This window comes from Salmo trutta, chromosome 29, assembly GCF_901001165.1.
Source record: "Salmo trutta chromosome 29, fSalTru1.1, whole genome shotgun sequence".
Taxonomy (NCBI): domain Eukaryota; kingdom Metazoa; phylum Chordata; class Actinopteri; order Salmoniformes; family Salmonidae; genus Salmo; species Salmo trutta.
Genome location: NC_042985.1, coordinates 22,156,635 through 22,300,813, shown reverse-complemented (window position 1 = coordinate 22,300,813; position 144,179 = coordinate 22,156,635). Strand labels below are relative to the sequence as shown.

Sequence of the window (144,179 nt, the reverse complement as noted above, 5' to 3'; positions counted from 1 at the left end):
CATCCCTTGTTGATATATGACTAATCGAATACTATGAAGATTATGTCTTTAACTTTGTTTAACTTCTATGGGCCTTTTTGAAATCGGACAATGTGGTTAGATTAACGAGAGTCTTGTCTTTAAAATGGTGTAAAATAGTCATATGTTTGAGAAATTGAAGTTATAGCATTATTGAGGAATTTGTATTTCGCGCCACGCGATTCCACTGGCTGTTGACTAGCCCAGGGAAGTTAAAGACAAGACTCTCGTTAATCTAACCCCATTGTCCGATTTCAAAAAGGCTTTACAGCGAAAGCAAAACATTAGATTATGTCAGGAGAGTACCCTGCCAAAAATAATCACACAGCCATTTTCAAAGCAAGCATATATGTCACAAAAACCCAAACCACAGCTAAATGCAGCACGAACCTTTGATGATCTTCATCAGATGACACTCCTAGGACATTATGTTATACAATACATGCATGTTTTGTTCAATCAAGTTCATATTTATATCAAAAAACAGTTTTTTACATTAGCATGTGATGTTCAGAACTAGCATACCCACCGCAAACTTCCGGTGAATTTACTAAATTACTCATGATTAACGTTCACAAAATACATAACAATTATTTTAAGAATTATAGATACAGAACTCCTTTATGCAATCGCGGTGTCAGATTTTAAAATAGCTTTTCGGCGAAAGCACATTTTGCAATATTCTGAGTACATAGCTCGGCCATCACGGCTAGCTATTTTGACACCCACCAGGTTTGGGACTCACTAAACTCAGAATTACTATTAGAAAAATTGGATTACCTTTGCTGTTCTTTGTCAGAATGCACTCCCAGGACTTCTATTTCAACAACAAATGTTGTTTTGGTTCCAAATAATCCATAGTTATATTCAAATAGCTCCGTTTTGTTCTTGCGTTCAGGTCACTATCCGAAGGGTGACGCGCGAGCGCATTTCGTGACAAAAAAAATCAAAATATTCCATTACCGTACTTAGAAGCATGTCAAACACTGTTTAAAATCAATTTTTATGCTATTTTTCTCGTAAAATAGCGATAATATTCCAACCAGGCGACGTTGTATTCATTCAAAGGCTGAAAGAATTTTTTTTTGAATTCTCTTGAACGCGCATCTCAGTCTCACTGTCTCCAGGCTGACCACTCACAAACTTTGCTGCTGTTCTTTGCCCAGAGACAGCAGACACCCCATTCCACTTTCTGGCGGCTTTAGAGGGCCAATGGGAGCCTTAGAAAGTGTCACGTTACAGCACAGATGCTGTATTTTTGATAGAGATGCAACAGAAGGACAACAAATTGTCAGACAGGGCACTTCCTGTATGGAATCTTCTCCGGTTTTGGCCTGCCATATGTGTTCTGTTATACTCACAGATACCATTCAAACAGTTTTAGAAACTTGTGTTTTCTATCCAAATCTACTAATTATATGCATATTCTTTTTTATCCAGCCGTGCAAATACTGCCCCCTAGCCCTAACAGGTTTTAACTGTATTAATGTTAATTTCTCAAAGCCTAAAATCAGCTACCCTGCTCCATAGTTTCTACTTATCAATGAGTATTTTTAATGTCAATGACCATACACATTTTAATAGCTGGGAATATGCAGCTTCCTCCTTCGCTTATGCAGTGGACGAAGTTGTGCAAATGAGGGCTCTGACCTCGTAAGATTCAGGGCAGACGGAGGAGGAGGGAGAGAGGAAGGAGGCATAGTAAAACTCCTAAGCTTGCATCTTTAAATGTCCGTGATAGTGTCACCTCCAAAGGACTGCCTAGCCTTGACAAAGACTAAGCTGTTTCTCCATTCTGAGATGTTCCTCCTTTCAGCCCTGCCACATGCCAGACAAGCTAGACTCAGCGGTTTTATTCTGAATTTTCTACATCCTATTTTAATGAGTATGTGTAGGTTTAGAGGAAAGGGGCTGACCCACAGCCTGACCAGGGTATCAGTAGACCGGGTGGGGGGTGGGGGGGGGTAAAAATAACCTTAGTCATCACAAACAGTGGTGTTGAGAAAGTCAACCTTCAACCTTGTCAGAACTGTGTGCTAATGACTTTGAGAACTAACTTCTTTTGGTTCCTTCATTCATTATCAAGCTAGCTATAGAAGGGAGAGCAACAGCATTTTATCACCTTTGGAAGTTGTACGTTTTGGTTTATCAGACCAAATAGAACATCTATACAGAGTAATATATAGTGTCATACCCACCTCTATTTTATTGCAGTAAAAGGTTCCCATGTGAAAAGTGAATATAAGAAAAACAGTGAAGTCAGAAACTTCATTTTTTTCAGTGAAGATCGTACAGTACAGTATATTACTTATCTATTGGTTCTGTGAATGATAAAGGGAGGTGAATTCTTGGGAAAAGCACCTAGACTACCTTTTGCTAGCTACTGACTCAATGCTATTGTGTAGCTGACTGTGGCTCACTGTGGAGAAATGGAAGTTACGCATCAGCTCAAATAGTAGAGGTTGTTATATTTGTGCCAGGAAAGTTGCCTTGACCTGTGTCATATATGTTTTGAATTGCTTGTTTGTTGTCTAGTTACATATGGGTTATATTTCATTATTAGACTAGGATTTCCCAACATGATTGTCAAAACACATTAGTAACTAGTAACTTCAGTATAATTCACAAATATCCTACAACAAGAGGTACTAATACAATAATTCCCGCACCGCTCTGTTGTAGATATCATATATAAAGTACAGTGAGCTAGTCATTGGCTTTGCAGCTGTGTACTGTAAATGGCTAGGGAACCCAGTAGCTATGGCCCTAACATAGCCTTCTACTAACAGAATGACGAGGTCATCAGTTCTGAGCGGCTGATTGACAGCCTGTACGCAGGGAGACAGAGACCAGTGAAGAGAGTCGCTATAAGGTCAGTGAGAAAGAAGCGTCTGGCGGTAGAGGCATTTCACTAAACACTAATTAGCTCCCCGTCATTACTATCTCTCCTTGGCAGGTCCCGCTGGTACTCTCCATTCATACATCATTAATGGCTGCATGCTCTGCCACGAGGACCAATGCTCACGTCACCTCTGACCCCGCCCCTCTCTCCCTCTGTCTCTCTCTCTCTCTACGGTAATTACAGTGCTGGACAGCTTCTGTGTGGAGAGAGAAGGGGGGAGAAAGAGAGAGAGTCCAAGTGTGAAGAGGGAGATAAAGAAACAGAGTGTGAACGAGAGAGAGAGAGAGAGAGAGACAGAGACAGAGAGAGAGGGAGGGAGGGAGGGAGGGAGATAAACTTGGACCTGTTATAAATAACCCTACACAGCCTGCAGGGGAGACTACGCCTATGGAAACGATGGCTGCATTTGACAGAGGTCAAGGTTCACTAACTAGCTCCTCCCTGTAATGAACCTTTTCTGCCTGAGGGGCGTCAGCAATTGCTAACTCCGTTCCCGGGGTTAGTGAGGCATGGAGAGCCAGGTGAGGAGGGATCAAGGTGTGAGTGTCACCCTGCAGAGAGAGAAGAGAGATGGGATCAGGTTCAGGTCAGCCCCCCTAACAAAGACCAGGGATGAACTATCACTGTGTGAATCAATCTGACTCATTACTTCAGCCTCCACACCATGGTCAGTGAAAGGCCAGTTAATTAAATGAGGAAACCTGGAGGTGTAGAAGTTAAGAAGGAGTGGTTAGGATGCCACAGCTGCACTAAATGAATAGCAGGAAGGATGTGTCGTGACTTTACTTTCATTAACCTGATGACTGTTATTTATTTAATCCACTAACTATGTCTAATTGTTATACGATTAGATTGATCATGTAACAATTAACTCATTCGGATTTGGGGCACCATGGAAAAAGTTGTTTAGAGAGTTACCATCTCCCGAATTAAACTGTATAAGGTCTTTACGTATAACATCGATACAGTCATCTTATTAATCATTACCTGTTATCAAATTATAATTCTGACCATTCGTAACCTTCTTGGATCTACAAAAACCCCAGGCTAGCTCATTATTCAGTACTACACAAATTGGTTTAATTATTTATTTACTAGCTAACTAAATAATAACACAGAATAAGCATACACCCTTTACATGAGACAAAGGCCCATAGTGGACTGAAAATATATGACGGCTTGTTACAATATAGATGGAGGGGGGATAGAGAAAAAGGACACTTATCACGGATACATTCTAGGACTGTCCTCACATTAATCATTAAAGTTTGCTTATGAACCAACGTCCATTTGGAATAAGATTTAATGAATGTATTTATCTATGAAATGCCGTTTGTTCATTGTTTATCTCGGTCGGAACCAAGCCTTCTCGGAAAGTTGTTGGTGGGCCTTTCCTGTGGGTCACTTGTACACACTCGGATTGCCCACCGGCGGTCACAATGTCCTTCTTCTTAGTTGTCCAGTCTCCATGGGTGTAACGGGCGTCGTAAGGATTAGACCAAGGTGCAGCGGGAACGTGTATACTCATCTTCTTTATTAAATCAAAAGAAGGAAAAACAAACAAATCACATATACAAAACAACGAACGACACTAAACAGTCCTGTCAGGTGCACAGACACAAAACAGGAGACAGCTACCCACAAAACCCATAGAAAATACACCCCTCTTAAATAAGAACTTCAATTAGAAGCAACTAGGAGCAGCTGCTTCCAATTGAAGGTCAACCCCATTAACTAAACATAGAAATAGAAAGACTAGAACTTACATAGAAAAACACTAACCTAGAACATAGACCAAAAAACCCTGGAACACATAAAACAAACACCCCTCTTACATAAGTACATAGCGCAACAAACCCCGAACCACATAAAACAAACACCCCCTGCCACGTCCTGACCAGACTACAATAACAAATAACCCCTTTACTGGTCAGGACGTGACAGTACCCCCCCCCCCAAAGGCGCAGGCCCCGGATGCACCAAAAACAACAAAACAAAACTTAATCCAATAACTATAAACACAAACAAAAAATAATCCCCAACTAAAAGGAGGGAAGGGAGGGTGGCCACCGTCACCGATGGTTCTTGTGCTACACCCCCCCTCCCCCAACCCCCTACTACAGAGTTGGCTCAGGCTCCGGCCTTACTCCCCAACCTACCCTGTCCACCCCCGCTAAATGCTCATTAAACTTTACCCCTCCCGAAGTCTCTGGGGTATGGCGCATCGCTGAAGACCTCGGGCTGATGCGCGTCGCTGGAGACCTCGGGCTGAAGGGCGACTCTGGCTGCGCCGATTCCGGACTGTAGGGCGACTCTGGCTGCACCGATTCCGGACTGTAGGGCGACTCTGGCTGCACCGATTCCGGACTGTAGGGCGACTCTGGCTGCTCCGATTCCGGACTGTAGAGCGACTCTCGCTGCTCCGGACTGTGGGCCTTCTCTCTCGGCTCCGGACTGTGGGCCGTCTCTCTCGGTTCCAGACTGTGGGCCGTCTCTCTACGGGGCACTGTCGCCGGACACTCTGGATGAGGCACTGTTGCCGGAAGCTCTGGACGAGGCACTGTTGCCGGAAGCTCTCGACGAGGCACTGTTGCCGGATGCTCTGGACGAGGCACTGTTGCCGGAAGCTCTGGACTGCGCACTGAAGACCTGATGCGTGGAGCTGGCTTAGGAAGTGCCAGACTAGGGACACGCACCACAGGGCTAGTGCGAGGAGCAGGAGCAGGATGAGCTGGACTGGGCTGACGCACTGGAGGCCTGGTGCGTGGGGCTGGTAGTGGAGGTACCAGACTGGAGACACGCACCCCAAGGCTAGTGCGAGGAGCGGGAACAGGACATCTTGGACTGGGCTGATGGACTAGAGGCCTGGTGCGTGGTGCTGGCTTTGGAGACGCCAGACTGGAGACACACACCTCAGGGCTAGTGCGGGGAGCGGGAACAGGATACACTGGGCCGTGAAGGCCTGTGGATGTTTGGCCTCGACGCCGTGCGCATCACCCCATAGCACGGGGCCTGACCAGTATCACGCTGCCTCTGGTAAGCACGGGAGTTGACTTAGGGCTCAACCCTGGCCCAGCCAAACTACCCGTGTGCCCCCCGTTGTCTCTCAGGCTTCCATGCCAACCGTGTTCCAGCAAAACACTCCCGGTCCTCTCCAGCCTTCCTCCATGGTCCCTCTCCGGCTAGGATCTCCTCCCAGGTCCACGACTCCCGATAGCTCCTCTCCAGCTCCTTACCCCGCTGCTTGGTCCGTTGGTGGTGGGTAGTTCTGTAACGGGCTGTTTCCTCAGAACTTCCTCTTAGCCGTAACAGTGATTGTCTGAGAGGGGAGCTTTCTCCTTTCTCCACCTCGTGTGGATAATCAGAGTTTAAACCACTTTACACGCAAAGCTGCAGACTGGCCATGTCCTGGTCTGATAAGTTAATTTTCTTCACCTCATATTAAGGTTGAGAGTTTCAACCATTTCAAACGTGTAGCTCTCCGCCTCACGTTTCCTGGTTGATTCCTCTTCCAAGCCTTTATGCACTCTTGGTAAAAAGGGGCATTCCGTCATGCTGACAAGCTCTCTGGCGTCCCTCGGGGCATGGCTAGTTAATGTGCAAAGGATATGATTACAAGTTATCTCTTATGACTCCTAAAATCACATTCGTATCTTAACAAAAACACGTTCATATTTTTTTATATCATTTGCACAAAGTATTGGATGAAAACTTGACAGATAAAGATAAATTGGGAAAGCTTTCAAAGTTACAGTATTTGGTCCATACAGTTTTTAACAACATCACAAAATGAAAAACAATATAATATTAGTTTTCTACATCTCCCCACTGACCATTTACCACATTGTTGTGTTACAAATATTGTTCCATTATCACTTTTTGGGCATTAGAGTTTTGGGCTTGGCAAAAGTGTCTGTGAAGAAAGACATTCCTTTGGTTGATACAAAAGAGCAAGAGAGAGAGTCTCCCCGACTTAATTTACAACCGAGTGTGAGCTGTCAACCCGGCAGTTCCCTCCTCCCACCCTTTGTGGGTGGGAGAGGGTCTGGTCATTGTCCGCCATTGCCAAGCTGATCTGACCCATTGTGATCCTCACAGCACAGTCATGACAGATGTGTAAGTGCAGAGTACAGTATGTGCTGGATTCATTTAACTCAGTTAATTTACTATATGCAGAAAGTTAATTCCTCTGTCATCTGGCTTCAGTAGGTAAGTACAGTCATTTTAGAGAAAAAATAAATAAATATTTCAAGACTTCAAATTCAGAAGCAGCCATCACAGTGGGGCTCTGGAAGTCATCTGAAGTTTAAGGTGCTCCGGACACTACTATACTGTGAAGAGGAAGTCCGGCCGCCCAGCCAGCTTTGAACTTTCTGTGACTTTGACACCAGTCAGGGATTAATGCCACCCCACTGAGTTGAGTAACTGCCCCATTACAAGAGAGGGGAAAGGGGATAGTGGGAGGCAGAGACAGAGACAGAGTACACCTGAATAGTGTTTGTGCTGTTGTGTTGGAGAATGAAAAAGCCCTTGAGCGGAACAGGAAGAGAAAGAAGGAGAGAAAAGGAAAGCACAGAGTAGTACCTTTACCTCTGAAGGAGTGTTTCTTCCACACACAGAGAACGAAGGGGTGTTGTGTCTCGGTGTGTATGCATTGATTTACGGTGCTGTGGGAAAGTTCCATTAGCAGTGAAACAACACAGCTCGCAACAAGGAAGTTATTTATGCATTCAAAAAGGGTCTCTGGCTTTCACTCCCTCCTTCCCCTCCGTATCACTTCCTTGAGAAAATCAGCGTGTGGAAAGTGGACTGCCACGCAAGGTGTCCAAGGTAGGTGAGAGTACATTGTCCTACTGTACTGTAGTCGGGTGGTGCACTGTACTGTGCCACTGTGCCACTGGACCTCATACACCTACTGCTATTCTGGGCAAACTACCTGACAGTGTGTTGGAGTATGTGAGTCAGAAAACTGGAGGAGGGTGATGGTGCAAAGCGGCAGATTTTAATTGACAAGTGAAAACTTGCAGAACAATGAGCTGTTTTATCTTCAAGCGGCATATCAACACAGTGATGAAGTGAGTTTTGATCTAGTAAGACAGCTTTGAGCCTTTTCAAAGTGTTCACTTCCAATTTAATGGCATATGGTTCTAAATATGAACCATTTATTAGAAGGAGGAGGGGAAGTGGGAAGTGTGGAGCAGGCCTAAGGAAACTTTTTAATGAGAACACGTAGGAAACAAACTGCAAGTTTCCTTGAGACAATCATGAAGGAAATGATTGACACCACCATTGTTTTCTGTGGAGTGTAAAGGCAGGGTATATTTTTCCATTCATAAGGTGGTGGGTGACCAAATGCTCAAGAAAACTTCTAAACAGGGACTGACAGAACAGTGCAATCTATCAGTGGGGGAAAATAAGGAGGGAAAAGAAAGAGGAGAAGAGGAAAGTACGAGAGGAGATGGAGGGAGAGAGGAAAGAGAAGTCTTGGAAGCTGGGGATCGAGAGAGGCAGGCCAGATCCTGCTGACTGCTCCACTTTCTAACAGCTGGTTGGGGAACCTCACAGTGGCCATTTAAACAGCACAGACACAATGAGCAATAAATCCAGAGAATGAGAGAGAAAGGGAGAGAGAGAATGAGTGGGAGAGAGTGAAAGAGAGGGGGAGAAAGAGATGGAGAATAAGAGAGAGAGTGGGGGAAAGAGAGGGATAGAGAGTGAAGGAGAACAAGAAGAAAGAGCGCCAATCAGAGCGGGAGAGGGAAAAAAGCGGGGAGAACTTAAAACCCATTAATTTCCCAAAGCCAGGTCTGGAGGAAATGAATCCTGATAGGGGGGCTGATGAGCTTTGCCAGCTTCTCTCTCTGCTCTTGCCCTCTCTCTGTCTCTCCTTCTGTCTCCGCTACTCTAGCCAGTGGTTGATGCTCTACAGATCCAGCAGAGCAGAGGAGGCAAGACAGACTCAATTAGAGCCAAAGAGAGCAGAGGAAGGTCAGAGGGGAGGAATGATGGAGAGAGAGAAAGAGGAGAACACCAGAGGCAGGAGCCAGGATGAGAGGGACTGATTGCTGCTGTGCTCTGACTTGACCATCCCCACAGATGGCTGATCCACTATGATAGAGGGCATTAGACAGACACAGTACACAGATCAGAGGTCTGGCTCAGGGAAGTGTTACATTACATTAAGTTGTAGCAGTGGGTGTTCTGTGATATGTCTTAAGCCTCCAACATTAGAGTGGTCATGTTGGACACTGAGCCATGGCAGAGAAAGGAAGCTGTCAGCCCACAGACAATATGGCCGATTGTCTAGTCTGTTTTTGGGGCCGTTGTATCAGGACGAAAATTGTTGGCCGACACACCTCATCACTCATCAGGTTTCCGAGGGACAGAACACACTTTCGAGTTTATTTTAACAGAAATTTTGGGGATGGACTGTGTGAGTGTGTGTATGTGCGGGTGAGTATGTGTGTGTGTGTGTGTGTGTGTGTGTGTGTGTGTGTGCATGAGTCTGTGATAGTGTTAGTGTGTGTCCCTACTGCAATAAGGGCTCTCAGTCCTTTTCTCAAATTACAGGGAACAGAAATGGATTTCGAGACAATCAGGAAGGCTTTGCTCTGATTGGGCGGAATGCTTCCTCAAGTGTTTGTCAGCCAATTTGGCCCATTACCCAGTAAAGTGAATAAGGACTCCTAGTCCATCAAAGACCTGTCAAGCTGCCAAGCAACAGCAGTTGGACAAAACATGGTTCTTAAAAATAATTTTGGTGCAAGAGAAATTTACCGCCATAGCAATATTAGAGGTAAGAAGAGTGATGAGAAGTGATCTAGTGCAAATACATATACAGTATAAACTGTATCTACACTGAAAAAAAATATAGAAACACATGTAAATTGTTGATCCCATGTTTTATGAGCTGAAATACAAAATCACAGAAATGTTCCAAATGCACAAAATCTTATTTCCTTCAAACTTTGTGCACGAATTGTTTAGTGAGCATTTCTCCTTTGGCAAGATAATCCATCCACCTGACATGTGTGGCATATAAAAAACGGACTAAAAAACATGATCATTGCACAGGTGCACCCTGTGCTGGGGACAATAAAAGGCCACTTTAAAATGTGCAGTTTTGTCACACAACACAATGTGACAAGTTTTGAGGGAATGTGCAATTGGCATGCTGACTGCAGGAATGTCCACCACAGCTGTTGCCAGAGATGTGAATGTTAATTTCTCTACCATAAGCCGCCTCCAACATAATTTTAGAGAATTTGGCATTACGTCCAACTGGCCTCACAACCGCAGACCATGTGTAACCACATTAGCCCAGGATAGTTTGCGGCTGCTGAGAACTATTTCTGTCTGTAATAAAGCCTTTTTGTGGGGAAAAAATAATTCTGATTGCCTGGGCCTGGCTGCCAAATTTGTGGGCCTATGCCTTCCAAGGCCCACCCATGGCTGCACCCCTGTCCAGTCATGTGAAATAAATAGATTAGGGCCTAAAAATGTATTTCAATTGACTGATTTCCTTACCGTGCATTTGTAAAGTATTCAGACCACTTGACTTTTTCCACATTGTTACGTTACAGCCTTATTCTAAAATTGATCAAATTGTTTATTTCCCCTCATCAATCTACACACAATATCCCATAATGGTGAAGCAAAAATAGGTTTTTAGACATTTTTGCAAATGTATTTTATTTTTTTACATACAGTACCAGTCAAACGTTTGGACACACATACTCATACCAAGGTATTTCTTTATTTTTACTATTTAGAATAATAGTGAAGACATCAAAACGATGAAATAACACATACGGAATCATGTAGTAACAAAACAGATTCTTCAAAGTAGCCACCCTTTGCCTTGATGACAGCTTTGCACAGTCTTGGCATTCTCTCAACTAGCTTCATGAGGTGGTCACCTGGAATGCATTTCAATTAACAGGTGTGCCTTGTGAACCTATTATAGATCAGACCCTTTTCTTCAATTTTCGACTAAAATGACATACCCAAATCTAACTGCCTGTAGCTCATGGCCTGAAGAAAGGATATGCATATTCCTGATACCATTTGAAAGGAAACACGTAGAAGTCTGTGGAAATGTGAAATTAATGTAGGAGAATATAACACAATAGATCTGGTAAAAGATAATACAAACAAAAAAACATGTTATTTCTATTTTTCTTTTTGTTCCATCATCATTGAAATGCAAGAGAAAGGCCATCATATAATATTGCAGTTAGGTGCAATTTAGATTTCGGCCAATCCAGATTGATCCAGTGAAGCATTGCAGTACCGGAAAATATTTTGAATCAATTCTGCCCAAATGTGCCGAATTGGTCAATTGATACATTTTAAAGTGCATAACTATAGAGAACATACAAAAATAAAATGGTAATACAACATTTAAGTTTACACACTCCCAGGAATGTCATACATGATGGATAATTAGCTTATACACTAACTTTCACATATCTAGATGGCTGGTCAGGGTGGGTGTGGAGCCAGAGACAGCAGGGGTTCAAACTGTAGAACCCAGTTCCTACATTTGAATATAAAAATTGATTTGATCAAATAAAACTATGCTACATTTTATCCCTGGGACCCTCAGGATGACAAATCAGAGCAAGATTACTGAATGTAAGTACCTTATTTACCTTCAGAGGTGAATATATCAAACCAGTTGCCGTGATACGTTTTTTGTTGTTGTCCACTCTCAAACAATAGCATGGTATTTTTTCACTGTAATAGCTACTGTAAATTGGACAGTGCAGTTAGACTAACAAGATGTTAAGCTTTCTGTCCATATTAGACATGTCTATATGGGTAGAAAGTTTGCTGTTACTTACAGCGTCATTCGAATCACATTAGCACACGTTAGCTCAACCATCCCGGGAAAGGGACTCCGATCCCGTATTAAAAGTTAATTTGTGGAATTTATTTCCTTCTTAATGCATTTGAGCCAACCATTTGTCTAGTGGTAGGGGTGGTATACAGAAGATAGCCCTATTTTGTAAAAGACCAAGTCCATATTATGGCAAGAACAGCTCAAAAGAGCAAAGAGAAACAACAGTCCATCATTACTTTAAGACTTGAAGGTCAGTCAATACGGAACATTTCAAGAACTTTGAAAGTTGCAGTTGCAAAAACCATCAAGTTACAGCCCAAATAAATGCTTCACCGAGGTCAAGTAACAGACACATCTCAACATGAACTGTACAGAAGAGACTGCGTGAATCAGGCCTTCATGGTTGAATTGCTGCAAAGAAACCACTACTAAAGGACACCAATAATAAGAAGATACTTGCTTGGGCCAAGAAACATGAGCAATGGACATTAGACCAGTGGAAATCTGTCCTTTGGTCTGCTGGGTTCAAATTTGAGATTTTTGGTTCCAACTGCCGTGTCTTTGTGAGATGCAGAGTAGGATCTCTGCATGTGTGGTTCCCACTGTGAAGCATGGAGGAGGAGGTTGGATGGTGTGGGGGTGCTTTGCTGGTGACACTGTCGGTCATTTATTTAGAATTCAAGGCACACTTAACTAGACTGTTGGAAAAGCATTCCAGATGAAGCTGGTTCAGAGAGTGCCAAGAGTGTGCAAAGCTGTCATCAAGGCAAAGAACGGCTACTTTGAAGAATCTCAAATATAAAATATATTTTTATTTGTTTAACACTTTTTTGGTTACTACATGATTCCATATGTGTTATTTCATAGTTTTGATGTAAAAAATAGTAAAAACAAAGAAACACACTAAGTGTGTTCAAACTTTTGACTGGTACTGTTAGTATTCAGACCCTTTACTGAGTACTTTATCGAAGCACATTTGGTAGCAATTTCATCCTCGAGACTTCTTGGGCATGACACAACAAGCTTGGTACACCTATATTTGGAGTTTCTCCCATTCTTCACTGCAGATCCTGTCAAGTTCTGTCCGGTTGGATGGGGAGCGTTGCTGCACAGCTATTTTCAGCTCTCTCCAGTAGAGGTCGACCCATTATGATTTTTCAACACCGATACCGATTATTGGCGGGCCAAAAAGCCGATACCAATTAATCGGGCGATTTAGAAAAAAATTGTAATAATGACAATTACAACAATATTGAATGGACACTTATTTTAAATTAATATAATACATCAATAAAATCAATTTAGCCTCAAATAAATAATGAAACATATTCAATTTGGTTTAAATAATGCAAAAACAAAGTGTTGGAGAAGAAAGTAAAAGTGCAATATGTGCCATGTAAAAAAGCTAACATTTAAGTTCCTTGCTCAGAACATGAGAACACATGAAAGCTGGTGGTTCCTTTTAACATGAGTCTTCAATATTCCCAGGTAAGAAGTTTTAGGTTGTAGGTATTATAGGAATTATAGAACTATTTCTCTCTATACGATTTGTATTTCATATACCTTTGACTATTGGATGTTTTTATAGGCACTTTAGTATTGCCAGTTTAACAGTATAGTTTCCGTCCCTCTCCTCGCTCCTACCTGGGCTCGAACCAGGAACACATCGACAACAGCCACCCTCGAAGCAGCGTTACCCATGCAGAGCAAGGGGAACAACTACTAAGTCATCCCTAAGTCTAAATATTGCTGTTACATTGTACAACCTTCAATGTTATGTCATAATTATGTACAATTCTGGCAAATTAATTACGGCCTTTGTTAGGAATAAATTGACTTCACACAGTTCGCAATGAGCCAGGTGGCCCAAACTGCTGCATATACCCTGACTGCTTGCACGGAACGCAAGATAAGTGACACAATTTCCCCAGTTATAAGAAATTCATGTTAGCAGGCAATGTTAATTTAACTAAATATGCAGGTTTAAAAATATATACTTGTGTATTGATTTTAAAGAAAGGCATTGATGTTTATGGTTAGGTACATTGGTGCAACAACAGTGCTTTTTTCGCAAATGCGCTTGTTAAATCATCACCCGTTTGTCGAAGTAGGCTGTGATTCAATGAGAAATTAACAGGCACCGCATCGATTATATGCAATGCAGGACACGCTAGATAAACTAGTAATATCATCAACCATGTGTAGTTAACTAGTGATCATGTTAAGATTGATTGTTTTTTATAAGATAAGTTTAATGCTGGCTAGCAACTTACCTTGGCTTCTTACTGCCCTCGCATAACAGGTAGTCAGCCTGCCATGCAGGCTCCTCGTGGAGTGCAATGTAAGGCAGGTGGTTAGAGCGTTGGACTAGTAACCGGAAGGTTGCAAAAACGAATCCCCGAGCTGACAAGGTAAAAATCTGTCAGTCTGCCCCTGAACAAGGCAGTTAACCCACCGTTCCTAGGCCATCATTAAAAATAAGAATGTGTTCTTAACTGACTTGCCTAGTTAAAACCTGTTGGGGCTACGGGTTAGCAATGAACCCTGAGACGGGATTGCTAGCAAGGCTGGAAATTCAAAACATCAAAAATCTAATAGTTTCAATTTCTCAAACAATCAACTATTTTACACCATTTAAAAGATAAACATCTCCTTAATCTAACCACATTGTTCGATTTTCAAAGAGGCTTTACGGCAAAAGCATAAAGTTAGATTATGTTAGGACAGTACATAGCCACAAAAGTACAAACATCCATTTTCAATTCAAGGTCAGGCGTCACCAAAAGCAGAAACCAGCTAAAATTATGCACCAACCTTTGACAATCTCCATCAGATGACACTCCTAGGACATTATGTTATACAATACATGCATTTTTTGTTCCATCAAGTTCATATTTATATCCAAAAACAGCATTTTACAGTAGCGGTGAAATTCAGATTTTTTTCTTCTCTGAAATGCTTCCGGTGAACAACGTTACAATTTACAAAATTACTATTCGAAAACATTGGTAAATTATAATATTGTCATTCAAATAATTATAGTTTAACATTTCGTAAATGCTACTGTATTGCCAGATTTCAAAATAACTTTACTGGGAAATCACAAGTTGCAATAAACCGGGTGCTGTGCTAAGAACAATAGGCTAGGCTATATAGGTTAGCATCATCTTGTAACCATGTAATATCAATAATACTATCGTCAATAATCCCTTACCTTTGATTATCTTCATCCATTGGCACTTCCAGGAATCCCAGGACCACAACAAATGTGGTTTCTTTTGACAATGTTCATAATTGATGTCCAAATAACTCCAAGTTGTTCCATGTTGTTAGCGCTTCGGTGGCTACTAAAAAGTAGCGCGGGGGGGTGTGAAGTCACGGCAAAAAGTTAAAAAAGTTTTAAAAATAATCTATTTACGTTCGTTCAAACATGTCAAACGTTGTTTAGCATTAATCTTTAGAGCCATTTTTAACGTGAAACATCAGTAATGTTTCAACCCGACCTCACCTGTGTCTAGAAAAACGTTTTTGATAAATGTCTCGCGTCTCATGATCGCGCAGGTGCAGGCAATAATGGAAGTGACGACATCCCAGGGACGTCAACTTCCCTGCATTCTAATTTGCTCTCTTCATCATAGACGCTTCAAACAACTTTATAAAGATCGCTGACATCTAGTGGAAGCCGTAGGAGTTGCGAAATGAATCCTTTCTCACTGTGGTATCTATTAAACAATGCCTCAAAAAAGATAGTACAGCCACAAAATTCTTTTTTTCTCTCAGGTTTTCTCAGGTTTTTGCCTGCCATATGAGTTGTGTTATACTTACAGACACCATTCAAACAGTTTTAGAAAATTCAGAGTGTTTTCTATCCAAATCTGGTAATAATATGCATATCCTAGCTTCTGAGTTGGTGTAGGTGGGAGTTAAAAATGGGCACATATTTTTTCCAAAATTCTCAATACTGCCCCCTAGCCCGTAGAGGTTATTAACCTCTAAAATAAAAAATAAATAAAAATCAAATCGGCAAATCGGTGTCCAAAAATACCGATTACCAATTGTTATGAACTTGAAATCGGCCCTAATTAATCGGCCATTCCGATTAATCGGTCGGCCTCTACTCTCCAGAGATGTTCAATCGGGTTCAAGTCTGGCTGGGACACAGTGACATTCAGACACTTGTCCTGAAGACACTCCTGTGTTGTCTTGACTGTGGCTGTGTCCTATTGGAAGGTGAAGCTGCGCCCCAGTCTGAGGTCCTGAACGCTCTGGAGCAGGTTTTCATCAAGGATCTCTCTGTACTTTGCTCCGTTCATCTTTCCCTCGATCCTGACGAGTCTCCCATGATGCTGCCTCCACCATGCTTCAGCGAAGGGATGGTGCCAGGTTTCCTGCCGACGTGGTGCTTGGCATTCAGGCCAAAGAGTTCTATCTTGGTTTCATCAGACAAGAGAATATTGTTTATCATGGTCTGAGAGTCCTTTAGGTGCCTTTTAGCAAAGTCCAAGCGAGCTGTCATGTCCTTTTTACTGAGGAGGGGTTTCCGTCTGGCCATTCTACCATAAAGGCCTGATTGGTGGAATGGTGCAGAGATTGTTGTCCTTCTAGAAGGTTCTCCCATCTCCACAGAGGAAATCTGGCGCTCTGTCAGAGTGTCTATCGGGTTCTTGGTCACTGCCCTTCTCCCCTGATTACTCAGTATGGCCGGGCGGCCAGCTCCAGGAAGAGTCTTGGTGGTTCCAAACTTCTTCCATTTAAGAATGATGGAGGCCACTGTGTCCTTGGAGACCTTCAATGCCCCAGATATGTGCCTCGACACAATCCTGTCTCGGAGCTCTACGGACAATTCCTTTGACATAATGGCTTGGTTTCTGCTTTGACATGCACTGTCAACTGTGGGACCTTATATAGATTTTAATCAAGTTGTAAAAACATCTCAAGGATGATCAATGGAAACAGGATGCACCTGATTTGAATACTTGTAAATAAGGTATATGGTTTTATTTTTAATACATTTGCAAAAATGTTGATTGATGAGAAAACACATTTATTTAATCAATTTTAGAATAAGGCTGTAATGTAACAACATGTGGAAAAAGTCAAGGGGTGTGAATACTTCTGAATGCACTGTAACTCAGTAAAATACTAGAAATTGTTGCATGTTGTTTATATTTTTGTTCAGTATAGTATTAAAGAACTACTCTATAAAGTTGTTAATTTAATTTAATTGTTGTCATTCCATATACAGTATGTGCCTTGAATCACTTGGAAGGTCATCATGTTCCAGGTGGAAGTTCTCAGAAATAGTCTGATTGTATCCTCACCGCTCTGCTGACAAACATCAACTGATGCACTTTTCCTTGCTCTTATCAGGATGTAAATTTGTTCAGTTCAAAACTATGGAACAGATGCCAAAGACAAGCTCGGACTCCAGGAGAACCACACACACACTATCTACCCTACAGCTATTAAACACATAGAACAATCAGAGACCTTGAAAGTTAAAGTCAATTGAAACGACACATAACCCTTCCCTGACACACCACATTCATCTTGTGAAAGAAACATATGAGGCTACAGTAGGGCAGATGAGATGAATGGATATATATTGATGGATAGACTGCATCTTGTTTTCACTTCAACACACACACACAAACAGCCATTACATTTTGGCAAATGCCCCGACAGCACTCTCTTATTTCAAATCTATCTAAAACTATTTTGAGAGCCTAGCAGAGAAATAGGACATGTTCACTCCCAAGTACCCATGTAGAGGATGATAAATGTCTCTCCATCTTGCAATATGGGATGAGGCTGAGTTATCCTCTTTCTTTAAGCCTCAGTGCAACCTGTTACTGCTCAATGTACTACAGATACAGGAGCGCATCCTAAAATAACTCTGCAAGACAGATACCCACATACTGCTGGGTGGCAGCCTGGTGAAGCCAGGGCCTGGGTTCAAAAAGATTGGAACAGAGGAAGGAAGGAAGGAAGGAAGGAAGGAAGGAAGGAAGGAAGGAAGGAAGGAAGGGGAGAAAGAGAGAGAGGGGGGCAGAGAGAGTGAAGGGACAAAGAGAATAGTAAAATAAACTGAATGAGAAAATATGTCTTGGGAAGGGATGTTGAGAAGTATAAGGGAGGAAAAGAGAGTACATTTTAGATAGAGGAGAGAAGGTAATCTTTCTGGAGCCCTATCTTTCTGAGTGGTCTCAAACAACAGCTTAATTAAAACAGCAGTGAATCACAACCATCCCTGTGTTTTCACGACCATTCACCTTTTTTATTTGGTTAGAATTTGTGGCTTCCATCTTGAGTCTCAATTTCTCTGCCATATTTCACTAATTAATGGGCTTGCTGGTCTAAATCACTCATCTCTCTCTTCACTCCATGCTACCTTTAGAATACACTCACAATCTCCAGCCCAATTTTCTAAAGATTTGATTAAGAAGGTAATATCCTCTTTTCTTACCTTAAAATACATTAAAAAGGCAACCTTATTCTTTCTTTCTCTCTCGCTATGATTTTCCCCAGTCGGATTCTAGATGACCTGGAGTAAGAGTAGTGAAGGCAGGGCAACACTTGGCTGTGTGTGCGTGTGTGTGTGTGCATCCCACTCTTCTCTGTGTTCCTCTTCTGTTTCATCTGCAGTGACCCTTTTCCACCCTTCTCCAAGTGCTGAAGAAATGTACTTTCCTATAGTTTACCCTGGTAGACATCATTATGAGGACAATGGCTTGTGAGCAAAGGAATGATTTCTAGGTCTAGTAATTCTGTTTTCAATGACTCTCGAAGGGGTAGAGAGAGAGAAGGTGAGGGAGAGATTGGGAAGCAGTGAGTGGGCTTTCCTCCATTGACCTTCTCCCTGTGGTTTGATTACACTCACTCCATCTTTCCATCCATCCATCCATTGCCTTTTACCCCCTTGCTCTCTTTCTTCCCTCTCTCCATCTCCTCCTCCTGGATTTACCCAGACTGATGAGAGACACCTTGGAGGGGCCATCAGACCTCTTCAGCTGAGCACAGACAGTCAATTACCCCCTGAGTGAATGCTAGGACAGCTAGTGTGTGTGTGTGTGTGTGTGTGTGTGTATGTGTGTATGTGTGTGTGTGTGTGTTGTTGGGCATGTCTGTGAGTTGTTGGGCATGTCTGTGAAAGGTGAGGGATGGCTCTGCAGATGTCAACATAATCATTCCCCACAATATAAAGGCATAGACACATGGCCTTGTGTCATTTCAATATAACAGATATACTACAACCTAATCACACACGCTTCCTGCCCAGGTTTGATTTGTTTACCTGTTCTGTACTGAACACACACTTGAAGAGAATCCCTGCTGCACTGCATGTACACACTTGTTCTAAAGCAGAATACACACACACACACTTTTGCTACACTGGTTCTACTCAACTCCCAGTGGAAAAGGCACTTATCGCTTGAACAGATAAAAATATGCAAACCTCTGGATTTCGAGTGACTCATAGCTCCACCTACTGGTTATAAAGTGGAAGTGTAGTTCCACATGTAGCTCAGAGTAAACCTTTAGCGGAATACCAATACCAGTACCAGTACCCACAGCGAGAAATCTAATTTTCATGCAGATTGGCGCTTTTAATATGCTTAACTATGATTAAGTGAAGTGATTACACCAGCATAAGAAACTCTGTACGTTTCTATATCCATCCCTTCCCTGTGCCGGGTTACGACAAAGTCAACATCCACCCACAAACTGGCCATCAATTACTGAGGCAGGGTACATTAACGGAATAAGGAATATTAAGTGGAGGAGGTGGTCTTATGGCACCGGCACCACTTTCTCATTCATACTCTCTTTTACCCTCTCTCTCTTTCTCTCCATGTGAGTGATAATAAGGCTAGTCTAGATGATCTCCAGGTTTCTCTTAACTGTTGATAGAAAGTGGTGATGTATCCACAGAGAGACTATAACGTAGATGGAGAATATACACACAGAGTATTATGTGCTGTGCTATGACTATGAGGTGACGTGAAAGCTCAACTTAAATACAACCAACAACCATCCGAGTTGGTTCCAATAGCCTCTCCCCTAATCTGATGCGTTGCATTGTTACCCACAACATTTTACGGGGAGGAGAAATCAAATGAGAATATCGCCTGCATTTCATCAAATTCAACAGTGCACTTTCTCTCCATGTGGGCACCAACAAGTATGCTTTGGGAACACCCTGCGTTCTGTGGTGATTGACAGGTGTCAAAGGAGGTCGAACCAATGAGACCATCAGATTATCCGGAAGAATTTCAGCCTCCAACCCACTCCCGACATGCTCCGAATTTGAATTCACTTATAAGAGACGGCAGGCTACTTAATTCTTCCGAGTTGGCTAGATCTAGTTGGCTAGATCTTGGCTAGATCTATCCCCTTAACTGTTTTTAGGGAGCATTACTGTTACTATTTCTGTACCTATTAAGTTTAGACCAATTTAACACTATAACAGACAATGCTACTTTGTTGAATTCACTCTGAGTGATCTGCAGTGGATAGTGCAACCAAAGCCTACACAAAACAAGAGTGTACAGCATTGTTTTGAAGATACAAAAAGTTGTACTCAATGGGGTTGCATACATATGCACTGTCGTGACGTTGTATTAGTTAATGTGACGACTGTTGCTCATCGAATGATTAACGGTTTATAATTGCGTGATTAAATGAATTAAGCAATGAATCAAGCAATTATTAACTCATTAACCTGGGGCACCATGGGAACATTGTTTTGATTGAGTTTCTATTTCCCAAATTAACTCAAAGGATATCAGAATATCGATGTTACAACAGTCGCTAAATTAATCAATTTCCTCTACAGTCTCATAATCTGAACGTCGTATAATCCGGGAATCTGCACGGACCCGGGCTTTACCAATGAATTTACCACACCAATCTTAGTTGATTATTTATTTACTAGCAAGCTAAAATGATGATAAAAATACACATACACAAAACACAGTCTAGCTATTGATTAGGACTTAGTATAACGGGCCAACACACTATGGCGCGTGTTACCCAAAATGGGGATTTAAAAGAGAGAGAAACAAAGGAAGTACACGAGAGAAATATACATTTGGGTTCATTTGTCAGCGATGCTTATTTAAAACTTAGCCTTGCCCCGAACTGCCGCTCTTATGGGTCAGAATATAATGATGTAATTACGTGTTGGAGGTCTCAGGTGGGAAGCTCCGCGTGGGTCGTTTAGGCTTCTCAATGACGCACTTCTCCGGCGCAACTCTCTGGTTGTCCTCACGATGTCAGTGTCCTTCTTGGCTTAATGGTCTGATCCCTCGCGGTCTTCTGAGGACAGACAGCTCTGTAGCTCAGAGCTCACAGCGTCGGACTCGAACGGTGAAGATACCACGATTCAATGGAGAGTGGAGGCTGGGTGGTTCGGCTTGAATTCACCCGCTTAGACACAGCTACTCATCCGTAGCTCGTGTAGAAAAAGATTTCTTTGTCTTCAACCTTGTGTTTCGTTTTGGGGTTCGTCGACTTTGTTAGACCTTCGCTGCAGCTTGGGGTCAATTAGTCTCCTATGTTAATTCTTCACTCTCCTGTCTTATACCCTCGGGTCAGAAGTGGGTGTAACCGCCTTTAGGGCAATTCTCTGGGCGGACCAAGTAAAGGGGCAAGGCCTAGATTTTGACTAAAAATCCAATTTTAGACACTAACTTCACATTTCATCTTTACCAAAACATTCTGTTTGATTTGGATATTTTCCGCACAACGTACAATGTATAAACATCAGGCATATACTGGGAAAACTCTTAAAGGTACAATGTTTTCATAATAACGTAATCTCTTAACCTTTAAAAACAATACAAAAGTTACATACATTTTAATATTCCACCTCTCGTCATGACCACCATTGTGGCTGACGGAAAGCATTGTTCCAAAGTCCCTTTATTGCATATTTAATGTTCTGAGGCCAGTTCTCCATTGTTAGGACAAAGGAATTTCTCTGTGGCCTAAGGTTTATTATGGGCGTGAGGTGTCATAAAACCCCCACATCTTCAGACCCCTAGATCTCTCCTCCTCTGTTGGGGGTTTGGGGGATAATCTGTAGGGTGGTGGTCTCCTGTACCCTGACCTGATCAGGACAGTCATGACAGTCCCCCTCTGGTAGGTTCAACTTGGAATGATTCTGCATCTTGCAACCCACCATAAGAATGACCATCGGATGTCCTGGTCTGTGGATCATCAGAGCAGCCCCCCCCCTTTGGTGGTTCACCCTGGTAGGCTTTCCGCAAGCTGTGGATCACCACCAGAATGGACCTAGGAGGTCTGGCAGTGGCTCTGTGTTCCGGCCCGTCGTCCGGTTATCCCGGTTAGTGGACCTAGGCAGTAACTTGGCAGACGTTAATAACGCACAACACTCAGGCAATACATCATTACATTTCCTCCCCAAACGAGCGGCGTCTTGGCTCTAAGGCTTCCTAAGTGTCTAAGGTAATAAAACGAAAAATTGGATAAAAACAGAAAAGTATACAAAATATGTCTACCACACCTTAATCATCTAATATGGACTATGTTCTATATATGTCCAAGGTCTTGGCTAAATAGCTCTATCATGGCATTGTCTCTAATGTCATGTCTAGGTTGATCCTACTTGCAGGTGGGTAGCTAAGGCACTTGGAAAAACTTGGCCCCTGAAGGCCAAAGCTTACATTAGGGACATTACTGGACTGACCTAGTGAGTTCGGGAGAGGGGGCTAGGACTGGGCCCTGTAAGAGGGTTCCCGGATCCATTGCCAACTTTCCAAAAATCGGGATCGCTTCCGTCCCACGGGTGATCCTAGTATAAGACCTCATTAGGTCTTCCATTGCACGTGTGCGCCTGTGTACGTAGTAGGTGCACACGCCAAGGGAAATGAGACCAAGGATCATGGTAACAGTCAGGATACTGTCCGGCACAGTCCAAGAGCGGGCGACAGACCAATCTTTTGGTCTGTAGTCAGTCGGGTCGACTAACAGTGCCTCATCCAGTACGCTAAGATCAACAGTCATGGGTCCCTCGTACTGGATTTGGTATTGAATGGCTTGTGGTAACTCAAGGGAACGTTTAGCAAAAGCGTCCGGCATTTCAATCTCTGTGTCTATCCGGTCGTCGGGAAGGTGGTATAGAGCGAGGTCGTCTACGTGAATAATCGCCCCCTCTGGTACCGTAACAAAAACAGTCTGGTTGGGGAGGTTCGATTGGGTGATGGAGTCATGGCGTTCGTAAGTCATAGTGGCGGACGCGAACGGTGTGTTGACCAACCATCGGTTCCCTACCACCTCCACTTGTGTGGTGGTGGCCCCATCCCTGGCTGTTAGTTTGGCTCTACAGTGTTCTTCGCTGGTGATAGCTTTAATACCACAAAGACGCTCAGTGTTATCCCTGACAAATGGTTTGCTAGGACAAAGGTAGTGGACATCTTTGGTTAGAGTACACATTAGCAGGTTAGGGGTGAGATAGAAATCTGGGTTGTTTTCCTGGTAAGCTTCAACTGGGGGCGTGGCAATCTTTACGTGGGTACTGTCGCACCAAAATCCTACATTGAGAACCGTTTTCAATCTATAGATATTCTCCAGTTCAACAACCGGCAGCGTCAGTAGAAAACCCACTTCATTACGATCAACATCAACGTGTATTGGGATGGCCGACCCCAGACTATAGGCCAAATGTGATTGTAACGGCCTTAGTGTGGTTGAAGTAGCTGAGGTCAATATGTCGTGCACCATTGAGAGGGGCACTAGATATGAGGGGATTCTATTCATGGCCAAGTGGTCCATAGAAGAGCTAACTTCACGGAGAAAATCCTCCAGTAGCAATCGAACCAATTGGACATGGGCATAGTCATGGTTCATGACCTCTGCTAGCTTTCCTACAGACAGGATAGTTTTGTTCAGGAGAGTAGCGTGTGTGTTGACCACCAGAATAGTGTCCTGGAGAGACTTTCCCACATGTTGCAACCTAAGGGCCTGTGCCTTCATCTGCTGCTGGATAAGTGGCATCTCTTCAGTAATCTCCCTAACATTCCTCTTGACTGTGGCTAGACTGACTGCGTTGACGGCAGTGGTACCTAGGGCGAATAGTGACCCTACGGCTGCCCCTATCGATAGTAGCACCCCGACGAATCGTTTTTCTCGCCTGGGCTCAGCTAGTTCTGACTGGGTTACTGTGAACTTTTGGAGTTGGGCCAACATATGGGCAGTGTCTAGCTGGGCGTGCTTAATTGCCTGGCTGGTCCAGTCAGCCCCGGCCCAACTCAAATGCGCCGCAGGTGGAATGTGTTGGCGGTACACATTCTCTGCATCTAGGCGGACATATACCCTCTGCGTGTGTACTATGCAGTTAGTTATGAGGAGTCCTGGATCGTCGCAGAGAACGATTCCCGTAGGGGGTCCGTTCGTGATTACGTCTGCTGGGTTGGTTTTGACCAGGGCGCAGAGTGTCAGGATCATCCAAAGGAACTCCATGCTACAGAAACGCATAATCAGAGATTGTTGGATTATTTCAGTTATTTGTATTCGTAAACAAAAATTGTTTTGACAACTATTTTTCTGTTTTTCTTATTTTTTTAAATCCGTACAGCGCAGGACGATATCACTAGTGACAACAGATGTATATCTGGTAGCTGGGAAGAGAATAAAATATATTAGGTGCAACGTACTGGTCTCCTGGAAGGGATCAGCTAAGGGTACTTAAGAATTTTCTTAGTACCTCTGGTTTTTTCCTAGGGTTTTTATCTATTCGGTGCTGGCTAGCACCCCTTCTATTCCCATTGGGGGAGTGTACAACTTGATTTGGTTCCGGTGGACCCACTTTAATGTGCCTTTTTGTCGACCTTTGCTGATTTTGATCTGGTAAGCTACAGGTGATAGCTTCACCACAGTCTCGTGTGGCCCCGTCCAGTGGGGCAGGAACTTTGTTGCGACGCCCGCGGGTTTGGTGTATATGTAGTACCACACCTTATCTCCGACCTCGAACACCTGGTGTGAGGCTTTTTTGTCGTAATAGGTCTTGTCACCTTCTGCACTTCTTTCCAATTGTCCTTGAGCGTACGCAAAGGTAGTCTGGAGATGGTTCCGCAAGTCGGTCACGTATTGATGAGCCGTGTAGGCGGTGGCTGCGGCGACATCTCCCGGTTGGTACAGGAGATGCAATGGAAGGGTCATTTGCCGGCCCGTCATCATCTCAAAGGGTGTCATTCCCGTAGACCTGTTGCGTGTGGCTCTGATTGCCATCAGTACCAATGGGAGTTTGAGGTCCCAATCTTTGTGGTTGGCTGCCACATATTTCCTCAAGATTCTGACAATTGATTGGTTGCTCCTTTCTACCCCCCCGAGCTCCTAGGGTGGTACGCAATGTGGAGTTTAGCTTTGACTCCCAGGAGCTTCCACAGTTCGGTCATTACAGCTGCCGAAAAGTGGGTTCCTCTGTCGCTGTCCACGGTTTCTCCTGGCAGGCCGAAACGACTGAAAACGTGGTTTAGCAAAAGAACGGCAGTGGTTTCCGCTGTGTCATTGGTCGCCGGCAGGCACTCCACCCACTTTGTGAATGCGCAAGTCACTGTGAGGAGGTACTTGTTGCCTCTGGCAGACCTGGCAACTGGGCCGACCCAGTCGATCTGGATCGAGATCCAGGGGTAAGACACACCCTTGCGTTGCAGGGGTGCTCTGTGAAGTGGCTTGGTGGGTTGAAACTGGCAGCAAACTAGACACCCCCTCACGTATCGTGCCACGTCTTGTTCCATGTGAGGCCAGTGGGCCACCTGTCGCAATGTTTCACATGTAGCCTTGACCCCCCTATGGCCTCCACATGGCTCGTCGTGGGCATGAGCTATCATTATCCCCCTCTGTGTTTTAGGAATCACCCACCTTCGAGCGGTGTCGGTTTCTGAAACATACACCAATAGGTCATCTACAAGTGTGAGGTGCTGTTTAGTTGCGTACAGCGAACGCAAGTCGTGTGAACCTGCCAAAGCCAGTTCGGACACTGGGTGGTTGACAGGATCCGACAGGAATGCCATCAAAGTGGCGAGGGACTCATCTGGGTGTTGCATTGCTACCAGGTCGCCATTCATGAATGAATGCGTTAGCAACACATTATGTTTGTGCGACGACGTTTTCCGTGGTGCTACATGGCTACGCGTTACCGCAGACACCATAGCTTCCTCAGTGGGTTTTTCGTCTCGAGCAGCAAACACCCAAGGGGTGCCGTGAATTGCACCAGATTTTGCCATGCTGTCAGCATGGTCGTTGCCAAGTTTGTCACGACCAGGTGATTTGGAGTGTCCCTTGACTTTCTTCCAATACACCTGTATGTCGTGTTTGGTGATGAGGTCATCACAAGCTAGAATGAGCTCTTTGTTTTTCACCTCTTTACCACTTGAAGTAGTCATGTGCTTTTGTTTCCAAAACGGCAAGTGGCATAAGAAGGTGAGTCTCGCGTAGTTTGAGTCGGTGCAGATCGCCAGTTCTGCCAATTCGTGTTTCACCGCTGTTTGCAGGGTGATCAGCATGCCAGCCACTTCTGCAAACTGGCTGGTCTTGTTGCCAAGCTGAAATTGAAGTGGTTTGCACGGAATGTCGTTGTGCCATACCAATCCCACCTCAGCTTGCAAATGGTCTAGATGGCGGTAAGAACAGCCATCTACTAATGCCATCGGCATGTCGAGACACACGTTCTCTTCAAAATAGTGATGGTTTGAAGGCAATGGCGGAGCGATGTCACGCGGGGGTGGTCCGGAGTCGGTTTCATCGTCACCACAGTGTTGACACATCGCCAAAGCACTGCCCAAAGGCAGGTTCTTTGCTTTTGCGTAGTTGATTACTACATCATGGCTCTGCAGCGTCATGAGCCAAGCCGCTATCCTGCCGTTGTGTACAGCACCCTCACGGATTCGTTGGCTTTTCAGAAAAGTCACAGGCTGGTGACATGTTTCTATGATCACCTTTTGTCCGCCGACATAACTGGTGAAGTGTTTGATCGCCCAGACTGTCGACAGCAGCGCCTTTTTCGCAGTCTGAGTATTTGTGTTCGGCGGGGTTGAGTGTTTTGCTCGCGTAAGCAACCACACGTTTGTCTTGCTCGTATTTTTGGTACAACCCAGCGCTAAGGCAGTGCCTTGAGAAACCGACTTCCAAAAAGAATGTCTTGTCTTTGTTGGGGTATACCAGGCAGGGTGCCTCGCAAAGCAGGTTTTTCAAGGAAGCCACCGCTTCGTTGTGAGTGACATCCCAAACGAATGGGGTGTCTTTCTGAAGAAGGTGAGTCAACGGTTTTGACAAGTCGGCGTAGTTTTCGATGAATTGACGGGAGTAATTACATACTCCCAAGAAGCTGCGCACCTCCTGAAGGTTTGTAGGTGTTTTGATGTTGCGGACTGCTTGGATTCGGTTAGACTGTGGCAGGATGCCCTCGGCACCCACCAGAAGCCCAACGTAGTTTACCTTGGTCCTGCACCATTGTCCTTTCATGATGGCCAACTTAGCCCCTGCAGTCCCGAGTTGGGTGAGAACGTGGTCCATTTCATTGAGGTGATGTGACCAAGTCTCACTTCTCATGAGAACGTCGTCCACGTAAATTATCGTCCCCCTAGAGGCTGCGTCTGGCATCGCCTTGTGCAGGAAGTGGTTGAACTCTGAGGGGGAGTTCGCGTACCCGAATGGGCAACGATTGAACGTAAAGAGCTTGTTCGAGAAAGAGAAAGCCAACTTGTGTTGGTCATGCGGGTCGACTGTCATGGTCCAGAAACCATTTGCCACGTCGACGGTGGAGAAGTACTTGGCGTTTGCCACCTTTGGCAACTCTTGGTCGAGCTGTGTCATTGGCCAACGAGACAACGGAACCAGTTTGTTGAGTTGTCTATAGTCAATGGTAAGACGCCATTTACCCGTTGGTTTCAGAACGGGCCACACGGGAGCGCTGTACGTACTGTTACATTCCCTGATTATTCGTTTAGCTAATAAGGAATCGATAATCTCTTGTACTGCTGCGTATGCTGCGAGCAGGATTTTGTATGGTCTAACGACCGTAGGAGTTGCTCCGGGTGGCGTAGGAATACGCACCACATGGATACCCGTAACCCCGCAATCCAGCGAGTCTGTCGACCAGATCTCACTGTGTTTGTTAAACAATTCTCTCAACTGATGGCGTTCAGTGTCATTGACAAGAGCATCAGCCTCCGACAGTAGTTGTATTACCTGTGCATGGAAACCAGGATATGGTTCGGCGACATTGTACAGGTCATCATCGGGTGGTGACGGCATGTCACCTTTGGAAGAGTCATCGGTTGTTTCCTCACAAGAGTGTACTTCGCATGCAGGAGGAAACGCAATATCATCCTCCGTGACGATGGAGTATATTAACAGGTTGCTGTCAGGATCGACATCCAGCCGGAATGCCGATGTGTCGTCCAGTGGCAATACAGGAGTTAGTGCTATTGCTTTTGACTGACAAGTAAACAGCGTACCTCCCTCGCCATCTAGGTCTAGGGAGGACGGAAGAGGCCCAATCACAGGAACAACTAGTTCAAAATCATGGAAGGCGTAATCGATCAATGTTCCTAGCTGAGTGTGCCGAGGAATGGAAATATCCGCTTGAGTCAGATTGTGTACCAGGAGGTAAGTGGATCTAGCGGTTAGTTCCAACAGTGGGTTGCCATTGATAGTTAGCCCCAAGTCGAATAGTTTTGGGGAGGGTTGGAAGAACGCAGTGGTGCCTTCCATCCGGTATCCGGGCGCCAGGTTCAGTCTTACAGAAACCTCTGTGGTTCTTGCCGGTATCAACATGGCGGACTCAGTTATCGTCTTGCAAGCTTCAGGAATAGTCTGCCCGGAAGCCATTCGCACCGGGTCGAAAGACAAGGCATGTTGGTTTGGCTGCGCCAAAGACCAAAGAACTTGGTGTATGGTATCAAGTTTAACACCCAATCTTACCAAAATGTCCGCTCCCACATAGACTGTATGTGGGAGGTCCGCGACAACCAGTAGGTAGTGGGATAATTCCTTGGTTCCAATGCGGATCGATAGCGCACACACCCCTATTGCGGTGAGTGTTGTCTGGGGAGTTCTGAACGTCGCATAATCCGAGAATCTGCACGGACCCGGGCTTTACCAATGAATTTACCACACCAATCTTAGTTGATTATTTATTTACTAGCAAGCTAAAATGATGATAAAAATACACATACACAAAACACAGTCTAGCTATTGATTAGGACTTTGTATAACGGGCCAACACACTATGGCGCGTGTTACCCAAAATGGGGATTTAAAAGAGAGAGAAACAAAGGAAGTACACGAGAGAAATATACATTTGGATTCCCGGATTATGCGACGTTCAGAATGAGATTGTAGAGGAAATTGATTAATTTAGCGACTGTTGTAAAATCGATATTCTGATATCCTTTGAGTTAATTTGGGAAATAGAAACTCAATCAAAACAATGTTCCCATGGTGCCCCAGGTTAATGAGTTAATAATTGCTTGATTCATTGCTTAATTCGTTTAATCACGCAATTATAAACCGTTAATCATTCGATGAGCAACAGTCGTCACATTAACTAATACAACGTCACGAGAGCACATTGACCTCAGAGATATCATAGATCAGTAGAAAAGCCATTTGATCACTTTTTGGCTCCCAGTTCGGATTGCAGCATTGAGATCACTGAGATTTGAGACTGCAAAAATGTAATGTAGTACTAATGTTTAAAAAAATCAACTGTACTACTGCTGACACTGTCACACGTCAAACAACAACTGCAGTTTTCAGCTTGTTCTCAGGTTGGGACAGATGCTGTCGGTACAGGTACCATGGACAGTTCAATACTGCCATGACAATGACCACCACAGGAGAAAGGCAAAGACAGACAACGAAAGGGAGAGCGACAATTATAGGCTTTCTGGAGGAAACGGGTGACATAGTGTACCAATTTGGAGAGAAACGAAGGCTATATAGATGGCAATATCCAAATATTGTTTGATTTGCTTGCCATCTACAGTGCTGATGACAGTAGTCCGACTGACAACTTTACCAGGACGAGGTCTTGCCAATGTCAAGGTCTTTCCAAAAGCCTAATCTCTGACGCAAACTAAATGATACGTTGGATCGGCTACCCTCAAACATCAATTGATGTTTACTTATCATAAAAAGCATGCAGTTACTTGCTGTATAACGCTGATCAAAGAGCTAAATGTGGAATAATTGGAAATGTGTAGTTCTGACTATGCTCTTCAATAGGTGATGATATTAAAACCAAATAGTTAAAACCTCTCTGGAGTATGTGGGACGGTAGCGTCCCACCTCGCCAACAGCCAGTGAAATAGCAGAGCGCCAAATTCAAAACAACAAAAATCTCATAATTCAAATTTCTCACACATACAAGTATTACGCACCATTTTAAATATAATCTTCTCGTTAATCCAACCACAGTGTCCGATTTCAAAAAGGCTTTACGACAAAAGCATAGCATTAGATTATGTTAGGACAGCACCTAGACAAGAAAACCACACAGCCATTTTCCAAGCAAGGAGAGGCGTCACAAAAACCAGAAATACAGCTAAAATTAATCACTAACCTTTGATGATCTTCATCAGATGGCACTCATAGGACTTCCTGTTACACAATACGTGTGTTTTGCTCGATAAAGTTCATATTTATATAAAAAAAAAACATTTTACGTTGGCGTGTAATGTTCAGAAATGTTTTGCCTCCAAAACTTCCAGTGAATGAGCACATCAATTTACAAGAATACTCATCATAAACTTTGATAAAAGATACAAGTGTTATGCACAGAATTATAGATAAACTTCTCCTTAATGCAACCGATTGTGTCAGATTTCAAAAAAGCTTTACGGCGAAAGCAAACTTTGCAATAATCTGAGTACAGCGCTCAGACATCAAAACAAGCCATACAGATACCCGCCATTTTGGAGTCAACAGAAGTCACAAATAGCATTATAAATATTCACTTACCTTTGATGATCTTCATCGGAATGCACTCCCAGGAATCCCAGTTCCACAATAAATGTTTGTTTTGTTTCGATAAAGTCCATATTTATGTCCAAATACCTCCTTTTTGTTCACGCGTTCAGTTCACTATTCCAAATGCAGTAAGCACATGCACTGGGTGCAGATGAAAAATAAAAAAAGTTGCATTACAGTTTGTAGAAACATGTCAAACGATGTATAGAATCAATCTTTAGGATGTTTTTATCATAAATCTGCAATAATATTCCAACCAGACAATTCCATTGTCTTCATAAATGAAAAGGAACTCAGCTCGCTCTCTCGGCCCCGCACGTGACTGAGCTCATGCCTTATTTTGGGACACCTGACTCCCAGAGCTCTTATTCTTTCCCCATTCACAGTAGAAGCATGAAACAAGGTTCTAAAGACTGTTGACATCTAGTGGAAGCCTTAGGAAGTGCAACATGACCGCACAGACACTGTATACTGGATAGGCAATCACTTGAAAAACTACAAACCTCAGATTTCCCACTTCCTGGTTGGATTTTTCTCAAGTTTTTGCCTGCCATATGAGTTCTGTTATACTCACAGATATCATTCAAACAGTTTTAGAAACTTCAGAGTGTTTTCTATCCAAATCTAATAATATGCATATCCTAGCTTCTGGGCCTGAGTAGCAAGCAGTTTACTCTGAGCACACTTTTCATCCGGACGTGAAAATACTGCCCCCTACCCCAAAGAAGTTTTAAAACATTTATTTAACTATGCCTTGAAAACGGCATGTATTTGTCAATGGTTTTGGCGGAGCTGGTGGTCTCCTTGCCCCCCAGCTGCCAAATCTAAATTGTGTTGTGACGTTTTATTGATAACGACCTGTTGTAATTGTAAATCGCCATATTGGCATTGGTACATCACTGGCAGGAGAGTTTTAGAATACCTGAATTAATGAGAAAATTACCTCTGCGTGCATTAATTAGCATAATCTGCTGGTGTCAAACCATATATGAAAACATTAAACATATTCTGAAAGCTGAGAAACAGCTCTTTCAAATGACATGACATACAGTTGAAGTCTGAAGTTTACATACACCTTAGCCAAATACATTTAAACTCAGTTTTTCACAATTCCTGATGTTTAATACTAGTAAAAATTAGCTGTCTTAGGTCAGTTAAGATCACCACTCTATTTAAGAATGTGAAATGTCAGAGTAATACTAGAGAGAATGATTTATTTCAGCTTTTATTTCTTTCATCACATTCCTAGTGGGTCAGAAGTTTACATACACTCAATTAGTATTTGGTAGCATTGCCTTTAAATTGTTTAACTTTGGTTAAACATTTCGGGTAGCCTTCCACAAGCTTCCCACAATAAATTGGGTGAATTATGGCCCATTGCTCCCGACAGAGCTGGTGTAACTGAGTCAGGTTTATAGGCCTCCTTGCTCGCACATGCTTTTTCAGTTCTGCCCACAAATGTTCTATGGGATTGAGGTCAGGGCTTTGTGATGGCCACTCCAATACCTTGACTTTGTTGTCTTTAAGCCATTTTTCCACAACTTTGGAATCATTGTCCATTTGGAAGACCCATTTGCGACCAAGCTTTAACTTCCTGAATGATGTCTTGAGATGTTACTTCAATATATCCACATAATTCTCCTCCCTCATGATGCCATCAATTTTGTGAAGTGTACCAGTCCCTCCTGCAGCAAAGCACACCCACAACATTATGCTGACACCCCCGTGCTTCACGGTTGGGATGGTGTTCTTTGGCTTGCAAGCATCCCCCTTTTTCCTCCAAACATAACGATGGTCATTATGGCCAAACAATTATATTTTTGTTTCATCAGACCAGAGGACATTTCTCCAAAAAGTACGATCTTTGTCCCCATGTGCAGTTGCAAACCATAGTCTGGCTTTTTTATGGTGGTTTTGGAGCAGTGGCTTCTTCCTTGCTGAGCGGCTTTTCAGGTTATGTCGATATAGGACTCGTTTCACTGTGGATATAGATACAATTGTACCTGTTTCCTCCAGCATCTTCACAAGTTCCTTTGCTGTTGTTCTGGGATTGATTTGCATTTTTCGCACCAAAGTACGTTCATCTCGAGGAGACAGAACGGGTCTCCTTCCTGAGCAGTATGACAGCTGCATGGTCTCATGGTGTTTATACTTGCGTATTATTGTTTGTACAGATGAACGTGGTACCTTCAGGCATTTGGAAATTGCTCCAAAGGATGAACCAGACTTGTGGAAGTGTACAATTTGTTTTCTGAGGTCTTGGCTAATTTCTTTTGATTTTCCCATGATGTCAAGCAAAGGGGCACTGATTTTGAAGGTAGGCCTTGAAATACAGGTACACCTCCAATTGACTCAAATTATGTCAATTAGCCTATCTGAAGCTTCTAAAGCCATGACATCATTTTCGGGAATTTTCCAAGCTGTTTAAAGGCACAGTCAACTTAGTGTATGTAAACTTCTGACCCAATGGAATTGTGATACAGTGAATTATAAGTGAAATAATCTGTCTGTCAAGAATTGTTGGGAAAATGATTTTGTGTCATGCACAAAGTAATGTCCTACCCGACTTGCCAAATCTATGGTTTGTCAACAAGAAACTTGTAGAGTGGTTGATAAACAAGTTTTAATGACTCCAACCTATGTGTATGTAAACTTCCAACTTCAACTGTACATACGTAGCACCACATCAATCAAATGGTAATCAGTCAAGATAAATCACATGTGAAAAGGACAGATTTCCACTGGTCTAATGTCCATTGCTCGTGTTTCTTGGCTCAAGCAAGTGTCTTCTTATTATTGGTGTCCTTTAGTAGTTGTTTCTTTGGAGCAATTCGACCATGAAGGCCTGATTCACACAATCTCCTCTGAACAGTTGATGTTGAGATGTATCTGTTACTAGCACTCTGTGAAGCAATTATTTGGGATGCAATTTCTCAGGCTGAATCAACTCTAATGAATTATTCTCTGCAGCAGAGGAAACTCTGGGTCTTCTTTTCCTGTGGCGATCCTCATGAGAGCCAGTTTCATCATAGCACTTGATGGTTTTTGCAACTGCACTTGAAGAAACTTTCAAAGTTATTTACGTTTTCCGAATTGACTGACCTTCATGTTAAAGTAATGATGGACTGTCGTTTCTCTTTGCTTATTTGAGCTGTTCTTGCCATAATATGGATTTGGTCTTTTACAAAATAGAGTTTTCTTCTGTATACCACCCCTACCACTATACAAATGATTGGCTCAAACGAACCCACAAGTGCTGATGCTCCAGATACTCAACTAGTCTAAAGAAGGACAGTTTTATTGCTTCTTTAATCAAAACAACAATTTTCAGCTGTGCTAACATAATTGCAAAAGGGTTTTCTAATGATCAATTAGCCTTTTAAAATGATAAATTTGGATTATGTAACGGCCGTCGTCTGTAGAAGAAGGGGACCAAAGCGCAGCGTGGTGAGTGTTCATATTACTGATTTAATAATAAGAAACACTTCAAACAAAACAAGAAAATGAATGACAGCCAACAGTTCTGTCAGGTCACAAAATGTACAAAACAGAAAATAACTACCCACCAAAACCCAAAGGAAAACAGGCTGCCTAAGTATGACTCCCAATCAGCGACAACGATGTACAGCTGTCCCTGATTGAGAGCCATACCAGGCCAAAACAAAGAAATACAAAGCATAGAAAACAGGACATAGAATGCCCACCCAAATCACACCCTGACCAAACCTAAATAGAGACATAAAAAAGGCTCTCTCAGGTCAGGGCTTGACAGATTAGCTAACACAACGTGCCATCGGAACACAGGAGTGATGGTTGCTGATAATGGGCCTCTGTACGCCTATGTAGATATTCCATAAAAAATCTGCCGTTTCCATCTACAATAGTCATTTACAACATTAACAATGTCTACACTGTATTTCTGATCAATTTGATGTTATTTTAATGGACAAAATAATTTGCTTTTCTTTCAAAAACAAGGACATTTCTAAGTGACCCCAAACTTTTGAACGGTAGTGTATACTGCTCAAAAAAATAAAGGGAACACTTAAACAACACAATGTAACTCCAAGTCAATCACACTTCTGTGAAATCAAACTGTCCATTCAGGAAGCAACACTGATTGACAATAAATTTCACATGCTGTTGTGCAAATGGAATAGACAACAGGTGGATATATAGGCAATAAGCAAGACACCCCCAATAAAGGAGTGGTTCTGCAGGTGGAGACCACAGACCACTTCTCAGTTCCTATGCTTCCTGGCTGATTTTTTGGTCACTTTTGAATGCTGGCGGTGCTTTCACTCTAGTAGTAGCATGAGACGGAGTCTACAACCCACACAAGGGGCTCAGGTAGTGCAGCTCATCCAGGATGGCACATCAATGCGAGCTGTGGCAAAAAGGTTTGCTGTGTCTGTCAACGTAGTGTCCAGAACATGGAGGCGCTACCAGGAGACAGGCCAGTACATCAGGAGACCTGGAGGAGGCCGTAGGAGGGCAACAACCCAGCAGCAGGACCGCTACCTCCGCCTTTGTGCAAGGAGGAGCAGGAGGAGCACTGCCAGAGCCCTGCAAAATGACCTCCAGCAGGCCACAAATGTGCATGTGTCTGCTCAAACGGTCAGAAACAGACTCCATGAGGGTGGTATAAGGGCCCGCCGTCCACAGGTGGGGGTTGTGCTTACAGCCCAACACCGTGCAGGACGTTTGGCATTTGCCAGAGAACACCAAGATTGGCAAATTCGCCACTGGCGCCCTGTGCTCTTCACAGATGAAAGCAGGTTCACACTGAGCACGTGACAGACGTGACAGAGTCTGGAGACGCCGTGGAGAACGTTCTGCTGCCTGCAACATCCTCCAGCATGACCGGTTTGGCGGTGGGTCAGTCATGGTGTGGGGTGGCATTTCTTTGGGGGGCCGCACAGCCCTCCATGTGCTCGCCAGAGGTAGCCTGACTGCCATTAGGTACCGAGATGAGATCCTCAGACCCCTTGTGAGACCATATGCTGGTGCGGTTGGCCCTGGGTTCCTCCTAATGCAAGACAATGCTAGACCTCATGTGGCTGGAGTGTGTCTGCAGTTCCTGCAAGAGGAAGGCATTGATGCTATGGACTGGCCCGCCCGTTCCCCAGACCTGAATCCAATTGAGCACATCTGGGACATCATGTCTCGCTCCATCCACCAACACCACGTTGCACCACAGACTGTCCAGGAGATGGCGGATGCTTTAGTCCAGGTCTGGGAGGAGATCCCTCAGGAGACCATCCGCCACCTCATCAGGAGCATGCCCAGGCATTGTAGGGAGGTCATACAGGCACGTGGAGGCCACACACACTACTGAGCCTCATTTTGACTTGTTTTAAGGACATTACATCAAAGTTGGATCAGCCTGTAGTGGGGTTTTCCACTTTAATTTTGAGTGTGACTCCAAATCCAGACCTCCATGGGTTGATAAATTGGATTTCCATTGATTATTTTTGTGTGATTTTGTTGTTAGCACATTCAACTATGTAAAGAAAAAAGTATTTAATGAGATTATTTCTTTCATTCAGATCTAGGATGTGTTGTTTAAGTGTTCCCTTTATTTTTTTGATCAGTGTATATATAAAATAATACATAACAATAATACATAATTGACAGTTACCTTCTAGTCAAAAAGCTTGGCTGAGAGGCAGCAGCATCACATGGTGGCTTCTCGACTTCCTGAGAAAATATAATTGCATATCTGATAGTCCATAACTGAAATAATATGTTAATGTACGCCTGTAAGTAAAAAAGTCACAAAACCAGGATGATTTACCAAGCTGACTACCAGCCTGAACTTTCAATTCATTATCTAGCTAAAAACGACAGGCACAAGTGAGAGTATGAAAGAGTCGCAGGATTAAAATGAAAACAATCAATCCAGCGAGATTTAAGTGACAAGTTGATTTTGCACCCCTCAAACACAGGAAATACACAGCTGAAAAGGATAGATCCTCAGGTGGGTGGTGCATGTGTGTTGCTTTAATAAAAGGTTTATCATAGTACAAACTCGTGAACATGTATGCACAGCAGTGTTCTAGAATATTGGACTTGGACCGTTGCCTTTCACACTTTTCAAATTCTCAGTGTAGCTCAAGCAATTTCTCAAACTGTCAACACATTCTAAAGAATAGAGGATGCGTACTAGAGAGATGTTGGTTGGGAACATCTCCTGCGGATGATTGTCTCAGAGCCAAGTATCTATGTCACAATGGGATGCTGGACTATGGCGTCTCAGCATCCGTGGACTATGACTTGCGCTTAAAGAGTAAATCATAGTCCACGGACACTGAGACGTGAAAGTCCAGCGTCCCATTGTGACATAATTACTTGTCTCTGAGACCACCAGCCGCAGGGGACACAGCTGGAACACCAACCTCCCCACAATCTGCAGGGGACACATAATTCCCAACCAATATGTCTCCAGTACTCATCCTCTATACATTTGAATGTGTTGACTGTTGGATAAATTGTTTGAGCTGCTCTGAGAATTTGAAAAGTATGAAAGCCAATGGTCCAATATTGTAGATCACTACTGTGCGTACACATACATGTTTTGGAACATGATAAACCCTTAAATCATAATCACAGATGCTAGGACATGGTAGTCCGGAGTCCCATTGAGACATACAGTGCCTTCAGAAAGTATTCATACCCCTTGACTTATGTGAGAGTTCAATGACCAGCCGGCAGAAGGCATTACGACAGCAGACTCCTCAGGGGATAGGTACTCAGTGTAAAGCCAATTAGTACACAGCTGGGCCCACTAATTGCTTCGTGTCTTCCTCTATATAGGTGTGCCAGGAGAGGAGCTGGGGGAGAATTGTGAGTAGAGCTGTTAGGATGTCGGTTTTTCCTACCTCAGAGAAACTTCTGTGTCTGGGGCACCTTGTCTCTCTGTTAACCAAGGCAGGCTTTAGGTAGAGAGAAGTGTTCCTCCTGTAACTATTATGTGTAGACCATAGACTAAAGACAGGAGTAGCCGTTTTTTGTTTTGCTTTCCCTTTTTGGCCACAGCCTTTTGGTCAACGGCTTAGTTTATGTTAATTTATTTTGTTATGCTGGTGTTTCAGTGTTGGACGTTCCCTGAACTGGAGCCATTTTTGTCAGGCGAAAGAAGACCTGTTTAGTAAACGATCAAAAAAATAAAAGGAACCACAACCACTGCTTTTGGTCTGTTCATGTTATGCCTCACGCCTGTGTTGCTTCGGACAAGCTGATCCGTTCACACTTAGTTCCCATTTTGTTGTGTTACAGCCTGATTAAATAAACAAACGTCTCACCCATCTCCACACAATCCAATATAATGAAAAAATGTAAACACGTTTTTAGAAAATGTTGCAAATTTATTGAAAATGAAATACAGAAATATCTCATTTACATAAGTATTCACCCCCCTGAGTCAATACGTTAGAATTACCCTTGGCAGTGACTACAACTGTGAGTCTTTCTGGGTAAGTCTCTAAGAGCGTTGCACACATGGATTGTACAATATTTGCATTATTCTTTAAGGAATTCTTAATTCCTGTCAAGTTGGTTGTTGATCATTGCTAGACAGTCATTTTCAAGTCTTGCCATACATTTTCAAGCAGATCTAAGTCAAAACTGTAACTAGGCCACTCAGGAACATTCAATGTATTCTTGGTAAGCAACTCAAGTGCATATTTGGCCTGTTTTAGGTTATTGTTCTGCTGAAAGGTGAATTTGTCTTCCAGTGTCTGTTGGAAAGCAGACTTGAATCAGGTTTTCCTCTAGGATTTTGCCTGTGTTTAGCTCTATTCTGTTTATTTTCATCCTGAAACACTCCTTAGTCCTTGCCGACAACAAGCATACGCATAACATGATGCAGCCACCACCATGCTTGAAAATATTAAGAGAGGTACTCAGTGATGTGTTGCATTGGGCTTGCCCCAAACATAAGGCTTTGTATTCAGGTCAAAACGTTAATTGCTTTGCCACGTTTTTTTGTAGTTTTACTTTAGTGTCTTATTGCAAACAATATGCATGTTTTGGAATATATGTATTCTGTACAGGCTTCCTTTTTTCACTCTGTCATTTAAATTAGTATTGTGGAGTAACTACAATGTTGTTGATCTATCCTATCACAGCTATTAAACTCTGTAACTGTTTTAAAGTCACCATTGGCCTCATGGTGAAATCCCTGAGCGGTTCCTTCCTCTCTGGCAACTGAGTTAGGATGGACACCTGTATCTTTGTAGTGACTGGGTGTATTGATACACCATCCAATGTGTAATTCATAACTTCACCATGCTCAAAGGGATATTCATTGTCTGCTTTATTTCAGTTTTACCCATCTACCAATAGGTGCCCTCCTTTGCGAGGCAATGGAAAACCGCTCTGGTCTTTGTGGTAGAATCTGTGTTTGAAATGCACTGCTCAACTGAGGGACCTTACAGATAATTGTATGTGTGGAGTACAGAGATAAGGTAGTCACTTAAAAATCATGTTAAACACTATTATTGCACACCGAGTGATTCCATGCAACTTATTATGTGACTAGTTGAGCACATTTTTACTCCAGAACATATTTAGGGTTGCCATAACAAAGGGTTCGAATAACTATTGACTCACGACATTTCAGCTGTTCATTTTTTTATAAATTGTAAAAAAATATATACATATCTAAAACAATACCACTTTGACATTATGGGGAATTGTGTGTAGGCCAGTGCCAAAAACTATAAATTTAATCAATTTTAAATTCAGGCTGTAACACAACAACATGTGGACAACAACATAGACCACCATCCACGTGGGACGCACTTCCCAAACACGCACCACACCACAATTCCCAACCAATGCGTATTTTGGTACACATCCACTATTCATTTGAATGTGTTGACAGCTGGAGGAATTGATTGAGCTGTGCGTACACCTTTGGTACTCAGATAGACCCTTACGTGACAATGCATTACCATACATGGATAATTCGCTGGCATGGCGATATTGTCCTAGCAGTTGAATAATAAATGCACTGCTACTTTGTTCCGTCTGTTGGACTTCATTTGTATATCCTGTTTAGGATAGGGGGCAGTATTTTCACGGCCGGATGAAACAACGTACCCGATTTAAACTGGTTACTACTCTTGCCCAGAAACGAGAATATGCATATTATTAGTAGATTTGGATAGAAAAAAATCTGCAGTTTCTAAAACTGTTTGAATGGTGTCTGTGAGTATAACAGAACTCATATGGCAGGCAAAAACCTGAGAAAATTCCAAGCAGGAAGTGGACTGTCTGAGAATTGTAGTTCTTCTTTTGATTCTCTATCGAAACTACAGTATCTGTGGGGTTACGTTGCACTTTCTAAGGCTTCCATTGGCTGTCTAAAGCCTTCAGAAAGCGGATTGCGCCTTCTCCTGTCTCTGGGCAGAGTATAGTAGCTCAGTTTCTCAGTGGTCTGCCTGGGGACAAAGAGATTGGATATGCGCGTTCCCGCGAGCACCCTGTTTTTTCTTTTCCTCCTTGAATGAATACACTATTGTCCGGTTGGAATATTAGCGCTATTTTACGAGAAAAACACCATAAAAATTGATTTTAAACAGCGTTTGACATGCTTCGAAGTACGGTAATGGAACATTTGGACTTTTTTTGTCTCGAAATGCGCTCACGCGTTACCTTTTGGATAGTGACCTGAACGCAACGAAGGTATTTGGACATAACTATGGATTATATGGAACAAAAACAACATTTCTTGTGGAAGTAGCAGTCCTGGGAGTGCATTCTGACGAAGATCAGCAAAGGTAATACAATATTTCTAATACTAATTCTGAGTTTAGTTTGCCCCGAACTTGGCGGGTGTCAAAATAGCTCGCCGCGATGGCTGAGCTATGTACTCAGAATATTGAAATATGTGCTTTCGCCGAAAAGCTATTTTAAAATCTGACATAGCGATTGCATAAAAGAGTTCTGTATCTATAATTCTTAAAATAATTGTTATGTATTTTGTCAACGTTTTTGATGAGTATTTTTGTAAATTCACCGGAAGTTTTTGGTGGGAATACATGTTCTGAACATCACACGCCAATGTAAAAAGCTGTTTTTGGATATAAATATGAACTTGATGGAACAAAACATACATGTATTGTATAACATAATGTCCTAGGAGTGTCATCTGATGAAGATCATCAAAGGTTAGTGCTTCATTTAGCTGTGTTTTGGGTTTTATTGTCATATATGCTTGCTTGGAAAATGGCTGTGTGATTATTTTTGTCTATGTACTCTCCTAACATAATCTAATGTTTTGCTTTCGCTGTAAAGCCTTTTTGAAATCGGACAACATGGTTGGATTCAGGAGAGGTTTATCTTTCAAATGGTGTAAAATAGTCGTATGTTTGAAAAATTGAAATTATTGGATTTTTGAGGTTTTTGTATTTCGCGCCACGCTGTTCCATTGGATATTGGCTAGACGTTCCGTTAGCGGAACGCCTAGATGCAACAGGATATTTTAAAGTAACAGTGGTGATTCCATAGTAATCAATGGTGAACCTGAAGTGGTGTTTCTTTATCTGCAATTGATTGAATTTACATGATAGCATCTTCAACCACTGATAGTGTGGGGATAGTCTACTCAATGATACTGAGATGGGGGTGGCACCCTCATTTCACAGTAAGTTAACTCAGGAACTCAGGGAACGCAAGTTGAGGAGCCCTCTGTCTATTTAAACCCAAATGAGAGGGAGATAAGTTGAATCAAACTGTATTTAAAAATGGAAACCACAGCTGTCGGATTATGTAAAGGACCAATGATTCATCATTTATCTCATTTAAGTGAGACCTCACGACTCTGTCTACGTTGTGTAATACTACAGAGACTGATTCTGTGCTCCATTACACAGCTTCCCCAAACTGTGGAAGTGTTCAAAGTATTCCTGGAGTTTCAGAGAGGGGAGACTAGAGTGAAGAGGCTGACTGTCAGAAAACAGTGCAGTGTATAAACGTCTGCCTGTATCTTTGTATATCTTAGGGGTTGACCCTGTCCTCCTCCTCTCCCTCCTCCTCCTCATAATCATGCCTTTCATAATCACTGTCTGTTCTGTTCTCCTTTACCTTTAATATAATGATGATAAGGGCTGTTCTCCTTTAACCTTAATATAATGATGAGAAGGGCTGTTCTCCTTTAACCTTAATATAATGATGAGAAGGGCTGTTCTCCCATCTCCTAGTAATAGTCCTAGGTCTACACATGAGCACCTCTGTGGACCCAGACTAAAAAAGATAGGAAAACCAAGCATGGAAAGTGTCACTGTACTCCTTATTATCCCACAACGCAAAAAGGCAAATCGATATATGATTTTTTAATTCCACTGGATTTTTCATCATCATCCTAGGTAGCTCAGATGAATGATTATACAAAGCTAGCATAGTCTTGTATGAGAAAACAACAGGAAGTATACAGAATTAGCATGTACAACAATAGAGCAAATGCTCTCACTTTTTACAAAATTATCACATTATATATTGTATCAAAGTTCACCAAAATAACTATTAACTATATCAGGTAAATTGTTAAAGTTGCAATATGTAACTTTTTGGGAAACCCAACCAAATTCACATAGAAATGTGAGTTATAGATCTGTCATTCTTGTTGAAAGCAAGTCTAAGACGCAGTAGATCTCTTCTATGTGCACTATTTCTATGCTTCCCGTTCTTAAGCTTCGTTTTTGCGTCTTTCACTTTGTTTTTTTACACCAGCTTCAAACAGCTGAAAATACAATATAACATATTTCACAGCGGTTTATTCGAATTTTAGCAACCAGGAAATGGCGTCGCAAATCTTGCATATTGCACCTTTAAAGAATATGTTTACATACCAACAAGGCTACCAAAGGCATAATATTGCAGATTGATGGAGATTACAAATGTGCTGTATGCAGAATCAACCACCCTCTTCCAGAGACAGAAGAGGAAGTGAGACATTCCATTCCCTATTTTTTTCTGCATCAATGGAAGTCAATTAACTAGGTAGACGCAACTGCTATCGCATTGGTGTCTATGGGAGAGCCACCCCTTAAAGTAGAAAAGGATGATTTTTTTTCAATGGTAAACGGCCTGAGTGAAGTATCTTTATTTATCCACCATCTTTGCCTTTTCCATTAGAAAAACAAACTTCCTGTTTAATGAGGTCACATGGTAGGTAAGGTCAAGGTCACGGTCACAATAGGAAGAAACTGCTTATACAAAACCACCAGCAGGGGGAGACAAATACGCAGGCAACAGAACACCATCGTCAACAGACACTATTATGAGTATCTGAAACCTTAGTGCTCCTACATTTAATTCCCTCAATAGAGTACAATGGAATGCATCAGATAAAGTTCCTACCAAAAGTTTATTCACTCACACAAGTGCACTTGTCTTTTTTCCTCAACCCGTCCTTGGACTGCCCACCTTCATCAGTGTAATGATGAGGCCTGTCGACTTCTCAGGACCGCTGTACGATAATTACTTTAACTAGGCCTTATTAAGAGATAATGTACCTTCAGAGGTACATCAGATCTCATTAAGTCTGCAAAATTAGGCCTGAACAACCTACCTCCGAGAAAGAACACACTGAGAAACATACCTTACACCTGTGTGAGATGAACATATCCCAAATTCAACCCTAGCCCTGACCCTCTCGCCTTGACCCCCTAGCTCAGCGTCCCTAGCCCTGACCCTCTAAACCAGTCTCTAGTCACTTGTATAAACCTGATAGGAGTGTATAGGTATAAGTGCTGTACTGCACCGCTTTAACTCAGCGTTGTGTGTGGTTGATTGAGACTATAGACGTGGACTTTTGAGATCAGGTTGTTTTAATTAAGCACAATTCACTCTCTGTATCCTGCATCAGCATCCAAAAGAAAATAAAATAAACATTTGTAGAGCACATATGTTCTGCAAATCGTCGCCTCTTTCTCTCATAGTGCATCAAAATGATTTGAGCACGAGCACCCAGGGCAAAACGTAAGTACACACTCCCCTACTCCCAGGATGCAGACATGCATAATAACAAATCAACATGCCATATTAATATATGAACCTGGTGAAATTCACACAGTACTTTAACAACGGTTACATAAGCAATATGGTGGAAATTCCCAAACAAGCCAAACACGTGTGTGAGATATAGAATAAAGATTCAAGATTACACATGGTACTCTGAGTGGATTCCCACAGTGTTTTCGTTCCATGCAGATCCATTCCCAGGGGGGTCATACAGCATAGAGCAAGACTTGCATATGAATGAGCTACCAAATTATTTATAGAAACAAAACAGCATCTTTAAACGCAGGTTAATGTTTATTGGGATGAATCTTGTCCTGGAGGCTAAGCCGAATGTTTTCCAATAGATGGGACAGCTGCAAAAGTCATAGCATTGGCTTTTTGCTATTCACTTAAGGTTAGGGTTAGGCATAAGGTTAGCAGTGCTGTTAAGGTTAGGGTTACGGTAAGGGTTAGGTTTAAAATCAGATTTTATAACTTTGTGGCTGTGCCAGCTAGTGACTACCCTGCAGAGATGTGGCTGCCTCCAGTACATGAGTCATCCCAATAAATGCCAAACTGCGTCTTTAAACACGGCTGCAAAACCCACACAAAGTCTTCCCATTGGGCAACATCGTGACTAAGATAACAAAACATTTTTTAATTAAGTGTTTTCATTTGTAAAGAGAGCAGGTTTTTTAACCACTCAGTAAATCTCAGGGACCATTTCTAAGAGCCAACATGGAGAATTACAAAAAGTAACTTTCTCCAAGACCTGAAAAGATCTTAGGAAAGCATTTCTTTTTCGAAGAGGTCTTGTTTAGGGTCAAGCAATACATTGTAGGCTGAGTGTAATATATGCATCGTAAACTGAGTGTTTGACAGGGTTCTCCACCTCTCTTTCTTCCTGACTTTCTTGAGTATGTGTTGGCTCTGCTGGGACTCAAACTCGCCCTCTTTTGTTCGACTTTTTGCTCTTTCTCTCTCTTCCTCCTTTCCCGCTCTCTTTGTGAAGGAGTGATCGTGAGCTTAGGGTTCTGACAGGTCAGGTCCTCTGCAGGGTCAGAAGTCATGCAGCCTTTCCTAGCCTGGGACACACACACCCTGCTGTGTCTGGGTCCATGTTACTTCCTTTCCTTTCCTTTCCTTCACACACACACACACACACACACACACACACACACACACACACACACACACACACTTGATGATGCCAATGAGAAGATAGAATATGTGCCCTCTTCTGGTGAAATAGTGCAACATACTGTACACACAATACTGAATTATTTGATCCTGTTATACAGTATAAGCACAACATATGTTCAAAGCACAGTTGTTTCTATGGCTTATTGTGCTGTGTTACAGATAAAGGTCCAACATACTCTTTAGTTATGACAGTCTCTGTTTCTCTTACTCCACACATCTTTGAATAACAATTAAAATAATTTCTTCACCCACTGCACCTTAGACAGATCCATAATTTAATCCCAGGCCCCCATCCCCGCAGGAGGCCTTTTGCCTTTTGGTAGGCCGCCATTGTAAATAAGAATGTGTTCTTAACTGACTTGCTTAGTTAAATAAAGATGAAATAAATAAAAATATCCTCCTGCTATGTCATTAAAAAGGATTATCTTTCTTCTTACGCTTTGTTTGTCTCTGCATTTCTCTGTGATGCTCTATATACAGTTGAAGTCGGAAGTTTATAAACACCTTAGTCAAATACATTTAAACTCAGTTTTTCACAATTCCTGACATTTAATCCTAGTAAAAATTCCTTGTCTTAGGTCAGTTACGATCCCCACTTAATTTTAAGAATGTGAAATGTCAGAATAATAGTAGAGAGATTAATTTATTTCAGCTTTTATGTCTTTCATCACATTCCCAGTGGGTCAGAAGATTAAATAAACTCAATTAATATTTGGTAGCATTGCCTTTAAATTGTTTAACTTGGGTGAAATGTTTCGGGTAGCCTTCCACAAGCTTCCCACAATAAGTTGGGTGAATTATGGCCCATTCCTCCAGACAGAGCTGGTGTAACTGAGTCATGTTTGTAACGATGGTCATTATGGCCAAACAGTTTTATTTTTGTTTCATCAGACCAGATGACATTTCTCCAAAAAGTACGATCTTTGTCCCCATGTGCAGTTGCAAACCGTAGTCTGGCTTTTTTATGGCGGTTTTGGAGCAGGGGCTTCTTCCTTGATGAGCAGCCTTTAAGGTTATGTCGATATAGGACTTGTTTTACTGTGGATATAGATACTTTTGTACCTGTTTCCTCCAGCATCTTCACAAGTTCCTTTGCTGTTGTTCTGGGATTGATTTTCACTTTTCGCACCAAAGTACGTTTAACTCTAGGAGACAGAACATGTCTCCTTCCTGAGCGGTGTGACAGCTACGTGGTCCCATGGTGTTTATACTTGCGTACTATTGTTTTTACAGATGAACGTGGTACCTTCAGGCATTTGGAAATTGCTCCCAAGGATGAAACAGACTTGTGGAGGTCTACAATTTTCTTTCTGAGATCTTGGCTGATTTCTTTTGATTTTCCCATGATGTCAAGCAAAGAGGCACTGATTTTGAAGGTAGGCCTTGAAATACATCCACAGGTACACCTTCAATTGACTCAAATGATGTCAATTAGCCTATCAGAAGCTCTAAAGCCATGACATCATTTTCTGGAATTTCCAAAGCTGTTTAAAGGCACAGTCAACTTGGTGTATGTAAACTTCTGACCCACTGGAATTGTGATACAGTGAATTATAACTGAAATAATCTGTCTGTAAACAATTGTTGGAAAAATGACTTGTGTCATGCACAAAGTAGATGTCCTAACCGACTTGCCAAAACTATAATTTGTTAACAAGAAATTTGTGGAATGGTTGAAAAACGAGTTTTAATGACTCCAATCTAAGTGTATGTAAACTTCCGACTTCAATCAACTATAGAATATGACTGCATGGTAATTCCCATTGGTCGAACAATAAGGATTTCTCAGAATCTTCAGCCCTCTCTGAACTGTCTAGAGATGTTAGTCAAAGGTGCCATGCAATCTATCCTAATTTAGTAAATGGCAGAGAGAGTAGGGGTGGGCTTCGTATCTCCCCATGTGACTTGAGTGCTCTTGGGCAGGCTAGAACCAGCAACGTGGCCCGCTAAACCCTACACCGCCCCTAATTGAAAAGCTTATAAGGGCCATAGGAAAGCTGTTAAAGAGCACTCAGAGAGTCACACTCCTCAGGCCCACACCCAATCACACACTGAGAAGAGCAGGGGGCTCAGGCTCCACTGGGTGCAATTACATTATGATTTGGGGCTTACTAAGGGAAAAATATTCAACTCCATTCTACAAGCTCAGTCAATGTATCAACTTATATAGGTGATGATGATGATGATCACTCCCAAATCAGTTCTGGGACTATTAAATGACTCCTTCTCTATCCGTTACTAAAGGGAAAACATCCAGGGCAACGCACACACAAACACAAATTATTTGAATCAACATCGTTTCCACGTCATTTCAACCAAAAACTTAAATGTCATAACGTTGAATCAATGTGGGAAACTCACTGGATTTGCAAAAAGTCATCAATGTAGGGGCATTGCCTTTTTTCATCTAACTTTTAACCTAAATCTAATAACTTGGTGACATTGTTTGTTGATTTCACATTGAATTCAGCTTAGTTGACAACCAGGGGTTGGAACCTAAATTATTTTCCAATCCTTTTGTTCTGGGCTTCAGGATCTCGTCACGATATCTCTGTGCATTCAAATTGCCATTGCTAAAATGCACTTGTGTTCGATGTCTATAGCTTATGCCTGCCCATACCATAACCCCACCTCCACCATGGAGCACTCTGTTCACAATGTTGACATCAGCAAACTGCTCGCCCACACAACGCCATCTGCCCGGTACAGTTGAAACCGGGATTCATCTGTGAAGAGCACACTTCTCCTTTCGTGCCAGTGGCAATCGAAGGTGAGCATTTGCCCACTGAAGTCGGTCACGACTACGAACTGCAGTCAGGTCAAGACCCTGGTGAGGACAACAAGCTTCCCTGAGACGGTATCTGATAGTTTGTGCTGAAATTGTTCGGTTGTGCAATCCCACGGCTGGTCTCAGACAATCCCCCAGGTGAAGAAGCCAGATGTGGAGGTTCTGGGCTGGTGTGACTACACGTGTTCTGCAGTTGTGAGGCTGGTTGGACGTACTGCCAAATTCTCTAAAACAACAGTGGTAGAGCAATGAATATTTAATTATCTGGCAACAGCTCTGGTGGACAATCCTGCAGTCAGCATGCCAATTGCATGCTCCCTCAAAACTTGAGACACCTATGGCATTGTGTTGTGTGACAAAACTACCCATTTTAGAGTGGCCTTTTATTGTCCCTAGCACAAGGTGCACCTGTGTAACGATCATGCTGTTTAATCAGATTCTTGATATGCCACACCTGTCAGGTGGATGGATAATCTTGGCTAAGGAGAAATGCTCACTAACAGGGATGTAAATACATTTGTGCACAAGATTTGAGAGAAATAAGCTTTTTGTGCCTACGAAAAATATCTGAGATCTTTCAGATCATGAAACATGGGACCAACACTTTACATCAGTGTAGCTAGATGTAGAAGGTTAATGTTAACAAGCTGGCTAATCATTGCCCATGAAAGGAAGTTAGGCTAGCGAGCAAGCATTTCAGCCAAGTAGCCTAAGACAACAAAATCAAAAGCATGTACTGTATGACAGAGTCATAGACTATTTCGGCAACATGAAACAGAGGAAGATGACATTTGTATTTCTCTACAAGTAGGGTGAGTCAACATGATTTTTCCACTTATGCACACACAAAAAATTATTCGGTTTTTTAATCTTTTAGTTGTCACTGTATTATACTAAGCATACTGTAGGTGATTTAATGATATTGAAATGTTGAAGTTGAAATGGTGCTGGAATAGTGGAGGCAGCTCATGTTTTCTTTGTGTCTTGCGGTAACTCCAGTGTTCTAAATCAATAGTTGTTTAGTAGTCTGAAAATTGTTAAAACATTAACTTGATTGACAATGCTGACTTGCCTAGTTAAATAAAGGTTAAATAAAATAAATAAATACAAATAAAAGGTAATGTAACTGATGCTACATCCAATATGCTTTGTGAACTCCATCTGACAGATGCTCTCCGGTTTCGTGATGAAACAAATGTGTGGTTGAATTTATTCTGCCATTGGGTACGTTCATAAATTCACTCTGGCTATCTACTCCGATTTCAGAGCACTCTCATCTGAGTGTGCCAGAACGCAGAATAACTGATTAAATTTACCAATGCTCAACGCCAGTTGAATATGGCCGGTGTCAGTAAACATCTGCAAAAAAGAGTAATTCAATTGTTGCCAGCAGCACAGTTAGTCACCAACGCTCTAGATAACATGAAAACAGCCTAACCAGCTCTACTAGGGGGAGTAAAATGGTCAGAGTGAGGTGTACTCTCATTTGTGTCTGGAAGTAGCTAGCAAGTTAGCCAACATTAGCCAGTTCACTTGGGTGCTTGATTGCTGTTTTGAGGTCAGAACGCTCAGATCAACCCGTGAAACACTCTGAATTTACAAACGCTCAGAGTGAGCTCTGGCACTCCAGATTGAATTTACGAACACACCCATTGTCTTATTAATGTTTCGGCCGTAGGCCTATATATCACAGTGGCAAGGCATATGAACTAACAGGTTATAGAGCAAACAACACAGTTATCACAACACATGTAATATGGCTGTAATATGGCTTTTTTGGGGGGCTTGGCTTCCCCAGTGATTTTACCCATGCACCGCTACTGAGTCTGAACAGCCAAAAAGCACATGGAATCAAACATATCAAACCACATTAAGGTGGTTTGAAGTCAGATACAAATCTGATTCCTGGCCATATACCTTGTGTTTGAATGGTCAAATCTAATTTATTTTCCCTTAATTGGTTTTTAGACTTATTTGGCATATCTTGTTGCTTGCTAGCTGCTTTGTTGACAGTTTACCAAGAACATGTGGTTGCTAACTAGCTTGTTAAATGTTTACAAACAAATTAATGAATGTGCTAGAAAGCTAAACGGCTAGCTAGCTAGTTGACTACTGTGGCCAAAAATGGTTTGTTTTGAATGTTGGATCATCTTATCCTTCGAAAAGTGTTCTTAAACTATGATTTTGACCATTCAAAGCAACTGGGAAACTTACATGGCATGCATTGTTGTCACCTTAGCTTGCTACTTAACTTCTGAGTGATAGGAAGAAGTAAGAGCACCACCACCAATCAGCCAACACCACTGCCAGTGCGCACACCAATCGTTACTATGACAACTAGCTTGGCCATGTCAACTAATGACTGCTGTCTGAAATTCGATTTGGTCACTTGTAACTTGCTGTTTGGACAGTCAGTATTCCAAAATGGATTTGAAAAACGAAACTGACTTGAGCATTAAGGCCTGCAGTGTGAACAAGATTTGATACTCACAACTCACTTCAATCTAATAGGAGGAAAATAATGGATTTGATGAATGAACTCGGGACCATGAGTGAATAGCCTATGCCTTCCTGTCCTCATCTGCTTTTCCTCTATGCACATGCTGGGAAAGAAATAAAACAGATTAACGCAAATGCTGGCTGTCCTGTTTTTCTGTGAAAATTAAGGAGAAGAGCTATTGGCTATTATGGATAATTGAGTTGCACTATATTTTTCTCTCGCCCAAATCAGACTGAAATTGCGACTGCACGCTTACTGGTGTCCTGAAACGCACCAATCAGAAGCGGAACAAAGTCAAGTCAGCTGATTAGTCAGGATTCTTGGCGTGACACGATTGGATAGCTGGCGAGCTTGAGTTGTTTACTTTTTTTGCTAGTCATATTTCCTCTCTTCTTTCTAACTGTACACGGTCACAGTAGGCTTTCGTTATTTGTGAAACTGACACACTTCAAAACGGAATGAGTACTACCATTAGCACCCAACGAGGACAGGTAAATATAACAACTAACGTCAGATAACTAGCTATAGTAGCTAGCTAGCGTTAAATTAGCTTACGAACACGGATAAACACCATTTTAGCTAACGTTAGCGTCAATAATCACTATCTGTAGCTTGCAGCAATGTTTTAATGCAAACAACACCGTAGCGTTAGTTAATTTAACAAAGTTAACTAGTTACCGTAGCTAATTAACTTCCAGGTAGATACATTAGCTTCAACAAGCTAGCTTGCTGGGTGGGTCGTTTTTACGTCAGCCAGCAAATTTACAAGCCTAAAGTTTGGCAAGTCTCTGGATATAGCTAACGTTAGCTAGCTTGCGCTCCTTAGCTAGAGCTTGCCAGGAGCAATAACCACAATGGCGTGGTTAACACTAGGCTAACCAGCTACGAAAATTAGCACGCTGCTGGTTAAATCTAAACTCAACTAGCCAGTTATCTAGCTAACTAACGTTACTTGTTCTTCGATAGGGTTTAACGGCGGTTGGTATCCAATGTTAATGGTGTATTACCGCCACCAGCTGGACGGGGTATTGAATAAGAAACTAAAAAGAAACCATTTCGGGAAAGGGGGAAAGGACATACAAAATAAAACACGTCAACTAAAAAAATACATAAATCATCATATCGCAGTCCACATCAATCACAAATAAAACCACATAAAATACATCCCTACCTGTGATGGGGCTACTTTCACCGACAGGATTTCTTGCACTGCCTCAGCTGTGAAATCACAAAGACAAAAAACACGTTCAGCGGTATTCACAATGATTCCAATTTTCTTAGACTTCTTCTCCGCTTGTGCTGTACAGTTTATGACCATTGCAATAAATAATACAAATTCCACCTTTTTAACATGTAGCAATTCACTATCCCTCAGTTGATGAGAAACCTTCACTGGTCGTGGTGGCTCTACCATTGCTTCTTCTCTGCCACTTGTTCCTTCCAATTTTCTCACCGCCTCCAGATAGGAGACAGCTGGACACTCTTTACCCTTTCCACCTCTTTTTCCTTCACCCTAACAGGGCACTCCAAGAATTCAGGCGCATGTTCACCTCCACAGGTGCATCATTTCCCTTCATCTGGCATATGATATTCATCCCGTCTGCACAGACTTGACACATGACACAATCTTTTACATTCATGACACTGAAGGGGCTTGTACACAAAAGCTCTTACAGGGTATCTAGGGAGAGACTCTTCATCAAAGAACAGTAGGGAACTTATGTTCTCCGTACACCATACAGGTCAATCGACGTGCACCGACCACTCCATCGATGTCTTCAGTTATATCCTCAGCCTTTATTTCTTGCCCCACACCAGAAATAACCCCCTTGATAGGCGGTCTGCTACGAAAATCCATGCAGGAGACATTCCACTCTATCTTTGTGAGTCTTAACACGCGCTTCTCCTGCTCCGCAGACACACAACATTTTTTAAATAAGACCACTTCTTGTGACTCACTGATTCCACACTTTTTCCAACACATTCCAGATTTCATGGAGACGTTAAATGGATTTCCCAAGTACTATTGATCCAGAACTGATCCAAAACCCTGACTCGGACCAAAAACCGAGTCTAGTGGTTTCCTATTTTCCAACATAGCTTTACTTCTCTTGTTGCCCTTTTTCTTTGCCGGTGTCACCCACTCATTCTCACTTTCTGTACTATTAGCTTCACTCGACTCACTAACAGTATCAAACAAAACCTCCCTTTCTGCCATCTTCCGTCTAGCATGTTGATTTTGTCCCCACTCCCCAGACGCGATCAAGACACGCAGATTGAAATATCAAAACAAACTCTGAACCAACTATATTAATTTGGGGACAGGTCGAAAAGCATTGAAGATTTATGGCAATTTAGCTAGCTAGCTTCCTAGGATAGCTAGCTAGCTTCCTGGGATATAAACATTGGGTTGTTTTTTTACCCCCTTTTTCATGGTATCCAATTGTTAGTAGTTACTGTCTTGTCTCATCACTACAACTCTCACACAGACTCGGGAGAGGCGAAGGTCGAGAGCCATGCGTCCTCCGAAACACAACTCAACCAAGCCGCACTGCTTCTTAACACAGCACGCAACCAACCTGGAAGCCAGCCACACCAATGTGTCAGAGGAAACACTGTACACCTAGCAACCTGGTCAGCGTGCACTGCGCCCGGCCCACCACAGGAGTCACTAGTGCGCAATGAGACAAGGATATCCCTGCCGGCCAAACCCTCCCTAACCCGGACGACGCTAGGCCAATTGTGCACCGCCCCATGGGCCTCCCGGTCACGGCCAGCTGCGACAGAGCCTGGGCTCGAACCCAGAGTCTCTGGTGGCACAGCTAACACTGCAATGCAGTGCCTTAGACCACTGTGCCACACGGGAGGTCGTATTGGGTTGTTATTTTACCTGAAATTCACAAGGTCCTCTAATCCACAGATAAAAGGGTAAAAGTTTTTCTTTTCTAGTAATCTCTCCTCCTCCAGGCTGCTGCTTCTTCTGACTTTATATGGCGGTTGGCAACTAACTTTAAGGTGCATTGCCACTACCGACTGGAGTGTGGACCTCAGTTAATCTTTCAATCACCCATGTGTGTATATGCTCCTAAAAACCAATGAGGAGATGGGAGAGGTTGGACTTGCAGCGTGTTAAGCTTTACAAATAGAACCAAGTTCTATTTTAGTGCCTGGCTACGCAGACGCAGTGTGTGTGTGCAATGATTGAATAGCATGTACAGTTGAAGTCAGAAGTTTACATACACCTTAGCCAAATACATTTAAAGTCAGTTTTTCACAATTCCTGACATTTCATCCAAATAAAAATTCCCTGTCTTCGGCCAGTTAGGATCACCACTTTATTTTAAGATTTAGTTCAGCTTTTATTTCTTTCATCACATTCCCAGTGGGTCAGACGTTTATATACACTCAAACTGTATTTGGTAGCATTGCCTTTAAATTGTTTAACTTGGGTGAAACGTTTCGAGTAGCCTTCCACAAGCTTCCCACAATAAGTTGGGTGAATTTTGGGTGAATTCCTCCTGACAGAGCTGGTGTAACTGAGTCAGGTTTGTAGGCCTTCTTGCTCGCACACGCTTTTTCAGTTCTGCCCACAAATGTTCTATATGATTGAGTTCAGGGCTTTGTGATGGCCACTCTAATACCTGACTTTGTTGTCCTTAAGCCATTTTGCCACAACATTGGAAGTATGCTTGGGGTCATTGTCCATTTGGAAGACCCATTTGCCATCTATTTTGTGAAGTGCCCCAGTCCCTCCTGCAGCAAAGCACCCCCACAACTTGATGCTGCCACCCCCATGCTTCACGTTGGGATGTTGTTCTTCGGCTTGCAAGCCTCCCCCTTTTTCATCCTAACATAACGATGGTCATTATGCCCAAAAAGTTATATTTTTGTTTCATCAGACCAGAGGACATTTCTCCAAAAAGTACGATATTTTTCCCCATGTGCAGTTGCAAACCATAGTCTGGCTTTTTTATGGCGGTTTTGGAGCAGTGGCTTCTTCCTTGCTGAGTGGCCTTTCAGGTTATGTCGATATAGGACTCGTTTTGCTGTGGATATTGATACTTTTGTACCTGTTTCCTCCAGTATCTTCACAAGGTCGTTTGCTGTTGTTCTGGGATTGATTTGCACTTTTTGCACCAAAGTACGTTCCTCTCTAGGAGACAGAATCCGTCTCCTTACTGAGCGGTTTGACGGCTGCGTGGTTCCATGGTGTTTATACTTGCGTACTATTGTTTGTACAGATGAGCGTGGTACATTCAGGCATTTGGAAATTGCTCCCAAGGATGAACCAGACTTGTGGAGGTCTACATTTTTTTTTCTTCGGTCTTTACTGATTTCTTTTGTTTTTCCCATGATGTCAAGCAAAGAGGCACTGAGTTTGAAGGTAGTACACCTACAATTGACTCAAATTATGTCAATTAGCAAGAAGCTTCTGAGGCCAAACTATAGTTTGTTAACAAGACATTTGTGGAGTGGTTGAAAAATTAGTTTTAATGACTCCAACCTAGGTGTATGTAAACTTCCGACTTCAACTGTATGTGTACATTTATTTTGCAACGCACGTGAGTGGTGTGGTCAGCATGTGAGGCAAATGGCTGTAGCTAGTGTCTATATGGCCAGCTTAGCTAATGTTACTCGCCCAGATTTAAACTTGCTTGAGTTTATCAGGACACAGCTAAACCACTGCCGTCTGTTAGCCAATTTGAGCTGAAGTCTAGGCAAGAGATATTAAGCATCATTTTACTGAACCACCTCCAATAGGGCAGTGATGGAGAGGCATGGCCAAGCTAGATCTGATGATGTTGGACCGGTTTCCCAGACTGATTGAACCCTGGACTGAAAAGCCTTCTCAGTATAAGGGACCAAGTCACCTGACACTTTTTGTCCAATAACTAAAGATAGGGTGGTCATATTGTTATGCCATTTTCAGGGTTTATGTAGAACACAGAGATGATTCAAATAAAATTACATGTATGAAATTAAAATGCCATATTATGAAAATTAGGCACTTAATACGCAAATGAGTCAGTATGGAAAACACAATTACAGTAATTAAAGCCCAATAATTAAAAGTAGGGATGGTCATATTATTAGCAAATCTTAATGTTTTATGCAAAACTGAGAGTTTGTAACAATTTTAAACAATTTATGAAATTAGAATAATTTTTTGTACAATTTATAAAAATGTGATACAGATCAATTAGCATATTAAAGTATGGAATAAACACAAAATACAGCAAGTTAAGACCATTCATTTAAACTAAGGTGGTCATTGTTAACATATATTGATGTTTTATGCAGAACTGGTAGATTACACTGAGGAGTAAGGTGGAGCCCATGCCCGTGTACAAACACACACCAGGGGTGTTAAGAGTGCATATAATTGGGATTAATTACATAATTATGAACAAAAAGCAGGCTTACTATTTAGTATTTACCAATTAGCAACTGTTGGGCAGTATATATCACAGTTATGTTGTATTTAGTTGTCCAACTGAATAGGCCTAGAGTGCCAAATAATAGGCCCAACCCTGCGCCACCTGCATACACACTCTGCATATCCCACACACACAGCATCCCCACACACTCAAACAGCACCCCCACCAACACACACACACACACACAGTGCTAAACACAGACACACATTTCTCTGAATCCTCACACAGCACCCACCAACAAACACACACACACACCACATCACACATAGCCTAACACAGACACACTTCTCACTAAGTCTGAACTGTTACACAGAAGTCTACTAGTCTAATAACATAGCTTACTTCTAAGGTAGGCCTACGCCTGAGTTGGGTTACATTGTAATGTTATTTGTTGTGGTTGATGAATTTCTCTGGTGAAGGGAGTATAAACTGCACCATTTCCAGCAAATAATTAGCCTAGGCTCAGAAGAGACAGTGAGCTGCCTGCTAGCCAGCTGCACAGAAGGATAGATGGGACACATTTTCAATTCACTTAGCTATGTTGTTATCGATTGTGAGCCTGTCGCCACTGAATTCTTGTAGTTTTTACTTGAAAGAATAAAACCATTAATCACACAAAGTGGCATAATACTGCCAATGCTGCACAGTGCTCCCTCTCGCCCCAGTTGCCTCAGGGAACGGTGTCAAGCACTCCCACACAGCTGGCAAGCTAGCACTCATCATGGAAATGTGAGTGGGGGAACAAGAATTTGGAGCAACCCCTGACAACCCCTACATCAAATTGTAGCTACGATGCAATGTTGCCAATTTAGTGACTTTGTCGCTATATTTAGCAAGTTTTCAGACCCCTCCAGTGACTTTTATTGGTCAAATGTTCTAGCGACAAATTCAGCTACTTTTCAGGCTGCCTTTTGGGGAGTTTTGACACGGTGGGTTTATACATTTTTGATAGCCTTTAGTGACTTTTCCAAATCAATTCTGCAGAAAACAAAAGTGGGAGAAGAAAATGCTTCATCGGGGACCGCAGCTGTGCCGCAAGGCAAAACGTAATCTAGCGACAAATCAAGGAGCCAATAGTTGGTCTCACTGAAAAATAGTTGGCAACACTGGCTATGAAGCTCTACTTTGTAACCTGCTATGTGTTTTTGTGTCTCTGAAGAAAAAATTTAATGATAGAGCCGAAAGAATATAGTTTTACCTTATAGTTCAGTCCAAGGATGTCCAATACCCATGAAACACCCTCAGGACTTTCCAATACTTCTTAGCAATACAATGTCACACAGATCTTACTCTGGTAGGTTGAGGAATACCTTACGCCAAAAGCAAATATGAACACACTGATTTCGCGGGTTTCACAAAAAGGGCTGTCCCATAGAATTCTTAGCACTTGCATTAGTTTGTCTCATATCGCGTAAATATCATAACATTACAGTATTGGGAGTTTTAGACATGGGTAACAACTGCCACATTAATGTTTTCAAATGATGAATGTATTTTGACGACCATATTATTGACATTTAGTGAACATAGATTTGTTTACTCCTGTTCTTTGTAGAATTCTCACATAGCGTCCGTTTGTCGCGTCACCTAACATGCTATCAATGGTGTGTCCGAGAAATCGCTGCATATTGTGACCCTTTTCTTCCTCTAGTGTGGTTTGCCTGTCCTCACTCAAAATTCCTCCACTCCTTTTGTCTTTTTAGGTATACATTGGGGAGTTGCCCCAAGACTTCCTGCGTATTACTCCCACCCAGCAGCAGCAACAAGTTCAGTTGGATGCCCAAGCAGCGCAGCAGTTGCAGTATGGGGGATCCCTGGGCACTGTAGGGCGGCTTAGCATCACTGTAGTGCAGGTAGGGTGTTTTTAACTGCATCTGCTTGGTCTTTCCCTAGAATTAAGACTTATTGTGGAACACAAGTATATTAATGCAGTGGGAATGTTTTCCTGTGAATCACTGTTATGTCCCTGTTCTCTCCAGGCCAAGCTAGCTAAAAACTATGGTATGACACGCATGGACCCTTACTGCAGGGTCCGACTAGGGTATGCTGTTTATGAAACACCCACAGCCCATAATGGTGCCAAGAATCCACGATGGAACAAAGTTATCCAGTGCACTGTCCCACCTGGAGTAGACTCCTTCTACCTGGAGATCTTTGATGAGGTGAGAAAGAAGGAATTAGGGGGCGGTGGGTGAGGAGAAGATCATAACTTGTTATTGGCTCGACAACTAGGCCTGTCTAGAGTTATTGATAGCAATCTACTTTGAGTATTTCTCGATGATCATCCTTGATTTTAGGGACAAGTTACTGATTTGAGGTGTTTGTGCTGGTCACTTTTCCAGAGGGCATTCTCCATGGATGACAGAATTGCATGGACACACGTCACCATCCCGGAAGGCCTGAGAGAGGGCAGTGTGGTTGATGAGTGGTACAGCCTCAGTGGCAGACAAGGCGATGACAAGGAGGGCATGATCAACCTGGTCATGTCTTATGCTGTGAGTTCATAAAGCACACATGCTCACATTGTACATTGTCATTGTAGTACAGTTTGAAAGTGATTGATTGATGTTATCTAACAACTTGCCCCTTATCTCTTCCTCTTGGCTCTCATGCTTTCAGAACATGACAGCAGGTATGCATATGTCTCCACCCGTTGTCCTCATGCCCACAGTCTATCAGCACGGGGTAGGATACGTACCCATTGCAGGTGAGTAGAACCATACTCTCCACTGTAATGTAGTGTTAGGTTTAATTTTTGATACAATAATCCAAACGGACTCCAAGAAAACTCAAGTTAGATTAATTCACCACACTGGGTGTTGCAGCTGCAAAAGCACACATACAGGTCATAACACGACTACAGGCTACTGCAATCCACTAGATAATTACACTCCTCATACACAAAGAGCCTAAATCTAACACTACTTTTGATCACTAAGAATATATAAAAACTGTATATTCATATTCAGAGTATTTAAAACAGTAAAGATACAAGACAGTGTTATAGAACAGTAATTATGATCTATCAGCTCGAACTCCATCAGCTCTATTCCACCCTTATGGAATCATTCTTGCCCTCAGAGACAGGCCCCCTTTCCCTCTTTCCAAATACAATGCACATAGATCTTTCCATCTAACCCATAACATAATAATTACTACTGCTAGGCTAATTATACAATTATAAACAGATTAAAAAGGGCTCAAGTCAGTCTTCAACTGTTGGCAATCTTGGACAGAGACACTGCAGCCATCTAAGACCCAGTTCTATTTTGATTGCTAGTCTACTTTCCAAATGGAAGTGGTCATAACTTGCCTTATGTAAGTCAAACTAAAGGACGAAACAAACCACGCCTCTGATTGACCACAGAACATTGTCATTTTCTGTTCATTTTCCCGACTATTCTACATGTTGAATTGCCACTGCTCATCGGCACCCAGCAGATGATCTACTTACTGTGCAAGGCTGATGTTTATTAGAGTGTGTTGCCCTTAAGAACTGTTGACCTGTTTTAAATTATACATTTAATAGGAGATTGTTGCTTACCCATTTCTCTCTGGTTTGCTCTTCTCAGGAGTGCCCACTGTATACAACCAGGGAATGGTGCCCATGGGTATGCCTGCAGCACCCACAGTCGCCCCACAAGAAGCTCCCTGTAGTGAGGAGGATCTTAAGGCACTGCAGGACATGTTCCCCAATCTGGACAGGGAAGTGATCCGCACTGTAATTGAGGCCCAGCAAGGTAACAAGGATGCCGCCATCAACTCTCTGCTGCAGATGACAGAAGAGCTGTAACAGTGGAGCCACAAATAGAGCCACTGTGGCGGCCAGAACATTGCCCATTCACAGCAACAGCACCCTGCACAGTTTGTAAATATGCACTCAGGCCTCCGAGCTCTCAACTGTCACTCACACTAAATAAAATCCAGCAGTTTTCAACCATAAGCAGATGTCCATATCTGAGGTGTCACACATGTATACATCTGTATACATTACCATCCGTATTATGAACCAATGTATAGCTTTGTTCCCAGTCCACATCTGGGATTGGGACAAATTGGTTTGCCTACTGATAAGTGCTGTGATGGCTGGTTGGCTTCTCAATTTTACATTCCACTTGACTCAGAATTATGTACAATTAATGTTGATGCAGTGCGATGTAGGGGTAATGAAAGGAATTGATCCTCCAGAAGCTTTAGATCTTTGAGATAGCAGTTGTTGTGAGACATTGTTGAGAGCTCCCTAGCCAGTCTTCTCTGTATATGTGTATTGACCAGTACTGTCTTGAGCTTATCTGTGTTTGATTGATTGATATATATAGATATATCTCAATCAATCTGTATAAATATAGTTATATATATTCAAAAGATGATACATTATGAAGACAAGAGATTTAGGTATGCAGCGGTTCAGAGCAGAAAGAGGACTTATCACAATATAACAAACCGCGATGACTTAGAAGATGTCCAAATCCTCGCATAGCCACACAGCCAATGCCTATCAACCTCTCAAATGTTAAGGTTAATTTGCCACCATTCCACTACTCTGGATAATGCCAGATGATTTTGTACTTCTACCAAAAATGCCTCTCCGAATGTTTCTATATCACTGGTCAGTGGTTGTTAACTATGATGGAAGAATATATCATGGTAATCCAATATCAAATAATGACATGGTAATATAAAGTTATTGAAATCAGTGAAGAAATAAACATATTACTGATATCATCCTTTCCCTTCAACCTATCTGAATTCACCAGCTTTATTGCAAATTGTTATAGGCTGTGAAAATCCCTGCTGGATTAATAAATAAAATGGTGTGCAGAACCAAGTAACATGATATTCAGAAAATTGATATACGTTGGTATGAGTATCATACAGATAAAATGTAATGTCCTCCCACCACCTTATATAGGCCCACACATAAAGTGGAGACTTGTAAAGATCCCTTGACATGAGGAATTGAATGTTGGCGTCCACACAAAAAGGTCTGATTTTAACATGGGGTTTTCATTTTATATTTGTATTCGCTTAATCTTCAAAGATGTGCATATATTTTTCCAAGGAAAGATCCTCTGTTTTGGTGTGATTCATTAAAGAAAATATATAGTTATTTTCCTTTATGCTTAGGCCATACTCCATGAGTGTCATACAATATGTAAAAATTCTTCAGGTTTAAATTTAAAATATATTTTTTTCAGTGATCCCAATTCTGTGGGCACTTATGTTTGATTGATTGCTCTATCCCCTCTTGATTTAACAAGTTCCTGTTTACCTTCCACTTTCGTGAAGACACAGCAAATACTTTCATTTTAAATGTTAGGTTTTCTTCTCTGTTTTCCCCGTACTTGTCCCATTCTCATAGACATATTTTGAACATGATTGTGTCATGTTTAGCCAGGCAAATGTATAACTCCTAACACTTCCAACGTTTAGCCATGCTACTTATTTGTTGGTGGTAGTCCATAAGTAAATGTACCTTCCTAAGCTAAAGAGACCATAACATTTCTTTCACTTTTACAGTGCTTTTAGATCAATGTGCCTTCGAACATCCTTATGTTCGAAGGCCCTCTAGCGGAAGTTAGGAAGGTTGTTCTGATTCTGTTGCAATGGAATGGCAAGGCTACGTGCTACAGCAGTTTAATGGGTTTGGTTTGAATGTACAAAACTTTTTTGGCATCAAATTATGTTTGCAATTTGACATTTGCTGTTTCTTTTACTCATGACACATTATGGAAATAAATGTTTTATCTGCATTTGTTTGGTCTTGAAGTGTAGATCTCAACCTGGTTTGTTTGCCATGCCATTTTTGAAATATACCCATTGACTTTTGAAGAATATAACTTAAAAATGACTCATGAGCTTAGTTCAACTGTTATAACCCAAAATATAAACTTGTTTTACTTCTTTGTAAACGATGTAATTGTAAACAAACACATGATTAAGGCCAACATTCAATTCGGACTGTGGAAGATCTGTGTTACAGCGCAATTGACATATCAAGGTCATTTCCGATTGAGCCGACGTGCTGCGTTTACCGTTAATGTGGTCTCTGCTATCACTGGAACATTGCCTTTAAAACGTGCATATAGTGGACAAAATGCGATTGGATTGAATCATTTTGATCTCATGGATGGTCGGTCCTTACATCAATAGAGATAGAGACTGGGTGACACTGTCTGATCTGCAGATTGCCCCATTAAACCCCACCATGTTGTCAATGACACAAGAACGTCACTACCCTATTCTAGCTACATATTTTATTATACCTTTACTAACTTGTGATTGCTTGGCAAGTTTTGTTGAGTCAATATATTTTCAAAAGCCACTAGTAGCTAGCTACAGGTAACTGCCAAAATAATAGAAAATCTTGAGTAAATGAGGGTTCTGAGGGCTCTGTTATGGTGTGTGGTGCATTTTCCTGCCATGGTTTATGACCACTCAACCCATAGAGCAGTGGTATTCAAACTTTTTCAGCTGGGACCACCAATTGTTTCAGGCAGATTTTTACATCAACAAATAACCTTTAATTAATTGCATTTTCGTCTCTTATCAAAATGAAAAGAAACCAATAAATACATTTACTCAAAATGTAATCTTTCTAATGATCTTTCTCTAAAACGTTTATATATTGTCCCATACAACAATCAGTACCCTATTTTTTTATTCTTTTGGCGACCCCACTGCAGTTACGCCGCAACCCCGACTGAATACCACTGCCCTAGAGGGCAAGATAAACACCAGTACTGTACATACAGAACCATTCTGAGTGATCGCCTTCAACTTATGGTGAATAATTTCTATCCTGATGGGAGTGGATGACAATGCCCCTATCCACAGGGCACGAGTGATCCCTGAATGGTTTGATGAGCATAAAAACTATTTAAACCATATGCCATGTCTGTTTCAGTCACCAGATCTCAACCCAATTGAACACCTACGTATGGGAGATTCTGAAGCAGCATCTGAGACAGCATTTTCCACCACCATCAACAAAACACCAAATTATGGAATTTCTCTTGGAAGAATGGTGTCGCATCCCTCCAGTAGAATTTCAGACACTTTGAGAATCTATGCCAAGGTGCATTGAAGCTCTTCTGATGACTCCTGTTGGCCCAACGCCCTATTAGGACACTTTGTTGTTACTGTTATTTTGGCAGTGACCTGTACATACTTCTAAGTAGCATAATGTTACTGTTATAGTGGTCACTGTGAATAGCTTGAAGGATTGTGAGAATTCCTCAAAGAGCAAAAGGAACATGCAGAAGCACATGATTCTGCTGTTGTTTATTAATTACTACAAATGAGAAAAGAGATTCTCCACTACATTTATCATAGAAAATACATTCATTTTACAATGAAGGTATAAGAACATAATGCTAAGTGCTGCCGATTGTAGAAATACACTGGCATGACAGATTTAATTAAAACGTAACAAGAAAACAAATTTGGATTAAAACATTCCTTGTCATGAGGACAATTGCGATATCAGTGTGCATGTTGTCTCCCTAGACGTTTAGCGCCTCCTCCTGCGCGGTTTCGTCGTCCCTGGGGCGGCGGTCGTGCCCGCATCACAGTCTGTGACATGGCATCCGCACGACTCAACGTGGATGTAGGAGTGCTTGACCTTTGACCCATCAGGGCACATCAGCTCCACCTCTTTCTGGCTAGTGGTCGCCTCTTGGCAGCAGGAGCAGTAGTGCATCATGGTGTTCGCCTCTGCTGAGTACCTGCACATTCACATAAACACAAGATAAGTTGAAAAGAGGGCTTGAATTCCCTGGGTTGTCTTGACAAGATTAAATAAGTCAAATTGTTTCCTTGTTCATAAAGGGCACACTAGACAGTGAATAGGTGATCACTGATTGGGGCCTGCATGACATTGACTAGTGCTGCATTCAGCATCTGTAGTACTTACATAGAAGAGGTTCCACAGTTTCCTGAGCAGGAATTGATCTCCACAGGCTCAGCAGTCGCACAGCCACTGATGACAATGCTAGTGGTGGTGTACTTCATCTCACAGACATTGCTGCGTTCTGTGCCTGGTCAGGGAAGATGCATCAAGAGTTAGGCTATTGTTTGACACAGATGAAGCAGAAACAGCCAACATATACATTTTTGGCCAGTATGTAGTCACACAATGTTTCCGGTTGGTATTGTTTAGGTGACATAGCATGCTATTATTAACCAGTAGATAGGTGGTTATTATGAATGCTTTGGCTGGACGTGTTACTTACAGGTCTTGCAACATCCATTTGCGTCTGTCTTCTCTGTACCCTGGGGTGAAAAATAGGAGAGATGATTTATAAGTGGCAGATTGTATACATTATGTGAGCTCCCTTCCATTCTAAATGTTACTGAAACATCTATCGTTATGACTCAAGAGTGCTAGGATTGATAGTAACATTCTGAGAGAGAATGGAAAACAGTGTAACTGCAGTGTTGATTGTCCCCACGATGGAGGTGAGATAGGACAGAAACTCACTGGGACACAGTTCTCTGGGCTGAATGCAGGGCACACAGTCTTCACCTCCACTGGTATATATTGGCCACCAGGTTTCTCACATGTGTACTTCACACATTTGTCACCAGGTGGTGACCATGTTTCGTTCACCTATCGCACAAGGACAAGATGATGAAGAAATATGATGGAGTTTCAGATCATGCAGACAGATTATGCATCCTCATACACTCTTGTTGTACTCACCTGAATAGTGCGTTTGGTCTTATCTGGCATAGTAACCACACAGCTTGTCTGTACACACTTCCCACAACACTGACCAGGTATGGCCTGATACTGGAAGCCCTAAGACGAGGATGGAGAGCCATCATTGAATCATTGTTCACTTATTGTATAAGCATGCAGTAGCCTCCAGAGTAGGCTACTGCACGTTTCTTATAAATATGTAAATGAATTGATCATCTTTGTAAGAGAGACATATCTACCTGTGAACATGTAGTGTCGCAGGAGATATTTGTGCACACAATGTTGTTGAGCTTGGTGCTAGGATCCATGATCGAGCTGCAGGTGCAATTCTCGCATGTTCCTTTAGGAATTTCAGCACCAGGCTGGAGTGAAAGAGAGAGACAAAAGTTATCATCCACTATAACAGACTGTTGGAGGAGGGTCAGAGTGCAAAGGGAGCAGTTCTATAGCAGAATGTGACCAATTATGAGGGCAGCAAACAAGCTATGTGTGTGTGAATCTTTCAGAAGCTTGTTGAATTTCATTTAATTTCTTTGAAATGACTTATTCTTACCTGATACTCAATGTTATTGTAGACACATACACCCTTAGGAACTGAACAGACACACATTAAGAAATCAGTCAGTGATACCAGTGACTCATGTCAGAGTTAACACAAATGTAACCAGTGATACCTGGGAATTACAAAGTCAATGAACTAACTAATCCACTGATGAAGTAAATCAAGGGGACTTACCACAGGTATACTCTGGACAGCAGCTTGAGATGGACGTGCTTATAATTGCCTCCCACCCTGGCTGGCAGTCCATCATGACTTTGGGGCAAAGCAGTGCATCGCACTCTGTTACAGAGGTAACCAATGAGAAGTGATTAAAAGACGAGCCGATAGAGGGTCAAATAACCTCTATGACCCTACAGATAATCTTGGTCTAGTACTCTATGAATAAGAGTTGGCTTTCTAATGATTTACTGAAGGGTCTGCTCCAATACTCACCACATGTATATTTCTGGCAGCAGCCTTCTGTCTTGTTCACCAATCTGTATCCAGTCTCATTGCAGATGGGTATGGCTGGTGTGGGGCAAGTGATAGGCTGGCACTGGACAATCATGGAGTCCATGTCACAGGTGCATTGCTGGCAACCACTCTCCCATGTATCACCAGGCTTAAAAAAACAGGGCAATGTCAGGTCAATACAGAAACAGAAAAGAGTAACTCAACTGTTTTTGTTCTGCAATGAACTGGATTTAACCATGGCAGTTAATATGAACCATCATTAGCTGATAAGAAATGGTTTGGAGGTAGTTATTCAGAGATTTAAAGTTTTCTTCTGGTCAGTTCATTGGAAGGAATAAAGAGGCCAAGACCTATACTATGTCAATGAAAAGTATCCATCCAAGTATGTAAGTTTCCCTGACTCATGTGAAATGCATCTCACAATATGTCTATGTGAGAATTAATATCTGGAGAATATTTAGATGGAGGAAATTCTTACCATTTTGGGGTTGCCATCAGGTCCGGTGCAGCCTGAAAAATAAGGGTGTGTTTAAAAGTTTTGTCTCACATGGTTGGCATCAAATTCTTCACACCTCCACATCAACACATTTTGTTAACTGTTCCATTACAATAAAGCCTGTAAACCATGATTCATGATTAATTTAAGGTTTCAAAGTACAGAAAGGGCTAATTGTCATATTGATAGCTACCTGCAAATGACCCATAACCCATTCTTACCACAGGAGATCACACAAGTATCAGAGTAGGTGCTGAACAAGACGGTTTTAGATGGACAGAAGCAACCCTCCTTCGTCTTATTGGTCATTTGGGTTTGGTTGTTCAAATACTTCTCATTATATCTGCATACAAAAGAGGTTTGGGATTATGCAGGAGATCGTTTATTTAAAAGAAGGCTCATATGAAGGAAATTCATATGACATCAAATCAGACTAAAGATTACCTGGTATTACATGTTGGTTCAACTGCTGGACCACATGGCATGTACACCTTAGTGGCTGGGCATGTATGCTCTGCAGGACAAAAATAGGTCACAGTTATGCTAAACACCATCAAAAACATTTTTTTAAGTAGCTGCCTAAGACAAAAGTAGCTTCCTATGAATTTGTGGCATGACTACTATGCTTGGATTCATAGCTCACCACATTCTCCATCGGTGGACTTCCTCCAGTCAACGCAGATCCCTTTATTTGCACATTCAGATGCATACGCCTCCAGACTAGAGCAGCTAGAATTAGCATTGTTGCAGACATCTGATCTACAGGCCTGAATGAAGGCATCAGGAGAAATCGCTTTATGGCATTCCTCAAAGACCCTTTGAAATAAAATAACATAGAGAGTGATTTAAAGAGATGCATGGAGTGCAACCTTTAACTAGAAATGCCAATGGAACGGTACCTGTATTATGATAAAAACAGGTGCAAATACAAGAAAATGAACATGACAGAAAATGTACATTACAATTAGGAAATGAATTCTTATTGTGTTCTTGTTCCCTTTTTCGTTCCCTTGATATGTTCCTTACTTGCTGTTCATGATTTCACAAATGACTGTCTTGCAGGGGGTAGGGGATGTAATTGGGGTTGCTGTGGTGGTAGTGGGTGGTGCTGTTGGAGGAGTTGGACAGTCCTGGTTTGGAATCAGCCACTGGCTAGCTGCGACTGAGCAGCTCTGTATCTGACCATTAGGTGACTGGCAGTCATTCTTCTGGGAATTATCACAGGTACCTTGAAAATACGGATATTAAGTAGGGTAAAACCTAGTTAGCAAGGACAAGTCATAGTTGTCTTGTCGTTTGCAATTTCTATAGGGTGGTGTAGATAGGAGCATATACTGAAAGTTTGAAACTGTGAAATGTATATTGACCCTCTTTAATAATACTCACCACACTGGCCCTCTGTGCTGCTTTGGAAGAGGGAGTAAGGAAGGTTGATGCTAAATGATGACCCCTTGTAAGACACCTGAACCTTAAGATCAGTGATCTCCAGCACGACCTCCACACCAGTACTTGTTAGAGCAATGTCACCCATTCTGTAAGCTGGGTAGATTCGTTTACTGTTGACATATACCTGCGTTTGTGTAGAAATGAATACACATTTAGATGGTTGAGTCACGTGTTATCTTGAAAGTAGTAACATGACAATGTTAACCCCATAATTGGTTTTCATTTAAAGTTATGGGATTTAAGTAAAGCATGATAACGCAGCAACATACATAAAACAATTATGGATATTTTAAAAAAAAGCAATGAGAATGATATTTTTTAAATAGTTACCACATTTTCTGTTGTTTCACCAGATCTCTGCTGGGTTAGAATCACTTCATCGGATTTGTAATGAATGATAAGGGACTGAGGACAGAATCCACTGTCAGCGTTTCCACAGTAGTGATTATCAACAATAATAGTAAGGTTGTATTTGAAGTTGATTTCTTTCACTAAGGTGTATGAGCAGTTCTCCTGGAAATTGTAATATACTCCATCAAATGTCATGTAGTGAGATCCACCCCATCCACTGCATACACCTGCAACATGTTAAAATATGAGTTGATAATAATGAAAGCTATTGACAGAGGACATTGAAAACTAATGAGCAATAATGTCTTATTTTCATTCAGATTGTTGGGTTTATGTTGTCACTTACATTCACATTCATACGTAAAGCAGCATCCAGTTGAATCATAGACCTTGACAGGTGGACGGCCATTCTCACACTGTAGTGGCTCCACTGGCTTGCATTTTACTGGTAGCTGGACAACAATGCCGTCCTGGCAAATTGCTGTGGTACAGCTATTCAGCTGCCAAGATTCTCCATTCTGCCATTGATTTGATAAGGGAAAGCAATTACTCAAACATGCACAAGGTGGGTTAAACATACTCTAAGTGTACGTCGGGGCATGGACTCTACAAGGTGTCGAAAGCTTTCCACAGGGATGCTGGCCCATGTCGACTCCAGTGCTTCCCACTATTGTGTCAAGTTGGCTGGATGTCCTTTGGGTGGTGGACCATTCTTGGTGCATAAAGGAAACGGTTTAGCATGAAAAACTCAGCAGTGTTGCAGATCTTGACACAAACCAGTGTGCCTGGCACCTACTACCATACTCCGTTCAAAGGCACTTCAATCTTTTGTCTTGCCCATTCAACCTCTGAATGGCACACATACACGATCCATGTCTCAAGCATTAAAATACCATTTCACCCATTTATTTTTACCCACCCAAAAAACAGATTTTTAGGGAAAAAATGACCTTTCTTGGTGGCTGAACGCTAGTGCAGTCTGGCGAGGATTGAGTTGTTGGTGGTGTGGTCGTGGTCTCCTCTGACGTTGTGGGTGATACAGTGGGTGGTGTAGAGGAAGGACATGGATTTGACTCCACTTCAACTTGACACGTTGCTTTGCAGTAAGCGGTGAAGCACCACCCTGAACCATCGGTCACATTATACACTAGGTTCCCTGATTGTTAAAAAAGGCAAGTGTTAGAACATTTCATTTTGCAAAGTTCATAAAAGATGAGTGAAATGTCCTTTATTTTGATTATCTGAATGACATTTATAACATGTTACCTGGTAGATACTGTGTCCCATTAACATTGCAAATGCAGTGGCTGATGGTGACTGCTTGTGATGTAGGTGTAATAATCACTTGTGGCGATGCTGAAGGAGTTCTTGTTGTTTCAAATGGGCCTGTGATGACAACTGGCTCTGTTGTTTCTGTACTTGTTGTTGAAGGTTGTGATGTTGAAGTTGAAGTTACAATTATATAAGTTGTAGAAGATGTAGTTGGGCCAGTGGTGACTTCTTTAGGTGGCTTTGTGGATGTAGATGGACTTGTCTCAGTTGTGGTTTCTTCAACCCTTGTAGTTCCACCTGTGGTAGGTTTAATTACCTCTGTAGTTGTTGTGGGTGCCATTGTTGTTGTTGTTGAAGTCGTAGGATTGGAAGTAATGACAACTGGCTCTGTTGTTTCTTCACCTGTTGTTGTGGGCTGTGATGTTGAGGTAGAGGTTTCAACAATTACAGTGGTGGAAGTGGTTGTTGGGCTGGTGGTGACTTCTTTAGGTGGCTTTGTGGATGTAGATGGAATACTCTCAGTTGTGGTTTCTTCAATTGTAGGTCCACCTGTGGTAGGTGTAGTTGTTGTGGGTTTAATTGTAGTTGTTGTTAAAGTAGTGGGATTGGATGTGATCACTACTGGACCTGTTGTTTCTTCACCTGTTGTTATGGGCTGAGATGTTGAGGTAGAGATTTCAACAATTACAGTGGTGGAAGTGGTTGTTGGGCCAGTGGTGACAACTTTAGGTGGCTTTGTGGATGTAGATGGACTTGTCTCAATTGTGGTTTCTTCAACTGTTGTAGTTCCACCTGTTATAGGTGTAGTTGTTGTGGGTGCATTTGTAGTTGTAGTTAAAGTAGTGGGATTGGATGTGATCACTACTGGACCTGTTGTTTCTTCACCTGTTGTTTTGGGTTGTGATGTTGAGGTAGAGGTTTCAACAATTACAGTGGTGGAAGTGGTTGTTTGGCCTGTGGTGACTTCTTTAGGTGGCTTTGTGGATGTAGATGGAATACTCTCAGTTGTGGTTTCCTCAATTGTAGGTCCACCTGTGGTAGGTGTAGTTGTTGTGGGTACAATTGTAGTTGTTGTTAAAGTAGTGGGATTGGATGTGATCCCTACTGGACCTGTTGTTTCTTCACCTGTTGTTATGGGCTGAGATGTTGAGGTAGAGGTTTCAACAATTACAGTGGTGGAAGTGGTTGTTGGGCCGGTGGTGACTTCTTTAGGTGGCTTTGTGGATGTAGATGGAATACTCTCAGTTGTGGTTTCTTCAATTGTAGGTCCACCTGTGGTAGGTGTAGTTGTTGTGGGTTTAATTGTAGTTGTTGTTAAAGTAGTGGGATTGGATGTGATCACTACTGGACCTGTTGTTTCTTCACCTGTTGTTATGGGCTGAGATGTTGAGGTAGAGATTTCAACAATTACAGTGGTGGAAGTGGTTGTTGGGCCAGTGGTGACAACTTTAGGTGGCTTTGTGGATGTAGATGGACTTGTCTCAATTGTGGTTTCTTCAACTGTTGTAGTTCCACCTGTTATAGGTGTAGTTGTTGTGGGTGCATTTGTAGTTGTAGTTAAAGTAGTGGGATTGGATGTGATCACTACTGGACCTGTTGTTTCTTCACCTGTTGTTTTGGGTTGTGATGTTGAGGTAGAGGTTTCAACAATTACAGTGGTGGAAGTGGTTGTTTGGCCTGTGGTGACTTCTTTAGGTGGCTTTGTGGATGTAGATGGAATACTCTCAGTTGTGGTTTCCTCAATTGTAGGTCCACCTGTGGTAGGTGTAGTTGTTGTGGGTACAATTGTAGTTGTTGTTAAAGTAGTGGGATTGGATGTGATCCCTACTGGACCTGTTGTTTCTTCACCTGTTGTTATGGGCTGAGATGTTGAGGTAGAGGTTTCAACAATTACAGTGGTGGAAGTGGTTGTTGGGCCGGTGGTGACTTCTTTGGGTGGCTTTGTGGATGTAGATGGACTTGTCTCAATTGTGGTTTCTTCAACTGTTGTAGTTCCACCTGTTATAGGTGTAGTTGTTGTGGGTACAATTGTAGTTGTTGTTAAAGTAGTGGGATTGGATGTGATCACTACTGGACCTGTTGTTACTTCACCTGTTGTTTTGGGTTGTGATGTTGAGGTAGAGGCTTCAACAATTACAGTGGTGGAAGTGGTTGTTTGGCCTGTGGTGACTTCTTTAGGTGGCTTTGTGGATGTAGATGGAATACTCTCAGTTGTGGTTTCCTCAATTGTAGGTCCACCTGTGGTAGGTGTAGTTGTTGTGGGTACAATTGTAGTTGTTGTTAAAGTAGTGGGATTGGATGTGATCACTACTGGACCTGTTGTTTCTTCACCTGTTGTTATGGGCTGAGATGTTGAGGTAGAGGTTTCAACAATTACAGTGGTGGAAGTGGTTGTTGGGCCGGTGGTGACTTCTTTGGGTGGCTTTGTGGATGTAGATGGACTTGTCTCAATTGTGGTTTCTTCAACTGTTGTAGTTCCACCTGTGGTAGGTGTAGTTGTTGTGGGTGCAAGTGTAGTTGTTGTTAAAGTAGAGGGATTGGAAGTTATGACAACTGGCCCTGTTGGTTCTTCACCTGTTGTTATGGGCTGAGATGTTGAGGTAGAGGTTTCAACAATTACAGTGGTGGAAGTGGTTGTTGGGCCGGTGGTGACTTCTTTAGGTGGCTTTGTGGATGTAGATGGACTTGTCTCAATTGTGGTTTCTTCAACTGTTGTAGTTCCACCTGTTATAGGTGTAGTTGTTGTGGGTACAATTGTAGTTGTTGTTAAAGTAGTGGGATTGGAAGTTATGACAACTGGCCCTGTTGTTTCTTCACCTGTTGTTTTGGGTTGTGATGTTGAGGTAGAGGTTTCAACAATTACAGTGGTGGAAGTGGTTGTTTGGCCGGTGGTGACTTCTTTAGGTGGCTTTGTGGATGTAGATGGACTTGTCTCAATTGTGGTTTCTTCAACTGTTGTAGTTCCACCTGTTATAGGTGTAGTTGTTGTGGGTACAATTGTAGTTGTTGTTAAAGTAGTGGGATTGGATGTGATCACTACTGGACCTGTTGTTTCTTCACCTGTTGTTATGGGCTGAGATGTTGAGGTAGAGGTTTCAACAATTACAGTGGTGGAAGTGGTTGTTGGGCCGGTGGTGACTTCTTTAGGTGGCTTTGTGGATGTAGATGGACTTGTCTCAATTGTGGTTTCTTCAACTGTTGTAGTTCCACCTGTTATAGGTGTAGTTGTTGTGGGTACAATTGTAGTTGTTGTTAAAGTAGTGGGATTGGATGTGATCACTACTGGACCTGTTGTTTCTTCACCTGTTGTTATGGGCTGAGATGTTGAGGTAGAGGTTTCAACAATTACAGTGGTGGAAGTGGTTGTTGGGCCGGTGGTGACTTCTTTGGGTGGCTTTGTGGATGTAGATGGACTTGTCTCAATTGTGGTTTCTTCAACTGTTGTAGTTCCACCTGTGGTAGGTGTAGTTTTTGTGGGTGCAAGTGTAGTTGTTGTTAAAGTAGAGGGACTGGAAGTTATGACAACTGGCCCTGTTGTTTCTTCACCTGTTGTTATGGGCTGAGATGTTGAGGTAGAGGTTTCAACAATTACAGTGGTGGAAGTGGTTGTTTGGCCGGTGGTGGCTTCTTTAGGTGGCTTTGTGGATGTAGATGGACTTGTCTCAATTGTGGTTTCTTCAACTGTTGTAGTTCCAGCTGTGGTAGGTGTAGTTGTTGTGGGTGTAATTGTAGTTGTTGTTGAAGTAGAGGGATTGGAAGTTATGACAACTGGCCCTGTTGTTTCTTCACCTGTTGTTTTGGGTTGTGATGTTGAGGTAGAGGTTTCAACAATTACAGTGGTGGAAGTGGTTGTTGGGCCGGTGGTGACTTCTTTAGGTGGCTTTGTGGATGTAGATGGACTTGTCTCAATTGTGGTTTCTTCAACTGTTGTAGTTCCACCTGTTATAGGTGTAGTTGTTGTGGGTACAATTGTAGTTGTTGTTAAAGTAGTGGGATTGGATGTGATCACTACTGGACCTGTTGTTTCTTCACCTGTTGTTAGGGGCTGAGATGTTGAGGTAGAGGTTTCAACAATTACAGTGGTGGAAGTGGTTGTTGGGCCGGTGGTGACTTCTTTAGGTGGCTTTGTGGATGTAGATGGAATACTCTCAGTTGTGGTTTCTTCAATTGTAGGTCCACCTGTGGTAGGTGTAGTTGTTGTGGGTTTAATTGTAGTTGTTGTTAAAGTAGTGGGATTGGATGTTATGACAACTGGCCCTGTTGTTTCTTCACCTGTTGTTTTGGGTTGTGATGTTGAGGTAGAGGTTTCAACAATTACAGTGGTGGAAGTGGTTGTTTGGCCTGTGGTGACTTCTTTAGGTGGCTTTGTGGATGTAGATGGAATACTCTCAGTTGTGGTTTCCTCAATTGTAGGTCCACCTGTGGTAGGTGTAGTTGTTGTGGATACAATTGTAGTTGATGTTAAAGTAGTGGGACTGGATGTTATGACAACTGGCCCTGTTGTTTCTTCACCTGTTGTTATGGGCTGAGATGTTGAGGTAGAGGTTTCAACAATTACAGTGGTGGAAGTGGTTGTTGGGCCGGTGGTGACTTCTTTAGGTGGCTTTGTGGATGTAGATGGACTTGTCTCAATTGTGGTTTCTTCAACTGTTGTAGTTCCACCTGTTATAGGTGTAGTTGTTGTGGGTACAATTGTAGTTGTTGTTAAAGTAGTGGGATTGGATGTGATCACTACTGGACCTGTTGTTTCTTCACCTGTTGTTATGGGCTGAGATGTTGAGGTAGAGGTTTCAACAATTACAGTTGTGGAAGTGGTTGTTGGGCCGGTGGTGACTTCTTTGGGTGGCTTTGTGGATGTAGATGGACTTGTCTCAATTGTGGTTTCTTCAACTGTTGTAGTTCCACCTGTTATAGGTGTAGTTGTTGTGGGTACAATTGTAGTTGTTGTTAAAGTAGTGGGATTGGAAGTTATGACAACTGTCCCTGTTGTTTCTTCACCTGTTGTTTTGGGTTGTGATGTTGAGGTAGAGGTTTCAACAATTACAGTTGTGGAAGTGGTTGTTGGGCCGGTGGTGACTTCCTTGGGTGGCTTTGTGGATGTAGATGGACTTGTCTCAATTGTGGTTTCTTCAACTGTTGTAGTTCCACCTGTGGTAGGTGTAGTTGTTGTGGGTACAATTGTTGTTGTTGTTAAAGTAGAGGGACTGGAAGATATGACAGCTGGCCCTGTTGTTTCTTCACCTGTTGTTTTGGGTTGTGATGTTGAGGTAGAGGTTTCAACAATTACAGTGGTGGAAGTGGTTGTTGGGCCAGTGGTGACTTCTTTAGGTGGCTTTGTGGATGTAGATGGACTTGTCTCAATTGTGGTTTCTTCAACTGTTGTAGTTCCACCTGTTATAGGTGTAGTTGTTGTGGGTACAATTGTAGTTGTTGTTAAAGTAGTGGGATTGGATGTGATCACTACTGGACCTGTTGTTTCTTCACCTGTTGTTATGGGCTGAGATGTTGAGGTAGAGGTTTCAACAATTACAGTGGTGGAAGTGGTTGTTGGGCCGGTGGTGACTTCTTTAGGTGGCTTTGTGGATGTAGATGGAATACTCTCAGTTGTGGTTTCTTCAATTGTAGGTCCACCTGTGGTAGGTGTAGTTGTTGTGGGTTTAATTGTAGTTGTTGTTAAAGTAGTGGGATTGGATGTTATGACAACTGGCCCTGTTGTTTCTTCACCTGTTGTTTTGGGTTGTGATGTTGAGGTAGAGGTTTCAACAATTACAGTGGTGGAAGTGGTTGTTGGGCCGGTGGTGACTTCTTTAGGTGGCTTTGTGGATGTAGATGGAATACTCTCAGTTGTGGTTTCTTCAATTGTAGGTCCACCTGTGGTAGGTGTAGTTGTTGTGGGTTTAATTGTAGTTGTTGTTAAAGTAGTGGGATTGGATGTTATGACAACTGGCCCTGTTGTTTCTTCACCTGTTGTTTTGGGTTGTGATGTTGAGGTAGAGGTTTCAACAATTACAGTGGTGGAAGTGGTTGTTTGGCCTGTGGTGACTTCTTTAGGTGGCTTTGTGGATGTAGATGGAATACTCTCAGTTGTGGTTTCCTCAATTGTAGGTCCACCTGTGGTAGGTGTAGTTGTTGTGGGTACAATTGTAGTTGATGTTAAAGTAGTGGGACTGGATGTTATGACAACTGGCCCTGTTGTTTCTTCACCTGTTGTTATGGGCTGAGATGTTGAGGTAGAGGTTTCAACAATTACAGTGGTGGAAGTGGTTGTTGGGCCGGTGGTGACTTCTTTAGGTGGCTTTGTGGATGTAGATGGACTTGTCTCAATTGTGGTTTCTTCAACTGTTGTAGTTCCACCTGTTATAGGTGTAGTTGTTGTGGGTACAATTGTAGTTGTTAAAGTAGTGGGATTGGATGTGATCACTACTGGACCTGTTGTTTCTTCACCTGTTGTTATGGGCTGAGATGTTGAGGTAGAGGTTTCAACAATTACAGTTGTGGAAGTGGTTGTTGGGCCGGTGGTGACTTCTTTGGGTGGCTTTGTGGATGTAGATGGACTTGTCTCAATTGTGGTTTCTTCAACTGTTGTAGTTCCACCTGTTATAGGTGTAGTTGTTGTGGGTACAATTGTAGTTGTTGTTAAAGTAGTGGGATTGGAAGTTATGACAACTGGCCCTGTTGTTTCTTCACCTGTTGTTTTGGGTTGTGATGTTGAGGTAGAGGTTTCAACAATTACAGTTGTGGAAGTGGTTGTTGGGCCGGTGGTGACTTCCTTGGGTGGCTTTGTGGATGTAGATGGACTTGTCTCAATTGTGGTTTCTTCAACTGTTGTAGTTCCACCTGTGGTAGGTGTAGTTGTTGTGGGTACAATTGTTGTTGTTGTTAAAATAGAGGGACTGGAAGATATGACAGCTGGCCCTGTTGTTTCTTCACCTGTTGTTTTGGGTTGTGATGTTGAGGTAGAGGTTTCATCAATTACAGTGGTGGAAGTGGTTGTTGGGCCAGTGGTGACTTCTTTAGGTGGCTTTGTGGATGTAGATGGACTTGTCTCAATTGTGGTTTCTTCAACTGTTGTAGTTCCACCTGTTATAGGTGTAGTTGTTGTGGGTACAATTGTAGTTGTTGTTAAAGTAGTGGGATTGGATGTGATCACTACTGGACCTGTTGTTTCTTCACCTGTTGTTATGGGCTGAGATGTTGAGGTAGAGGTTTCAACAATTACAGTGGTGGAAGTGGTTGTTGGGCCGGTGGTGACTTCTTTAGGTGACTTTGTGGATGTAGATGGAATACTCTCAGTTGTGGTTTCTTCAATTGTAGGTCCACCTGTGGTAGGTGTAGTTGTTGTGGGTTTAATTGTAGTTGTTGTTAAAGTAGTGGGATTAGATGTTATGACAACTGGCCCTGTTGTTTCTTCACCTGTTGTTTTGGGTTGTGATGTTGAGGTAGAGGTTTCAACAATTACAGTGGTGGAAGTGGTTGTTGGGCCGGTGGTGACTTCTTTAGGTGGCTTTGTGGATGTAGATGGAATACTCTCAGTTGTGGTTTCTTCAATTGTAGGTCCACCTGTGGTAGGTGTAGTTGTTGTGGGTTTAATTGTAGTTGTTGTTAAAGTAGTGGGATTGGATGTTATGACAACTGGCCCTGTTGTTTCTTCACCTGTTGTTTTGGGTTGTGATGTTGAGGTAGAGGTTTCAACAATTACAGTGGTGGAAGTGGTTGTTTGGCCTGTGGTGACTTCTTTAGGTGGCTTTGTGGATGTAGATGGAATACTCTCAGTTGTGGTTTCCTCAATTGTAGGTCCACCTGTGGTAGGTGTAGTTGTTGTGGGTACAATTGTAGTTGATGTTAAAGTAGTGGGACTGGATGTTATGACAACTGGCCCTGTTGTTTCTTCACCTGTTGTTATGGGCTGAGATGTTGAGGTAGAGGTTTCAACAATTACAGTGGTGGAAGTGGTTGTTGGGCCGGTGGTGACTTCTTTAGGTGGCTTTGTGGATGTAGATGGACTTGTCTCAATTGTGGTTTCTTCAACTGTTGTAGTTCCACCTGTTATAGGTGTAGTTGTTGTGGGTACAATTGTAGTTGTTGTTAAAGTAGTGGGATTGGATGTGATCACTACTGGACCTGTTGTTTCTTCACCTGTTGTTATGGGCTGAGATGTTGAGGTAGAGGTTTCAACAATTACAGTTGTGGAAGTGGTTGTTGGGCCGGTGGTGACTTCTTTGGGTGGCTTTGTGGATGTAGATGGACTTGTCTCAATTGTGGTTTCTTCAACTGTTGTAGTTCCACCTGTTATAGGTGTAGTTGTTGTGGGTACAATTGTAGTTGTTGTTAAAGTAGTGGGATTGGAAGTTATGACAACTGGCCCTGTTGTTTCTTCACCTGTTGTTTTGGGTTGTGATGTTGAGGTAGAGGTTTCAACAATTACAGTTGTGGAAGTGGTTGTTGGGCCGGTGGTGACTTCCTTGGGTGGCTTTGTGGATGTAGATGGACTTGTCTCAATTGTGGTTTCTTCAACTGTTGTAGTTCCACCTGTGGTAGGTGTAGTTGTTGTGGGTACAATTGTTGTTGTTGTTAAAGTAGAGGGACTGGAAGATATGACAGCTGGCCCTGTTGTTTCTTCACCTGTTGTTTTGGGTTGTGATGTTGAGGTAGAGGTTTCAACAATTACAGTGGTGGAAGTGGTTGTTGGGCCAGTGGTGACTTCTTTAGGTGGCTTTGTGGATGTAGATGGACTTGTCTCAATTGTGGTTTCTTCAACTGTTGTAGTTCCACCTGTTATAGGTGTAGTTGTTGTGGGTACAATTGTAGTTGTTGTTAAAGTAGTGGGATTGGATGTGATCACTACTGGACCTGTTGTTTCTTCACCTGTTGTTATGGGCTGAGATGTTGAGGTAGAGGTTTCAACAATTACAGTTGTGGAAGTGGTTGTTGGGCCGGTGGTGACTTCTTTGGGTAGCTTTGTGGATGTAGATGGACTTGTCTCAATTGTGGTTTCTTCAACTGTTGTAGTTCCACCTGTGGTAGGTGTAGTTGTTGTGGGTACAATTGTTGTTAAAGTAGTGGGATTGGATGTGATCACTACTGGACCTGTTGTTTCTTCACCTGTTGTTATGGGCTGAGATGTTGAGGTAGAGGTTTCAACAATTACAGTTGTGGAAGTGGTTGTTGGGCCGGTGGTGACTTCTTTGGGTGGCTTTGTGGATGTAGATGGACTTGTCTCAAGTGTGGTTTCTTCAACTGTTGTAGTTCCAGCTGTGGTAGGTGTAGTTGTTGTGGGTACAATTGTTGTTGTTGTTAAAGTAGAGGGACTGGAAGTTATGACAACTGGACCTGTTGTTTCTTCACCTGTTGTTTTGGGTTGTGATGTTGAGGTAGAGGTTTCAACAATTACAGTGGTGGAAGTGGTTGTTGGGCCGGTGGTGACTTCTTTAGGTGGCTTTGTGGATGTAGATGGAATACTCTCAGTTGTGGTTTCTTCAATTGTAGGTCCACCTGTGGTAGGTGTAGTTGTTGTGGGTTTAATTGTAGTTGTTGTTAAAGTAGTGGGATTGGATGTTATGACAACTGGCCCTGTTGTTTCTTCACCTGTTGTTTTGGGTTGTGATGTTGAGGTAGAGGTTTCAACAATTACAGTGGTGGAAGTGGTTGTTGGGCCGGTGGTGACTTCTTTAGGTGGCTTTGTGGATGTAGATGGACTTGTCTCAATTGTGGTTTCTTCAACTGTTGTAGTTCCACCTGTGGTAGGTGTAGTTGTTGTGGGTACAATTGTTGTTGTTGTTAAAGTAGAGGGACTGGAAGATATGACAGCTGGCCCTGTTGTTTCTTCACCTGTTGTTTTGGGTTGTGATGTTGAGGTAGAGGTTTCAACAATTACAGTGGTGGAAGTGGTTGTTGGGCCAGTGGTGACTTCTTTAGGTGGCTTTGTGGATGTAGATGGAATACTCTCAGTTGTGGTTTCTTCAATTGTAGGTCCACCTGTGGTAGGTGTAGTTGTTGTGGGTTTAATTGTAGTTGTTGTTAAAGTAGTGGGATTGGATGTTATGACAACTGGCCCTGTTGTTTCTTCACCTGTTGTTTTGGGTTGTGATGTTGAGGTAGAGGTTTCAACAATTACAGTGGTGGAAGTGGTTGTTGGGCCGGTGGTGACTTCTTTAGGTGGCTTTGTGGATGTAGATGGACTTGTCTCAATTGTGGTTTCTTCAACTGTTGTAGTTCCACCTGTGGTAGGTATAGTTGTTGTGGGTACAATTGTTGTTGTTGTTAAAGTAGAGGGACTGGAAGATATGACAGCTGGCCCTGTTGTTTCTTCACCTGTTGTTTTGGGTTGTGATGTTGAGGTAGAGGTTTCAACAATTACAGTGGTGGAAGTGGTTGTTGGGCCGGTGGTGACTTCTTTGGGTGGCTTTGTGGATGTAGATGGACTTGTCTCAATTGTGGTTTCTTCAACTGTTGTAGTTCCACCTGTTATAGGTGTAGTTGTGGGTACAATTGTAGTTGTTGTTAAAGTAGTGGGATTGGATGTGATCACTACTGGACCTGTTGTTTCTTCACCTGTTGTTATGGGCTGAGATGTTGAGGTAGAGGTTTCAACAATTACAGTTGTGGAAGTGGTTGTTGGGCCGGTGGTGACTTCTTTGGGTGGCTTTGTGTATGTAGATGGACTTGTCTCAATTGTGGTTTCTTCAACTGTTGAAGTTCCACCTGTGGTAGGTGTAGTTGTTGTGGGTACAATTGTTGTTAAAGTAGTGGGATTGGATGTGATCACTACTGGACCTGTTGTTTCTTCACCTGTTGTTATGGGCTGAGATGTTGAGGTAGAGGTTTCAACAATTACAGTTGTGGAAGTGGTTGTTGGGCCGGTGGTGACTTCTTTATGTGGCTTTGTGGATGTAGATGGACTTGTCTCAATTGTGGTTTCTTCAACTGTTGTAGTTCCACCTGTTATAGGTGTAGTTGTTGTGGGTACAATTGTAGTTGTTGTTAAAGTAGTGGGATTGGATGTGATCACTACTGGACCTGTTGTTTCTTCACCTGTTGTTATGGGCTGAGATGTTGAGGTAGAGGTTTCAACAATTACAGTTGTGGAAGTGGTTGTTGGGCCGGTGGTGACTTCTTTGGGTGGCTTTGTGGATGTAGATGGACTTGTCTCAAGTGTGGTTTCTTCAACTGTTGTAGTTCCAGCTGTGGTAGGTGTAGTTGTTGTGGGTACAATTGTTGTTGTTGTTAAAGTAGAGGGACTGGAAGTTATGACAACTGGACCTGTTGTTTCTTCACCTGTTGTTTTGGGTTGTGATGTTGAGGTAGAGGTTTCAACAATTACAGTGGTGGAAGTGGTTGTTGGGCCGGTGGTGACTTCTTTAGGTGGCTTTGTGGATGTAGATGGACTTGTTTCAGATGTAGTTTCTTCAGCTGTTGTTGTTCCACCTGTGGTAGGTGTAGTTGTTGTAGGTGTAATTGTAGTTGTTGTTGAAGTTGAGGGATTGGAAGTTATGACAACTGGCCCTGTTGTTTCTTCACCTGTTGTTTTGGGTTGTGATGTTGAGGTAGAGGTTTCAACAATTACAGTGGTGGAAGTGGTTGTTGGGCCGGTGGTGACTTCTTTAGGTGGCTTTGTGGATGTAGATGGAATACTCTCAGTTGTGGTTTCTTCAATTGTAGGTCCACCTGTGGTAGGTGTAGTTGTTGTGGGTTTAATTGTAGTTGTTGTTAAAGTAGTGGGATTGGATGTTATGACAACTGGCCCTGTTGTTTCTTCACCTGTTGTTTTGGGTTGTGATGTTGAGGTAGAGGTTTCAACAATTACAGTGGTGGAAGTGGTTGTTGGGCCGGTGGTGACTTCTTTAGGTGGCTTTGTGGATGTAGATGGAATACTCTCAGTTGTGGTTTCTTCAATTGTAGGTCCACCTGTGGTAGGTGTAGTTGTTGTGGGTTTAATTGTAGTTGTTGTTAAAGTAGTGGGATTGGATGTTATGACAACTGGCCCTGTTGTTTCTTCACCTGTTGTTTTGGGTTGTGATGTTGAGGTAGAGGTTTCAACAATTACAGTGGTGGAAGTGGTTGTTTGGCCTGTGGTGACTTCTTTAGGTGGCTTTGTGGATGTAGATGGAATACTCTCAGTTGTGGTTTCCTCAATTGTAGGTCCACCTGTGGTAGGTGTAGTTGTTGTGGGTACAATTGTAGTTGATGTTAAAGTAGTGGGACTGGATGTTATGACAACTGGCCCTGTTGTTTCTTCACCTGTTGTTATGGGCTGAGATGTTGAGGTAGAGGTTTCAACAATTACAGTGGTGGAAGTGGTTGTTGGGCCGGTGGTGACTTCTTTAGGTGGCTTTGTGGATGTAGATGGACTTGTCTCAATTGTGGTTTCTTCAACTGTTGTAGTTCCACCTGTTATAGGTGTAGTTGTTGTGGGTACAATTGTAGTTGTTAAAGTAGTGGGATTGGATGTGATCACTACTGGACCTGTTGTTTCTTCACCTGTTGTTATGGGCTGAGATGTTGAGGTAGAGGCTTCAACAATTACAGTGGTGGAAGTGGTTGTTGGGCCGGTGGTGACTTCTTTGGGTGGCTTTGTGGATGTAGATGGACTTGTCTCAATTGTGGTTTCTTCAACTGTTGTAGTTCCACCTGTGGTAGGTGTAGTTGTTGTGGCTGCAAGTGTAGTTGTTGTCAAAGTGGAGGGACTGGAAGTTATGTTAACTGGCCCTGTTGTTTCTTCACCTGTTGTTTTGGGTTGTGATGTTGAGGTAGAGGTTTCAACAATTACAGTGGTGGAAGTGGTTGTTGGGCCGGTGGTGACTTCTTTAGGTGGCTTTGTGGATGTAGATGGACTTGTCTCAATTGTGGATTCTTCAACTGTTGTAGTTCCACCTGTGGTAGTTGTAGTTGTTGTGGGAACAATTGTAGTTGTTGTTAAAGTAGTGGGATTGGATGTGATCACTACTGGACCTGTTGTTTCTTCACCTGTTGTTATGGGCTGAGTTGTTGAGGTAGAGGTTTCAACAATTACAGTGGTGGAAGTGGTTGTTGGGCCGGTGGTGACTTCTTTAGGTGGCGTTGTGGATGTAGATGTAATAGTCTCAGTTGTGGTTTCGTCACCTTTTGTAGTTCCACCTGTGGTTGGTGTAATTACTTCTGCAGTTGTTGTGGTTGAAGTTGTGGGATTGGAAGTAATGCCAACTGGCTCTGTTGTTTCTTCACCTGTTGTTGTGGGCTGTGATGTTGAGGTAGAGGTTTCAACAATTACAGTGGTGGAAGTGGTTGTTGGGCCAGCGGTGACAATCTTAGGTGGCTGTGTGGAATTTTCAGTGGTTGTATATGTAGTTTCCTCTGCAGTTGGTGTGTGTACCTTTGTAGTTGTGATTGAAGTTGAGGGCTGTGATGTTGAGGTAGAGGCTTCAACATTTTCAGTTGTAGATGATGATGCTGTGGTGTGTGTGAATATCCCAGATGTAGTTGTTTTGGTAATTTGGGAGTGAGGCTCTGTTGTCAATATTCCACCTGTCATGACTGATTCTGTTGTTGTTGAGGGCTTTGTTGTTGATGTTAAAGGCCACAATGTACCTGTAAAGTAAGGTAGTGTTTTTGTAATTGACGCAATCGAAGTCACTGAAGGTTTGGTGGTGACATGTGATGTCGTTGTTGCGATACCAGTGGTGACTACTTTAGGTGGCTTTGTAGATGTGATCGTCTCATTTGTGGTTTCTTCCTTTGTTGAAGTCTCAGCTGTGGTCGATGTAGCTACTTCTCCACTTGTTGAGGGTACCATAGTTGTTGTAGTTACAGTTGTCGGGTTGGGAATTGTGACTGTACTTGATCCTGATGATGTAGTTGAAGGATTTAATGATGAACTTGTGGTGATTTTAGGTGTCAACTCCATTGTTGTGGAAGACCAAGTTGAAGTAGATGTTGGTTCTGTTTTTAAAAAAGATACATCTTTAGTTTACTTGGCCTGAAAAATTACATTTTAATTTACCAAATAGCTTACATTTACAATTCTTAAGTTTAACATTTGAATTAAACTTAACTAATCATTACCACCTTAAGGTCTTCACGGGTCCATCCAAACCCAAATACTCAAGACCCCACCCGTGACCCTAGCTGCTGGGGTCTCGTTTACCCTGGTTTGGGTCGATTCCTGTTTTATTGTCATTAGCTCTCGGGTCTTTGTAAGTACAGCTGATAAACCTGAGTGGACCCAATCAAAGCTCTGCATAGCCTATAGCATATTTAATTTACGCTAATAAGGTACATTTTCATACTTATAGAAGGCAACATATAGTCCTTATTGTTAAACAGTGTAGAAACTTGGCTGATAAACGTAATTTGTCTGACACTCGGGTCTAATCGGGTTTGACCGAGACCCAGGTCTGGTTGTCGTTGGGTTTGTGTATAATTGTTCTTGTATCCGTTCGTGTCCGAGTTTGATTGTCCTCGGGTCCATTCGGGTCCGGGGCCAACTTTTTGGACTTCGGGAATACATTTACTAACACCTTACATACCAATTGATATTAATTGCCATCAAGATTGCCATTTATAACTATGGTATTTAGAAAACATGTGGCTGGACTTTAATCATTCATTGAAGAGTTTCTCTGCTTACCAGGTGTTGAAAAGTGGAAGACAGTTGTGGGCTTTAGTGTTGTCGTAGAGGCCTGTGTTGTAGTTGCATGGACAGTTGTTGTGGTCAGAGGGGAAGTTGTAGTTGGTACTGGAGTTGTGGTCACTTGACAAGGGGAAATGTTCCTGGTAATGGTTCCGTTCGCGGCGCAAACAGCAACAATGCAGTTACCAATCCCATCTGTTGTATTGTAGAGGGTTGCTCCATATGGGTGTTGTTTACCATTATGCAAGCATGTACAAACTACAGGGGGGAAAGTATTTTACAATTAGATTCAATCAATGTTGCTTTGGTCATTGCTAAATATGTTACTTTAATTTGATGATGTCATCCTTACCATTTACATCATAACTGCAGCTCACTCCAGTCATTGTGCAGGTGCTTAAAAAGAAGAACAATTAGTTAAACATTGAAATTATTCACAGGTTCAAATTAAATAGATATAAATGTTTTGTTCAAAATACTAGTAAAGAGGTACGACTAGTCAGGACTTGGTAATAAAGTAAGTTGTGAAATCCATGGGGAGCAGGGCACGTTTTCAGATTGTCATACAACCATAATTGGCATCACTATGGAAAAACTAGCATGACCCTTCCAATCTTTGCCAAACCCCTAACCTCTTCCCCAGAATTAATATAACACAGAATACCTGATACTTTCACAGTTAGAACATTCAGAAAATGCTCTGAAATAGCACAGGTACTGTGAATTGAATGATTTTAACATACCATCTTTCACAATTTGGTGCCGGAAGATTCTGTCCATTGGTGTACTGGTTTCCTTCATAGTCAAAGCAGCCACATTGTTCCCTCACCACACACTTCATTGTCTCCTCATTGAAGTAAGGTTGTGCCGCAGGACAGTTAGGATAGCAGCCTGTAATAAGCATAATAGCCAAGAGGTTACAAAAGGTCAAGTCTTGTTAAGGATAACAGTAGTCAGTGTAAATGTAGCCTGAGGCTGCTCAGACACACAGCATGTATATTTATAACCATTGTCGGAGTCAGTTCCAATTGCAATTGTTATTCAGAAATAATATACAAAATGAGACAAAATATGAGTTAAACGGTCATATCCCTACCTTCCAATGCTGGAATTAAACTAGAACAGTCTCCGGAAGGGTTTCTGCAGGTCTTCATACACTGAGCTCCACATGCCTTGTAGTGCCACTCACATTCTCCAGTGGGGTTGTAGTAATCACAGAACAGTGCTGTATGTGGTGGACAAAATATGGTGGTCAAAAGCGTTTTCATTATTTGAACTAGAATAATGATCCCTTTCCATGATAAACTGTCCTATATGATAATGTGTCAACCTGGTCCAGAATTGAATTGACAAGCGCCTTAATGTAGTTGAAAATCACGTTCCAGACCAGAATTAAACATTTTTCAATTCAACCTTGATTTTACTCAGCTCAGACTTCACTGTTGATTGTGAAGAAACTTACGGCAAATTCGAGGGGTTCTCCAGGCTATGCAGGCTCCAGCTTCATTGCAGGCCTTTGCATAAGCTGCCACTGCTGTACAGAAGCACTCACAGTCTCCACCACTGTCACAAGCACATGAGTCTCTCACACAAGCATCGTAGTAAGGAGAGGGGTCCACCTTAAAAGCACAGCAATGTGTTGTAAGATATACAGAAGTTGCACGGTGAAGTACATTTCTTTGTCCTCAAAAGACAAATCCACATATCTTACTAGTAGTATATCCTAGTTGAACATATCCATACCTGGTTCTGGCAGGCTGTGAAGACATCGCTCTTAATGATGCTGCATTGTTTCTGGGCCCAAGACGCTCTGTACGGGTTGGAGGTACATGGGTGCACTACAGCGGATACACTTGGGCAGCTTGATGAAACTTTCCAGCTGTTTCCAAATTCCACCGGATCAACAACTGTCGCCTGGGCTCTAGTGGTGAAGTCATTGTTTGCGTTGCCATCATAGTTTCCACACAGACCACACACTTGCCCCTGAAGAAAAGAGATCATGAATTAAAATGATTGACTTGGCAGGGTTATACAAAAGTCTCGGTAATATCAGTTTTGACTGAATCCTGAATTAATTTCTTCATCAGAGTGTCTTAATGTACCTGGTATTGTGGGCTCAGCTTGATAAAGAGACTGGTCTTCTTGTCCCACATGAGGATTAGACCACTTTTGACTTCAATAACCAGATAATTCCCCAGAAGGCTGATCTGTTTAGGAAACTGCTCTTCTGGAGTACTCCTGACAACTTGAGCGGTCCCATCTGCCAATATGAGCTCACTGGTCTGAAGAAGGAAAATATGTTTTCATACATAACTTGGTCTGAAATCGGATCTCAAGTTGATGTTTGGTTGATGATTTGTTGATTGTTCTTTACACGAGGGATGGAATGTACAGTATTGTGTGAAGTCAAGTTGCTCATTACCCCCAGGAAGAGCTTGATGGTCTTGGAGCAGGTGGTGCCTTTAGTTCCACAAGGAACGTTCTCAGTGAGAACTCTGAAGCTGCCACTGCCATTAGTATTGCCACAGTAGTCCTGTGCGAAAGGAAAATATTCTTAATATGTTTAAAATTCACACTTTTCAATGCTGATACAATTCTACCAAATAAAGAGACACAAACCTGAATGAGAGTGTATTCACAGTTTCCATTAAAGTTGAACCTTTTCTCATCAAAGGTGATATAGTGACCCTCTCCGTAGATTGCACAAACTCCATCACAAAGATGTGTGGTACACTGCCATTGTCTGTCCTTGCAAGTACTGTGAACAACACACACATAATGTCACAAAAATTGCCTGACATTTTTTTCGTTATTTGTAAGTCTGTGTTCTTTATGTTTTCTCCCCCCTGAGGTGTAAGACACAAAACAGGCATACCATGTATTGCAGTCAACCTTAAGAGTCTCTCCAGCTTGGTAAGTAGCTCCATTGTGAGAACAAGGACAAAGTTCCTCCTTGATGCAGTCTCCGTTCCCATCAGACACCAGTCCGGTGGGGCACATACAACCTGATGTGCACTCTGTGCTGATCTAAAGGGATTTAACAAAATGCATACATAAGTCATGGCAAATTAAAGAGATATGGACTATGTTTTTGTATACCGGGGGAGGAGGGGGGTGGGTATTTGACATAATTGAGATTCTCAAAAGTTTTTGTTCTGTCAACACAAAACTCAGTATAATAGTTACAGTACGTGACAATCCCATTTAGAGTGAATGAGGGACTCACACAGGTCATATCCAGAGTTTTGCAGCTCTTCTGACACTCAGAACCTGAAGCTCCTGGAGGTGCAGTTGAGCAGTTGAAGAAAACCATTGGCAGTGTGCATACTGGGGATATATGAGAATACAAGTAAAAAAAACTATTTTCAATTCTCAAACAAGCAGAATATAATTATCATATATCCAGAAATATCCACATTCATCATCATAATTAATCACATTGTCTTACATGAATTGCTTGAATCCTCTTGGTTCATTTCAAATGTACCTGTTTTGTGAAGGATGCATGTAAAGGGTTAAATCATATTGAGCCATATATTTTATTAATACATTAATAAATTAAATTAATAAATTGTAATAAAAGATCATAAAACTTACTAAATAGTCTTGCTCCCCCAGTGCAACTCAGTGTCCCTTGTCTGCAAGTACTATAAAATAGTTACAGTATTAATAGTTATAGTTAGTAAGATAATCAAATGAACAGCAAATATCATTATGACATAATTTAATACACAGTTTTGAATATATCCATGAAGTTTCATTTATATTTATTTTGGTCTCCTAACTTTATACGTATGAGCGAGGTGCTTACCAGGTGGCACCGTCTCTGCTGATAGTCTCTCCTGCAGGGACCACCGAGCCCTTGTCATAGCAGGGACAGTTGGTGGGGGCAACACACTGGCCAGCCTCGTCCATGTAGGTGCCCTCTGCACAGCCACAGCCGTCCACCGGAACAAACTCCACCTGGCAAGATTGGTCTGTCATGCTCAGGGAGCGGCAGGTGCGTCCACAACTGGTCATGTTGTAGGTATAAACTGTTTGACTGGGACAGGTGGCGAATTTATCTGAGAAAAGTCATTAGACATGAGTAGTATTAGCAAGATATTGGTTTCCTTATATCTTTGTATTTGTGCAGTTATTTCTTCAGGTTATTTGTACTTAGTAACTACTGTTGTTGTTTCAGTAAAATCATTCTATTCTAATCAATTTTCAGCACTCATTATAATGACACATTGCGAGAGGTCTCCATGGCTTCGTGCGGCCTACTCACTGCAGATAGTGTCTCTCCAGCCGCTGAGCTGGATACCCTTGGCAGCACAAGCATGGACATAAGAGGAGACGGCAGCACACATGCAGTCCTCACTCTTCTCACAGTTACAGCTGTCATACATACAGTTCTGTTGGAAAAAGAGTCAAAGTGTGTCAAGACTATAACCTCATCACATAAGGGTTTAATGGTTTTACTTTGCGATCGTATCCTTTTTAACTAACTTACGGTTTTGTAGGTGTCAGGTCTTATTTCAGAATGGCAAGGGGAGAACACTCCTTTAGGATCTGATAACATGGAACACCAGTGCTGGGCATATTTCTCTGTGAAAAAGACAATCATCATTTCCACATACGCATATACTATCTTATATAACTTTGTTATAATCATTCAACAAGTGATTCATCTGTAGGCTTATTAAATACGTACCATTTTCGATGCTCAAACTGCAGGGGTTTTCAAAGCTAGTCTTGACATCAGGGCAGCTAGACATGGTCTTCCATGTGTTGGCAAAAGCTACAGCTGTGCCCTCCACCAATCCACTGATGACTCTGAACTCATCTGCCTGAACGTCATTGTAGTTTCCGCAAAGGCCTGTGGAAAATAATTGAAGCCATATGATGTTATTAGATTTTTATGAATAGAGATACTGAAGAAAAAGGTATGAAACTGGTGGATGAATCTGAAGCATACCACAGGTTGTTCCTTTGTAGGATGAGATGGCAGTTATGTAGATCTGCATAACTGGTGAAAGCTGGATCTGAAGTTGAACTCCAAGAGTTGTCTGGATAACAATGTAGAATGAGGAGGGCTTGAAGACGGTCACTTCAGCTGCAATACATTAAATAAATAGAGGGACACCATTAAGGCTTCATCTTGTGAATATAAATGACATGGAGTTCATGCACTGATCCACACTACAATTTAATTTGGCATTACAATGGATTATCTCACCTGTATAGAGCGGGAGCTGAGAAAGAATCTGATTTACAAAAACACTTCCACATGACTGGACTCGGATGACCTGTGAATTAGATAAGATAATGGATTCTATAAAATTCTAATTGGTTCATATATGTTTATTGAACAATCCCCTCTAGACACAAACATTACCATGCATGAGCATTTTAAAAGATTGCAAACAGCCCAGCAATAATTGCCAAATCAGGGCAGTTTTAAAGAAGGTTATTGTGTGTGTAGTCAAAAAGGTTTAGGGACATTTATTTGCAAGCCAGTATAATTATCTTCAAGAAGTGGTTTTGTTTGGAAATGAGTTCATTGTGTTATTTTCTCTGAAACATATTTGGAGAGTTGCCTTACAGTGGATCTGCTGGAGAGGGCTAGGGTAACAGCCCTCATACAGGTCTGAGTGTCAGTCAACCCACACTTCACAATGTCTCCCAGCACGGTGAATTCAGTTCCATTGCATTGCTGAAAGAAAACCAGCATGAGTTTGAAGGAAAAAACATGAAACGAGAGTGACTCGTTTGGACCCATTTCTACGTCAACATATGGCTTGAGGAAAAGCTATTTTACCTTACCTTTTCACCTTAGTTTGCACTGAAAACGTATCAAGAGTTTCTACTTGCTTCTATTGCTTTGCTAAACTGCACCACATGCACTGACCTTGGTCAGAATGTACGAGCAGTCCCCATGGAAGGTGTAGGCTTTCCCATCATAGGTGTTGATGTGGGATCCTCCCTCCACAGAGCAGGTCCCAGGACAGTCCTTGTCTGTACAGGCCCACTGACCACCAGCACAGGTGCTAAAGGGAACATTTACAGGCTCATCTCACAACTGCATTCATACAGTATTTATAAATATTTATGATATAGTTTCTATAGTCACAATGTAGATTTTGGCATGATTCATGAAAATGAGGCATGGGATATGTGATGTTTAAATCAGATGATGTACTTGGCCTACCATTCTTTACAGTTGCTGGTGTAAGACTCTCCAGATTTGTATACTTGTCCAATGTGGACACAGAGGCATTCACTCATTGGAATGCAGCCACTGTTGCTGACATCATCAAAAACAGTACCTATTTGGTGAGAGATCAGGCAGAATTAAGTAGATTTAAGTTATTCTAATGTGTTCTTTACACAGAGAACTTCATTGACTCGAGAAAGTAACTGAGTGAAACATCCAATATTTACTTATTTCATTATCAAAGACTTTTGCACACATTGACATAAAAGGCATAATGGGTAAAGGTGTGGTGTTTTCAGGATGTGCTTAAGGTTAACTTGTACAACAGATTTGAACCTGTGTGGTACCTAGAGGACAGAAGCAGCCGTCTGTACAGTGGTCTCCACACAACTGGCTGGCTTCTGGGTTGGAGCAGGTGTCAACACAGGGGCTTCCACATTCCTGGTACTCCATGTTGAAGGGACATGTCTTATCTGAGAAAATAAACATTGTGATTAACTGTTTCCTTAAAATAGATTGTGAACATGATCATTAAGTGTTTGGTGGGCATATTGAAGAGTATCTGCATGCTTACAACAGAACTGTTCAGTCCTCCATTGCTGGGGCTTCCCCCCTGCATGAACACACTGACGGGAGTACTCTGAGATGGTGTTGCACAGGCAGAAGGAGTTGGTGCTGTTATCACAGTGGCACAGGTCTGCAAGGCAGGTCTTGCTGAAGGAGTCCACGTCCAAATAATTAGCACAGCTACTGAAAGCTGCACTGGAGAACAGCTGCTGACAAAATTCCTACAGAGACAAACCACAAAAGGTTACCATATAGAAAACATTTGTTGGATCACATGGAATAATTGCCATTTCTAACTTCTATTAACATTATTTTGTATTCTTCTTCTATGGTTTGAATTTGATACCTCATCTCCACAACTCTCCACAGAAGTTAGCGTAGGCTCCTCACAGACTTCCAGAGGGCCATCCAGTTTCCAGAGGTTTCCATAGTCAGAGCTAGAGAGTTTCCCACCTGCAACAACACAAACATTGACAATTAGCTTTTCCACCTACAGTATGTAATGTAGTTACATTTCAGTTTTGGACATTTCTGAAATTATTTTACCATTGATGATGAACTCGTTATATGTTTGGACTTCATTGAAGTCACCACACAGTCCGCAGGTCTGGTTTCTGTACTTCTCGTTCATTTCAATCTGTAGAATGACCAGATACAATGTGTTTTGTCCACAAAATCTCATCCTGTTCAGCACCATTCACGTGTTCAGTCTTGGCTATCCTCCATGTCTATAACCTATCTTTTTGTTTGTCTTATATTAGGGAGTGACAGAAAATGTAATTCAAATCTACAAATATTTGCAAACACTTCATCAAATAAACATTGGAACATTAGCCTGTGTGTGTATAGCCTATACATCTTCACATATCCTGTTTAATTCATCCTCGTTCTTCAGCTAATTCTGCCTTTCAATATTAATATTTTAGGAGGGGAGTAGACAGTGCTTCAACCAACATGAGACAAGGAGCAGCAAAAAACAGGTGTCTCTCACTCACGATCAACTGTTGATCATTGCCATTGAAGGCAAAGTTGATATGCTTTTAATCTAAAGAAAAATGTAATATTATTAACTAATCCACCATTGAAGAGGAAAATTAGAAAAGCAGGTATTTTACCATTAGGGAGTCATCCTTGTTCCAAACAGCAACCAGCCCCAGTTTGGCTACGACCTTCACATTGGATGTAGTCTTCACGATGCTGACTCCAGACAAGCTGAACGGCAGGGTCACCCTTCAGGAGGAAGAAGATGTTTAAAGGTCATCCAATACATTATGATTATAATTATTATTAAATTCCGGAATGTAGCACATAAAATCCTCAAGAGAGGTGCTTGCCGAATGGCGTATCAGTCAAATGACAGGGAAACTCACGTCTGCCCATTGACCACAACAACACCCTTGGATAGCTCCACCACTACACCATCCAGCTTCATGGTGATCTTGCTAATGGTGGGCTGGTTGTCCACCACCTGCCGCCTCATCTGGATGTTGAAAGCCTCATAGCTGCTCTTACACAGTGAGGTCACAACATGGTTGCAGGTGGAGGGGAGCTGGAAAAAGTCCCCGTCGAAGGTCTTGAAGTGGTAGTTACCCCATGTGCTGCAGACCTGGTCATTGTGTGAGGCATTCAATCCTGAGGGACAAGGAATACAAACGTCAGTTCCTTCGTAGCGTATTGATGGATTTATTCAGTGTGCATTCTGTCAGTCATTTACCTGAAAGTGTGGGTATCGTTGTGATCATTGTCGGGATGATTGTTACACTTGTGGTGGGGCTCACTGTAATAAAAGCAATTCATGAGTATTTTAAAATATTATATGTACATTCCGGATGGAGTTCAATAACTGCAGATATAGATTGTTGCATTGCGCTTTTAGAAGTGTATTTGATTTGCACAGCAGTATGTCCAGACGAAGGGACATTTGAAGCATGATGTGACCCATTCAATATTTACGGTGAACCTAAGGCTCAATTCAATCCGTATCGCCAAAGTTAAGCGCTATTGTGCAATTGAATTTTAATGGGAATGTTCCTGCGTTCGCAGAGTTTGCGTTCATGGTAAACACTGCATATGTCGGCTCAATTGGAAATTACTTTCACATTTCAACTACGACGATAGGGATTGAATCGAGACCCTAGTTTACCAAAAGCTGCATGGTTAATGTGGCACTTCATTTCACTTGACAATTGAGTCAAACAGCTGCAAGGGGATAACAATTTTAAAATCAATGTTTGAGGGTCAATCTTTTGTGCCTGAACTACTTTGATGTTCTATGAATTGCGTAGGTGTGGTCAAAGCTTTTGGAATGCTCAGCCCTGGCTGACAGGTCATCCGACACATGCAACGGGCCTGAAGATTCCTTAATCAAGTGTCATCTGCTTTGTAAACTAAACACATTGAATTCCGATGACAGTTCAGTTCCTATTTTACATATTTAGGCATCACATTTTTCCTGTCAGTATTATTTGAGTAATATCAGACATACTTACCACAACTATTATTTTAACAATATACATTTGAGTTTTTGTCTGTATTCTGTTCTTGTTTTCATTCCCAATCAAAAATTGTATTAAACACACCCATTGTGGGGAGTGCTTTATGTATTTATAACACTATAAACTATGCTACAACCACTCATGATAACAATCACAAATGATAATGATTTCTACAGATTTTCAGATTTTTCACCACAAATGTGTAACATTTTCAAATTTAGACAGAAACAATCTCATAAACAAATGTGTATAAGGAACAGAACTAGGATGAAAACGTAAATGAATAATGTAATCATATGATTGTAGTAAATGAGAAAAAAGGAAAACCGTTATTACTGATTGAGTAAAAACTGCTACTGTATGCCTACTGTTGAATTCTTTCAAATGCATGTATAATACATGTAATCCCTTTTCTGTGTGTTAGTAAATTTCTGAATAGCTAACACATGATTTTTTTTACATAATGAGATTTTACATAAAATATATAGTGTATGTTATCAAATCTGAAAGTGACCTAATCATACTAAACTTGTGGTTACAGCTTTTAAAACCTATCGACCTGCTGAGTGTCAATAATCGTAATCATTTGGCGTTGTCCTGAATATTTACTATTTGTAATTAACAATCAGTCTGATTTATGAAATAATATGTAGATTTTACAGATTTGTCAGACTTTTAAAAATGTAGAATAATTATATTATAGTAATAATCAGAACAGTTTTTGATTTATGCAAATGAATGAATATTCTACCAACCTGTTTGTGTTGATTTGATCAGTAGTGCCAGGCATATCAGCCTCCATATCGGTGTATTCTTGGTTGTCCCCATGGTGATCCTGTGGGTCGTGAACAGGTCCTACACAGGTGATATGAGAGAGGTGCTTAGGATGGATCTGGTTTTTATAACCACCTGTATTTGAGGAGGGACCTTAAAGGTTAACACAAAGGTGGGGCCACAGGTTAAACATGACTCAATGACGACTTTAAGACTTGAATGTTCTGTCTTATGAGGTTTTTTAGTACATTAAGCATGAGCATTTACATACAGATTTAGCTATTTTTATTAAGTATTCTATTATTGGGATTAGTTGTGTACCCCTATTGTTATTATAAACTCAGGGGGTTCATAATGTCCTTTATTATAGACCTACACATCTATATTGCGCAAGAGAAGTTACTTAATAGTCTGTGATTTCCTTTTTTACAGGGAGAGGTGTTTTCCTTCCTCATTCAGTATCTATCTCAGGCAGCATCTTCACTCCAGTGGTTTAAGCTTTTGATATTTGGTATTGTATTAGGATCCCCATTATCCCAAATGCAGCAGATACTCCTCCTGGTGTCCACAACACAATACATGTTTTTTTCTTTATGTAATGTATATTTTAATGTATAATTACAGATACATTCATAATAAATAAGTAGTGAGGTTTGATAGAACAAAATGGTGTATCTCCACAGCCATCAAAAATTCAGCCAATGTATAGCGGATTAATAATACATTAATCCACTCTATTGGCTCAGTATCTTGAGCACACATTGTCCAAATGCAAACATTTGTCTCTCTGCTGTTGCTCAAAGGAGCGATCGGGCTAATTGTATTCATAGTTAGTATTCATGGGCTAGTGTGACTCACCGAGCTGATCCAGGAACTGCATCCTGATTAAAAATATATATATATTAAATTGAAAATAATTTGTAAATAATTTTAACACACTAATGTGCATTTTTGCACAACTATTGTAAGTATTATTTCACAACTATTATAACGTTAATCACTTCAGCTTTCTCATATGCCACTAAGTCTATCAACAGTATCAACCTATTCTTTTTGGGGTGTTTTTAAACTAAACAGGAATAACTAGTTTGTATATAGCATATACAGCCCATGCTGTTGCAAAATTAACTTAGCTTTAGTAACATATTAACATTGTTTATATTTCATAGCATATCTATGTTTTCCAAATTCATGTTTGAAAATGTAACTTTTTTAACTTTTTTGTCAAATGTTCCCTGTTCATTTGATGGTTGTCCTTTAAGGCTTATAGTTATTGTTAAGATTAGACATACCTTCAAACCCTCACTTTAAGCATACATTTTAAAAACGTCAATATGTTACGTGTCTCAACATAAGATGTGCCATTTTTTTTTACAACATGTAAAATATCACACTAAATGACCAGAAAGTACACATTTGACTAAAAACCCATTAAACAAGTTTGCTATACCTGCATGCCTTTCTATATTTCATTTTACATTGATACTAACTTATTTTACCACCGATGTACATGTAACTGCCAAAATAAAGGAATCACTTGAGTAAATGAGGGATACAAATTGAAATGCAGGTGCTTCCACACAGATGTGGTTCCTGAGTTAATTAAGCAATTAACATTCCATCATGTTTAGCATGGTGTGTGTGTGTGTGTGTGTGTGTGTGTGTGTGTGTGTGTGTGTGTGTGTGTGTGTGTGTGTGTGTGTGTGTGTGTGTGTGTGTGTGTGTGTGTGTGTGTGTGTGTGTTTCAGTCACCAGATCTCAACCCAATTGAACACCTATGGGATATTCTGGAGCGGAGCCTGAGACAGTGCTTTCCACCGCCATCAACAAAACAACAAATTATGGAATTTGTCATGGAAGAATGGTGTTGCATCCCTCCTATAGAGTGCCAGACACCTGTAGAATTTATGCTGAGGCGCATTGAAGTTTTTATGTTCTAAAGCCCAATTAAGACACTTTATGTTGGTGTTTGCTTCATTTTGGCAGTTCTGTCAAGCCAAATCCTGCTTGGGTTTAGTGGTTTTCCTGCCATGAATGTAACACATTAAATATTGTACCGTCAGTTGATCAACATTTGTGGAAGAATTGCCTTTTTTTATGAGGTCAATCATGTAATTTTTTTTTATCATCCATTGCTGATAGAGTCGACCTATGTGTGAAATGATCATATCTGCATATGATTGTCTACATTAATCTGCTATAGGGTTGAATCTGTTGCAAGTTTGTAGGTTAGTACTTTTTGTATCTGACACATCTTTACATTGGACAATGGAATATTTATAGTGGTCAATCTGGAATTCATACAGAGCTCAAACCTCACTACCGTACCTAGGGCGCTCTTCCAAAATGCTATTGACTGATTTATGACTGATAATTGGCCCAGCCTTTAAATGTCTTTCACACTGCCTAGGCTAAGGCATATGCTCTTGTGTCTACACCCCAGGTGGTTTCTTTCCAAACAAAGCCTTCACTGACTGAATAGCCTATCCATCCTTCCCCACCCATCCCCACCTAGGTCTTGCCAGAGGCTGTGTGCGGCTCCACCTTACCCAAAGGCTTCAACAATGTTTGATGATTTTAGCAGCTCTGGGTTGCGTATTTGGCTGCTCTATCGTCATAGCTATACTTGGTTTTTGTATAGGACCATTATTACACAAGCTCTGGGTAAATAGATTGAGGTTGAGAGTAAACTCAATTCAGCATATAGAAGTAATATTATACAACGCAAGTTGATGAGCACTCTGAATAACTCAAACAAACTGTGATGACTTATGGGTGACAGCTTAATGTTAAGTGTAACTAAAGGTTAGATTGTTGTAGGTTGATACAGGAACCTTTATGAAAAAGTAAGTGTAATATTATAACATGTTGAATAGAGTGGGAGAAATGACTCAGGATTAACTTTCCAGGGTGGAGCACACAGTTGAGCAACATATGTTTACTGTTTTATTGGCTATATAGGCTAGTAAAGAGAAGTTCCCTAACAACACTATGTTTGAGAAATGTTTACATAAAAAAATATATACATTTGCTTAATTATTTGACTATTATATTATTATATTATATTAATAGGTATTTTACTGTCCCTGTTCTAATTATGTCACACATAGGACCCACTTTCTGTGAGCTCAGAGTTCCTTTTTGATGACTTGGCAGCAAGTATACAGTGCCTGGAGCTGGGTAAAACTAATAAACAGTCCTAGTATTATGGCCTTTGGGCAATGGGGTCCCTATTAAGTTGACCCTTCCTGTTCTACTGCATACTTTTTATCTCACAGGAATGTTTGCCTACATAGGTGCGACTTTCAATGTTGATTCAGCGTCAATACAATTAGCCTTGAAATGTGTATCTAATCCACTCCACCTCAAGGCATAATCTTCTAAAAATCTGTCTATCCTGCCCATAGCACCACACTGACTTTTATTTAAATAAATTGTATGTTTTTGAAAATCATTCTCTTTCAGGTAAGGGGCTTCAAAAAAACTGTAGAAAGTATTTTTCCTTTTAAACAGCTCTTAAGCCTCAACTAACTAAAAGATGTCAGCAAAATGTCATTTTGGACACCAACACTTGTTGTGCCAGTTGTAGACAAGTCAGTATAACATGATCATGCTATAAAGCAGGCAGAGTGCTATTTTCTATGATATTAGTTTTGATTTGAATCAAGTCTATTTCACATTTTGTCTGATTGTTGTGAGGCTATAACATTGGTAAGATACAAGTAAGTCATCTGTAACAGTGGACTGGTTATAATAGCAAAATAGTTATTTAATTCCCCCCAACTAAGGTGGGAACCTTCCCATTTCTGTTCACGCAGTTTGACAAACACTATCAAAAACATTTGAAAGAAATCATTGAAGTGCATAATACTTTATTACATTTTCATCTTAGAGGAATAATAAAGTATCTTTAGTACTGTATAGGGAGGAGCACAGGGTCAGCCACAGACCTGTCCCTGGATATATCTAGAGGTTAGCTAAGTGCGTTACTCAAGGACCACAGTAGGAAGTGGCGCCAGGGATCTGAAACCAGAAACCTTTAGATTACTGATCCGTTTCTCTAACCTAACACCAACTCAAATTTAAATAAGTGTTTTGACACTTTGAATTGTGGTTGTTTATCTGGAAGAGGATAAGCCATTGTTGAACTGGGTGTCTGCAATCAAATATTTCCCAACTTAACTTCAAAAGGAATGAAAACAAGAACGTGGTATATATGAATAGCCTGTTGCCAACTTTATTTATGTGTTTTGAATGGCTAAAATAAAATTAAAATTGAATAAGAAGCTGAAACTATTTCTCCTACGTTTAGCAGATTACTTTGTAGGAAAGTGAACAAGTTCAATAGAAATAGAAAACGAATCTAAGCAGTAAAGGGATGGTAGTGGAGAGTCATTCATCTTCTCCTGCGTCGTGACCTTGTGACCTGGGTCGCCTCTGGGGTCACGCATTCTGTCCTCTGGCAGCCACATTTATTGATGTGGATGTAGGAGTGGTTGAACTTTGATCCGTCTGGGCAGATCATCTCCACTTCCTTCTTGGTGGTGGATACTTCCCGGCAGCAGGTACAAGAGCGCTCCATCATGTTGGCCTCAAGAGAATACCTGAAAACAGAAAGGAGAGGCGATGTCATTATGTGGAAGTAATGATGGTAGCAGTTGTAATTATATAACATTGGCTGCGTTTACACAGGCAGCCTAATTCCGATCTTTTGACCAATCAGATGAGCTCTTTTGACAATAATTGGGAAGAATATCAGAATTGGGCTGCCTTCGTAAACACAGCCATTGTAACATAACATATTAGTGAAAATATAATTTGTAGTTTGCATTTAGACAGGCAGCCCAATTCTGTTTAATTGGGAGGATTAATGTGTTAGTGTTCCTGAAATATTTAGGAATGATCAAAATACTCACATGGCGTAGGTGCCACAGGATCCACCGCATGTTGTCACTTCCACCTCATTTGCAGACTTGCAGCCATTGCTGTTCAGGTACACTTTTCCCTTTGTCACATTGCATGGCTTATATATTGGAATACCTGCACACAAAAGTGACAATTTCAAAAGCTAAAATACTTTTTTCAATGCATGATAAAGGGCAAGAATGATTTACAAATGTCTATCAAAAAGGATGGTGTTAAAAAGACACTCACAGACATGGCAGCAACCATCTGGCGCAATGACTTCAGTTCCCTTAAAAACAAGAAAATGGAAGAAAAAACAAGAACATTTTTAAGTCACTGACGTAGCATTTACCAAACTCACTCCACATGTTTTTCAGTGCAGTGTTCTTGCACTGTTCACTTTAAGCAGCAGGTGTCAATAACCTCACATAAATACACAGTAGGTATACTATATTAAGCAACAGGCCTTGGTCTGAGCGACTGGGCATATTTAAACTGTATTTCACAAGTATGAATTTGCACATTGTCCAGTTTTTAAATGGGCTAGTTTCCAAGACCCAGATAATTTGCCAGATAGTTATTGGAACGTACGTTTATGCAGTCTTCTGGGTGGAAGTCAGGGCACACAGTCTTAGCCTCAATTGGGATGAATTGGTCCATAATCTTTACGCACTCAAACTTGAGACACTTGTCTCCAGATGGTATCCAGACAGAACCAGGCTATAGAGGTGAGAATGTGAAATATATCAACAGGAGATTCTTCAAATGATATAAGATAAGATATACTATATCATTGGTAAGATAGTTATTTTGTGTAACACTTGAGTACTAGATAAAAATTTCATGTTGCTCTTTTTAAATAATCAAGCGAAATAGGACTGATATGTTTTATGAATTGTTAAAAAAAAAATACAATTTGCGAATCTGTGCGAGAGATAAATAATGCTGCCTGCTGCTATTTTACCTGAATAGTGTGTGTGGTATTATCTGGCAGCATAACCACACAGCTTGTCTGTACACACTTCCCACAACACTGCCCAGGAACAGCTTGATGATCATAACCCTGAAAGGAAGAAAACAGACCAGAGAGGAGAAAATCGTTATGATGTGCACATGATCTCTCTTATACCAATGTGTGATCCTGGTAACTCACTAGTAAATTACACTTATCCATTAGTAGCCCAATAGTGGACACAGAGGAATCAGTGTTATTATAATATTTTGACATGGATAAGGACTCACATTACACAAAGTTTGTTGAATTACATAATGAGGCCAAAGGGTGTCGATGTGTCAATGGCGATCACTTACCTGCTGGCAGTGAGTGTCACATTCAGTAGGTTGACAGTCAATGATATGTAGATGGGTTTGGGCATCCACCCTGTCACCACACACACAATTCTTACACTTGTCCCCGTGAACATTGGCACCAGGCTGGAATGAGAAAATACAATATTTCAATGGAAAATCTATGAATTGAGACGATTTTTTTTTGTCCTATCTAATCTCATACATGGATTGACCAAAAAATATTGTTGGCACCCTGATAGCTTAATGAAGGTATTTCTTTAATTTAACTTATTTTTTTATTAACGTATGCAAGTAAAATAACATTGTCCTCTTTTATTAAGTTACATTCAAAAGTGTTGATAATTTATAAGTGGTGGGACTGGCCAAATAACATAGCATAGAATGCATTCGCACCTGATATTCAGTGTTGTTAAACACACAGACATCCTTTGGCACTGTGGGGCAAAGAACATGGATAATCATTCAAAACTGCAACTAACATGTTGGGATTTCTATAATATCCACAAATACTGTACACGCACACTCAAGCACATGCAGATGCATACTCACCGCATTGATAAGTTGGGCAGCAGACTCCCATAGTTGCATCTGTCTCGAATCCGACTGGACAAGTTATCTTGGAAGTAGAGCATCGTGTGACATCACACTCTGTTTGGAAAGAAAAAAACTATTGCTTCAAAAAATCATGCAAATGGCCACATTGGTTGCATATATTAGGTAATCACCAAAAATGTAAATGTTTTTACAGAGTTGTTCCAAAGCCCCCATAAAGAGCATATTATCCAAAGTCACTCACCGCATTTGTCCTTTTGACAACAGTCAACGGTTTCAACGACCTTAACTTGGCCCTCCTGATCACAGGTGAGAGGAGGCTGGTGTTGGCATGCCACAGGCTGGCACTGGATTTCCAGACTGTACGGGTCACACACACAATCCTGGCAGTTGCTCACCCAGGTCTCATTAGCCTGCAATGAGGAACAATTTAAGCACATCAAGGTTTGTATGGATCCTACCAGTACAAAGTTCAATCATTCAGTTTGTGGAATCATAAATTACTGAAGCGCTTTGAGGTTCTATGAAAAGCACTATAGAAATGTAATACATTATTATTATTATTATTATTATAGTTATTATTATTGCATACATTATTATACATGATTGTCAAAAGTGAACTACCCACATGATGTTAACGTGTATATCAGAAATTAATAGTTTTTCTTCCCTCCTAAAACCTGTGAGTGAAATTCAAACACAATTTTACCTCTTTCCATTCTCCATTTGGCAATGGGCAAATATCTGATGAACCAAAGAGAAAAAAAATACATTAAAAACAAAGTCATTGAAGTCCATTCCACGACTTTGTTTTGATAATGTACTGTATGTACCGGAATCACTTGATGAAATCAATATCAATCAAAATAAACCAAAACCCACACCATTGAAGTATCTGTGAAAAATGCTGTGGACATTTTTTTTTTTTTTTTTTTTTACAAATAGGTAAACCAGTAGCAATGAACAATTAACACTTTGTGCTTCCCAAAGTGAAGGTCAGCAGGATGTAGCTTCTATCACAGCACAATACTTTAAGTCACCACACCCTTAATATACAATGCTGTTATTTGACCATTCTTACCACAGCTGGGGATACAGTAGTTTGAGCTGGAACTCATCAAAGTGGTACCAGGCGGGCAATAGCATCCCTCCAATTGTATATCTCCCATGACGCTGAACTCATTTTGAGTCTGGATGAATTTGAAATTGTACCTGCAGAGATATTCAAAAAAGTTTCAATAGCTGAGAGACTTTTCCTAATCGTTATACCCACCCACTGAACAACAACAGCATTATACATACCAGGCATTACAGGTTGGTTCAACTTGTGGACCGCAGGCATTATAAACCTTGGGTTTCTCGCATGTGAAGTCTGTAGCGGGTGAGATAAAAAGGTTAATAACCAATAAGCTACATCATAGAGAGGCTGTCTGAGCTTTATGGTCTTGCGGAGTCACCTACTTACCACATTGTCCATTTGTATAATTTCTCCACTCAATACAGACTCCTGCTTGTGCACATGCATCAGCATAGGTCTGCAAGCTGGTGCAGCCAATGGTAACATCATCCATATAACACACATCAAAGATACATGCCACAATGAATGGCTCGTAGGGGATTATCTTATGGCAACTCTCAAAGACCCTTGAAAAGACGTCACGCTTCAGTTAGAGTAGATACTTAAATATGTTAATTCACTTTGTTTTGTCATCAGGCTTTGTCAAATGATTGCCGTGTTTTAGTATGTCAAGTTATTGTTCGCACTGAGATTATTCTGATTGAGAGGTTATCGATACTACAGAGGAGATTTATTGTGAATACTAATTGCTACTTACTTGCTTTGAATGAGATGACAAATGGGTGGATCGCAGCCTGGTGGTTGTGTTGGTGTCAGCTCTGGTGGTGGTGTGCACTGACTGTTATTGTGGTCAGCAACATGCCATTGGTGTGCCATGTCTGGACAAGATGAATCAATAGTCCCATTTGGCAAGCGGCAGTCATCTGTCCGGTTGTTGTCACATGTACCTGAATAAGATTGAAAACCATCGTTAGACAATGAGACATCATGGGGTAATCATGGTAACAGAGTGACCATAAAACACCTGTACCCACCACACTGTCCCTCAGTGTTGCCACTGAACTTGTCCCAGGGCAGGTATATGCTAAACATAAGACCAGTGAAAGACACCTTGGCATTAATTGCTGGTATGACTAAAAGGGTTTCAATTCCGTTGTCTGTGATGCGGAAGTCCTTGGTCTCATATGCTGGGATGATGCGTTGCTGGTTTACATAAATCTAAGTCAAAAATATTAAGAGATAGACAAAATGGTTACAATAATTTATATACCCAATATTTCCTATATCTAATACATAGAGGAAGTAAATCCATCTTAAATGAAAGCTAATCAATATTTAAGCTAATCGAAAATCTAATCTCTATTATAGGAAAAACAACAGAAAATGTCTTGAACATACAGTATTTGAGATATTTTAATTACCAGACTTGTGAAAACTCCATCAACATCCTTCTTGGTCATGAATATCTTGTAAGATTGGTAATAAATTGTCAGAGACTGAGGGCAGGAAAGTCCATCTGGGGCATCACAATAGTAATTGTCGATTACCACACTGAAGTTGTACTTTGGCAGGATTTCTTTGACCAAGACGTAAGAACAATTTCCTTGGAAGCCATAGTATGTTCCATCAAAGGTGACATAGTGAGGGTCTCCCCAACCATAGCAGATACCTTAGTAAGAAGAGAACAATTAGCATTTAGAAGGACACGGATATGGAATGTTTTATTGCTAAATTAATAGTGTGGTGCTGAAATGTTTCCAATGTGAGACATTCGTATACATTTACTGCTATTAACTATAAGATAACGCTAAACCAGTCAACAGTAAGGATTCTTTTTCAGATTTTGAACTAAAATCAATAGTAAAAGTGGATTTTGTGACACAAAGAATAAACACTTGTTTTAATTTGTTGTGAACTTACATTGACACTCATAGTGGAAACAGCATCCAGATTCGTCATACACTTTGATTGGAGGATAGTTATTTTCACATGCTATAGGCTTCGGAGTCTCACAATGTACATGCTCATAGATAACTTTCCCGTTGGCACATGTTCCGTTGGTGCACTGGTTATGTTTCCAGGTGTCACCATTCTACAAACACAGAAAAGTATTAGGCTTACAGGAAATGTATACAAAATCATTCAATTCTTTTTTTTTTATTAATCACGCTTTTGTAAATAATAATTCCTATGGAATGTTTCCAAAAAAGTTATTATCTATAGAAGAGATAATACCTGTTTTGGAGGATGTTCATGGGGACAGTGTTGCTCAGATGGAAATTTTGGGGTGGTGGTTGGTCTTTCTGTCGTATGTGGTATTGTTATTGTTGGGAGCAGTGTAGTGGTGGGTGAAGTAGTAGTAACTGGGGTAGTTGGAACACCACATCTGACGGAATGGACTTCTACTTTGCAAGTCTTGTTGCAGAGACCAATGTAGCACCATCCATCATGGTCAGAGACATTGTAAACAATTGAGCCTGAAAGAATTTTGAAGAGTATTACATTTTGTACAATTTAACATGTATAATTCAATATAAATTGAACATTACTAATGGTTGAACTAATGGTAATATACAAAAGGTTTCGATTGTGAATAGGTGGAAAATAAAAACTTACCAACGGAGAAATAACGATGATTGAAAAGGCAAGAACAAATAAGGTGTTCAGTGGATGGAGATGTTGGTGTTGTCGTTCTACCAGTAATTACAGGAAATGAGGTTGTAGGAAAAGTACTAGTGATGGGTGGCTGAGTTGTTGTTGTTACTGTCGTGGGAACCAATTCTGTGGTGGTTGGGATGAGTGTTGTGGGAGGACATTGACAACATTTCACTCGTATCTCATAATCGAAGCACTTTTGCTGAAGATCTTGCTTATTGTTTTTACAAATCAGTCCAACGGATGGATTGCAAGTCACGTCTTGGCCAAGCTGAGAGATCTGAAGTCCAGGGTATTGTTTTGCTCTACATTCAACTGCCTCTGGAGCTGAGCAAATGTGATAACCACTGGCAATGATGTTCTTAATGGATTCATTATCTCCACCTTCAGAGCCAGAGGTTGGCCCACCAAGGTTGATCCAGTCTGACCAGACACAACTTTCTTCACCATTGCACTGGGTAGTTGATACTCCTGTTGAGGTTGATGTAGGAGTAGAGGTTGGAGTTGTAGTAGTGGTGGAAGGCAGAGTTGTTGTTTTTGTTGTAGATGTAGCTGTCGAAGTTAAGATTGTAGTAGTGGGTGTAGGAGTGGTGGTCGAAGGAACTGTTGTTGTTGTTGTTGTTGTTGTTGTTGTCGGGATGTGTGTTGTGGGAGGACATTGACAACATTTCACTCGTATCTCATAATCGAAGCACCTTTGCTGAAGATCTTGCTTATTGTTTTTACAAATCAGTCCAACGGATGGATTGCAAGTCACGTCTTGGCCAAGCTGAGAGATCTGAAGTCCAGGGTATTGTTTTGCTCTACATTCAACTGCCTCTGGAGCTGAGCAAATGTGATAACCACTGGCAATGATGTTCTTAATGGATTCATTATCTCCACCTTCAGAGCCAGAGGTTGGCCCACCAAGGTTGATCCAGTCTGACCACACACAACTTTCTTCACCATTGCACTGAGTAGTTGATACTCCTGTTGAGGTTGATGTAGGAGTAGAGGTTGGAGTTGTAGTAGTGGTGGAAGGCAGAGTTGTTGTTTTTGTTGTAGATGGAGCTGTCGAAGTTAAGATTGTAGTAGTGGGTGTAGGAGTGGTGGTCGAAGGAACTGTTGTTGTTGTTGTTGTTGTTGTTGTCGGGATGTGTGTTGTGGGAGGACATTGACAACATTTCACTCGTATCTCATAATCGAAGCACTTTTGCTGAAGACCTTGCTTATTGTTTTTACAAATCAGTCCAACGGATGGATTGCAAGTCACGTCTTGGCCAAGCTGAGAGATCTGAAGTCCAGGGTATTGTTTTGCTCTACATTCAACTGCCTCTGGAGCTGAGCAAATGTGATAACCACTGGCAATGATGTTCTTAATGGATTCATTATCTCCACCTTCAGAGCCAGAGGTTGGCCCACCAAGGTTGATCCAGTCTGACCACACACAACTGTCTTCACCACTGCACTGGGTAGTTGATACTCCTGTTGATGTTGATGTAGGAGTAGAGGTTGGAGTTGTAGTAGTGGTGGAAGGCAGACTTGTTGTTTTTGTTGTAGATGGAGCTGTTGAAGTTAAGATTGTAGTAGTGGGTGTAGGAGTGGTGGTCGAAGGAACTGTTGTTGTTGTTGTTGTTGTCGGGATGTGTGTTGTGGGAGGACATTGACAACATTTCACTCGTATCTCATAATCGAAGCACTTTTGCTGAAGACCTTGCTTATTGTTTTTACAAATCAGTCCAACGGATGGATTGCAAGTCACGTCTTGGCCAAGCTGAGAGATCTGAAGTCCAGGGTATTGTTTTGCTCTACATTCAACTGCCTCTGGAGCTGAACAAATGTGATAACCACTGGCAATGATGTTCTTAATGGATTCATTATCTCCTCCTTCAGAGCCAGAGGTTGGCCCACCAAGGTTGATCCAGTCTGACCACACACAACTTTCTTCACCATTGCACTGGGTAGTTGATACTCCTGTTGAGGTTGATGTAGGAGTAGAGGTTGGAGTTGTAGTAGTGGTGGAAGGCAGAGTTGTTGTTTTTGTTGTAGATGGAGCTGTTGAAGTTAAGATTGTAGTAGTTGGTGTAGGAGTGGTGGTTGAAGGAACTGTTGTTGTTGTTGTTGTTGTTGTTGTTGTCGGGATGTGTGTTGTGGGAGGACATTGACAACATTTCACTCGTATCTCATAATCGAAGCACTTTTGCTGAAGACCTTGCTTATTGTTTTTACAAATCAGTCCAACGGATGGATTGCAAGTCACGGCTTGGCCAAGCTGAGAGATCTGAAGTCCAGGGTATTGTTTTGCTCTACATTCAACTGCCTCTGGAGCTGAGCAAATGTGATAACCACTGGCAATGATGTTCTTAATGGATTCATTATCTCCACCTTCAGAGCCAGAGGTTGGCCCACCAAGGTTGATCCAGTCTGACCACACACAACTGTCTTCACCATTGCACTGAGTAGTTGATACTCCTGTTGAGGTTGATGTAGGAGTAGAGGTTGGAGTTGTAGTAGTGGTGGAAGGCAGAGTTGTTGTTTTTGTTGTAGATGGAGCTGTCGAAGTTAAGATTGTAGTAGTGGGTGTAGGAGTGGTGGTCGAAGGAACTGTTGTTGTTGTTGTTGTTGTTGTTGTCGGGATGTGTGTTGTGGGAGGACATTGACAACATTTCACTCGTATCTCATAATCGAAGCACTTTTGCTGAAGACCTTGCTTATTGTTTTTACAAATCAGTCCAACGGATGGATTGCAAGTCACGTCTTGGCCAAGCTGAGAGATCTGAAGTCCAGGGTATTGTTTTGCTCTACATTCAACTGCCTCTGGAGCTGAGCAAATGTGATAACCACTGGCAATGATGTTCTTAATGGATTCATTATCTCCACCTTCAGAGCCAGAGGTTGGCCCACCAAGGTTGATCCAGTCTGACCACACACAACTGTCTTCACCATTGCACTGAGTAGTTGATACTCCTGTTGAGGTTGATGTAGGAGTAGAGGTTGGAGTTGTAGTAGTGGTGGAAGGCAGAGTTGTTGTTTTTGTTGTAGATGGAGCTGTTGAAGTTAAGATTGTAGTAGTGGGTGTAGGAGTGGTGGTCGAAGGAACTGTTGTTGTTGTTGTTGTTGTTGTTGTCGGGATGTGTGTTGTGGGAGGACATTGACAACATTTCACTCGTATCTCATAATCGAAGCACTTTTGCTGAAGACCTTGCTTATTGTTTTTACAAATCAGTCCAACGGATGGATTGCAAGTCACGTCTTGGCCAAGCTGAGAGATCTGAAGTCCAGGGTATTGTTTTGCTCTACATTCAACTGCCTCTGGAGCTGAACAAATGTGATAACCACTGGCAATGATGTTCTTAATGGATTCATTATCTCCACCTTCAGAGCCAGAGGTTGCCCTACCAAGGTTGATCCAGTCTGACCACACACAACTTTCTTCACCATTGCACTGGGTCGTTGATACTCCTGTTGAGGTTGATGTAGGAGTAGAGGTTGGAGTTGTAGTAGTGGTGGAAGGCAGAGTTGTTGTTTTTGTTGTAGATGGAGCTGTTGAAGTTAAGATTGTAGTAGTTGGTGTAGGAGTGGTGGTTGAAGGAACTGTTGTTGTTGTTGTTGTTGTTGTTGTTGTTGTCGGGATGTGTGTTGTGGGAGGACATTGACAACATTTCACTCGTATCTCATAATCGAAGCACTTTTGCTGAAGACCTTGCTTAATATTTTTACAAATCAGTCCAACGGATGGATTGCAAGTCACGTCTTGGCCAAGCTGAGAGATCTGAAGTCCAGGGTATTGTTTTGCTCTACATTCAACTGCCTCTGGAGCTGAGCAAATGTGATAACCACTGGCAATGATGTTCTTAATGGATTCATTATCTCCACCTTCAGAGCCAGAGGTTGGCCCACCAAGGTTGATCCAGTCTGACCACACACAACTGTCTTCACCATTGCACTGGGTAGTTGATACTCCTGTTGAGGTTGATGTAGGAGTAGAGGTTGGAGTTGTAGTAGTGGTGGAAGGCAGACTTGTTGTTTTTGTTGTAGATGGAGCTGTTGAAGTTAAGATTGTAGTAGTGGGTGTAGGAGTGGTGGTCGAAGGAACTGTTGTTGTGTTGTTGTTGTTGTCGGGATGTGTGTTGTGGGAGGACATTGACAACATTTCACTCGTATCTCATAATCGAAGCACTTTTGCTGAAGACCTTGCTTATTGTTTTTACAAATCAGTCCAACGGATGGATTGCAAGTCACGTCTTGGCCAAGCTGAGAGATCTGAAGTCCAGGGTATTGTTTTGCTCTACATTCAACTGCCTCTGGAGCTGAGCAAATGTGATAACCACTGGCAATGATGTTCTTAATGGATTCATTATCTCCTACCTTCAGAGCCAGAGGTTGGCCCACCAAGGTTGATCCAGTCTGACCACACACAACTGTCTTCACCATTGCACTGGGTAGTTGATACTCCTGTTGAGGTTGATGTAGGAGTAGAGGTTGGAGTTGTAGTAGTGGTGGAAGGCAGAGTTGTTGTTTTTGTTGTAGATGGAGCTGTTGAAGTTAAGATTGTAGTAGTGGGTGTAGGAGTGGTGGTTGAAGGAACTGTTGTTGTTGTTGTTGTTGTTGTTGTCGGGATGTGTGTTGTGGGAGGACATTGACAACATTTCACTCGTATCTCATAATCGAAGCACTTTTGCTGAAGATCCTTGCTTATTGTTTTTACAAATCAGTCCAACGGATGGATTGCAAGTCACGTCTTGGCCAAGCTGAGAGATCTGAAGTCCAGGGTATTGTTTTGCTCTACATTCAACTGCCTCTGGAGCTGAGCAAATGTGATAACCACTGGCAATGATGTTCTTAATGGATTCATTATCTCCACCTTCAGAGCCAGAGGTTGGCCCACCAAGGTTGATCCAGTCTGACCACACACAACTTTCTTCACCATTGCACTGAGTAGTTGATACTCCTGTTGAGGTTGATGTAGGAGTAGAGGTTGGAGTTGTAGTAGTGGTGGAAGGCAGAGTTGTTGTTTTTGTTGTAGATGGAGCTGTCGAAGTTAAGATTGTAGTAGTGGGTGTAGGAGTGGTGGTCGAAGGAACTGTTGTTGTTGTTGTTGTTGTTGTTGTTGTCGGGATGTGTGTTGTGGGAGGACATTGACAACATTTCACTCGTATCTCATAATCGAAGCACTTTTGCTGAAGACCTTGCTTATTGTTTTTACAAATCAGTCCAACGGATGGATTGCAAGTCACGTCTTGGCCAAGCTGAGAGATCTGAAGTCCAGGGTATTGTTTTGCTCTACATTCAACTGCCTCTGGAGCTGAGCAAATGTGATAACCACTGGCAATGATGTTCTTAATGGATTCATTATCTCCACCTTCAGAGCCAGATGTTGGCCCACCAAGGTTGATCCAGTCTGACCACACACAACTGTCTTCACCATTGCACTGAGTAGTTGATACTCCTGTTGAGGTTGATGTAGGAGTAGAGGTTGGAGTTGTAGTAGTGGTGGAAGGCAGACTTGTTGTTTTTGTTGTAGATGGAGCTGTTGAAGTTAAGATTGTAGTAGTGGGTGTAGGAGTGGTGGTCGAAGGAACTGTTGTTGTTGTTGTTGTTGTTGTTGTCGGGATGTGTGTTGTGGGAGGACATTGACAACATTTCACTCGTATCTCATAATCGAAGCACTTTTGCTGAAGATCTTGCTTATTGTTTTTACAAATCAGTCCAACGGATGGATTGCACGTCACGTCTTGGCCAAGCTGAGAGATCTGAAGTCCAGGGTATTGTTTTGCTCTACATTCAACTGCCTCTGGAGCTGAAGCAAATGTGATAACCACTGGCAATGATGTTCTTAATGGATTCATTATCTCCACCTTCAGAGCCAGAGGTTGGCCCACCAAGGTTGATCCAGTCTGACCACACACAACTTTCTTCACCATTGCACTGGGTAGTTGATACTCCTGTTGAGGTTGATGTAGGAGTAGAGGTTGGAGTTGTAGTAGTGGTGGAAGGCAGAGTTGTTGTTTTTGTTGTAGATGGAGCTGTTGAAGTTAAGATTGTAGTAGTGGTGTAGGAGTGGTGGTCGAAGGAACTGTTGTTGTTGTTGTTGTTGTTGTTGTTGTTGTCGGGATGTGTGTTGTGGGAGGACATTGACAACATTTCACTCGTATCTCATAATCGAAGCACTTTTGCTGAAGATCTTGCTTATTGTTTTTACAAATCAGTCCAACGGATGGATTGCACGTCACGTCTTGGCCAAGCTGAGAGATCTGAAGTCCAGGGTATTGTTTTGCTCTACATTCAACTGCCTCTGGAGCTGAGCAAATGTGATAACCACTGGCAATGATGTTCTTAATGGATTCATTATCTCCACCTTCAGAGCCAGAGGTTGGCCCACCAAGGTTGATCCAGTCTGACCACACACAACTTTCTTCACCATTGCACTGAGTAGTTGATACTCCTGTTGAGGTTGATGTAGGAGTAGAGGTTGGAGTTGTAGTAGTGGTGGAAGGCAGAGTTGTTGTTTTTGTTGTAGATGGAGCTGTCGAAGTTAAGATTGTATTAGTGGTGTAGGAGTGGTGGTCGAAGGAACTGTTGTTGTTGTTGTTGTTGTTGTTGTTGTCGGGATGTGTGTTGTGGGAGGACATTGACAACATTTCACTCGTATCTCATAATCGAAGCACTTTTGCTGAAGACCTTGCTTATTGTTTTTACAAATCAGTCCAACGGATGGATTGCAAGTCACGTCTTGGCCAAGCTGAGAGATCTGAAGTCCAGGGTATTGTTTTGCTCTACATTCAACTGCCTCTGGAGCTGAGCAAATGTGATAACCACTGGCAATGATGTTCTTAATGGATTCATTATCTCCACCTTCAGAGCCAGAGGTTGGCCCACCAAGGTTGATCCAGTCTGACCACACACAACTTTCTTCACCATTGCACTGGGTAGTTGATACTCCTGTTGAGGTTGATGTAGGAGTAGAGGTTGGAGTTGTAGTAGTGGTGGAAGGCAGACTTGTTGTTTTTGTTGTAGATGGAGCTGTTGAAGTTAAGATTGTAGTAGTGGGTGTAGGAGTGGTGGTCGAAGGAACTGTTGTTGTTGTTGTTGTTGTTGTTGTTGTCGGGATGTGTGTTGTGGGAGGACATTGACAACATTTCACTCGTATCTCATAATCGAAGCACTTTTGCTGAAGACCTTGCTTATTGTTTTTACAAATCAGTCCAACGGATGGATTGCAAGTCACGTCTTGGCCAAGCTGAGAGATCTGAAGTCCAGGGTATTGTTTTGCTCTACATTCAACTGCCTCTGGAGCTGAACAAATGTGATAACCACTGGCAATGATGTTCTTAATGGATTCATTATCTCCACCTTCAGAGCCAGAGGTTGGCCCACCAAGGTTGATCCAGTCTGACCACACACAACTTTCTTCACCATTGCACTGGGTAGTTGATACTCCTGTTGAGGTTGATGTAGGAGTAGAGGTTGGAGTTGTAGTAGTGGTGGAAGGCAGAGTTGTTGTTTTTGTTGTAGATGGAGCTGTTGAAGTTAAGATTGTAGTAGTTGGTGTAGGAGTGGTGGTTGAAGGAACTGTTGTTGTTGTTGTTGTTGTTGTTGTTGTTGTTGTTGTCGGGATGTGTGTTGTGGGAGGACATTGACAACATTTCACTCGTATCTCATAATCGAAGCACTTTTGCTGAAGATCTTGCTTATTGTTTTTACAAATCAGTCCAACGGATGGATTGCAAGTCACGTCTTGGCCAAGCTGAGAGATCTGAAGTCCAGGGTATTGTTTTGCTCTACATTCAACTGCCTCTGGAGCTGAGCAAATGTGATAACCACTGGCAATGATGTTCTTAATGGATTCATTATCTCCACCTTCAGAGCCAGAGGTTGGCCCACCAAGGTTGATCCAGTCTGACCACACACAACTTTCTTCACCATTGCACTGAGTAGTTGATACTCCTGTTGAGGTTGATGTAGGAGTAGAGGTTGGAGTTGTAGTAGTGGTGGAAGGCAGAGTTGTTGTTTTTGTTGTAGATGGAGCTGTCGAAGTTAAGATTGTAGTAGTGGGTGTAGGAGTGGTGGTCGAAGGAACTGTTGTTGTTGTTGTTGTTGTTGTTGTTGTTGTCGGGATGTGTGTTGTGGGAGGACATTGACAACATTTCACTCGTATCTCATAATCGAAGCACTTTTGCTGAAGACCTTGCTTATTGTTTTTACAAATCAGTCCAACGGATGGATTGCAAGTCACGTCTTGGCCAAGCTGAGAGATCTGAAGTCCAGGGTATTGTTTTGCTCTACATTCAACTGCCTCTGGAGCTGAGCAAATGTGATAACCACTGGCAATGATGTTCTTAATGGATTCATTATCTCCACCTTCAGAGCCAGAGGTTGGCCCACCAAGGTTGATCCAGTCTGACCACACACAACTTTCTTCACCATTGCACTGAGTAGTTGATACTCCTGTTGAGGTTGATGTAGGAGTAGAGGTTGGAGTTGTAGTAGTGGTGGAAGGCAGACTTGTTGTTTTTGTTGTAGATGGAGCTGTTGAAGTTAAGATTGTAGTAGTGGGTGTAGGAGTGGTGGTCGAAGGAACTGTTGTTGTTGTTGTTGTTGTTGTTGTTGTCGGGATGTGTGTTGTGGGAGGACATTGACAACATTTCACTCGTATCTCATAATCGAAGCACTTTTGCTGAAGACCTTGCTTATTGTTTTTACAAATCAGTCCAACGGATGGATTGCAAGTCACGTCTTGGCCAAGCTGAGAGATCTGAAGTCCAGGGTATTGTTTTGCTCTACATTCAACTGCCTCTGGAGCTGAACAAATGTGATAACCACTGGCAATGATGTTCTTAATGGATTCATTATCTCCACCTTCAGAGCCAGAGGTTGGCCCACCAAGGTTGATCCAGTCTGACCACACACAACTTTCTTCACCATTGCACTGGGTAGTTGATACTCCTGTTGAGGTTGATGTAGGAGTAGAGGTTGGAGTTGTAGTAGTGGTGGAAGGCAGAGTTGTTGTTTTTGTTGTAGATGGAGCTGTTGAAGTTAAGATTGTAGTAGTTGGTGTAGGAGTGGTGGTTGAAGGAACTGTTGTTGTTGTTGTTGTTGTTGTTGTTGTTGTTGTCGGGATGTGTGTTGTGGGAGGACATTGACAACATTTCACTCGTATCTCATAATCGAAGCACTTTTGCTGAAGATCTTGCTTATTGTTTTTACAAATCAGTCCAACGGATGGATTGCAAGTCACGTCTTGGCCAAGCTGAGAGATCTGAAGTCCAGGGTATTGTTTTGCTCTACATTCAACTGCCTCTGGAGCTGAGCAAATGTGATAACCACTGGCAATGATGTTCTTAATGGATTCATTATCTCCACCTTCAGAGCCAGAGGTTGGCCCACCAAGGTTGATCCAGTCTGACCACACACAACTTTCTTCACCATTGCACTGAGTAGTTGATACTCCTGTTGAGGTTGATGTAGGAGTAGAGGTTGGAGTTGTAGTAGTGGTGGAAGGCAGAGTTGTTGTTTTTGTTGTAGATGGAGCTGTCGAAGTTAAGATTGTAGTAGTGGGTGTAGGAGTGGTGGTCGAAGGAACTGTTGTTGTTGTTGTTGTTGTTGTTGTTGTCGGGATGTGTGTTGTGGGAGGACATTGACAACATTTCACTCGTATCTCATAATCGAAGCACTTTTGCTGAAGACCTTGCTTATTGTTTTTACAAATCAGTCCAACGGATGGATTGCAAGTCACGTCTTGGCCAAGCTGAGAGATCTGAAGTCCAGGGTATTGTTTTGCTCTACATTCAACTGCCTCTGGAGCTGAGCAAATGTGATAACCACTGGCAATGATGTTCTTAATGGATTCATTATCTCCACCTTCAGAGCCAGAGGTTGGCCCACCAAGGTTGATCCAGTCTGACCACACACAACTGTCTTCACCATTGCACTGAGTAGTTGATACTCCTGTTGAGGTTGATGTAGGAGTAGAGGTTGGAGTTGTAGTAGTGGTGGAAGGCAGACTTGTTGTTTTTGTTGTAGATGGAGCTGTTGAAGTTAAGATTGTAGTAGTGGGTGTAGGAGTGGTGGTCGAAGGAACTGTTGTTGTTGTTGTTGTTGTTGTTGTCGGGATGTGTGTTGTGGGAGGACATTGACAACATTTCACTCGTATCTCATAATCGAAGCACTTTTGCTGAAGACCTTGCTTATTGTTTTTACAAATCAGTCCAACGGATGGATTGCAAGTCACGTCTTGGCCAAGCTGAGAGATCTGAAGTCCAGGGTATTGTTTTGCTCTACATTCAACTGCCTCTGGAGCTGAACAAATGTGATAACCACTGGCAATGATGTTCTTAATGGATTCATTATCTCCACCTTCAGAGCCAGAGGTTGGCCCACCAAGGTTGATCCAGTCTGACCACACACAACTTTCTTCACCATTGCACTGGGTAGTTGATACTCCTGTTGAGGTTGATGTAGGAGTAGAGGTTGGAGTTGTAGTAGTGGTGGAAGGCAGAGTTGTTGTTTTTGTTGTAGATGGAGCTGTTGAAGTTAAGATTGTAGTAGTTGGTGTAGGAGTGGTGGTTGAAGGAACTGTTGTTGTTGTTGTTGTTGTTGTTGTTGTTGTTGTTGTTGTTGTTGTCGGGATGTGTGTTGTGGGAGGACATTGACAACATTTCACTCGTATCTCATAATCGAAGCACTTTTGCTGAAGACCTTGCTTATTGTTTTTACAAATCAGTCCAACGGATGGATTGCAAGTCACGTCTTGGCCAAGCTGAGAGATCTGAAGTCCAGGGTATTGTTTTGCTCTACATTCAACTGCCTCTGGAGCTGAGCAAATGTGATAACCACTGGCAATGATGTTCTTAATGGATTCATTATCTCCACCTTCAGAGCCAGAGGTTGGCCCACCAAGGTTGATCCAGTCTGACCACACACAACTGTCTTCACCACTGCACTGGGTAGTTGATACTCCTGTTGATGTTGATGTAGGAGTAGAGGTTGGAGTTGTAGTAGTGGTGGAAGGCAGACTTGTTGTTTTTGTTGTAGATGGAGCTGTTGAAGTTAAGATTGTAGTAGTGGGTGTAGGAGTGGTGGTCGAAGGAACTGTTGTTGTTGTTGTTGTTGTTGTTGTCGGGATGTGTGTTGTGGGAGGACATTGACAACATTTCACTCGTATCTCATAATCGAAGCACTTTTGCTGAAGACCTTGCTTATTGTTTTTACAAATCAGTCCAACGGATGGATTGCAAGTCACGTCTTGGCCAAGCTGAGAGATCTGAAGTCCAGGGTATTGTTTTGCTCTACATTCAACTGCCTCTGGAGCTGAACAAATGTGATAACCACTGGCAATGATGTTCTTAATGGATTCATTATCTCCACCTTCAGAGCCAGAGGTTGGCCCACCAAGGTTGATCCAGTCTGACCACACACAACTTTCTTCACCATTGCACTGGGTAGTTGATACTCCTGTTGAGGTTGATGTAGGAGTAGAGGTTGGAGTTGTAGTAGTGGTGGAAGGCAGAGTTGTTGTTTTTGTTGTAGATGGAGCTGTCGAAGTTAAGATTGTAGTAGTGGGTGTAGGAGTGGTGGTTGAAGGAACTGTTGTTGTTGTTGTTGTTGTTGTTGTTGTCGGGATGTGTGTTGTGGGAGGACATTGACAACATTTCACTCGTATCTCATAATCGAAGCACTTTTGCTGAAGACCTTGCTTATTGTTTTTACAAATCAGTCCAACCGATGGATTGCAAGTCACGTCTTGGCCAAGCTGAGAGATCTGAAGTCCAGGGTATTGTTTTGCTCTACATTCAACTGCCTCTGGAGCTGAGCAAATGTGATAACCACTGGCAATGATGTTCTTAATGGATTCATTATCTCCACCTTCAGAGCCAGAGGTTGGCCCACCAAGGTTGATCCAGTCTGACCACACACAACTTTCTTCACCATTGCACTGAGTACTTGATACTCCTGTTGAGGTTGATGTAGGAGTAGAGGTTGGAGTTGTAGTAGTGGTGGAAGGCAGAGTTGTTGTTTTTGTTGTAGATGGAGCTGTCGAAGTTAAGATTGTAGTAGTGGGTGTAGGAGTGGTGGTTGAAGGAACTGTTGTTGTTGTTGTTGTTGTTGTTGTTGTCGGGATGTGTGTTGTGGGAGGACATTGACAACATTTCACTCGTATCTCATAATCGAAGCACTTTTGCTGAAGACCTTGCTTATTGTTTTTACAAATCAGTCCAACGGATGGATTGCAAGTCACGTCTTGGCCAAGCTGAGAGATCTGAAGTCCAGGGTATTGTTTTGCTCTACATTCAACTGCCTCTGGAGCTGAGCAAATGTGATAACCACTGGCAATGATGTTCTTAATGGATTCATTATCTCCACCTTCAGAGCCAGAGGTTGGCCCACCAAGGTTGATCCAGTCTGACCACACACAACTGTCTTCACCATTGCACTGAGTAGTTGATACTCCTGTTGAGGTTGATGTAGGAGTAGAGGTTGGAGTTGGAGTAGTGGTGGAACGCAGACTTGTTGTTTTTGTTGTAGATGGAGCTGTTGAAGTTAAGATTGTAGTAGTGGGTGTAGGAGTGGTGGTCGAAGGAACTGTTGTTGTTGTTGTTGTTGTTGTTGTCGGGATGTGTGTTGTGGGAGGACATTGACAACATTTCACTCGTATCTCATAATCGAAGCACTTTTGCTGAAGACCTTGCTTATTGTTTTTACAAATCAGTCCAACGGATGGATTGCAAGTCACGTCTTGGCCAAGCTGAGAGATCTGAAGTCCAGGGTATTGTTTTGCTCTACATTCAACTGCCTCTGGAGCTGAACAAATGTGATAACCACTGGCAATGATGTTCTTAATGGATTCATTATCTCCACCTTCAGAGCCAGAGGTTGGCCCACCAAGGTTGATCCAGTCTGACCACACACAACTTTCTTCACCATTGCACTGGGTAGTTGATACTCCTGTTGAGGTTGATGTAGGAGTAGAGGTTGGAGTTGTAGTAGTGGTGGAAGGCAGAGTTGTTGTTTTTGTTGTAGATGGAGCTGTTGAAGTTAAGATTGTAGTAGTTGGTGTAGGAGTGGTGGTTGAAGGAACTGTTGTTGTTGTTGTTGTTGTTGTTGTTGTTGTTGTTGTTGTTGTTGTCGGGATGTGTGTTGTGGGAGGACATTGACAACATTTCACTCGTATCTCATAATCGAAGCACTTTTGCTGAAGACCTTGCTTATTGTTTTTACAAATCAGTCCAACGGATGGATTGCAAGTCACGTCTTGGCCAAGCTGAGAGATCTGAAGTCCAGGGTATTGTTTTGCTCTACATTCAACTGCCTCTGGAGCTGAGCAAATGTGATAACCACTGGCAATGATGTTCTTAATGGATTCATTATCTCCACCTTCAGAGCCAGAGGTTGGCCCACCAAGGTTGATCCAGTCTGACCACACACAACTGTCTTCACCACTGCACTGGGTAGTTGATACTCCTGTTGATGTTGATGTAGGAGTAGAGGTTGGAGTTGTAGTAGTGGTGGAAGGCAGACTTGTTGTTTTTGTTGTAGATGGAGCTGTTGAAGTTAAGATTGTAGTAGTGGGTGTAGGAGTGGTGGTCGAAGGAACTGTTGTTGTTGTTGTTGTTGTTGTTGTCGGGATGTGTGTTGTGGGAGGACATTGACAACATTTCACTCGTATCTCATAATCGAAGCACTTTTGCTGAAGACCTTGCTTATTGTTTTTACAAATCAGTCCAACGGATGGATTGCAAGTCACGTCTTGGCCAAGCTGAGAGATCTGAAGTCCAGGGTATTGTTTTGCTCTACATTCAACTGCCTCTGGAGCTGAACAAATGTGATAACCACTGGCAATGATGTTCTTAATGGATTCATTATCTCCACCTTCAGAGCCAGAGGTTGGCCCACCAAGGTTGATCCAGTCTGACCACACACAACTTTCTTCACCATTGCACTGGGTAGTTGATACTCCTGTTGAGGTTGATGTAGGAGTAGAGGTTGGAGTTGTAGTAGTGGTGGAAGGCAGAGTTGTTGTTTTTGTTGTAGATGGAGCTGTCGAAGTTAAGATTGTAGTAGTGGGTGTAGGAGTGGTGGTTGAAGGAACTGTTGTTGTTGTTGTTGTTGTTGTTGTTGTCGGGATGTGTGTTGTGGGAGGACATTGACAACATTTCACTCGTATCTCATAATCGAAGCACTTTTGCTGAAGACCTTGCTTATTGTTTTTACAAATCAGTCCAACCGATGGATTGCAAGTCACGTCTTGGCCAAGCTGAGAGATCTGAAGTCCAGGGTATTGTTTTGCTCTACATTCAACTGCCTCTGGAGCTGAGCAAATGTGATAACCACTGGCAATGATGTTCTTAATGGATTCATTATCTCCACCTTCAGAGCCAGAGGTTGGCCCACCAAGGTTGATCCAGTCTGACCACACACAACTTTCTTCACCATTGCACTGGGTAGTTGATACTCCTGTTGAGGTTGATGTAGGAGTAGAGGTTGGAGTTGTAGTAGTGGTGGAAGGCAGAGTTGTTGTTTTTGTTGTAGATGAAGCTGTCGAAGTTAAGATTGTAGTAGTGGGTGTAGGTGTAATGGTCGATGGAACTGTTGTTGATGTGGTAGCTGGAGCAGTCGATGTCAATATTGTAGTAGTGGGTTTTGTAGTGTTGGTAGGAGTTGTAGTTGTGGTCAGAGGTTGAGTTGAGGTTGGAGGAATAGTGATTGTCATTGGTTTACTTGTTATTGTAGTTAATGTGGATGTTGACATTGTTGTAGTTGTGACAGTAGGTGTAGTTGTAGTTTCTGGTGTTGTAGTGTGACATTTCACAGTCTTACAACATTTGACCTTAATTTCATAGTCAAGGCATATTGGAGGAATACTTTGATCTTTGTTCTGGCATATTAATCCAACCTTCGTATTACATTCTACCTTCTGTCCTAATTCAGACAATGGGACCCCTGGATATCGCACTGCTTGGCATATGACATCTACTGGTTTTTCACAAATATCTTTCCCAGATTCTCTAATCTTTTTAATTGATTCATTGTCGCCACCCCCAGGACCAAATTGAGGATAGTCCACATTATACCAAGGTGACCACTCACAAACTGTGCAGGTAGGGGTTTTTGTATTCAATGTGGTCGTTGATATAGTGGAGGTGATTGCTGTTGTAGTTGTTGTTGTCGTCGTAACAGGTGGTCTTGTTGTTGGTGAAATGGTTGTAGGCTTAGATGTGCAAAGATTTTCATCACAGCAGAGGACTCGAACTTGGTAGTTAAAGCACAGTGGGAATGGGCCTGACTGGTCTTCATTTCTGCAAGTCAAACCTTCTGCTACATTACACTGCACCACTTGACCCACTTGGCTTATGCTAACATTTGGGTACTTCTCGGCTCTGCATTGGATCTTGCTTGGCATCTCACATATATCGTGTCCCTCTGCTCTTATGTTGTTGTAGGTTTCAGAGTCTCCTCCTGGAGTTCCAAGTGTAGGGAATGTGGTATCAAACCATTGTGACCACACACATGGATATCCACATGTAGTAGTAAAGGTTGTTGGAGACGCTGTTGTCTCTGTTGAAGATGTGGCTGGCTCTATAGAATCAGGGTATACATTACAGTTAGTCAGTTAAATACAAAAATATAAAAATACCTTTTCTTCTTTTAGATTGGTGGTAATGTAACACAATATAAGGAAGGTGCCTAGTTAGCAATGTCTTCAGCCAATTTGATCATAAGAGATACTTGTTTTAGTGTTTACACTTCATATGCAACAATGTTGGCTGGTGGCACTTTAAACAGAGAGGATGGGCTCATAGTAATAACTGGAATGGAATGGTCTCAAACACAAACACTTGGTTTCCTTGTGTTTGACACCATTCCATTCACTCTTTTCCACTCATTATTATGAGCCGTCCTCCCCTCCTCAGCCTACTCTGATATATAACCAAGTCATACTAGTCACTAGTCCCTCAAGCCTCAGTCTCAGGAACCCACCAGTTGGCGTTGGTGTTGAGAAAGTGAAAACATTTGTTGTCACTGTAGAGAATGATGTAGAGGTAGGAACATTCGTAGATGGAGTTGGATGAGATGGAATAGAAGTTATTGGCGTTGTAGGTGAACAAGGGTACATGTCCCTGTAAATGGTTCCATTCTTCCCACAAACTGCTGTCATACAGCTGCTATGTCCATCCGTTGTATCGTATATGATATGCCCATAGGGGTATTTGTTCCCATTGTAGGTGCAAGTGCAAGCTGAAATGATAAGATATATTTTAGAGTACTGGAAAGTTGAAAACATTATTAATGCGTTTTTGTTTTTGTTGAGGGATGCATTCATACCTTGTACATCGTATTTGCAGTCCACTGTCACGGAATTACAATAGCTTTGGAAAAAGAAACATTTACAATTCTACTTAGTTTCATTCTTGACATTCAAACAAACGGTGTTCACAATTTTAGCCAAGACCAATATTCTCTGTATTACTAAAGACATACCATGTCTGGCAGTTTTCTGTGGTCGGTACTTTTCCTCCATTATTGTAGTGTTTTCCATCTCTGCCATAGCAGCCACACTGCTCCTTCTCCACACACTTCATTATATCTTCATCAAAGAAGGGTTGAGCAGGAGGACATTTTGGATAGCAACCTAAAGAAGAAGAAAAATATACAAATATTAATGATCAAAAAGCAACTGATTGATAGAGGTAATTTAAAGCTAGAATCTTTTGATGCTACAGCAATTTTTTTTAACCTATAAATGAATAATATATACCCATTCATTCTTGAAGAATATAACTTATAAATGCTTCCTGAGCTTAGTTAAACTGTCGTACCCCATAAGAACCCAAAATATACGTTTGTTTTACCACAATGTTTGTAAACAATACAAATTAAGTCAAACACTGTGTAGCCTCAAAACATGGTTAAAACAATCATTTTTATATCATAAATGGTCAGCCCTTGCATCCATAGCCCTCTATGAATTTGAGAGTGGTTACAATTCTCCTGGGCCTTCCCTCAGCTTTTTACCGAAACAGTGGCGGGGTGGCGACTTTGTTACTGTTTCAATTAAGGACTCTAGCTTTAACATTAAAGAAATACTAAGTACCTGTTATGGAAAATTGTTTTTGCCCAAAATAGATCCTAAATGAATGTCTACTGTACCTTCAAGAGGTGGTATCTGAGTGGAGCAGCTCCCGGAGGGATTCCTGCAGGTCTTCATACACTGAGCTCCACATGCCTTGTAGTGCCACTCACATTCTCCAGGGGAGTTGTAGTAATCACAGAACAGTGCTGTATGTGGTGGACAAAAGCTCTCTGTAAGTATTATCTTCAATTCGGTTTATACCGACTGAATTAAGCCTGTTTTTATGTCAGCACTTAAATGAATTGAACATTTAGAAACTCACGGCATATTTGTGGGCTTCTCCAGGCTATGCAGGCTCCAGCCTCATTACAGGCCTCTGCATAAGCTGCCACAGCGGTACAGAAACACTCACAGTCTCCACCACTGTCGCAAGCACATGAGTCTGTTACACAAGCATCGTAGAAAGGAGAGGGGTCCACCTAGTTGGAGAACATCATTTAGTCAACATGATCATATAAAATTCCAAAACATTCAGTGAACGACTAAAGTCTAAACCTACTTTAGAATGGCAGTCTGTAAAAACTTTGCTCTGTATGATGCTGCACTGCTTCTGTGACCAAGACTGCCTGTAAGGGTTGGCAGTACAGGGGCTCCTTTTGCTCTTTGCATCGGGGCAGCTTGCAGAGACTTTCCAGCTGTTTCCAAAGTCTAGAGGATTGACAACAACTGCCTGGCTCCTGGTAGTGAAGTCATTGTTTGCGTTGCCATCATAGTTTCCACACAGACCACAGACATGTCCCTGAAGAGGACATAGCATTAGATTCAGTTGAGTGATAAAAAGGGGTCATAACAGACTTGTGACTATCAGTTGATGGAATACTAGAAACATATTTTAATATCTAATTTGTCATCCAATCAAAGTTGAAATGTACCTTGAACTGTGGGTTAAGTTTGATGAACATGCTTGTTTTCCTGTCCCACATGAGAATCAAACCATTATTTGCTTCAATCACAAGGTAGATGCCCATTGTGCGAATCTGGTAAGGAACCACCTCCCCTGTATTTCTCTCAATGACTTGGTAGTTCCCTTCTGTCAGGATTAATTCATTGTTCTGAAAGAGATTTAAAAAAAATATGAATTTATCTAATTACTTATTATGTTATAATCTCTGCTATAATGTTTGTTTTTTTGCCTAGCCTCATGAAGCTAGTATGTATGTATGTATGTATGTATGTATGTATGTATGTATGTATGTATGTATGTATGTATGTATGTATGTATGTATGTATGTATGTATGTATGTATGTATGTATGTATGCATGTATGTATGTATGTATGTATGTATGTATGCATGCATGTATGTATGTATGTATGTATGTATGTATGTATGTATGTATGTATGTATGTATGTATGTATGTATGTATGTATGTATATGTATGTATGACTAAATAGTAGTAGTCTTTGCTTCAATAATGTTATGTTCCAGGCAGGATGCAGGAATCTAGTTACCCCCAGGAAGAGCTTGATGGCCTTGGAGCAGGTGGTGCCTGTTGTTCCACAGGGAATGTTCTCAGTGATGACTCTGAAGCTGCCATTGGCATTGTTGTTTCCACAGTAGTCCTGTTTAAGGTAGACTCCATTTCAGTCATGAATGAAACAACAGCTAACACAGTATTATGGTGGATGGTACATTATCTCCAACCATACATGTGGTAAGTCAATCATTGAAATAATGAAAAGGTTCATCTCGTTGGGAATGCTACAGCAGCATTCACAAAGCAACAGCAGATAATGTCCAAACAGTTTCAAATATTCCTTTTCAGACTCCCCAGAAACACCTACAGTATATACATTAAAATAATGAACACAAACCCTTATTGGTCATCATGTATTAATACTTAACCAATAAAACAAATAATACTGGTGTTGATCACTTAGACTATCATGTTACCCTGCAAGCATACCTTTGTAAGAGTGTATTCACAGTCTCCTTCGAAAGTGAATCGTTTCCCGTCAAAAGTAATGTAGTGTCCATCTCCATAAATGGCACAGGTTCCATGGCACAGGTTAGTTGTGCACTGCCATTTTCTGTCTTTACAAGTGCTGAAAGTGGCAAAAATAGATATCAGACTGAAGTCTTAATTGGTTTAAAACCCCAAATGAGGCAAGATGAGCTTACCAGGTATTGCAGTCGACCTTGATTCTGTCTCCTGGTTGGTAAGTAGCTGCATTGTGAGAACAAGGACAAAGGTCTGGCTTGATGCAGCCTCCTTTTCCATCGGATACCAGTCCAGAGGGACACATACAGCCTGAAATGCACTCTGTGCTGATCTGTAAAATGAAAATTATTTATTTGAAAATCTGTTGTGTAAAAATGGTGTTAACTATAAGTTCATCTGGTTCCCAGAAAGTTCAGCCCAAATGCGTGAAGAGTCTTGTGGACCAAAAGGTCAAACTTGGCCTTCGTTAGCCATTAGTCAATACAGAGAGACCAGGAGAAACTCCCAGCGCATAGGTATTGGTTTATTCGGCTTAATCTACCAAACAATCATCTCCCACAAAACCTTCCCAATAACCCTCCCCCATACACTAGCACACCACAAGCACAGAGCCACGCCTCGCAGTCGTGTGATTCGCTCAAATTAAATGATGACAAATACTATACTCAATAAGGAAACTCCCATAGAATTATATGATCACTCCCACTAAGGACAAAATTGAATCGTTGATGTACCAGGCTTATATACGCTGTGCACAATAGCTTGGAGACTATGTTAACTTTACCAATATATAAAAAACTGAACGTTTATATTTTACACTCGATTTTTATTCACAATCCTTTGGGCATTAGATGACTATACACTGAGTGTAGAAACAATAAGAACACCTGCTCTTTCCATAACATAGACTGACCAGGGGAATCCAGCTGAAAACATTGATCCCTTATTGATGTCACTTGTTAAATCCACTTCAATAAGTGTAGATGAAGAGGAGGAGACAGGTTAAAGAAGGATTTTCAAGCCATGAGACAATTGAGACAGATTGTGTATTAATATCAATATTAGGAAGGTGTTCTTAATGTTTTGTACACAGGTTTATATCCGCTGTGTGGAACGGTCTGGAGACGAAGTAAATAGGGGACCTACACAGGCCATATCCAGAATATTGCAGCTCTTCTGACACTCTAACCCTCTCACTCCTGGGCTTGCATTGGAGCAGTTGAAGAAAACCATTGGTGCAACACATGCTGTGGAAATAAAGGGAATTCATGTATCATGACTCTGTTGTGTCTTTCACAAAATCAATATGCTCTGTAAAGTGTGTACTAGGATGGAGAGATGATAATTCAACATGCACATTGCCTGGTTCTGTTGCCAATACCATACTACTACCACACACCACATGTGTATATAGGATTGGACAGAGTGCCATTAAAAGAATAGACTTGTTTCAAATTCAGTGTTGCCTAGCACAGTACAATATCTAAAAATTGTGAGATGTTTTGACAATTTATATACATGAACTTACATGGATGATCAGGTGAATCTCCAATACAATGGAGTTTGCCCTCCTTGCAGGTGCTGAAATAAAATGGTGTTAATGGTACTTGAATGTCCCTATGCTCACTACAGGAAAGCAAGGCCCAAGGCCCTTGGTTCATAAAGTCCCAAAATTATGCCTTTAAAATAAAATGTGTAGTGAATTACATTGATATACAGTTTGAGTATCGGTAAGTAAATAACTCGGTCCATACCACATGGTTCCATCCTTGCTGATGACCTCTCCAGGGGACACCACTGAGCCCTTGTAATAACAAGGGCAGCTGGCTGGTGGAACACACTTGCCCTCATCATCCAGGTAGGTTCCCTCAGAACAGACACACCCATCCACAGACTCGAAGGTGATTGAACAGGTGAAGTCAGAGTCGCTGTAGCAGCGGCAGGAGCGATCACTGCTTTTTATGCTGTAGCTGTAGACCATGGTGCTAGGGCACGAGGTGGAGTATTTGTCTGGGGATGGCAACAATTACTGTTAGATGTAAATATTTATCATATTTGTATCTTATTCTCCCACAATTGACACACCTTCTTAGGTATTATGGTGTGATTGTCACTTACTGCAGATAGTGTCTCTCCAGCCGCTGAGCTGGATACCCTCGGCAGCACAAGCATGGACATAAGAGGAGACGGCAGCACACATGCAGTCCTCACTCTTCTCACAGTTACAGCTGTCATACATGCAGTTCTGAATAGAAAACCACAGTCAGAACAGCATCCATATTATACTGTACAATAGTTTGAATTAATTGTGTGTGCACGAACACTGCGCAGAAAACAATATTTAACAGCAAGCAAAATGATTCTCAATTGCCCCATAACAGCTGTAATCACATGATACATACATTTGTGTATTAGCTATGCTCATGAAATATTCAGAAATGAATAGTATGGTGATGGAGTCTCACGTCTTTGTACATGTCTGGGCTTATCGCTGCGTGGCATGGAGCAAACAACCCTTTAGGATCAGCCAGCTGAGAGCACCAGTGCTGGGCATACTTCTCTGAAATAGTGAAAACCACAGGAATTAGTTAGGCCAACTTTAAGAAACACTTGCACCATTCTCCATAACAATTAAAACAGACATGGAAAGGTGATAAACCATGCAGCTACCATTGTCAAGACTTAAACTGCAGGGGCTTTCAAAGCTACTCTTGATGTCTGGGCAGCTGGCTCGTGTTTTCCAGGTGTTTGCAAAACCAATGGCTGTGCCCTCAGTCACTCCACTCAGGACCTTGAAATCATCTCCTTGGTTGTTGTTGAAGTTTCCACAAAGACCTGTAAGGTGAACATGTATTTATATACAGGGAAAATAAATCATTCCCAGAACATGAACACCTCAGTGGACTGTGGTGGTTGGTCAATGGATGATTTGACATACCGCAAGTTCTCTGTTGCCAAACGGTGCTTGCAGCAATATAGACCTGCATGATTGGTGAGAGTTGGATTTCCAACTGGAGGCCAAAGGTGGTCTGGACGATGATGAAAAATGAGGAGGCTCTGAAAATAGTTACTCCAGCTATAAGGAACAAAGTGGGAAGAGGAAGGAGTATGATGCAGCATTAAAATATATGTGTCAGTGTTGAATGATAAAGTTACATCGCCATCACGACATTCCCAATAATCATTATGTATTCCCCATACAATGATGTGCTTACCTGTAGGACACAAGTTTCATGTATGCCTAGTCATGACTACATTGATAGTACGGTATGTTTATTGTGCAACTCTAACTTACCAACAGAAAAGGGCAGCTGAGAATAGATTCCATTTACAAAGGCTTTTCCATTGGGTTGTATGTTGATCACCTGCATAGAGGGGCATTGCGTATCCATATTCTTATTCATGATATTCAAATTATACATTAAAGTCTAAAACCTAACAATATTAGGGGAAAAACATCTACTGCAGTCAAAGGCTGAGAGCATGTCAGTCAAAGAATACTTACAGTGGCTCCTTCTGAGAGGGACAGGGTAACAGCCTTTAGACAAGTCTCACTGTCAGAAAGCCCACACTGCACCAGATCACCCAGTACAGTAAATTGCATCCCATCACAGTCCTGAAAAAAACATGAATAAGTTGTTACAAATATTTGCCTTAATAAAAGGAAAAATCAATATCTCAGTGTAAAACAAGAGACAGAGTAAACATGAACAACCCAGATTTCTCAATAGATAAACGTATGAATGCAAGATGAATAGTATTGTTCCAACTCTGTTCCTGGAGAGCTACTCTCCTGTAGGTTTTTGCTCCATACCCAGTTGTAACTAACATGATTCAGCTCATCAACCAGCTAATTAGTAGAATCAGGTGCCCTAAATTAGGGTTGGAGTGAAAACCTACAGGACCGTAGCACTCCAAGAACATTGTTGGAGAGCCCTGTTCTATATAGTTTGATAACAATGTTCATCATAAACCTGGATTTGTTAGAAGAAAAGTAAAGAAGCTGTAGACAAAGCTGTAATACAGACATAATAACTACAAAAAAGTTGACAAGTTTTAAGATGTCTTATATGGATGAGATTGATGCACACAGATCTTAGGTGAGGAAACTGCATATTGACCTTGGTCAGAACATAAGAGCAGTCCCCATGAAAGGTGTAGGCTTTTCCATCATAGGTGTTGATGTGGGATCCTCCCTCCACAGCACAGGTGCCAGGACAGTCCTTGTCCACACACTTCCACTGACCACCACCACAGGAGCTAAGGGCAACATATCAATTATTCAATGGAACTTACAAATTGTCACTGCGGGAATAACTTTTAGTCTCAAGTCAAAATTCTTAGCCAGGTTTTCTTACCAATCTTTACAAGTGCTTGAATAAGACTCTCCGGGTGCGTAGGTTTTTCCATTGTGGCGGCAGGAGCATTGACTCAAGGCGATACAACCATTCTTGTTGACGTCATCAAAAACGGTTCCTTTGGGTGAGAGCATACATGTGTTTATTATGTCTCCATCCCAACATACTGCCCTACAAAGGCAAAACGCAGTAACTATGTGTTTTCTTTTACTCCAAAATCTGAATTCAAAGTATTTTTCTGTCTAGACAGATAATCATTTCTGACACTCCATAATATATTCTGATCAACTGGCTTGTTTGTGTCAGGAAATTAAATACCACATGAATCAGATAACATACCTGGCCATTACAACCGATCAAATATTTTTGACCAAATGTGTAGTTGCCTTTGTAACGCAACATAGTCTGGTCCACAATATGGAATCAATTGCTTTGCATTCTATCAGTATGCAGTCTGCTACATTCCAATGCATTTTATCACATCTCTTTGAAGAAGAGGATGTGCAGAGAACGTTTAAATATGTCTACCTACCTGGAGGACAAAAGCAGCCATCTGAGCAGTGTTCCTCACACAGCTGGCCTCTCTCAGGGTTGGAGCAGGTGTCAACACAGGGGCTTCCACACTCCTGGTACTCCATGTTGAAGGGGCATGTCTTATCTGCAAAGATAAGGTTATTTCAAAATATTAGTATACTGTTGCAACTAACCAATGTGCGATTAGATTTTTGATATGGGGAGTAATGGCATGCTTACAGCAGAACTGTTCAGTCCTCCATTGTTTTGGCTTCCCGCCTGCATGAACACACTGACGGGAGTACTCTGAGATGGTGTTGCACAGGCAGAAGGAGTTGGTGCTGTTATCACAGTGGCACAGGTCAGATACACAGGCCTCAACAAATGAGTCGATGGCCAACAAGTCCTTACAGCTGCTGAAGGCAGGACCGGAGAGCAACTGCTCACAAACTGGTTTCTATCAAACAAAAACAGAGAGATGTTATAATTAGGACATATACAGTGGAGTCTGAAATTATTGACACCCTTGATAAAGACGAGTAGAAAGGACTGTATGAAATAAATAATTCAAAAATGTAACTATATTGTATGCAAAACAAATTTGGGAAAATATTTTATTTTATATTAATACAATTGCTTCTAGAAAGAGACTTTGTCTAAAAAGTAATACAAAAGAAAGGGGTCAAAATTATTCACATCGTTGTTTTCACTATCTTTCAATACCTCACCTTGCGAGGAAAACAGCAATAATCATTTTTTCAAATGTTTTATGAGTTGAAGAACATATTAGGAGCACAGGAGATTGGTGGGTTTTGATTGGGGAGGACGGGCTTGTGGTAATGGCTAGAGCAGAGTTAGTGGAACGGTATCAAATACATCAAACACATGTTTTCCATGTGTTTGATGCCATTCCATTTGCTCCGTTCCAGCTATTATTACGAGCCGTCTTTACCTCAGCAGCCTCCACTGATTAGGATCCTTGATAATCGTAGTCTGTTCTTATGGACTGCCCTCTTTAATTCAAACCACAGATTTTCAGTGGGTTTCAAAGAGAGACTGAGATGGCCATTGCAAAAACGGGTTATTTTGCAGTCTCTGAACTTGACACCCATTGAAAATCTGTGGTTTGAATTGAAGGGCAGTCCATAAGCACAGACAAAGGATATCAAGGATTTGGAAGGATTCTGTATGGAGGAATGGTCTAAAATCCCTCCCAATATGTTCTCCAACTCAAATAAACATTTTAGAAAAAGGCTCAGTCCTATTATTCTCTCAAGGTGTGGTGTTGAAAGGTTTTGAAAACAGGGGTGTTTGACCCCTGACTGGAGAGAAAGAAAATATGACTTTTAAACAAAATCTCTTTCTCAGAGCAATTGTATTAGTATAAAATAATATATTTTTGAAAGAAATGGAGCATATATACTGTAGCAGTATACAGTATAGTCATTTTTGCTCATCTTTATCAAGGGAGTCAGTAATTTCAGGCCCCACTTTAAATGTTGTTAAGTACACAGCAGCGTAGCCAATATCCCTATTCTTATCATAAGCACTAAAGTTTAACCTACCAAATTGGGGCATTTATGATTCGAAGGCAGTGTATTTTCAGTACAGCTTTCAGTTGGACCATCCAATTTCCAGAAGTTTCCGAAGTCGACAGGGGACAATTTCATACCTTTGGCATAAAAATAAATCAAATTATTGTTGAATGTCAACTGTATTCCAAATAATAGGCTAGGGTTGACGTGTTGATAATGTCAGTGAAAATGTACCATGGCTATAGAACTCATCAAATTGTTGAACTCCATTAAAATCTCCACATAGACCACAGGTCTTATTTCTGAATTTGATGTCCATCTCCACCTGAAATATAAGACCATTAGACATTTTAGGGCGACATTTTACCTCCATAACCGCATAACACTCGACAAATACGGGAAATGACTGTAACAAAACGAACATTTAACCGCAGTGACAACCTATTCCTTAAAATAACTTTAGATTAGTACTACCTATAGTCATTCCAAGTGCCTACATTCATTCCAAGTGCCCACCACAGCACAGGCCTTCAAATGCAGACATTGACCACACTGCAGAAACCTAACTCCACAACAGAAATATTCATAAATGAATAATTGTTGTACTACCAAGAAGGAATCCTCCTGGTTCCAGATGGCTACCAATCCCAGTTTTGCTTTGATCTTGATGTAGGAGGGAGTCTCTTCAATGAGAATACCAGACTGGCTGAATGGTAAGGTGGCACTGGAGGAAGAGGAAGACAAAGCACTAGATTCAACTAGAACTTAGTCAGACCAACCAATCAATTGACTTCATTTTAAGACATTTTCATTGGTAGTATAAAAACAGCAATCTCATCTCAATCACTGTAAATATGTGCCGGAGCATAATTACACAGTATAAGGTTGCGTCTAATCTTTTAAGTCAAAGCGACTGGGACAACAATATGACATCCAACTACTTTAGCACTGATTGAGAAATACTGCTACATGAGAAATTCTTGAGGAACTTACTTCTTCCCATTAACAACAACGGAACCCTTGGATAGCTCCACCACTGCGCCATCCAGCTTCATGGTGATCTTGCTAATGGTGGGCTGGTGGTCCACCAACTGCCGCCTCATCTGGATGTTGAAATCCTCATAACTGCTATGGCACAGTGAGGTCACAACATAGTTGCAGGTGGAGGGGAGCTGAAAGATGTCTCCGTCAAAGGTCTTGAAGTGGTAGTTACCCCACGTACTGCAGACTTGGCCATTATGTATAGGACTCACTCCTGAGGAAACGGATAACCAATTCAGCTATGATAGCATACAATTCAGCAGGTTTTATCTTTAGATACAGAGAAAGAAATGAGTAGACAACGAGGAACAGAATTATTTCAAATTTGTTCCCCTTGTAAGATCTTGCTTTTAACTAGTAGTCCATTGGTTGACTGCCTCACTCACTCACCATAAGAGTCTACTGACGCACCCGTGTGTCAATCTAATTAACATCATGAAAACATCCTCATCAAAATCTGTCAGTTTAAGCTAAAGATATCTGTTTTTTTGCATGGGTTGCATCTCAATCCACCATATCCACCTACAGTATGTCGACCTTCCGCATCTGCAGTTGAAAGTGGTAGAGCTACAGAGCTGTTTGTCACACCAGGGGACATCCTGAAAATTGGTATTCTCACGAAAACTTCTTTAGCGTCCGAACGATTTGGCCTACGAACTAATATCACCACTCCATGGTGTCACGGGACTGGTCTGGTGTCAGTACCACCGATGTGCCAACCTCTGTCTGTAGCGTCCGAAACGTTTGGTCTACGACCCCCACAAGTGTCACTGAATGGAAGCATGGCGGTGGTTTTGTGCCAACAAAAAAAGGGGTTAAATATGTGTAAAAAAAACAAATATTTCCTGAGCTTTCTTATATCTCCAGACATTTCAAAACCTTATTCCTTAGGATACATTTTTTTTGGCATTTATGAATGTGTTATTCAAGGCGTTTCTATGGGCTATATTAGTAAACGCCAAATTCAATATTTGATCAACTAAAAACCAAGAATTTTCAAAGTACATCCAAACTCGATCATGTTTAGGAACTGAATTATTTAGGCTACTTCATGCTTCTCAAAAACAGCTAATCCACAAAACCTGTTGCACAACTTGCTATGACTGTCTCCATCATGGTTATTGTCCTTTGTCTGTGGATATGTAAGGCTGCAGTGTTAATCATTGTCATCATCCTCAGGGCTCACACATCTGTATAGCACATGTATTATGAAGCTTACCTGCAATCTCAGGCATCCTTGACATTGAGGGGATGATGTTAACTGTGGCCTTTGATGTATCCTCTGAAATCAAAGTGTATGTTAATAAGTTGCATGAAGTTTTACTGTAAATCATTGTGGAATCCTGTGTATTTCAGGCTCTGTTTTGTAGTTCTCTTGCCAATCCTACATTTACCTATTCATCAATCATAACTCGTGCTTAAAAGCACATAAAAGCAGGACTTAGCATTGTCAAATATTCCCTCATTGTTAGGCTGTCCAATTAGATAAACATTGGAGCTATTGTGAGAGTGCTATGACATACAGTAACATACATTTTAGCCCTGTCAACACTAAAGTACAAGGTTTCATGTAAAACAAAATCATGGATTCTACCTACCACTTTGAGAGGCAGTTAAACCAATCGCCAGAGCCATCCATATTAACACCCATGTGGGTGTCTGTGTTGTCCCCATGGTCATCCTCTGGGTAGTGAACACAGGTGGTATGAGAAAGGTACTTGTTGGTTCTTGGCTTTATACCACCTCAGTGAAGGGAAGGTCCTTGGTTCTTCTGGACGTGAAGGTGTGGCAGAAGGGCTGGCTCCGTTCCAAGCATTTTATGGCCATCTCATACCAATATGAGAGGTTTAAACCCCATTTTCTCATTGCACAGAAAAACATGTAATAAACAAGTTGCATTAGTTAATCTATTAGACTCATTGTATTTATTAATTATATATATGGACTAAATAAAACACCAAAACAGGTCATAAAGTGTTTGTGTTAATTTGTTTATCTCTTATGACTCATTTAATAGACCAACATAACACGATGCAGGTGTGTTCCTATGATAAGAGTGATTACTGATTCAATCTATTGTCCTTACACTGAGGCTGAAATGTCTTATTGTTTCTCATGTCACAAAGAGTTTTTACACACAATGGCAATATTGCTCATGACTTGATATGAAGGAAAACCCTTGTTTACTTTACTAATTAATTGTTTTATAAACACGAAACATTTTCAAAATGCCATTAGTATTGTTGCAATGCACAATGTGGTTATGTGGTGTTGTGTAATGTAACTCCACCATCTCATGTCCTTATGTCAATATTCTTGTAGAAGGGTCGTTCCATTTGATTTCATTAACTTTTTGACTGCACACCTTTTAACTTGAACAAAACTTTCTAGACATTTTTGCCCATCATAGAAGTAGTCGGCAGGTAGCCTAGTGGTTAAAGCGTTGGGCCAGTAACCTGAAAGTTTGCTGGATTGAATCCCCGAGCTGACAAGGTAAAAAACTGTCATTCTGCCCCTGAACAAGGCAGTCAACCCACTGTTCCTAGGTAGGCTGTTATTGTAAATAAGAATGTGTTCTTAACTGACTTGCCTAGTTAAATAAAGGTTAAATAAAATAGTCAGAAACAAACTTTTTGGACCTGAATGCCAAAACATTTAGGAGATATAGGTGCTCACAGTTTACCCATTTCGCATCCATGTCTTTGTCACTGGAAAAGACAAACGGCATGAGTTTGATATAATTTAAAAGCTTGCAAACAGGGTAGTCAACAACAACAAAAAATTATAATATCTTGAAGAATTTTTGTGTTTTTATAAAAAAAAAAAAATTTTTACCTTTAACATCAATTATCCCAAAATGCATGAACTGATTCAAAAAATATTGTTTTGCATATTTTGTAGCTTAAACCCTATTTTACATCATCTGAGGTTTTTGTGTTGTGCTCGACATCGGTTTAGACACTGCACGCTCTTGAATACAGGTTGTGTGTAATGTTTTGGCTGATAAAATCCACATTTTAACTTTTAAAGGACAGCACAAAGATGGTTGAAGTTCCACATATCACAGAATGTTGAAATGAATGGGAATATCAGTTGTTTTAAATGATGCTGTCAATCTTCCACACAAAACCTATTGAAATCATAGAAATATAGATAATAGAATAGCCATTCCTATTTAAGTTGATTTCTGACAGTGTGTGGACCGGAAGCCTTCTTTGTGGATAAAAATAAAAATCTAGTTTTATTTAAAAATATATTTTCAAGATTTTATCAAATTGTTTTACAACCCTGTTTGTAAGGTTTTAAATGATATCAAACTCAACCGTTTATCTTTTTCAGTGCTGAAGACATGGATGTCTCATGGTAGGGTGGGGTATGCAAAATGGGTAAACTTTGAAATCCTCTATCTCATAAATGTTTCTGACAGCTTCTACCACAGCAAATAAGTATGGAAAGTTTTGTTCAAATCAAAAGGGGTGCGGTCAAAAATGGATTGAAATCAAATGGAACGACCCAGAACTAAGGTTCAAAAAGAGTGTTTTGGCATGAAAACCCCTTTTTGGCTTCAAAATACGCCCATTAAAACTGTGAATTAATAGAATGTATTGTTGAAAGCTGTGTTCCATTTGCAAAGCATCACTTGACTTGAGATTAGAAAATGCAATTGTCACTGAGCTTTTCATTCGTTTCACACAAGGGTTAGAAAGATTAATAGTCTTTGACAAGACTATTTATTTAGTTATTTTTTCACCTTTATTTAACCAGGTAGGCTAGTTGAGAACAAGTTCTCATTAAGGATATTGATACCATCTTGTGATTTAAACATAGAGTCATATTTTTGATTGTAACATTTTATATGTTGGTACACATATTAGCCACTAATGTGTAGTTCATCTGCATGTACAGTACATACGCATCTAATAACAATTAGCAACTAAACTTCTTTCCATAGTGTCTTTAATTAGAATGACCACTATGTATTATCACTTGCTGCTAGTATACTGTACAGTGGTCTCCATGTGAATTTGGACAGTGATGCTCGCCATATAAATTTAATGTGTCAAATGAGGTCATTTCTGGACAATATCTCTGCAAGTATCTTTATATATGAAAGGCAACTATGGATTAGCACTTGCTACTATTTCTGTAAATAACACACTGTCTTTATTAGTTCCACACTGAAACAGCTACTAAGAGTTATAAACTAAAAACAAGTGGTTTATACTGTATGTGTAGCCTACCTTAAAGTAAAGTGTTACCAAATAAATCTGTTTGTATATTATACCAGTATTCATGTTTAACGCCACAAGAAGAATAATGTGTCATTTTTCCATAACATGTTGCAAAATAATTGGCTTTAGTCATTTACCCACAGAGCCATGGAGACTACATACTAGAATAGACACCAAAGGGCCATTCACACCTGGACACAACAACCAGAGAGCTCTATGCCATATATCCCTATAGCCATTAATTAACTTAATAATGTTGTGTCATTGGTACAGATGTCCAGGACTGTACATATACCATGCATCAAAGGTAGTTGGGTCAGAGTTGAAGCAAGAAAAATACCAGACCTGGGTCAAATAGGAGGGCAGTCACGCATACTAGCAAGGCAGCGGTCCTGGGTTTGAGCCTCGGTGTGAGCCGAATCAGGACGTGGCACTCGCTAAGCAAGCAGTGTGACGTCCTTCACGTGTGCATGTTTTAAAAAATGACTTAATCGCCTTTTAGTAACATCAAACCAAATATTAAGTTTATTTCAATTTATTTGACATTTTGACAATTGCACACATGCCCCCATCACTTCCATAGATTTTTATCTAGCAGTGGCTAAAGTTAGCTGACATTTGTAGTGGCTGTTTAGATAACTGATTACAGTTTCTCCTGGCCCACAGACTACTTTTAGGATGAGGAACCATCTAATGACAAGTTGTAAAATCCTGAACTTCCCCTTTAATAAAGCCTGTCTTGCTTTATGTCTTGCTGTATGTACTGTATAGCAGCTTTCAATCCATCTTGAAATTAGGAAGAAATGTCAGCCCGTCTAGCCATATAAGACAAGAGAAATTGGACTCTGCACTGATGCCTCAACCTCTTCACTTAAAAAGACGCATTTTGATGGGTATTTTTTTATTATCTTAATTTGATTTCTGTGGGGGCACAGAAATTGTAGGCTAAGGGTTGAAGGTGTGGCAATTGAATCATTCCATAGTTCATTAATCACCTGAAAAAATGTGCCATTGATTGGTCATTCCCAATTCATTCACTGCCACTCCTTAGACTCACCAAATGGTTGCACTGCTAAAATTAGTCAGCATTACACTTTCAAGATTAGGATCTGGATCCCGGCACTCATGATATGCACCCATTTAAAAAGTAATACAGCTGTATTTGATGTCCTTGACGTGATAGAATTATCATATAATTATGATTTGAAACTAATCATTTGATGGGGGACCTCCCTGAGAGGTCAGCAGGCCTTACATTTAGCCATGAGTGATATCAGAACAACAATTTCTCAAGCGTAGCGCAAAGGAGTATCACTCTGGCAGTCTCACAGGGACTTAGCTATTCAATCAATCCTGCAAACAATCCTGCCATACATACACTCCCCTTCGTATTTATTTGGACAGTGAAGCTGTGGTGACATGGCGACATTCTGTACTGTTGCCTCATATAATACATTTGATCTCACATCCAAAATGCTGGAGTATAGAGCTAAACATTTTAGCTTCACTGTCCAAATAAATATCTAGGGGAGAGTACATACATAATTGCATGGGATTCAACGTTTCTTAAGTCTCTGTATATATGTTGTTTTAGACTTATTCAAGTCAAAAACAACATTGGTAACTTAGACAAGGTCCCAAAGATGCAAAATCCCCAAAAAGTAAAGATGCAACATCAGAGCGAAAAGTATTTATTTCTTTAAACCATAAACAGAAGGTTTGTGAATGATTTATAATCTCCGACTCCATTTAGAAGAAGGAAATATACATGCATCAAACAATACCTACCAAAAATCACTACCACTTCCTCCTTCCTGATTTGGAAATGTCTCAATCCATATCTGCGACAGGGCTATTTAGTCCAAAGGGGAAATGCACAGCCCATGCCAGTGAGGATGACGTCTAGCTAAGGCTGGGTTTATACTCCACCAAACGTTCACCGTAGCAAGACACCAAGCTTTAACTTACAGCATGCAACATAATCTCTGTACTTAGCCCTCTGTGTAGTGCATGGTGATGTCACAAAGCCTCTACTGGGTATGTCTAGGGGAGTATAAATTCAGCCTGATACAACATTTGCTCAGTGAAAACCCTGATCAGTAACGTGTCCCTATCTCCACACCGTGTCGATATTTTACACACAGAGATTTTAATTTTACAGTTGGAACCCACAGGTCTGTGGTTAAAACTCCATGGGGGGAGTAGGGATTTCTTTCTGGGACGAGATTGTCAATGTACATGGTGTGTCACTGAGAGCCAAACAAACCTGGGCATTAGTCTACGTCTTTATTGTAACCAAGCAGACAAAACAATATGTAAACATAGCTACATTTACATTACATTTAAGTCATTTAGCAGACACTCTTATCCAGAGCGACTTACAAATTGGTGCATTCACCTTATGATATCCAGTGGAACAACCACTTTACAATAGTGCATCTATATCTTTTAGGGGGGGGGGGTTAAAAGTGGGGTAACTACATACTGTATACTCTACATTTGGTGTGATGTTATGATGCAAACAACAACAAAAAATGGTTCCAAAATAAATGTTTTTAGTTATTTCGTTTGTATGTCAAGCAAATTTCTGTTTGCATATATTAACTTTACAAGTGGAAGCTTTTCATTCCCACTTGATATCTTAATTCTGTTATCTATATTAGTTCAGATCAAATGAATTAATAATACTATGCAAGGCTTGGTTAATCTCCCAAACTAACAATATCCTTTAAATGTTTTTTGAAGAGTTTTTCTATACATACATGGAGCAATAAAGAATTCAGAAACCTCAAAAAAGTGTTTGATGAATTGTGGAATGTTCGAGCATCAGTTTGTACTTTGGGTTCTATCACCAATGACAAGGTACTGGTTCAAAAGCCCTACCCACCTCTAGATACACAGGTGGAGCAGCTGCCCGCAGGGAGTGTCAGGAAGCAGTGACTCAGATTTGTGAAAAAAGTTCTGGATGGAAAGACCTTATGTGGTGAAACACAGGCGCATAACATATGCGTCTGTTTGCGTATGCAATTATACAGTCCCTGCTGGGTGTCCATACCTACTTGTCAACCCTTCTGCAAATATTTGCAAGTCATTGGTGCCATCCAAGTTACACATTGGTAAGCAACCAAAAAAACTGCTAGTCTTTCTCACGCTAATATTAGCATACAACCACTTTGCCAAAATTACAGTCTAGCATTATCTTAAAATGTATAACAGGTACCTAAGTTGTAACAAATGCACAGACAGATAGACCAACCGACAGACAGATCCCACCCCCAACCCTGGAGCAATCTGGAAGTCAGGGCAAGGGTCATGTGGCTGAGACCTCAGATAATGAGAATCAAAACCTCTCTGCCTCAAGTGTATGTGGCTGCACTTACGTATGTACGGTAGAACAACAGTCTAATGTTGTAAATAGAACGTCAAATATGATTCATTGCTACAATTAGCCCTTTTCTATCTTGATATGTGGAATTTACATCATGCTGGGATTTTCTCTCTCAAGCTCAGTTGGGACAACATCAGGTTACCACATTACCAAACAATGATAAACTCCTTCAACCAAGTCATATTGGACATGGGACATTATTGTTTGTGTTGAACACGGAAAACTACTTATTGTGATTTGAAATGTGTGGAATTTTGAAAAAAGTACAAGTAAAGCACTAATATATCTTGACTAGATACAGTATTCACCCCCCGAGTTAATACATGTTAGAATCACCTTTGGCAGCGATTACAGCTATGAGTCTTTCTGGGTAAGTCTCTAAGAGCTTTCCACTCCTGGATTGTGCAACATTTGCCCATTATTCGTAAAACATTTGTTGGTTGTTTATTATTGCTAGACAACCATTTCCAGGTCTTGCCATAGATTTTCAAGTAGATTTAAGTCAAATCTGTAACTCGGCCACTCAGGAACATTCACTGTTTTCTTGGTAAGCAACTCCAGTGTAGATTTGGCCTTGTTCTCCAGTGTAGGTTATTGTCCTGCTGAAAGGTGAATTCATCTCCCAGCAGACTGAATCAGGTTTTTCCTCTAGGATTTTGCCTGTGCTTAGCGCAATCCCATTTCTTATCCTGAACAACTCCCCAGTCCTTGACAATTACAAGCATACCCATAACACTATGCTAGAAAACAAGGAGAGTGGTATTCAGTGATGTGTTGTATTGGATTTTCCCCAAACATTATTGCAGTATTACTTTAGTGCCTTGTTGCAAACAGGATGCATGTTTTGGAATATTTTTATTCGGTACAGTGTACCCTCTTTTCTCTCTGTCAATTAGGTTAGCATTATGTCGTAACTACAAGGTTGTTGATCGATCCTCAGTTTTTTCCTATCCCATCTATTAAACTTTGCAACTGTTTTAAAGTCACCATTGGCCTCATGGTGAAATCCCTGAGAGTTTTGTTTAATATATATTTTTTCTTATTATTATATTTTTTTAACCTTTATTTAACTAGGCAAGTCAGTTAAGAAGAAATGATTATTTACGACGCTGGGCAAATTGTGCGCCACCCTATGGGACTCCCAATCACAGCAAGATGTGATACAGCCTGGATTCAAACCAGGGACTGGAGTGATGCAGTGAGATGCAGTGCCTTATACCGCTGCGCCACTCGGGAGCCCAAAGGACGCCTGTATCGTCATACTAATATTCATTCTCTGCTTGTTTTTTTACCCATTTACCAATAGCCTCTTTGTGAGGCATTGGAAAACCTCCCTGGTCTTTGTGGTTGAATCAGTGTTTGAAATTCACTGCTCTACTGAGGTACCTTACAGATGTTTGTGTGAGGTACAGAGATGAGGTAGCCATTCAAAAATCATGTAAAACACTATTATTGCATTCAACTTATTATGTGACTTGATAAGCACATTTTTACTCCTGAACTTATTTAGGCTTGCCATAACAAAAGGATTCAATACTTATTGAGATTTCAACTTTTCCTTTTTTATTAATTTGTAAACATTTCTTAAAAACATAATTCCACTTTGACAATATGGGGTATTATGTGTAGGCCACTGACCCAAAAATCTAAAAATAATAAATGTTTAATTCATGCTGTGACACAACAAAATGGGTAAAAGGTCAAGTGGTGTGAATGCTTTCTGAAGGCACTGTACATCATTAGTAGGCTTAGTAGACAAATAGCCTTGTATAACCACCATTGTTATGTAGGCCTGAGAGCATGCATTTCACAGCCTATATAGCCTATATAGTGTAGCCTACCTAAAACAACCATTAATAAATTTCAAGTCCCTAAACTCAGCAAGAGTCTATTGTCCTGCTAATAGCCCATCAAGGGTGGATGACTTCTTTTGTATTCCAATTTATTGGAAAGGCTGCCAAACCATTTACACCTAGCCCACGGCTTTTTAGCGTACTTACAGTTCATATTCACTCCGTTCTCCACCTGCCTCTCCGTCCATGCCACCAGATGCTTCATTCTATTGTTGTTATCTATGTAAGTGATAATGCCCTTGAACCTGGTGTTTGGAGGATATATTGGCACGGGTGTTGGGCAACCATGCCAATATATCCTCCAAATACCAGCTTCGAGGGCATTATAACTTTTATATGGGACATTATTGTTTAAGCTTCCGGTTTGGAGCGAGCAGTCGCACTACGCTTCACTCCACAGGTAATATTACACTTCACTACATTACAACGGTTTGATTTGATTTGTTTGATCCGAGCAATTCTTTTCTTTTCTTAGCTAGCTACATAGCCGTCTTTGTATCAAAGATAATCGTGTAGCTTAGAGTAATTATCGAAGTTAGCTATCTTCGTCCTCCTAACGTAGTCATCACTGCTAGCTAGCTAGTCAACACTGCTAGCTAGCCAACCAGCCAACTTCCACCGACTAGCTGCACTATCTATTACATTACAACGGAACGACTTGACTAGTGTAGTGTTAGTGAGCCAGCTACTTAGTTGTCTTTGCATCTAAGATAATTGTGTAGTTTAGAGTAATTATTAGTAAGTAGCCAGCCGCGACGCCAGACGTAGTCAACACACCTAGTCATCATTAATCCACTGCTAGCTAGCTAGCCAACAGCTAGCCAACCGTTACCGACTAGCAGCGCTGTAGATACCAATACTTTTACAACGGAACGATTTGACTAGTGCAGTGTTGGCTAGCTAGCTACATAGTTGTCTTTGTCATAGCTTGATAATTGTGTAGTTTAGTAATTACCGAGGTTAGCTAGCCAGCTATTGCCGTCCCCGCGACGCCATTTTTCCTAATCCAGCCAACTAGTAACACTGTAGAAACTAAAATACATTACAAAGGAACGTCTTGATTAGTGTTATGTTAGCTAGCTACAAAGTTGCTTTTGTATCATGACAAGGTGTAGTACTGAAACTATCGAGGTCACCTAGCCAGCTACACCTAGCCAGCTACACGGTCAAACAAAGTCAACAACGCAGCCACTGCTAGCTAGCCTACTCCACCAGCCAGCAGTACTGTATCATTTTCGTCATTTCAGTCAATAGATTTTCTGCAACGTAAGCTTAACTTTCTGAACATTCGAGACGTGTAGTCCACTTGTCATTCCAATCTCCTTTGCATTAGCGTAGCCTCTTCTGTAGCTTGTCAACTATGTGTCTGTCGATCCCGGTTCTCTCCACTCTGCACAGGCCATACAAACGCTTCACACCGCGTGGCCGCTGCCACTCTAACCTGGTGGTCCCAGCGCGCACGACCCACGTGGAGTTCCAGGTCTCCGGCAGCCTCTGGAACTGCCGGTCTGCGGCCAACAAGGCTGAGTTCATCTCAGCCTATGCTACCCTCCAGTCCCTAGACTTCCTGGCGCTGACGGAAACATGGATCACCACAGATAACACTGCTACTCCTACTGCTCTCTCCTCGTCTGGCCACGTGTTCTCGCATACCCCTAGAGCATCGAGCCAGCGGGGTGGTGGCACTGGAATCCTCATCTCTCCCAAGTGGACATTCTCTCTTTCTCCCCTGACCCATCTGTCTATCTCCTCATTTGAATTCCATGCTGTCACAGTTACCAGCCCTTTCAAGCTTAACATCCTCATCATTTATCGCCCTCCAGGTTCCCTTGGAGAGTTCATCAATGAGCTTGACGCCTTGATAAGTTCCTTCCCTGAGGATGGCTCACCTCTCACAGTTCTGGGTGACTTTAACCTCCCCACGTCTACCTTCGACTCATTCCTCTCTGCCTCCTTCTTTCCACTCCTCTCCTCTTTTGACCTCACCCTCTCACCTTCCCCCCCTACTCACAAGGCAGGCAATACGCTTGACCTCATCTTTACTAGATGCTGTTCTTCCACTAATCTCATTGCAACTCCTCTCCAAGTCTCCGACCACTACCTTGTATCCTTTTCCCTCTCGCTCTCATCAAAAACTTCTCACTCTGCCCCTACTCGGATGGTATTGCGCCGTCCCAACCTTCGCTCTCTCTCTCCTGCTACTCTCTCCTCTTCCATCCTATCATCTCTTCCCTCTGCTCAAACCTTCTCCAACCTATCTCCTGATTTTGCCTCCTCAACCTCCTCTCCTCCCTCTCTGCATCCTTTGATTTTCTCTGTCCCCTATCCTCCAGGCCGGCTCGGTCCTCCCCTCCTGCTCCGTGGCTCGACGACTCACTGCGAGCTCACAGAACAGGGCTCCGGGCAGCCGAGCGGAAATGGAGGAAAACTCGCCTCCCTGCGGACCTCGCATCCTTTCACTCCCTCCTCTCTACATTTTCCTCTTCTGTCTCTGCTGCTAAAGCCACTTTCTACCACTCTAAATTCCAAGCATCTGCCTCTAACCCTAGGAAGCTTTTTGCTACCTTCTCCTCCCTCCTGAATCCTCCTCCCCCTCCCCCCCCTCCTCCCTCACTGCGGATGACTTCGTCAACCATTTTGAAAAGAAGGTTGACGACATCCGATCCTCGTTTGCTAAGTCAAGCGACACCGCTGGTCCTGTTCACACTGCCCTACCCTGTGCTTTGACCTCTTTCTCCCCTCTCTCTCCAGATGAAATCTCGCGTCTTGTGACGGCCGGCCGCCCAACAACCTGCCCACTTGACCCTATCCCCTCCTCTCTTCTCCAGACCATTTCCGGAGACCTTCTCCCCTACCTCACCTCGCTCATCAACTCATCCTTGACCGCTGGCTACGTCCCTTCCGTCTTCAAGAGAGCGAGAGTTGCACCCCTTCTGAAAAACCTACACTCGATCCCTCCGATGTCAACAACTACAGACCAGTATCCCTTCTTTCTTTTCTCTCCAAAACTCTTGAACGTGCCGTCCTTGGCCAGCTCTCCTGCTATCTCTCTCAGAACGACCTTCTTGATCCTAATCAGTCAGGTTTCAAGACTGGGCATTCAACTGAGACTGCTCTTCTCTGTGTCACGGAGGCTCTCCGCACTGCTAAAGCTAACTCTCTCTCCTCTGCTCTCATCCTTCTAGACCTATCTGCTGCCTTTGATACTGTGAACCATCAGATCCTCCTCTCCACCCTCTCCGAGCTGGGCATCTCCGGCGCGGCCCACGCTTGGATTGCGTCCTACCTGACAGGTCGCTCCTACCAGGTGGCGTGGCGAGAAGCTGTCTCCGCACCACGTGCTCTCACCACTGGTGTCCCCCAGGGCTCTGTTCTAGGCCCTCTCCTATTCTCGCTATACACCAAGTCACTTGGCTCTGTCATATCCTCACACGGTCTCTCCTATCATTGCTATGCAGACGACACACAATTAATCTTCTCCTTTCCCCCTTCTGACAACCAGGTGGCGAATCGCATCTCTGCATGTCTGGCAGACATATCAGTGTGGATGACGGATCACCACCTCAAGCTGAACCTCGGCAAGACGGAGCTGCTCTTCCTCCCGGGGAAGGACTGCCCGTTCCATGATCTCGCCATCACGGTTGACAACTCCCTTGTGTCCTCCTCCCAGAGTGCTAAGAACCTTGGCGTGATCCTGGACAACACCCTGTCGTTCTCCACTAACATCAAGGCGGTGACCCGATCCTGTAGGTTCATGCTCTACAACATTCGCAGAGTACGACCCTGCCTCACACAGGAAGCGGCGCAGGTCCTAATCCAGGTACTTGTCATCTCCCGTCTGGATTACTGCAACTCGCTGTTGGCTGGGCTCCCTGCCTGTGCCATCAAACCCCTACAACTCATCCAGAACGCCGCAGCCCGTCTGGTGTTCAACCTTCCCAAGTTCTCTCACGTCACCCCGCTCCTCCGCTCTCTCCACTGGCTTCCAGTTGAAGCTCGCATCCGCTACAAGACCATGGTGCTTGCCTACGGAGCTGTGAGGGGAACGGCACCTCCGTACCTTCAGGCTCTGATCAGGCCCTAC

At 41.8% G+C, this 144,179-nt stretch overlaps 4 protein-coding genes across 10 annotated transcripts; 1 reads left to right on the top strand and 3 right to left on the bottom strand.

Annotated features, from left to right (window-relative positions):
- Positions 1–50,555: 50,555 nt before the first annotated feature.
- LOC115167142 (toll-interacting protein) lies at positions 50,556–61,451 on the top strand. The gene is made up of 6 exons (XM_029721268.1): positions 50,556–50,751; positions 57,402–57,551; positions 57,678–57,860; positions 58,041–58,193; positions 58,318–58,405; positions 59,271–61,451. Exons 1-6 carry the CDS (start codon positions 50,719–50,721, stop codon positions 59,489–59,491), a joined length of 828 nt encoding a protein of 275 aa, XP_029577128.1. The 5' UTR covers positions 50,556–50,718; the 3' UTR covers positions 59,492–61,451.
- A 1,513-nt stretch (positions 61,452–62,964) lies between these two features.
- Positions 62,965–81,348, bottom strand: LOC115167141 (intestinal mucin-like protein). Of its 7 annotated transcripts, none has more exons than XM_029721267.1 (20): positions 81,331–81,348; positions 68,977–69,240; positions 68,661–68,866; positions 68,057–68,228; positions 67,690–67,937; positions 67,300–67,483; positions 66,940–67,141; positions 66,557–66,729; positions 66,358–66,427; positions 66,135–66,256; positions 65,896–65,927; positions 65,397–65,565; positions 65,139–65,243; positions 64,956–64,996; positions 64,642–64,764; positions 64,403–64,501; positions 64,181–64,309; positions 63,933–63,972; positions 63,614–63,737; positions 62,966–63,425 (listed from the first exon to the last, which is right to left on the bottom strand). In XM_029721267.1, the coding sequence occupies exons 5-20, from the start codon at positions 67,903–67,905 to the stop codon at positions 63,212–63,214; spliced, it is 2,043 nt and encodes a 680-aa protein (XP_029577127.1). In that variant the 5' UTR covers positions 67,906–67,937; positions 68,057–68,228; positions 68,661–68,866; positions 68,977–69,240; positions 81,331–81,348; the 3' UTR covers positions 62,966–63,211. The 7 variants fall into 7 exon arrangements, with proteins under 7 accessions (XP_029577121.1, XP_029577127.1, XP_029577124.1 ...); XM_029721264.1 differs by lacking the exon at positions 81,331–81,348 and adding an exon at positions 78,679–78,867; XM_029721265.1 differs by lacking the exon at positions 81,331–81,348 and adding an exon at positions 77,959–77,977.
- Positions 81,349–82,331: 983 nt separating this feature from the next.
- LOC115167140 (mucin-5AC-like) lies at positions 82,332–93,766 on the bottom strand. Its single transcript, XM_029721259.1, is given in 32 exon segments — positions 82,332–82,435; positions 82,438–82,896; positions 83,585–83,845; positions 83,940–83,983; positions 84,331–84,478; positions 84,684–84,812; positions 85,050–85,206; positions 85,331–85,570; positions 85,690–85,869; positions 86,010–86,120; positions 86,207–86,345; positions 86,463–86,614; positions 86,814–86,914; positions 87,036–87,074; positions 87,185–87,234; positions 87,399–87,651; positions 87,858–87,984; positions 88,083–88,177; positions 88,284–88,448; positions 88,548–88,685; positions 88,809–88,878; positions 89,175–89,285; positions 89,481–89,619; positions 89,781–89,898; positions 90,134–90,259; positions 90,361–90,574; positions 90,700–90,806; positions 90,900–90,990; positions 91,469–91,583; positions 91,724–91,985; positions 92,068–92,130; positions 93,604–93,766. Coding segments are annotated over 32 exon segments (4,524 nt in total). The 5' UTR covers positions 93,677–93,766; the 3' UTR covers positions 82,332–82,388.
- A 3,711-nt stretch (positions 93,767–97,477) lies between these two features.
- On the bottom strand, positions 97,478–132,314 carry LOC115167596 (mucin-5AC). Its single transcript, XM_029722176.1, has 50 exons — positions 132,221–132,314; positions 131,842–131,904; positions 130,575–130,836; positions 130,191–130,305; positions 129,816–129,906; positions 129,612–129,718; positions 128,287–128,503; positions 128,066–128,191; positions 127,534–127,651; positions 127,297–127,435; positions 126,681–126,791; positions 126,471–126,540; positions 126,114–126,251; positions 125,846–126,010; positions 125,641–125,735; positions 125,294–125,420; positions 124,930–125,185; positions 124,704–124,756; positions 124,322–124,422; positions 123,355–123,506; positions 123,140–123,278; positions 122,685–122,795; positions 122,106–122,285; positions 121,733–121,972; positions 121,496–121,652; positions 121,251–121,379; positions 120,582–120,732; positions 120,426–120,469; positions 120,081–120,338; positions 118,216–119,678; positions 110,641–110,709; positions 104,085–105,186; positions 103,704–103,945; positions 103,389–103,560; positions 102,890–103,137; positions 102,503–102,686; positions 102,226–102,415; positions 101,856–102,034; positions 101,693–101,762; positions 101,472–101,602; positions 101,100–101,134; positions 100,635–100,803; positions 100,388–100,486; positions 100,232–100,272; positions 99,839–99,961; positions 99,492–99,590; positions 99,119–99,247; positions 98,777–98,816; positions 98,539–98,662; positions 97,478–98,226 (listed from the first exon to the last, which is right to left on the bottom strand). Exons 1-50 carry the CDS (start codon positions 132,300–132,302, stop codon positions 98,019–98,021), a joined length of 9,114 nt encoding a protein of 3,037 aa, XP_029578036.1. The 5' UTR covers positions 132,303–132,314; the 3' UTR covers positions 97,478–98,018.
- Positions 132,315–144,179: the final 11,865 nt, after the last annotated feature.

What these genes read in the sequence shown, in the direction of transcription:
- LOC115167142 (XM_029721268.1), top strand. Translation starts at nt 50,719, where the DNA reads ATGAGTACTACCATTAGCACCCAACGAGGACAG. An exon ending in TTAGCATCACTGTAGTGCAG is followed by an intron (nt 57,552 to 57,677) that starts GTAGGGTGTTTT and finishes TGTTCTCTCCAG; the next exon opens with GCCAAGCTAGCTAAAAACTA. An exon ending in AGGATACGTACCCATTGCAG is followed by an intron (nt 58,406 to 59,270) that starts GTGAGTAGAACC and finishes TGCTCTTCTCAG; the next exon opens with GAGTGCCCACTGTATACAAC.
- LOC115167141 (XM_029721261.1), bottom strand. Translation starts at nt 69,322, where the DNA reads ATGGCACCCACAACAACTACAGAGGTAATTAAACCTACCACAGGTGGA. An exon ending in CAGCACAGAGGGCCAGTGTG is followed by an intron (nt 67,142 to 67,299) that starts GTGAGTATTATT and finishes CGTATTTTCAAG; the next exon opens with GTACCTGTGATAATTCCCAG. An exon ending in ACAATAACATTGAGTATCAG is followed by an intron (nt 64,765 to 64,955) that starts GTAAGAATAAGT and finishes CTTTCACTCCAG; the next exon opens with CCTGGTGCTGAAATTCCTAA.
- LOC115167596 (XM_029722176.1), bottom strand. Translation starts at nt 132,302, where the DNA reads ATGACCATGGGGACAACACAGACACCCACATGGGTGTTAATATGGATG. An exon ending in GTGAATACACTCTTACAAAG is followed by an intron (nt 122,796 to 123,139) that starts GTATGCTTGCAG and finishes TACCTTAAACAG; the next exon opens with GACTACTGTGGAAACAACAA. An exon ending in ACAGAAAACTGCCAGACATG is followed by an intron (nt 120,470 to 120,581) that starts GTATGTCTTTAG and finishes CTTTTTCCAAAG; the next exon opens with CTATTGTAATTCCGTGACAG.